The 144,179-nt window shown below is 43.6% G+C and overlaps 1 protein-coding gene and 2 pseudogenes across 1 annotated transcript; 2 read left to right on the top strand and 1 right to left on the bottom strand.

Moving 5' to 3' along the window:
* Positions 1–56,995: 56,995 nt before the first annotated feature.
* Positions 56,996–141,752, bottom strand: LOC124616134 (probable cytochrome P450 6a14). Its single transcript, XM_047144408.1, has 8 exons — positions 141,663–141,752; positions 133,371–133,635; positions 110,524–110,762; positions 92,873–93,135; positions 87,047–87,216; positions 78,927–79,145; positions 73,202–73,471; positions 56,996–57,303 (listed from the first exon to the last, which is right to left on the bottom strand). The coding sequence occupies exons 2-8, from the start codon at positions 133,585–133,587 to the stop codon at positions 57,119–57,121; spliced, it is 1,563 nt and encodes a 520-aa protein (XP_047000364.1). The 5' UTR covers positions 133,588–133,635; positions 141,663–141,752; the 3' UTR covers positions 56,996–57,118.
* Positions 84,039–84,156, top strand: LOC124616826 (annotated as a pseudogene).
* LOC124617057 lies at positions 104,990–105,107 on the top strand (annotated as a pseudogene).
* Positions 141,753–144,179: the final 2,427 nt, after the last annotated feature.

The following is a 144,179-nucleotide window of genomic DNA, read 5'->3' as shown; positions in this document are numbered from 1 at the left end:
AGTAAATTTTAGAAAAGATTTTCAAGTAGATTTGATCTTGCTGATTTGAGTAGGCAGTACTCTGTTAATTTACTTTCATTTGAATTCAAGTTAAACTAAATAGTAAAAAACGTAAATAATCTCCTGTACTATAAATAATTGTATATTAGGATATATATAAAGGAAGTAGGCTTAGATGGAAGTATGGTTTCAGGGACAGCAATGCATGTAAACCATGGAGAGACCAATAAGTGGAGAATGGAGGTGTGTTATGGACACTACAATGCAAGGTGCCATACTCAAGACTCACGGAAAAATGTGTGATAAAGAGGGAATAGTTATATGCAGTATAGTATATGAGGATAGTATATTGTATACCTAAGAGAATAAACAATGGTCAGCAAACAGACACATAAAAATACCTCTTACATATGGTGAGTAGTGATTTATCCTCAAGTACATACTATATTCCATCCTAAAATTTTCATCATTGAAAAACAAACGGTAAAGTTTCTGTAGTACTGGAGAACTGCAAATTGTCCACAGTGTTTCATTCATTATGATTGATATTGAAATCACACTTTCTAATACATCAACTTACTTCTGTAGTTCTATGTTCTATAACATCTAAGAGCTGCAGACAGTCCATAGATTTTCATTCACTGTGAACTATATTGAAATCACACAGTCTAATATGATGCTAACTTATTTTAACAAGTTGTATGAGGAGCAGCAGTTTGATTTGATTCTGAAGATGAAGGAACCACTTCGTAGCATTCGCTTCGGAACTGTTCCAGAGATTCGACAGGCAGTAGGCAGCTCCATTTGCACCAGCAACAGAACAGGCTCTGCTAACGGTATACCACACATCACGCCGCTGGGGACTACTTTGAAGGACAGTAACAGGTGTAAACATGTAACACTTCTGTATCAGTTGTGAATAAATAGTTGCCACTATTTAAGTTCCAACCCTCATATATATATATATATATATATATATATATATATATATATATATATATATACAAATAGTAAATTACGAAATTGCCACTTTGACAGATGTGTTGTAAAAATATCAGAATGCAGGCAGCTTGGGAATATTACAACCACTACACCTTCATTTGCTTTAGTTGCCAGTGTATTTTAATTGTCCAGTAATATAATGAAGCCTTATCCTTAAAAAATATTTCTATGAATCAAAAAAATCTTGAATTACAGGTTGTCTCATGCTATAAGAATGGTAAAAGCACCTTTGGAATTTTGGCAAGCCAGTTTCGAGTGATGCTGACAAGCGTCAATTTATATCCATAAAAGCGACGTCTATATCACTAGCAGTCTGCATACTGCATAATCCATTAAAATACAAACTGTACTTGGCTGACCAATAAAGGAAAAATTCAAAACTTTCTGCAATGTGGCAGGAAAAGTTCCTTAGCAAAACAAATAAGCTAAGTGTACAAAATGCGGAAATTACTTATGTAGTAAATGTCTTCTGTGAGTGGCTGCAAATCATCTTCCAAGCATGCATCACCTACAACGTAATTTGTCCTCGTCAATGTTTTGAATTTTTTCAAGAAAACGTAAGAGTGGGGACCAGTAAACACTTGGTTTGTACACATCTAGAGTCACTGTCTCCAGTACCCATACTTCTAGCGATCTATAAACAAATGTGAATGGAATAAATAAGGATAATATCCAAGAACGCTTGCAAGCAATATACACACATCAAAAAAGTTTTGCCTCACCTTCGTTCCGAGAGTTCCGGAACCTGTACAGAAAACTGGAATAGAGATCAACATAAACATCATATCTGCCCTTTTTATTGGTCGTGAAAACGACACATTGCATGTTGTGCCACCATACAGCGAGACCTTCAGAGGTGGTGGTCCAGATAGGTGTACACACCAGTACCTCTAATACCCAGTAGCACGTCCTCTTGCGTTGATGCATGCCTGTATTCGTCGTGCCATACTATCCACAAGTTCATCAAGGCACTGTTGGTCCAGATCGTCCCACTCATGAATGGCGATTCGGTGTAGACGCCTTAGAGTGGTTGGTGGGTCAAGGCGTCCATAAACACCCCTTTTCAAACTATCCCAGGCATGTTCAGTAGGGTTCATATCTGGAGAACATGCTGGCCACTCTAGTTGAGCGATGTTGTTATCCTGAAGGAAGTCATTCACACGATGTGCACGATGGGGCAGCGAATTGTCGTGTATGAAGACGAATGCCTCGTCAATATGCTGCTGATATGGTTGCACTGTCGGTCGGAGGATGGCATTCACGTATTGCACAGCCGTTATGGCGCCTTCCATGACCACCAGCGGCCTACGTCAGCCTTACATAATGCAACCCTCAAAAAATTAGGGAATCTCCACCTTGCTGCACTCACTGGACAGTGTGTCTAAGGCGTTCAGGCTGACTGGGTTGCCTCCAAACACGTCTCTGATGATTGTCTGGTTGAAGGCATATGCGACACTTTTCGGTGAGCAGAACATGATGCCAGTCCTGAGCAGTCTGTTCGACATGTTGCTGGGCCCATCTGTACCGTGCTACATGGTGTTGTGGTTGCAAGGATGGACCTCACCAAGGACATTGGGAGTGAATTTGCGCATCATGCAGCCTATTGCGCACAGTTTGAGTCGTAATAGGACGTCCTGTGGCTGCATGAAAAGCATTATTCAACATTGTGGCGTTGGTGTCAGGGTTCCCCCGAGCCATAATCGAGACGTCTGGACACTTCCCTTGTTGAGAGCCCTTCCTGGCACAAAGTAACAATGCGGACGCGATCGAACCGCGGTATTGACCGTCTATGCATGGTTGAACTACACACAACACGAGCCGTGTACCTCCTTCCTGGTGGAATGACTGGAACTGATCGGCTGTCAGACCCCCTCCGTCTAATAGTCGCATGGTTGTTTACATCTTTGAGCGAACTTCGTGACATCTCTGAACAGTCAAAGGGACTGTGTCTGTGATACACTATCCACAGCCAACGTCAATCTTCAGGAGTTCTGGGTACTGGGGTGATGCAAAACTTTTTTGATATGTGTATTTCGGACGTGCAACTGAGGAAACGTTAGCGACAGCACTGGACATTTGCACAAGCCCCGCCCATTTACTCCCCTCCACACCTACCCCCTGCCACACCAAACTAGAGTGCATCAATATGATCTTTGGTAGTCCTCGTCGCTGTCGTGCTTTTGTTCGTCGTTTTTTGTTTTACCACGGTTGTTCATACTAGCAGTGTTGTGCTGTTAGTACTTCTTAGCAGTTTGTGTAATACTGTCAAAATGAAACATAGATATGCACTCTCAATAAAGTTATCATACACAAGGTACCTAATCTTGACTGTTGTGGCCAACTGCTGTCAAAACTGATATCTAACAGACATTAAAGTACGATAAGATGTGTTGGAATGACACTGACGAAATTATGTACATATGTTTAACAACAGTCAGCTCTAAAGATCTCAAACACTGAAGAAGAACACAAAGTAATTTTGTGTCTGCTATAAGCAAGCAGTCACAAGAGTTCACAAGTAAAAATTCACCCATTACACAGGCAAATATTAATGAAGAATGTCACTGTATAAATATCTGACTGCTTGCATTATGCATTTCTACATTATCCCACTCTTATATTCTTTAGTCTTAATGAGGTAATCAGAAACAAACCAAGACATCGACTTTGCCTTGTTTATGCACAACATTGACTTTAGACAATCGAGATAACGGACAGCATCCTTGGCGATACTACCAATTAATATTTCCCAACAGAATTTATTGCACTACACGAGGTGACGGAAATTTGCGCCCACTGCAGTTAACAAATATCAGATTTTTTGGTATAGTGCAGGTGAAAGCTCATGAAATAAAAAAAGACAGTGTGGATACCATTTTTCTTTTTCTTTCTTATTGATGATTTTTCAACTCGGGTATTTAAGGAACACATTTCTAATTCTTTTCAAAATGATACTGGAAAAACTGTATTTCATACCAACTACTGATTTTCTCCCTTGTTATGACTGGCATATCTGTAATACGAACAACTTTGACGTTGGAACATGCGGCACACCATGGGTGGGGCTTAGGATATGGATTGGTGTGGAGGGAGGTGATTGGGCGGGACTTGTGCACCGTCCGGGGCTGTCGATAACGTTATGTTGCGACTGCCACGGAGCAAGATGTCGATTCATTTTACAGTGGTGACGTAATCTGTGGCAAAGAATCTCGCTTCGAGTGGCAGCACTGACACATAATAAGCGGTAGAGGATATTTATTTTCAGTCTTCTCTTTCCTAACTGTCCTTGCCCATCTCTATAACGTCATCCTCTCTACCGGCTTCTACCCGGACCAGTGGAAGACTTCCCGCATCCTCTTATTCCTCAAACCCAACAAACCCCCTTCCGTCACCTCTTCCTATCGTCCCATCTGCCTCACCTCCATCTTCAGTAAGGTCTTTGAATCCATCCTCTCCCACTGTATCCATCAGTACCTTAATCAACATCACCTCCTCCCCCTTACACAGTGTGGCTACTGACCCTCCTTCTCTACCAAAGACCAACTCCTTAACCTCATTCACCTTCTCTCCTTTCAGCTTAACTACCATCGCTCCGCCATTTTTGTTTCCCTCTACCTCCAAAATGCTTATGACCGTGTATGACATCCCGGTCTCCTCTTTAAACTCCAAACCTACACCCTGCCTATCAATTTTGTCCATTTGGTCGCTTCCTTCCTCTCGTGCCGTCCTTCCTATGTCACCCTCCACAACAAGAACTCCCATACCTTTTATCCCACTGCTGGTGTCCCCCAGGGCTCCGTCCTCTCCCCTCTCCTTTATCTCTTGTACACGGCTGATGTGCCCAAGCCACCTCAATCTGTCCATCTTCTCCAATATACTGATGACAATGCTTCCTGGCTCTCTATCCTACCCTTCAACAGTTCCAATGCTTCCTCCAAACCCACCTTGAGCAGTTCACCACTTGGTGTAACCAGTGGCTCCTTCGTCTCAACCCCTCAAAAACCTAGGCAATCATCATAGGCGACATCACCTGTTCCTTCCATCTCCATGATTTCTACCTCACCCTTTATGGTCATCCCATCCAGCTCACCTCCACCCTGAGATACCTTGGCCTCACCCTCGACTGTCATCTGGACCCCTCACCTCCTGACCATCCAGCAGAAAGCCCATTCTCGCCTCTGCCTCCTGAAACTCCTGTCTGGCCAGACATGGGGACTGCATCCTTCCACCATCCTTCACACCTACAAATCCCTCACCCGTCCTATCCTCTTTTATGCCAGCATTGCCTGGATCTCCGCACCCACCCACGTTTACAAGGCCCTCCAAATCCTTGAACGCCATGCAATCCACCTTGCCTTCAGTATCCGCCTTCCTTCCCCTTTACAGCTCATGTATGACATCCCCTTCCTCCACCCCCTCCTTTTCCTCCAACATCTCTGTGTCCTTTACACTGTCTGCAGGCTTCATCCCCCCACCCCCTGGTTTCCTCCTTCCTCTGTCCCCCATCCACTGCTGTGCCTCTATCACTGTATCCCCCCCTCTCTCTCTCTCCACCTCCACACCCTCCATTTCCTTCATCAGGGCAATTTTCAGCACATCCCCCTCCCAGGTGTTGATCTTCGCCGTGACATATACCCTTCCTTCCAACTGTAACCTGGCCTTGTTCCCCTCCTCCCCAGGGCCCCCCTTTTCCTCTCCCCTCCTTCCCCCAGAGCGGATTTTCTTCCTCCCCCCCCTGAGACCCTGTACCCCATCCTCGCCTCTTTCTCTCCCACGTCCTTCCCTCCCGGCCCTCTTTGGGGAGCTCCCCGCCCCTTCCCCCCCTCACTTCCACTCCCTCCCTTCTTCCCTTTTCCCTCATCTCCTTGCACCTGTCATATCCTTCGTTTTGCTCGTCGTCATCAGTGTGCTACATCAGTTTTGCGTTTGGTGCTGTTCTCCTGTGCATCGCGAGGTGTGATTTTAATTGTGTGCTGCACTTGTACATAGTGTTACTGTCAGTGACTGTTATGTGCTACGCCGTCTGTCGATACTTTTGCGCTCTGGTCGTACTTCGCCTGCACTCCTGAAAAGGTGGACATACTGGTGCAAAACGACGTCCCGATATCATGACCTCTGAGAGTTCCTCTGTCAAAGACATAATCCCACCCCACACCACCAAACCACGACCTCCATACAGGTCCCTTTCAAGGACATTAAGGGGTTGGTATCTGGTTCCTGGATCACGCCAGATGAAAACCGGGCGAGAATCACTGTTCAGACTATACCTGGACTCGTCCGTAAACATAACCATGGACCACTGTTCCAATGACCATGCACTGTGTTCTTGATACCAGGCTCTACGGGCTCTCCTGTTACCAGGGGTAAGTGAAATGCACCTTGCAGGTATCCGGGCGAATAAACCAAGTCTGTTCAGTCGTCTGTAGACTGTGTGTCTGGAGACAACTGTTCCAGTGGCTGCAGTAAGGTCCCGAGCAAGGCTACCTCCAGTACTCCGTGGCCATCTGCGGGCACTGATGGTGAGACATCGGTCTTGTTGTGGTGTGCTACGACGTGCTGTGTCTGACGAGTCTCCAGTCGCCCTAGTATTCTACCCCTCATAACTTCATCAATATGTGTTCTTTGAGCCATTTTCAACACACAGTCACCATTAGCACATCTGAAACGTCTGCACACTTACTCGCTGAACCATACTCTGACATGCACCAACACACCTCTGCGTATGGGGACTGTTGCCAGTGCCACCGTGCGATGACTGCAGGTCAAATGCACCGCATGGTCATACTCCAAGGTGATTTAAACCCACAAACGGCTCACCAGAACGTTGTTTCACCATGTATCAGCGTTATCCTTAATTTATGAGCATGAGTGTAGAAATACAGAATAATATGAGATCCCCTGTCGATAGCACTCGTATTTCGTGAGACTAGTTGTTTTACATGAGAACAATGTTTTATTAAGCCATACTGACTATTTATCAATAAGTCGTTTTCTTAGCAATAATTCGTACCTTTCTTTGAGCTAGCGGTTGTATGATTGCTAAGTAGGAAGATATATCAGGAAACTCTGAGAGGAATATAATTGGTATACAATCTGTGTCGGGAGACCTGCCTTTATTCAGTATTTGGAACTGCTTAGCTACTCTAAGGATATCTACTTCTAAGTTGCTCATGTAGGCAGCAGATCTTGATTCGAGTTCTGGAATGTTTACTTCACTTTCTTTGGTGAAGGAATTTAGGAAAACTGTGTTTATTAACTGGAGTTAGTGGCACTGCCATCGGTAACGTTACCATTGCTACACGCAGTGAAGGTATTGATTATTTCACGTAGCTGGTATACTTAACATACCTGCAGAGTCTCTGAAGACTTTCTGCCAGATTTCAAGACAGAGCTTCGTTGTGGAAATCATTAAAACTATTTCGCATTGAAATTAGCACTAAATTTGCAGCGTGTGCAAAACACCGCCTCTTGGTTATTTTGCGTTCTTTTAAATTTGGCATGCTTTTTTCGTTGCTTCTGCAACAGTGTTCTGGTCTGTTTTGTGTACCATGAGGGATCAGTTCCGTCTTTTATTAATTTATTTGCTGTAAATCTTTCAAATGCTGCCTGTACTGTGGTTAGTTCGGAAGAATTGGCGATGGTCTCTTACTAAGGCTGCCAATACTATTTCTTAGAATCTAAGCCACATCTGTTCTATTTTACATAATTAGTTCCGAAGGAGTTGAGACTATCTCTTAGGAACGCTGCTCTTTTCAATAGACATAATAAATGTTTAAAGCCGGACGTAGGCATGAAGCGTCGTCCGAAATTGTTCTAGATGCTTTTTCAGAAGATTATATTGAACAATTAGTTCAGGAGCCCACTCGAAGTGTAAATGGTTGCGAAAACATACTTGACCTCTTAGCAACAAATAATCTTGAGCAAACAGGGATCACACGGATTAGTAACCACAAGGTGGTTGTAGCGAGACTGAATACTGTAACAACCAAACCCACCAAAAATAAATATGTAAGCGTAGACCAGATGTGGTTTAAATCCAAAGAAAATATCGACGGCTTTTGAGACGCATATACCAAATTACTTAATAATAAGAAATGGTACTGATCCTCCATGGTATACTAACAGGTCAGAACACTATTGCAGAAGAAAGGAAGACAGCGTGCCAAACTTAAAAGAACGGAAAAACCCTCAAGACTGGTAAACTTTTACAGAAGCTTGAAATGTAGCGCGAACTTCAATGCGAGATGCTTTTATTACTTTCCACAACGAAACTATCTCTCGAAATCTGGCAAAAATCCAAAGAGATTCTGGTCATACGAATTTACACCATCAGTAAGACACGATAACAATGGCGATGTTACTTCTAAAGTAAACTAGCGGAAAGACATAGTCAGTACCTCCAATGCGCGATAACAGTGGTGATGGTGCGTTGTGACAGTGCCAGTTAAGCAGAGTTACTAAATACGGTTTTCCGAAATTCCTTCACCAAAGAAGACGACGTAAATATTTCAGAATTCCAACTGAGAACAAATGCCAACGTGAGTAACTTAGAAGTAGATATCCTCGTTGTAGCCAAGTAGCTTAAATCACTTAATCAAGGCAAGGTTTCCGATACCGACTGTATTCTAGTCAGGTTCCTCTCAGAGTATGCTGATACAATTGCTCCATCTTTAGCAGTCGTGTACAACCGATCTCTTGTTGAAAGATCCATACCTAAAGACTGGACTGTTGTACAAGTCACACCACTCTCAAGAAAGGAAATAGGAGTAATCCGCTAAATTTGAGATCCATATAACCAAAGTCAATTTGCAGTAGTGTTATATGCTGAGTTCGAACATTATGAGATATCTCGAAGAAAATGATTTATTGGCAAACAGCCAACACGGATTCAGAAAATATCGTTCTTGTGAAACACAAATAGCTCTTTATTCTCACGAAGTAATGAGTGCTATTGACAGTGGATGTCATATTCATTCCATATTTCTAGATTTCCAGAAGGCACTATACCTCACAAGCGACCTCTAATCAAACTCTGTGTGTATGGACTATCAAGTCAATTGTGCGACAGAATTCGTGATTTATGTCAGAAATGTCACAGTTCCTTGTAATTGATGGCCGGCCGCGGTGGTCTAGCGGTTCTAGGCACTCAGTCAGGCACCGCGCGACTGCTACGGTCGCAGGTTCGAATCCCGCCTCGTGCATGGATGTGTGTAATGTCCTTAGGTTAGTTAGGTTTAAGTAGTTCTAAGTTCTAGGGGACTTATGACCACAGATGTTGAGTCCTATAGTGCTCAGAGCCATTTTTTGTAATTGATGGAAAGTCATCTAGTTACAGAGAAGTAACATCTGGCGTTCCCGAAGGAAGTGTTATAGGCCTTTTACTGTTTCAGACCTACATAAACGATTTAAGAGACAACTTGAGTGGCACTATTAGATTGTTTTCAGATGATTCTGTCATGTACCGTCTTACAAAGTCATAAGATCATCAAAACAAATTGCAAAACGATTTAGAGAAGATAACTGTATTTTACGAAAAGTTGCAATTGAGACTAAATAATGAAAAATGTGAAGCTATTCACATGAGTACCGAAGAGAATCCGCTAAATCTCGGTTACACGATAAATCTCGCGAATCTAGAGGATGTAAATTCAACTAAATACTTAGGGATTACAGCTACAAATAACTTAAGATGGAACTATCAAATAAATAATGTTGTGGGTAAAGCAAACCAAAGACTATGATTTATTGGCAGAACACTGGGAAAATGCAAGAGATCTGCTAAAGAGACTCCCTACATGACACTTGTACATCCTCTTCTGGAGTACTACTGTGCGGTGGAGCATTCGCATCAGATAAGATCGAAGGAGGACACTGAAAAAGTCCAAAAAAGCATAGCTCGTCTTGTACTATCGCGAAATAGGAGAGAGAGCGCCACTGATAAAGAGACTCCCTACATGACACTTGTACATCCTCTTCTGGAGTACCACTGTGCGGTGGAGCATTCGCATCAGATAAGATCGAAGGAGGACACTGAAAAAGTCCAAAAAAGCATAGCTCGTCTTGTACTATCGCGAAATAGGAGAGAGAGCGCCACTGATATGATATGTGAGTTGGGGTGGCAGCCATTAAAATAAAGGCGTCTTATTATGAAATTTCAGACACCAGAGTTCTTCTTGTGAAAATATTTTGTTGGCAACCACCTACACAGGGACGAATGATCGTCATAATAAAATAAGAGAAATCAGACCTTACCCAGAAAGATTGAAGTGTTCGTTTCTTTCCTGTGCACTGTTCGGGAGTGGAACGGTAGAGAAATAGCTTGAAGGTGTGTCCCTCTGCCAGGCACTTTATTGTGAATTGCAGAATTTATATGTAGATGTAGATGAGATCTTTTTCGATTCAAAGTGACATACATCAGTCGTACCAACATGAGCCACCACTTGCAGTTGGCTGCACCCTGGGCACCTCATGACATCTGAAAGGACCCAATTCATACCTGGGATGATTCCTGGTATGCACATAGAGTGCACACTAGACTTCTCCCTCTCATTGGCAGATATATTCCTAAGAGACTCCACTACACGGCCTATATTGTGAATGACCAATCTTGCAGGTTAATGGGCTTCCTCTGAAACAGTACACGTTATCGCGTCTGGTTCAGGATCTTTATGGACCGCAGATAGCAACTGAAACCTATTTGTCAAACGAACCATGGAGGCCTTTCGGCCAGCATTTCGAAAAAGTCACACCTTGGAGTGACTCCCACTTGATCATGGGTGAGAGGCCAACCTCAACACGGGCAGTAACCGCGGCGGCAACAGCAGTGGACCCATCTGGGGACATGTGGGATGTGTTGAACATCCTCTGGGTCGCCAAGTCCAGCTCCCAACAGTGATGCCCGTTGGCAACAGCCTCAATCTGGTGACTGCATCGTCTGGAGCTGTTAGCGAAGGATCACCAACTCAGCCTGCATATTGTCCGTATGAAGATGGTTGTTTTGGTTGGTTGATTTCGGGTTGGGGAGCAAACAGCGAGGCCATTGATCCCATCGGATTAGGGAAGGATGAGGAAGGAAGTCGACCGTGCTCTTTAAAAGCAACCATCCCGGCATTTGCCTGAAGCAATTTAGGGAAATCACGGGAAACCTAAATCAAGATGGCGGGTTTGAACCGTCGTTCTCCCGAATGCGAGAGCCCACTGTGCTAACCACTGCGCCACCTCGCTCGATACTGAAGAAGTTATAGCTTACACCACGCAGTAACGAAAATGCGGAAATATGCCTAGTAAGCACATAAACACGCAAAAAGTTTACGAATTAAACTACTAAGCACACAACAGAACGAAAATAAGTCGTTTCTATTAGAAGCAAATAAAAATAATTCACAAATGAACGCAGCACTGTTGTGAGGCTGCTGGAACAAGAGCTGCCGTCTAACTGAGCTCTCTAACAGACACTGTCTGTTCGAACCAAAACAAACAAACGCCTGCGGCGATACAGGTCGTGAAACTGTACACTACGTATAGTAACTGCAGTCTGGTTTCTATACATGTTGGGAACAACTTTTTGATCAGTGTTTTTTTTTCCCCTGCTACCTTCAGGATTTCAATGGGGGTATTCCAGTCAGCATTGTCAAAAGCTTCCTCTAAGTCTACAAATGCTATAAACGCAGGTTTGCCTATCTTCTAACATGAAGAGTAGCGTCAGTATATCCCTGTGAGTTTCTACATTTCTCTGGAACCCAAGCTGATATTCTCCAATATCGACTTCTATCAATTTTTCCATTCTTCTGTAAAAAATACTTGTCAATATTTTGGTACAACGATGTATTAAACTGATGACTCAGTACTACCCACACCAGTCAGCAACGGCCTTCGTTGGAACTGAAATTATTACATTCTTACGGCTGCCTGAGGGTATTTCGCCTGTCTCGTATATCTTGCACAGCAAGTTGTACAATCTTTCCACGGCTATCTTCCCAAGGGTCTCAATAATTCAGAGGGAATTTTGTCTATTCCAGAGGCCTTGTTCCCTTTCAGTGCTTTGTCAAATTCTTCTCGCAGTATCTTCAACTACTTTTTCTTCTCTTTCTACAATATTGTCCTGAAGTTTGTTTCTCTTATATTGATCCTCAACGTATTTCAGCGATCCCTAACAGGGGCATAATTCACTCTCAAGTTTAAAATGTAAGGGGTGAAAACAAATGAATTTCCAACAGCTTTACAACCGATGTCAGAAGTTTGTTGTAGGTAATGATCACTACTTTTAAGGCCAGTAAAGGTATTTTACTTTTAACCTTTGCCTTATTTCTTTTCTCAGACCATTCACCGAACATTTCAGACGTACCTTGCAGGAAGTTCTCGCTAAAGACCAGAAACTGCTTCGTTTTCACATCGCAATAATAACCGAACCAACTGGCAGCACAACACAACAATAACTATGTAACGCTACTTCACTGCTTAGGGTTTTCACTGTATTCTTCTTATTTTTTAGATATCGGCCATCTATGGATCACACGAAGTAACTTCCTCATGATTTTGTCTTCTTTCCTCATTTTAGGTTTTTCCAACATTTTTTTCATTCTTTCACAGTGTTCTTTACATCTTTCATCTGTCCACACCTTGATGCGCCTTCTGACCATCTCCTTAAAACTCTCGCAAAGTTGGTCTATCTAGAATTTCTGATTTTGTAACGTTAATTTTTGCTAAGTCTTTTTTTACTTTCCCGAACCAACTGATTTTCGTTTTTTGTCGAAGTGGTGAAATAATTTTAGTCAGGCTTTCCGGGTTCATTCGAACAAGTGAAAAAGTCTCATTTTCCTGAGAACATCAGACAGTTTTTCACTTTGGGTGCAGATTTCTTCATTGTTTCTTCTTATCGACGTACTAACTTTTATTGGACCTAGTATTTTCCATAGTACCTTCCTATCCTTTTCCCCCAACTCTTCAGTTTCTCCCGTTTTGATGAGGAAGTACTATCCTGCTGCCTAAAGATAATCTGGTTTTAGTATTATTGTTATTAATGGCAGTGGTCAGACGATTTGTCTTGTAATTCCTGTCAGTTCAGAAGTGAGGAGTCCAACACTCAAGTGATTTGCAAACGCTAGGCCTAAGTACAGTGTACACATTTTAATTTGGTTGATTTTAATTGGTGGTGCCAGAGAGGGGAGTAGTGAAGAGGAAGAATGTTTGGTGACAAGTACCAATTGTCTCATTAATTGGTTCGTGGCTTAACGAAACGCCTACGAACATTAGATATCAATTATCTTTTGGTATTAAAAATGTAGGCTTTGAAATAAGATTCTTTTTCATTCTCAAGTTAGGCGCTAGTATTGGTGACGTTGAGTGAAAAGGCGGGGGAGGGGGGAGGGTACAGTGGGAGAGGGGGATTACTAGCTAATATCTGATTGTACTCAGGGGTAATAGTCATAGAAATGTTAGGAATCTCTGATGCAGGGTGGGAAGAAACAGTCTGAAAAGTTTGTAAGGTTGTTGCAGGATAGATTGTGTTGAGAAATAAATGAATGAAAAAAAAATCGGTAAGTTGCGCCGTTAGCATTGAAGTTAATCAATCAAGCCGTTGTGCGTGCAAATTCAAGCAGTCCTCCAGGGACGGAATCGCAAAACGTGTGCTTCGTTTGGTTTTCTAAAATCGAACAATAGAGCGATACAAAATTTGAACAAGGGGCGGTAGAAAGGACTGAATCCAAGCCAAAGGCTGGGTGGTCTCGCACGCTATCGTCTGTGCTATGAGAACAACTAATTACTCTGTCTGGCAGGCCGCTTGAATTTGCGCGCAACTGCCAGGTTGGTTAACTTCAATTCTAATTAATTCGGAAACGGCGCAATGTAACGAACTTTTTTCTTAGCAATTATTTTTCAGCATAACCTACCCTGTAACGCATTTACAAGCTTTTCAGACAGTTTCAGATAGTTCTGACTTCCCTGTATAAACGATCCAACCCAAAACGATCTAACGGATAATCTGCTACTGTTTGATGATGATACTGCAGTTTACGGAAAATTTTCGTCTTTAGGTCACTGTAGAAAGATACAGGATGAGTTGGATAGGATGTGTAGTTGGTATGACGAATGAAGGCTATGGATTCCGAGGGGTACCGATAGAATGGTTCAAATGGCTCTGAGCACTATGGGACTTAACGCTGAGGTCATCAGTCCTCTAGAACTTAGAGGAACTTAAACCTAACTAACCTAAGGACATCACACACATCGATGCCCGAGGCAGGTTTCGAACCTGCGACCGTAGCAGTCTCGCGGTTCCGGACTAAAGCGCCTAGAACCGCTCGGCCACCTCGGCCGGCTAACCGATAGGCGTTTCTGCATCTTACAGGAGGTATAACACGATATCCTCACAAACAGTCAACATTAAATGCGATTTTTGAATGAGAAATATGCTGCCATATCATATATGGAGAATGAAAATTGCATTTCTCCTACCTATCTCGTGCGGCTGCACTGAAAATGCTAATCGTTTGCATACAGTAACATTTAGTACAGTCTGACGTTAAAGCTGCTGCAGTTTTAACGCTCAGCAGTGTGTAAGACTTTCGACAACTGGCTGAGTACTACAGTATCGTCTCCTATTGACGCGAAAGCAGGAAGGAAAACATCAGGCCGACCTTCAAAAGAATTTGAAGAATTATTAGACAGAGCAAAAGGATGGAAAACGAGGCTTTTGTGTGAATTACAGACCCACTGAGCCATCATTCACTGGGCAAATAGGAAATTATGCGTTTTAAAGTTAGCAAAATTCGTTTCACCTTCCAGTATATCCAATGCAACTTAAAGTTGTATAGCAAGGGTTACAATTCAACATTTTTAGGCAAATTTCATAGTAATGGAGGCGTGGCAATATTTTGTGCAGGCAGTTCTCCAAAGCTTTGGAGTATTTGAAAAAGGAAGACATGACCACCGGGAAGCTGCAGTGTGACTGTACTCTATTCAGTGGGTGCTTTCGATAGCATTATTGTCAAGGCAGCGTAACTGAGTCGTAATGGGCGACTATAAGTCATGGTACACGAAGACTACGGCTCGCCATACTTCGCCAGTGTAATTCAGTTACGATGACCAGATGATTAAAACGGTATCGAAACTAGTCGTTCAACAAATTTATATTACAGCTTTATGGCAGCCAAATTTTCTTTTTCGAAGAAGGTGTTGCTCTAATGTTTGACATTGGATTATCAAAAGAAAAGCATCAATTATTGAGATATTGAGATAAGAAAAAACACTGCATCATTTTTCCATCGAACTCGGCTGCGTATTCTGCAAAGAGAACGTGCTATCCGTATGATGAGAACCTTAACCTTTTTGAAATCGAAAGGTGAGGTAAAGCTGCAAGGCTTATTGAATCATACTGTGGAACGTATTCTGTCACTTAAACGACATGACATTACAGAAACATGTGATTTGTATCTGTACATAAATGCAATATTTCTCCAATTACTCTGTAAAATAATTGTCTTTTTTACTTACTTTTTAGTTCTTCCATCGACTATTTCACAATTCTTGTAACATAATACTCTTTTCCAGTTTTTGTTAAAAAAAGACACCTCCTACCTACAGGCAGTATTTTTCTAATTATTCTTTAAAATGCGATGTTTTTTTTAAACTTAGTTTTTGGTTCTTTCTTTGAGTATCTCATAATTCCTTGAAGCTCACAATAATCTTCTGCCAAAGAAATTTTGTAGATTTTCGATCCATTATTTTGGATTACCCAGTTTTTATGACAAATTATTGATTACAAAAATCCCAAGTTTCCAATTTTCGTCCAAATAATCGTTTCAGTCGAATTTTGTCGAGCGTATTAGATTAGCAGTTTCGAAGTTTTCAGTTTTGGTATCAGAGTCGTTATCAGCCAGATCACAAAAGGCATTATTCCGATTTCTCTCCTCACTAAATGTAGTTTTGAATTTTAGCCATGTTTTCATAATTCTGACTCATTGCACAAAGCACCGACCACATAAAATGAAGCTTACGGGCCGTTTTCCGATACGAGTTCCCTCAGCGGTGGAGAACATGCACGTAAACGAGCCATGGTGACACTGCCGGGCGCAGAGTCAGATGATCACAACAACAAAAGGGTAGTCAGAGGTTCTGTCTTACAACATACAGTATGTTAAAGTAACAGGACGGAGGATATCTAGTCAATAGCCACTTTGCTTCACATATTTAATGTTGTTTGCAGGTTCATTCTTACGATTCGCTAGCTAGTCGTAAAATCGTTATCAAACAACACTGTTAGAATTTCAGTGCAGATCTTACATAATCTGCACAGACACCAACGCACACTGCCTCCGTACATTAGGTAACATTAATCTCTCTCTGACGTCGGCGCCGAATATAAAAAACACGTTAAGCGCCAGCAATAAGATACCACACAGACAACAACAAAACTTCAAATCCCAACTCTTCTGCTTGTGAATGGCGTTCTGGGTAACGTAGCTTTTGAAACAGTGAGGTGAAGGTATACGTCCTCTGTAGTCGACAGAAGAACACACTAGAACATGAGGGCGAAACATGTGAGAATTTTATTTAATTCCTAATACTGTAAAGCTTATCAACGATGTGAGCTAGGTTAGAGCTGAAGGGTGAATTGTGATTCATTCGAAAATAAAGTTCGACACACTGTGAGAAATTCATGCTTGAACATAGATGCAGATGATAACCAAGCCTGCAGGTTGCGCTGTTGTATTTGACAACGAACATCACCTGTCAAATGTCCCCAATACGTTATTCAGTGTCAGTCGTGGTTGAAACACGGTTGTATGTAGTTGTGACTCATTACGTCGGAACTAAATGCACTCGAACGTGGGCAAATTGTTGGTTCTTGTCTGGTGCGTGCTTTCGTAAGCAAAGTAGCTGAAGTTTTTGATTTTCAAGAGGCATCATATCGAGATTTATATCGCACACACGGTAAGAGGAAGAGGGAACGCATCGTCCGCTAAGTCACAACGCGAACGAAAGTGAGTATTAAGTGACCGTGACAGAAGGTCATTGAAGGCGATTGTGACGGCAGCTACAAAAGTCACTCAGAACTGAATGTCGCACTAGCGAACCCTGTCAGCAGCAAAACACCACGAAGGGAGCCCCGTAAGCAGTGAACTGTAGGATGAGTTTGAAACCCAAAACTTCTCATCAGTGATCCTGCAACCATAAAATCTGGACTATGGTGAAATGGGAGACTGTCATGTGGTCGGATGAGTTTCGTTGCGCACTGTATCCAGCTTCTGGCCGAGTTTAACTCCCAGAAGTGAAATGAAGTGGGGGATCGGTGATACTCTGGGCAGCCATATTATTGTATTCAATGGGGAATATGGGTATTCTGCAAGGTTGCATTACTGCCGAGAATTACACTACTGGCCATTAAAATTGCTACACCAAGAAGAAATGCAGATGATAAACGGGTATTCATTGGACAAATATATTATACTAGAACTGACATGTCATTACATTTTCACGCAACTTGGGTGCATAGATCCTGAGAAATCAGTACCCAGAACAACCACCTCTGGCCGTAATAACGGCCTTGATACGCCTCGGCATTGAGTCAAACAGAGCTTGGATGGCGTGCACAGGTACAGCTGCCCCTGCAGATTCAACACGATACCGCAGTTCATCAAGAGTAGTGACTGCCGTATTGTGACGAGCCAGTTGCTCGGCCACCATTGACCAGACGTTTTCAATTGGTGAGAGATCTGGAGAATGTGCTGGCCAGGGCAGCAGTCGAACATTTTCTGTATCGAGAAAGGTCCGTACAGGACCTGCAACATGCGGTCGTGCATTATCCTGCTGAAATGTAGGGATTCGCAGGGATCGAATGAAGGGTAGAGCCACGGGTCGTAACAGTGCGAACGAGAGGTGACCGAGACGTGTAGCCAATGGCACCCCATACCATCACGCATGGTGGTACGTCACTATGGCGATGACGAATACACGCTTCCAATGTGCGTTCACCGCAATGTCGCCAAACACGGATGCGACCATCATGATGCTGTAAACAGAAGCTGGATTCATCCGAAAAAATGACGTTTTGCCATTCGTGCATCCAGGTTCGTCGTTGAGTACACCATCACCGGCACTCCTGTCTGTGATGCAGTTTCAAGGGTAACGGCGGCCTTGGTCTCCGAGCTGATAGTCCATGCTGCTGCAAACGTCGTCGAACCATGCGTGCAGATGGTTGTTGTATTACAAACGTCCCCATCTGTTGACTTAGGGATCGAGACGTGGCTGCACGATCCGTTACAGCCATGCGGATAAGATGCCTGTCATCTCGACTGCTAGTGATACGAGGCCGTTGGGATCCAGCATGGCGTTCCGTATTACCCTCCTGAACCCACCGATTCCATATTCTGCTAACAGTCATTGGATCTCGACCGACGCGAGCAGCAATGTCGCGATACGATAAACCGCAATCGCGATAGGGTACAATCCGACCTTTATCAAAGTCGGAAACGTGATGGTACGTATTTCTCCTCCTGACACGAGGCATCACAACAACGTTTCACCAGGCAACGCCGGTCAACTGCTGTTTGTGTATGAGAAATCGGTTGGAAACTTTCCTCATGTCAGCACGTTGTAGGTGTCGCCACCGGCGCCAACCTTGTGTGGATGCTCTGAAAAGCTAATCATTTGCATTTCATAGCACCTTCTTCCTGTCGGTTAAATTTCGCGTCTGTAGCACGTCATCTTCGTGGTGTAGCAATTTTAATGGCCAGTAGTGTATGTGACCATTTTGGCTGATCAGATCCGTCCCTTGGTACAATTTTTATTCCCCAATGGTGATGCTGTGCTCTAAGGCCTCTAAGGTCCTCTGCTCACACAATTCACAACGTACAGGACTGGTTTTGTGGGCACGACGACGAATTGTCTCATCTCACCTCCCCACCACAGTCACCAAATCTCATATTATCGACTTTATGAAGTCTCCTTCGGAGAGAATGATGCGTGATCGTTGTCCACCACCAACGTTACCTAACCTTGCCTCTTTTGCACGAAGAATGGCGTAAGGTTCCCTAAAATCACACAGCACCTATATTTGTCCAGTCCGAGAGGACTGAAAGCTTTTTGAATGCCAACGATTTTCCTACAACGTATTAGGCGCGGTAATGTGTAATATACGTGGTATTTCCATATGTCTGTCCACATCCTGTACCAGTACATACTTCCTGTATTTACATTCTAGAAGATTTTGACACAGGCTGGTAACACGAGAAAGAAACGTCGCTAACTGAAAGTACAACTCTTCTGGGTATTTCTGTGTCGTTGGAACATGAGTGGCTAGAAGTGACAGACAACAATCTCCGTGTGACCAAGCCCACAACTCGGCCGTGGCGTACTTCCTTCCAGCCATGTCGACGGGACGAAGTCGTCCTTACTCGTCTTCGCATCGACCACAGCCCTATGACGCATGGATTTTTACTCCGGCGAGAGGACCCTCCGATGTGTGGTGCTTGTGGTGTGTGCAGATCACGGTGCACCACATTTTATTGGATTGCATTTTAGTTGCTGACCAGCGGACTGCAGCGGATTTGCCGGCGGATCTGCAGTCTATTTTATGCAATGCTCAAACGAATGTGGTTCGGGTTTTAAAGTTCTGTAAATTGTCCCACATTTTTAACAAGATTTTGGGAAGATATTACGGGGTGGCTGGCTCACCCAAATTTTTTCGTAAGTGGTCAGCCAGTCTCATTTCCCTGTGCTGTTCATTTAGATCTTATGTGCTTTGTTTTCCCTCTTTTACCTTCTTAATTGGCTATCTTGCCTCCTCATTGGTTTTAGTGCATGTGAGAGTGCCTGTGCGATAGTTACTGTGTGGTCGTTTGGTGTGCATGCGTGTACGACAGTTTTCGTTCTTATCCACATTCGTTTGTTTTCATCGATGCTAGGGCGCTAATAACCTCGCCGTTGGGCGCCCATAAGATCCCAAACCACACACACACACACACACACACACACACACAGACACACACACTAAAATCAAGAGCCGAACGACGAATTGTTCTCCACTACAAGATCAGTTTAATCTCTAAGCAACAATTTAATTGGTTGTTGCAAGAAAGACCCAGAGTTACAATGAGTGAGAAGAATAATACTTACGTGAATAACCTCTTTAAAAAGGGATACGGCGAGGGAAATAATGACGAACGACGAAATAGTTACAACATTAACGATGAATGGCACTGTGTTCACACTACAATACGTTTTGGCTTTTTTCATGTTTATACTGAAGTAAAACTTCTGTTTGTGTGGCGAGGCAGGGCTCGAATTCGGTTAGGGAAGATGATAATTTTCTAGTGTGTTTGTGTGGAGGAGGGGGGGGGGGGAGGGGGGAGGAAGGAAGAAGCCTATTAACCACTGTTTCTCCCTCTCTGGCTATGCCCTTGTTGATACCCTCTCATTATTCCACTCTTTGTAAAAGAGACTGTCTGACGAAGTAATTTTTGCAGCGGTCAATAAATAAAAGGAAAGAAGAAAACACAGACATCTTTCTACATAGGTATACTTCACATGTCAAGTTTCACGACGCAACTACAGAAACTGTGTGTTCCTTTCTGATAGTCTGACAGTAAAGAAATTGTACCGCGCGGCCTCTGACTGACTCTGAGCACTATGCGACTTAACTTCTGAGGTCATCAGTCGCCTCGAACTTAGAACTAATTAAACCTAACTAACCTAAGGACATCACACACATCCATGCTCGAGGCAGGATTCGAACCTGCGACCGATGCGGTCTCGCGGTTCCAGACTGAAGCGCCTAGAACCGCACGGCACACCGGCCGGCCGCGCGGTCTCTCACCCCCCCCCCCCCCCCCCCTGTCTTCGGAGGTTCGAGTATTCCCTCGGGCATGGGTGTATGTGCTGTTCTTAGTGTTAGTTTGAGTAAGTAGTGTGTAAACTTAGAAGCCTAGAGACCGATGCCCTCAGCAGTTTCGTCCCATAGAAACTTACCACCAAAGCAGCAAACGCTTCTTATACTAGGCGTCTTTTCATCTTATGGTGGGCGCCCTTATAGAGGAAATATGTAATAACAGAAGAAAATAATAGCGACACTTCCACACGAGTGAAACAGCTAATGACAGAAAATGTTGAATTCATCATGTAATTCAGACAATTCCGCCAAAAGCAAATAAAGCAATGGCTGGACCAATATGTCATGAGTTATTTGGTACAGTTCTCAAGAAGAAAGATCTTATGATTCTAAAAATGAGCGATAGTGACTTGACTCTGCACAAAGCAGTCGGAAGTTCAATACAGCTGCGCACTTACAACTAAGCTGATGTGAAGTGAAAACAGTGACTCATGATATGAAGAGGAAATTTATCTGTATGTTCCTGTTCGGTTTATGCGGAAGCAAGAAAGTAACTATTAAATATTTGTAACCGCAGTCGCTGCAGTCTGGAACTGCGAGACCGCTACGGTCGCAGGTTCGAATCCTGCCTCGGGCATGGATGTGTGTGATGTCCTTAGGTTAGTTAGGTTTATGTAGTTCTAATTTGTAGGGGACTGATGACCTCAGCAGTTGAGTCCCATAGTGCTCAGAGCCATTTGTAACCGCAGTTTACATTGAAGAAAATAAACATAGCATTTGAGTCTTTTCACTGAAGCAGTTTTTTAAAGCTAAATCGAAGCACATTTCGATAAAAAGCTTTAACTGTACTTAATTAACAGAAAAGAATTTTTCTTTATTATAAAACGTATTATGCTAAAAGTCTTGAGATAGAAAAGTACTTATTATAGTATGAATAATTTTGATCGAGAAATGTGTCAAATTGGACATAGGGATTTGCTGTAAACATTGTAATGCCTTTGTATATTTGTAAATAAAGAATTTTCAGCCAAAAACCAGTAATCTGCTGGAAAAATTTACGCGCAGAAAATTTGTTAAAGATGTGGTTAACTGTAAAAAAATACTGTCGACGTGAAACACTTCTAGTGATTTATGTTAATCTTTGATGGAAAGTGAATTAAGTGAAACAATTGAATGAGGAGAGGAGGAAGTAATTATGGTGCATCGTATTATTAAAAAAACTGAATTGTTCGTCACTAAAAGATCGGTTTAATCTCTAAACAACAATTTAATTGGATGTTGCAAGAAAGACCCAGAGTTACAATGAGTCAAAGGAATAATACTTACCTGAATAACCTCTAAATGGCTCTGAGCACTATGGGACTTAACATCTGAGGTCATCAGTCTTCTAGAACTTAGAACTACTTAAACCTAACTAACCTAGAGACATCACACACATCCATGGCCGAGGCAGGATTCGAACTTGCGACTGTAGCGGTCGCGCGGTTCCAGACTGAAACGCCTAGAACCGTTCGGTCACACCGGCCGGCCGAATAACCTCTGTAAAATCCATTGGCGTGAATCCGTTGATATATGACAACAAAATAGCACTAAGTTCAAATTTTATTAGGCGCATTGCAAATTTGGTAGTCTAGATGTCAATTTTGATTTGACTGATTTAAGGAATTTGCAGTGACATATAATTAAATCTGACAACGGTGAAAATGACAGAATTTTGCTGCAGGTTTTTGCGTTATTTCTGCCTTAACTCCGTTCCGTCGTGGATTTAGTCTACTGTCAACGGCTTTTAATTCTTTCCTGAGTGTTCCTTCCATATTGTTTCACTAGGAACGTAACAGTAGAAGCGAACGAGATATGGGTGCCAAAGCTGTACTACGCCAATGAGAGATAAGATTGCTTTATGTCAAGACTAAGTTTGAACTGCGATTAACGCACGGGACTAAAACAGTCAGATACAGACGTCCTTAAGAACTTTACTTACTGAAAACAGAAGATTTTAAGTGAAGTTTGGATGAGTGATCAATAATTAGGGGTGTGAATATTCTAAACCGACGATTTCATCATGTCAGAGTAAATCGGATCGTGATACGTCTTGTAATCGATTTTCCCGTAGCCAGAATACAATTAAATACACCAAATACTCAATTCGGGTGTGTTAGTATTACCCTCACATCCTAATTTAGAACCTGGATGCAATAACCGCGTTCGTCTGCTTACGATTTTATTGCATAAACAACATATTCAGAATTCCAGAACTCTGTGCTGCCCAACAAGCTATGTCGTAGTTCCGAACGCAGCTTCTAAAAAAGTGCACGGCGTGAACCACGCAGTTGTTTCAAGGAACGAGAGCGACTCTGCATCAACAGCGCAAGCAAGGGAAATTGGCGCGTGCTAGTGAGACGATGCACGAGGAAACGGGACACATTCAGTCTTGTTGTCCACATTGTTATGATACAGATGTGTCTAAAGAAACGCCGATAGTTAGAAGATAAACGTTGCAGAACATGAGTGAAGTAGAGACACTGATTACGTTTCCCTCGCAACCGGCAAGGAGGCGAAGAAGAAGATATTTCGGCATGTAAGCAAAGCCTGTAGGAAAAGGTATTGTACCGCAGGTTCGGTTTGACATACTCTTTATCAAAGCTAGAACACAAATAATTTAAAACAATTTTAGTGTCGGACTTCTTGCGTAATTTTCTTCAGATGTTTTGAGGCTCTCGAGGAGGAACAAAAAGACAGTTTTTAATCGTTTTGGGATATTGGGGACAAAAAATGCAAGATACAATGTTACTGGGTTACTTGAAAAGTCAGGAGAAGATTTTCAGAAATAAGAAAGAACACAAGAGAGGCATAATTCACGGTATTACTGCATCGAAGTGTAAAACGAGGAAAAACCCATTTGTAGGCAATTTCTGCTCTTTGTGTTGCAGATATCGAAATGAGACTAAGGACTTACAACATTCTTTGAAAACGATAAGTATTTCTGAAAATAAAACATTTGTGCATTATATTTGTGCCTACTGCTACGAGACGAAACGAATTTTATTATTTTCATTCCATTATTCTCTACAGGTGGTGTTCTAAAAGTCCGTAGGGGAAAACATACCAGTCACCAAAATAAAATGACCGAAAAAGGGTAGCAACTTGTGAAAGAACAGTGCAAGCAGAATCCTCATAAAGAAGCCTATTATAGCAGGGCAAAGACAGCTATACCATTTTGAAAATGTTGAACTGAATGTTCTGAAGTTGTATAAACCATTCGAAGCAGTATTTTTATATCAGAACAGGTAAGCTACTGAAAATGGGCTGTAGTGCACGTCACGAATATTTCAGAGCAAATAGTGAATATCCTTTTCAACAGCCAAGAACAGACACTTGCGATTATTGTGCGGAATACGAAATATCTTTGAAAGCAAACCAAGGCACTGAATGTAAAATACAGTTTTAAGTGCCTTAAAAAGAAAGCTGAAGTGTACAATAAAATAAAATCAGACATTTTATCCGATGTAGGTAACAACAGTTCCGATTTACTAGTGCTGGAATTTGATTATGCACAGAATCTTCCATTGCCTCCTTTAAATATAAGTGCCCTTTTTTCACAAATGACTGTTGTGGCTGTATACATTCAATCTGCATTGTCACAATGATGGGAGTAGTTTTTTCTATTGCCTGTTAGAATCGGAGCTGAAAAAGAATCATAATTCTGTATATTCTTTTCTGTATGATTTTATTGTTCATAAGCTTGAAAGAATGCCCAACAAGGAAAAGCTAATACTGTCTGATTCAAGCGATGATCAGAACAAGAATACTGTCGTCACAATGTTTTGCACACGACTGTTCAAATTCTTAAAATTGAACATCTTTTTTCCTGTGAGGGGACATCATTCAATCAATGTGACCGAAATTTTAGCAAATATGACATGACTCCGAAACAGATTGGAAACATACAAACTGCTGAAGAGTACATCAACATAATAAACATAAGTAGAAAAAGACAGAGCCCTTCGTTTCTGGTATGCTACCCAGCTGAATAAAAGACTGGGCTTCAGCTCTTAAACTACTGCTTCTAAGAGTACCTGCTGAAGAAGGATATAAATTTTCAATTCGTATTCATTATGAAAACGGCATTGTATCTATGCTTCATACTTTTCAGCCATTTGTGTTCCTAAATGAAAAGGTTAACTTTCTATCTTTCAATGAATTAAAATTAAGCAATGTAAATAAGCCTGGTGTGAAAGCACAAGAGGGCGTTGATGTCCTATAGTTAACAAAGTACTTAAAACCTGAAAATGTAGAGCGATATGGAGAGGTCTTGAGTGGACCGTGAATCAGAAAGTTCAGGAAGTGATTCCAACTGTAACAACGCTGAGTGAAACATAGAGCTCAACTCAATGGAAGTTCAGAAAATGAATCTGATCGTAACAACGCATGAATGAAATAATTAAGCTGAATGAAACATAGAGTTCAACTAAATGGAAGTTCAGAAAGTGAATCTGATTGTAAGAACGCATGAATGAAATAATTAAACTGAATGAAAAATAAGATAATTAATTCAATATACGAGGGCCATTCAAAAAGTAGGGAACATTTTGGCATTAAAAAAAAAGCTAAGTACAAGAAACACATTTTTATTATATACACCTGAAAGCTCGACTAACATACTACTTTTGCACATAGTCACCAAACTCATTGGGGCGCTTATCATAGCGGTGGACAAGCTTTGAGAGACCGTCGTAAAATTCTGCCGCCTGAGACTTCAGCCAGTGAGTCACGCCCGCCTGGAGTTCCGCGTCTCTAGGCGCTTCAGTCTGGAACCGCCCGACCTCTACGGTCGCAGGTTCGAATCCTGCCTCGGGCATGGATGTGTGTGATGCCCTTAGGTTAATTAGGTTTAAGTAGCTCTAAGTTCTAGGGGACTGATGACCTGAGATGTTAAGTCCCATAGTGCTCAGAGTCATTTGAACCATTTTTGAGTTCCGCGTCGTCATCAAAGCGCTGCGTTGCAAGCCAGTTCTTCATCTTGGGAAACAAGTGGAAGTCGCTTGGTGCAAGATCGGGGCTGTAGGGCGGATGAGGGAAAACTTCCCATTTGAATGAATTAAGAAGTTCTTTAGCACAAAAACAAAATTTAGTGCGTCAGCTTTCCTCGGCGTTTGTTTTGAACCGCTCTTCAAAGGCTGTGCGAAGTTTGATAGTACCGGGCAGAATTTATGGATGCTCCACGTTCGAGAAAATCAATAAGAAGCACAGCTTGCCTATCCCAAAACAATGTCGCCATCAACTTCCTTGCTGAGAAGGTTTGCTAACATTTTCTTGGTTTTTTGGGGGGGGGGGGGGGGGCATTGTGCGCCCCCACTCCATGGACTGTAATTTTGTCTCGCAATTAACGTGTTTCACCCAAGTCTTGTCACCAGTTACGATTTGATCCAGTAATGAACCACCATATTTGTGGCAGGCCTCCAGAAATGTAAATGTTGCCCCCATTCTCTGTTCTTTATGGCACTCTGTAAGCATTGTGGGCACCCATCGTGAAAAAATTTGTTGTAGCCTAGCTTTTGAGTGACAATTTCAAACAACAAAGCCCGTGAAACTTGTGGAAAAGAAAGCGGAAGCTCCGTTATTGTGAAGCAACGTTTTTCACGAATCGTTTCATCAACTTTAGCGACAAGATCGTCAGTCACAATGCTCGGGCATCCACTCTTCATCATGAACGTTGGTTCAGCCATTTTTAAACCGAACGCACAATTGCCGGACGGAACATTCACACATTACGTTGTTCCCGTACACTTCGCACAGTTCACGATAAACTTCTACAGGTTTTAGGTTTTTTGCCAACAAAAACCGTATCACAGATCGCAACTTACAACTGGCGGGATTTTCGATTGCAGCGCACATTTCAAATTCGAATATCGAAAAAAACCAGACGCGTAGAGACGTTCCCGCTGTCACGGACGGATGCCGACTGAGCTGCTGAACACACCCATACCAAAATATAAGCGATCGGCACGCGCCTAGCGGCGTCAGACGGAAACGTTCCCTACTTTCTGAATAGCCCTCGTATCATCCAACCCCATCTTCCAATCACAGTTGATCCATATTTAGCCGATGTAATTACTTGGAATCTGCATTTACATAGCAGTTCGGCGTTCCATGGAATAACAGCGTATGCTAAGAAATTTTAACTCACTTTATCCTTGTATCCCGTCAAGATAACAGAGCGCAAATTTTAGAATGTCTTGTCTGATTTTTAATAAATTATGCTTACGTATCACATTACCTTATATTTGAATTGATGTTTTAATTATCCAGATTTAAAAACATTGACTTCCTATTTCTAAAAGCAACTTAAATCTATTAACGCTGTTATTGCATGCAGATCCTCAACTGCAGGTTATGGTACGAAATGAAATGATCGTATGCCATTACTGGTCGGAAGACTTCACTTGGAGTTGTTCGGCCGCGTAGTGCGAGTCTTTTTATACGACACCACTTTGACTACTTGCGTGTCGAGATAGTTACGATGACAGTTTTATAGAGTAACATGGGGTCTATGTTGGGTTACTGGTGGTTTGTGGTGACCGTGTGAAATGAACGAAAATTAACATGATATCTTTGCTCCCATCATAGGCTGATATGTAGCGAAGCCCAAGGCCTAGCTCGTCGTTACCAAAAAACGCTTCATTTGAAATGCACGTCATGATGTCGAACTGTGCTACGTGATTTGTTCAGCATATTTGTAAATTCGGACAGAGTTCGTCGGCCCACGAATTTGCACCATATTTTATATATTTGTAAATGAATAAAATCGTAATTCCAAATTGTACATAACAGAGAAATATCTCACGAACGCTGATATATGTTATGTACATGTACTCTGCATCAACAAAGGGGAATGAGGCAACAAATAACCTCCACACTTAGGATTACATGAAAATAAGAAGCAGCAACAGTTCAGAGTATTAGATGTGTAGATGTAGCTCTTTCAGACTGATCATACTGAATTTCAGAACGCGATTCCAAAAAAATAAGTCCTCTGCTTCAGAGAAGGTAACTTGATACCGCAAGTGACAACATATCTGAAAGCACTTCATTATATATAAATCACTCCAAATTGAAAATCCAAGAAATAATGTCAGGAAATTTATGTTGTAACTGATGTTCATACAACCTGATATATACAGGGTGGTCCATTGATAGTGACCGGGCCAAATATACCACGAAATAAGCATCAAACGAAAAAACTACAAAGAACGAAACTCGTCTAGCTTGAAGGGGGAAACCAGATGGCGCTATGGTTGGCCCGCTAGACGGCGCTGCCATATGTCAAACGGATATCAACAGCGTTTTTTTAAATAGGAACCCGCATTTTTTATTACATATTCATGTAGTACGCAAAGAAATATGAATGTTTTAGTTGGACCACTTTTTTCGCTTTGTGATGGCGCTGTAATAGTCACAAACGTATAAGTACGTGGTATCACGTAACATTCCGCCAGTGCGGACGATATTTGCTTCGTGATACATTACCCGTGTTAAAATGGACCGTTTACCAATTGCGGAAAAGGTTGATATCGTGCTGATGTACGGCTATTGTGATCAAAATGCCCAACGGGCGTGTGCTGTGTATGCTGCTCGGTATCCTGGACGACATCATCCAAGTGTCCGGACCGTTCGCCGGATAGTTGCGTTATTTAAGGAAACAGGAAGTGTTCAGCCACATGTGAAACGTCAACCACGACCTGCAACAAATGATGATGCCCAAGTAGGTGTTTTACCTGCTGTCGCGGCTAATCCGCACGTCAGTAGCAGACAAATTGCGCGAGAATCGGGAATCTCAAAAACGTCGGTGTTGAGAATGCTACATCAACATCGATTGCACCCGTTCCATATTTCTATACACCAGGAATTGCATGGCGACGACTTTGAACGTCGTGTACAGTTGTGCCACTGGGCACGAGAGAAATCACGGGACGATGACAGATTTTTGCACGAGTTCTACTAAGCGACGAAGCGTCATTCACCAACAGCGGTAACGTAAACCGGCATAATATGCACTATTAGGCAACGGAAAATCCACGATGGCTGCGAGAAGTGGAACATCAGCGACCTTGGCGAGTTAATGTTGGTGCGGCATTATGGGAGGAAGGATAATTGGCCCCCATTTTATCGATGGCAATCTAAATTGTGTAATGTATGCTGATTTCCTACGTAATGTTCTACCGATGTTACTACAAGATGTTTCATTGCATGACAAAATGGCGATGTACTTCCTACATGGTGGATGTCTGGCACATAACTCGCGTGCGGTTGAAGCGGTATTGAATAGCATATTTCATGACAGATGGATTGGTCGTCGAAGCACAATACCATGGCTCACACGTTTACCAGATCTGACGTCCCCGGATTTGTTTCTGTGGGGAAAGTTGAAGGATATTTGCCATCGTGATCCACCGACAACGCCTGACAACATGCGTCAGCGCATTGTCAATGCATGTGCGAACATGACGGAATGCGAACTACTCGCTGTTGAGAGGAATGTTGTTCCACGTATTGCCAAATGCATTGAGGTTGACGGACATAATTTTGAGCATTTATTGCATTAATGTGGTATTTACAGGTAATCACGCTGTAACAGCATGCGTTCTCAGAAATGATAAGTTCACAAAGGTACATGTATCACATTGGAACAACCGAAATAAAATGTTCAAACGTACCTACGTTCTGTATTTTAATTTAAAAAATCTGCCTGTCTAAAACTGTGAGCCATATGTTTGTGACTATTACAGCGCCATCTATCACAAAGCGAAAAAAGTGGTCCAGCTAATACATTAATATTTATTTACGTACAACACGAATATGTAATAAAAATGGGGGTTCGTATCTTAAAAAACGCAGTTCATATCCGTTTGACCTATGGCAGCGGTATCTAGCGGGCCAACCATAGCGCCATCTGGTTTCCCCCTTCCAACTAGACAAGTTTAGTTCTTTGCAGTTTTTTCGTTTGACGCTTATTTTGTGAGATATTTGGCCCGGTCACGATCAATGGACCACCCTTGCCTTGAATTACTATTTGTCAGTCTCACAATTGTAGCGTTCTACTACCATGGACACACTGTGCCGAATGCCTCGCTAATACTCTGTCAATCAAATAATACGGTAATGGTGTCTTAAATCAACTTAAGACCTGCAATATGATCTCATTACAAAATGTTGTTCCATCTTTTAGCTAGTAATCCACGAACAGCAGACGAGACGTTACCCTCTGTTTATTAAACGTGCGGCTGACTACCGTATGACGACTGCTGGAGCAAGCAAAGATCAATCGTTAAAATCGTCTTTCAGTGATGAAGCAGCCATCTTGCTTCTTCTAGTGTAATAGGTGTGATTAAATTCTTATAATTCTATGATAGTTCTCATAGTGAATAGACGTTTGAGACTTGACCATAGCATTGTACAACTACTGCATGCCGTATCACCAATTAATGTCTTAAAAAGTGAAATATCTGTGAACACACAACATGGCGAATGTTCTGTCTTGTTATGATCTTTCATATCACAGTTCTCTATCATTATGACATATTTTTTTCGCCAGAGATCGGTTGTTAAGCCTGAACACTTAGCGACAGAGTAGTGGAACGCGAGCCGCGGAACATGTTTAAGGGCTGTTCCGCGACATTTTTCTCGTGTTCTGCAGCGTTGCGATACAAAAGCCTGAAGTCTCAGGTTCCCCATCGAAACGGGAAACAAGGAACATGCGACATTTTACGCGACTTAGGGTAGTCTGTACGTTTTCGCGTTCTTGGTTCCACTACATTCTATTACCTTTGTTTTAATTTTGTTGACGTTCATCTTATGTTCTCTTTTCAAAGCTCTATCCATTCTGTTCAACTGATCTTCTGAATCCTTTGCTGTCTCGTCACCCAGACATATAGTGTGGTGTCACCGCCAGACACTACACTTGCTAGGTGGTAGCCTTTAAATCGGCCGCGGTCCGTTAGTATACGTCGGACCCGCGTGTCGCCACTGGCAGTGATTGTAGACCGAGCGCCGCCACACGGCAGGTCTAGAGAGACTTCCTAGCACTCGCCCCAGTTGTACAGCCGACTTTGCTAGCGATGGTTCACTGACAAATTACGCTCTCATTTGCCGAGACGATAGTTAGCATAGCCTTCAGCTACGTCATTTGCTACGACCTAGCAAGGCGCCATTTATCTTGTGATGCATGTACCGTCAGACCGATGTTCACCAATTATGGATTAAAGTTAAGTATTCCAGAAGCTACGTACTATTTTTGCTACTATAAGACCTTGACCTGTTCCAGACCTCACGCCATCCTGCGTGAGCTTAAACGCGTGCCCTTCGGTCTCCCGTCCTTGTGGATTGGCTGTCTTGCCAGTCCACAAAAGAATGTGTGAGAAGATCTTCAACCGCGACATCGGATATGGTCGTAGCGGTGCAGGGAAGCGAGCTCCCGACGCAGTGAACACCCAGAGATAGCTGTCGCAATGTTTACGTTACGAACGGACTGGTCGCGGTACCAGCGCAGGCGTTGAAACCACATAGAGACAGCATTACGATAATTACCTGGCAGTCAGATGCCGTTTGTGGGCTACTCAGGGCGGAGAAAAATTGTGTCACGAAATTTTAACCCTGGATAGCTGATGCCAGTAGGAACCAAAATTACTAATGTTGCGAGGTCCACAACGAACCATTTTCAAACTACGGAAACTTGGCGCCAAGCACTCCGATTGGCCGCGGGATTGCCCTGTTACCGGATGCTCTGGACAACGCCTGACAGCGAATGCTTTACCTGCAGGAGATGGCGATGTATTCAGGGCGGACCGCACGCTCGGTGGTAGCGCGCCAGCCTTCTACTCAGGGGAACCTGGGGCCGAATCCGCCGGGGTCCGACACATCCATTGTAGTTTCATGATAAGACGTACCGGGAGCAAACCCATCAACAGCTGTCAGCCCCTGAACGGGACCTTTTTTTGTAGCTAGGACATTGTTTACTTAAAGCAGGTGCTTGAACTGGCGACCCTCTCACGCGACACAAGCTTGGTATCGTCGAATGGTGTTTTGCTGAACTCTTTCAAAGATTCCTCGCATTGCCCTCATGTAATTGGCGGCATGTTGAATGCGATCCATTAATTCCTCTTTGTTTCTGGGTGGTTCGCGTCCAGGTGGGTGAACTAGAACTTTGAAGAATCCCCACAGGAAAAAGTCCGGTGGCATGAGGTCTGGTGATCTCGGGGACCATGTACTACGAGCACCTCTGTCAATTACCCGGCAGTCGAAGAGTTCATTTAAATATCCGCGCACAGCACGACAGTTATATGCAGGCGCCCCATCATGCTGCAACCAGATGCGTAGCCTATGTCCAGGAGAAAATCTTCCAGCAGGCCGGGTAGAGTTTCTTGCAAAAAGTGCAGGTGATTTGCCCCAGTAAGTCGACGAGGTAGATGGACCAGCCCAATCATATGGTCACCCACAGTGCCTGCCCAAATGTTGAGCGAAAATCGTTACTGGTGTCCGTGGACGTACGTGACGTGAGGATTTCCCCTTGCCTAGTAATGAACGTTTCGAGTGTTGTAAACGCCATCCCGATGGAAGTTTCACTCGGCGGTAAGCAACACAGTGGCAGGGAAGTCGGGATCTCGTGCAACACGTTGAAGAAACCACCGGCAAAACCCAGCCTGTTTTCATACACCGCCACAGGATTTAGCTCTCGGACAGGGTGGAAACTAAATGCATGCTGGCCGTGATTCCTCAAAACCGCCCAGACTAATAGATGAGTGACCCCCATGTCGTGTCTAACTGATAGAGTACTTGTGATAGGTGCTTTCTCGAAGTGCACAAGAACAGTCTCTTCACATGCAGCATCCCGTCATGTTCGAGTCTTGCAGCATTAGCATGATATCCCGCTAACCAGCCTGTTTCGCCAAGTCGCCGAGAATTGCTGTAAACGTTTGCAGGTGTTTGTGGCGTCTTGCTGGTTACCGTTCCTCAGACAACCGTCAAGCTTCATGCGCATTACCGTCGGCTAGTCCATAAGCAAAAAACATGTCTCGTTGTTCTTCAAACAAATACTGTGCTGCGATGCTTACTGTATGATTAAATTGCAGGTGACGCGTGTGTGCTCCAAAGCAAAGCTTACGTGAGATTGCCTCTGACGTGATTTGGAGGCAAACAGCAAGACCTATTCGACGCGTGTGCGTATCACGTTGTGGCAGTGGCGGGGCGAGGGGTGTTTGTATGTGTGAACCGACAACCATAGCGCTGCCCATCAACCGACGAACAGTAACAGAGCAATCCCACGGTCAATCGGAGTGTGTGACGCTAAGTTTCCGTAGTTTAAGAATGGTGTGTTGTCGACTTACACAACATTAGTAATTTTGGTTCCTACTGGCATCAGCTATCGAGTGTTAAGATTTCGTGTCACAGTTTTTCTCTACCCTGTTTTAGGCCACCACAGCAGCAGTTTTGACAGTCAATTGCTCCTGTCGAAGATGATGGAGGTAATCATCAAAAGCTATTTTTTTCGCAACTGACAGGGAAAGAAGTCTGAGAATGTTATATACAACGTTAATATCGCATAACACACTTCTGTTACATTAATAAGAAATTCCTAGGCACACGAAAATGTGTAAAAAATATCAGAATATAACAGGATAGGACGGAAATATAATTATTTCAACTCTATAACTCCACGTCTTTAACTATTATACCATGGTGAACACATACAACTTCTAACAGTGGTGTCGTTCATTTCGGTTCTCCTGAAGGGTTTTAACCAATGATGTGTCATTAACTGACATTTAATTGTAACAGGGATGTCTGTGATAAATCTTCGATGTGGCATTGCCTTGAAACAGCATGTCGCCATAACATGCAAGTTATAATACGGAAACAACAAAAGACGACGAAATCCAACATGGTGCCTTCAGAGTTCTTCATTGGCCGATTCTGTCGAGTTTCGTGGTATGACCGATGTCACTTCCGAGTTAGCCGAGCGTCACCTTGAGAATGGAGGAGCCGTGCGGGGGGAAGAATTTCCTCGTGCCTCGGACAGCACAGGTACCTTAAACTGCGCTTCGTGCTTCTGAGAAGGCGTAAGTCACGCTTGGAGGTAAAAGATCGCTTAAACGTTCTTCGGAATCGAATCTGCTGTTTTTTTTATTTATTCACATGTTTAATCAAAATCCTAACTGCAACAATTGCAGTTTCATAAAGTATCGAACAATTAAAAAAAACAGAACAATGACGCTCAAAACAGTAACACAGCAGACAACAATGACTACCTCTCAGAGTACTGTCAGCTAGGTAACACTGGGTGCAGCCAACGTGGTTAGAGTAAGGGGAGATGCCCCTACGCCACAAAGTGAAGCTATCTCACTTCTCACTCAGCCATATTGGGAGTATCAAAACATTAGTGTCAACTGTTATTTGTATTGAAAGGCGGCGGTACTTTGTGTGTTGATTTTCGAAAAAATTGTTAATTGCGTTGCCTATGGGCGTACAAACAGAAGTGAAAAATCAGCTGTTATTTTCTACAAGTAAATATTGTGGTTAAACTGATAGTTACTTCTTAAATGCGGACTAGTCATTTCTATGTTTATGGCCACTCAGAAACTCCTACTTTTGATTTGCACGACGTGTCGGTTCCAGAAGGACACCGCAATGAGAAGATTGTGGACCAAGGCAGTGTGTGACAAAGACTGGGAACCAACAAATCATAGCTGAAAATGTTCTGATCATTACCCGCGAAGTGGACATTGATGGAACTTCGTTGCCATGCGTCCAGATAAGAGATGGTGCCGTGCGGTACATTTTACCATCGCTTCCTTCATACTTGTAGAATGTGAGTTGTACTAGTTGTTTTTCAACTGACTTTAATGTTTTAGAGTTTTATGTATTTGAGTGTATTTAGCGCCAGTAGACTTGTGTGGCAGTGGCAACAGATGTGGATACACTATAGTTATCTATGAAAATGCTTAATTTTTGAAGTAATCTGGGGGGGAAGGGGGGGGGGGATTTTGTCGCTATGGAAGAAACCATTCTTTCAACAGATAATTTTCTTTGTTCATGTGAGAGTATCGTGTTCTGTTCTACTGTTATGTGGGCAGATTTCTGCTTTTATTGAAAGCCTTGTACACAACATTTGGTTGCATTATGTATGTACTTACATTTGCAAAACTGATATGGTGTAAGTCTGAAAAGTGATTTAGAAAGGGTGGTGTGAATGGGTTGGATTACATATTCTCTTCTGAAATGTTTGATTGTTTACCTAAAGAATATGATGCATATTATCACGTAATGACTGGTCTAGGGAAATATTCCCTTGCAGGGGAAATATTCCATTGTAGCAACATTATTGGGTTGATGTAGTCTTGAATACAGTTTGTCTTTTATATCACTTTAAAGGTAATTTCGTCTGATACTGGACTGAATCCACCTGCTACTGCAAAATTCAAGTATTATTTCATTACTGGTGTGAAAAAAGAAATTGGATATTTCTAGTCTGTCTGTTTGGTTACATTAACAACACAAAACAGTTGTGTGTATTATAGGAATGCTGTAGTATGTATAAATGGTAATTTGCAATCATTCTACATCTGTTAGCAGGACATAGTTTTATAAACACCTACCTTTTGCTGTGGGTCACAGTTTAAGAAAGCACAGTTAACTAGTATTGTTCCCTGTATCCTTGCAGCATTTCTATTCCTTAAGAAAAGAAAAAAAGGCATGTTCTAGAAATTTTATCAGAAATGTCTCTGAAGGTCAAGTTTTACTGTGTTCAAAAGTAAATCTCCTCAGTTCCTTCAACCAGGCAATTAACTGCTTTTGCCCTCACTTCTGTGATATTTTCCCTAATTGTAGCCTGCATCTAAACTGTACTAAAGAATCTTTCGAGCTCCTATAATGTTTTATGTTCTAATAATGTCCCCATGAATTACACAATTCCATTAACGGTATGTTCAAAATGTTTTCAGTTACAGACTTTTGGTCATGAGCACAACTTGTTTAATAGATGGTGCAATCTAAGCTAGGATTTTAAACTGCAGATTCCTAAATGAAGAAACATACACATCGACAAACATACACCATATTGTGATGAAAACAGTACAGTTCTTTATTATGTAGAGGGCTGGGAAACAAAAGCTGGCATACTATATACAGTTAATTGTTTTCATATATCTTAGGTAACAGAGGAATATAAATAAAATCCGTCGGCCACATTCAGTTCATATCATTCGTTATTAAATATACTCTTGAGTATAAGGTTCCTGCAGATTTTCAGCAGAAGTAGCCGTTTATTTTTTCCTGATTCCATATTCCCTTCATTTCTCTTCAGAGCAACGTAATCACCGATGTCTGTTGATCCATTGTGGACGCGGGACAGCGGCTGATCAAATATTTAAAGGGAAAATCGCTTAACAGCCATGTGATTTGAGAAGTTATTTTATTTTATTTTGACAAGCAGTATCAGCAATTCAGTATGCCATCTTCATCCCCCATATCACCTCATGTATAGACATTCAAACGTATCGATATTGGCATCCTGGAACCATTAGTATCTGGATATCGTGAATTCGAGTCTCAGGTGCTTTCTTCGAAGACTAGACAACAGGGAAACACTTGAGATACAATTCACGATATCCAGATACTGATGGTGCCAGGATGCCAATATCAATATGTTTGAATGTCTGTACATGAAGTGCATATGGCGCCTGAAGATGACGTATTGAATTGCCGAAACTGGTTGTTAAAATAAAATATAATAACTTCGCAAATCGCACGGCTGTTTGACGATTTCCTTGTTAAATAATCAGTGATCAGTTTTGAGTAATAGGTAAGTTACTTCGTTGCAACGTTAAAATATGCTTCTTTTGCCAAAACACAGCAGAATTTAGAAATATTCGTCCCACATTCCAATGCATTTAAAATGGTGGCAGAATCCTGAAACAGTGCATCATTAAATCAGCAGTTGAGGGAAACACAAAACAATACTTTATGAAAATGCCCATTTTAGGTATAAAAATAACCTATAATTTCTTCAGATACATTGTCTCAAACCAACAGCATTTCTCGTATCACCACTTATTGATCACCGTTAAAAATTACATTATTTCAGGGAAAAAATCGCTTTAGACGTGGAAGTTTCACACATTAGTCACATGGCAAAACACTCTCTGCTTTGTATACCATCATTGCCAAAATCTTGTTTAGATATCTCAAACCGTTTATGAGATAAGAGGAATGTTATGAATATTTCATTTTCGCTTTTTTTCCTCTGTAGCGCGAGATGGGGATGGAGAACTTTACATACAATCAATTTTATTGCGTCTGGTGATAGAGAATGATGACCTTGTAACGCCGGAAATGCATATCCTCCTATTTCCATCTATTGTACTATAATTTGTTTTCCTTATTTTTGCTACCTGAGTATATGATATTTCTGTGTCTTCACATATTGTAATTGTTTTACTGTTTGGATATATATATATTTATGCACTTATGTCGATGTATAATTGGTTTGTTTCGTAAATATTATTTGTATTTTTACGCTGGGTCTTGCCTAGGGAAAACTGCTATCGAACGATTACATCGATAGGTCGTGTGAAGAATCAAAGTGTGTAGGATCTTTGGTAGTGTTAACTCTGCCGCGTGGAGCGCGGGCAGAGAGAGTCTGGCGGGAGTAGCGAGTGGAGCAGGTGTTGTGTGACGCTCCCGCGAGTTGCCGCGCTTTCGGGGTTTGGCAGCATGTAATTGCGCTCGACTCGCGATGATAATTTCTGACATGGTGTCGCGGACGGGAAGCATTAGCTGGCGCACATCAAGAGCCCGTTTCGCCTGGTGACCGTGTCGAGAAGAAGGCGCGCCAACATCCAGCTTCTGCAACAGCGACGGCCGACAATGAGTGACTGTCGCCACCTCCTCGATCGACGGCTTCAAACCTTCAATCAACCAACAAGGAAGACTAAATGCACGTAAAGTTTCAGAACTGTATGGCAGACCTCAGCTTTTCAAATTGTTCCATTTGCCTCGCAAAATTACAGCAACTTAGCATGAACCTTTGTTGCTCATTGTCCCAATTGCATTGCCAAGCAGGGTCCCTTCCTTTTCCGAAATGAACCCGAGTGTCGTTGAAATTCAAACGCCAGCATTAAAATAATATAATTAGATTTCACTGCTTTAATTTCAAAGTTCAGTAGCTGGCTACAATATTTAGGTTACACGAGCACAAATTTAGAGTGCGAGCTTTGTTACCGTATTTTAGCTTACCTGTGACTGCAGCTCAGCTTGGTACGTACTAAATTTTACTATTGTTAATTGTTCAGAATCATTTAATTCAAGTTCAAAGTAAAATCTCTTGTTTCTAAATTGCGTAGAGTCAAGTTGCTTTTGAAATGATTGTTGAGGTAGTCCAAGACTAACCGTATTTTACTGGATTTCGATGTGCTTCAGAAAGAAAGCTCACTATTAACTTCAGTCACTAAATTAACTTTCGATTTTCCGGTTTTATTAATTCTTTTGCTAAATTAAGTCAGAGTGTAGCGAAATTTATTACTTCTGATAAACTTTCAGTTTTCACACTACACGTGTCAACCTTCAGTTGCCACGCTTCTAGTGTTAATTATATGTGTAATAACCTTTCTTTTCAGTTACTATAGTAATTGTCCTTAGGACTGGCGACCGTGATTTCCCCCAAATCTCAAATATCTAATTACCGCTAGTTAATTGTTAACGTAACGGCCGCACATTTACTTCCTTTATTAACTTTACCCCTTTTCAAAATTAATTTCCACCAGTTTCATTTGCATTTTTCCTTTCATTTAGATGTAACCCTTTCCTCCCTCTTTACCGATAGATTAACTTCGGTGACGATTGCTTTTCCCAAATTTCCATTAGGTACACGCGGTTTAATTTTTCACTGTCATTAAGGTCGATAAGTGAGGGGGGAGGTTACACGTGGCGACCTGGTGACAGGACAATCTTCAGATTTGAGGTTGTTCTGGACACGAATTTTCTTTGGTGCAAATGTCGTAACAAAGTACTGGTTACGTACAGGCCGTTACGTCAGCGAGTAATCCTAATTATATTTGAGATTTGTCATTTATATTGAAAATTATTAAAATGAGTGAAGGCAACAATTACCAAAATTTGGTAGACTTGGATACGGAACAATCGGTCGAACAGTGGGAAACGCGCACGGCGGTTCCCATTGTTCAGGGGCAGGCGGCTAGCATGAAAGACGCGACCGCCGAAACGCAACAAAGAGCAGAAATGGAATTCCAAACTTTAGAAAATGTTTCGGAATCGGAAGCGAAAATCAAATCTGTACCCCTTGATGATGAATACGGGGGAACATGTATAGAGGAACCAGCTACGGAAGTAAAACCGGTAGTCTCCGGGAATTTAACTGATTTATTGAATGTTTTGATTAATGAAATCAAGAGTCAATCGGCAGAAATTATAGCTCTGTCTGCCAAGCAAGAAGCTCAGTCTGAAAAGATTGAACGAAAGCTAGACAATCAGAACAAAGCTATTAATGTTGTTAACAACAATGTTGGAGTTGTTAATACAAAAGTTGATAAAATCAAAGAAGATATTGTTGTAATTAATACCGAAATCGGTAATCTTAAACAGGAAACGATAGGCGTTCAGGCGGAAATTGCGAGCATAAATACTCGTTTTGATTCCGAAATTAGCAGAATCGAGAAAAGTGTAGGAGAAGCAGTTGCTCCGATCATTGAGAATAAGGTGACGGAACAAATTCAATTAGTGAAAAAAGAGGATCAACAGAAGGTGGAAACTTTAAAGGCTTTAGTATCCGAAGTAGATACCAAAGTGACGAAGCAGGCTAATACCTGCGAAGAGAAAAAGAGGGAAGTAGAAACGCTTGCGACAACCACTTGCCAAGTAATTACGAGAGTGTCGGAATTAGAAAAGAAACTTGACGAAAAACAGAGCTATGTGCCAATCTATGCACATAGTTCGGAATTGTTGACGAAAGAGGAGCGGTTCGACCCCTTGAAAAAAGGCGGTATACACCCGACGGATTTCATTAAAAATTGTGAAAGAGTTTTACCCAGATCATGGACTAATGAGAGAAAAATTAATGCGGTTATTGATGTGTTGGCTGGTGATGCCAAGCGTTGGGGTTTAAACCTCAACATTACGAACATGACTTTTGACGAGTTTAAAAATTTGTTTCTGGCTGAATACTGGTCAGAGCAAAAACAGCAAAGTGTCTGGCGCGAATTTGTCGTATCGAGGCCTTTCGATGCGAATTCGCGCGGCTCGATGAGGGAGTTTTGTGAGGGCTGGATCCGCAAGTTGGAATATTTGCGTGATCGCCGCACGGAATCCGAAATAGTCTGGGAACTCTACAAAAAGCTTCCAGATGATACAAAACGCTACGTAGGAAGCAATTACAGGACAATAAATGATTTCCTGGAAAGAGTGGAGGACGAGGACAATTGGCGCAATAATCGCGACAATGGTAGAGGCCGTGGTAACAACGATGGGTACCACAGCAACCACAACAACGATAACCATGGGAATAATGCATACCGCAACCATGGCAGCAATAACAATAATGGTTCGGACCGTAATAACAATCGGTACAATGCAAATAATAACTGGAATAACGGAAACCAGTATCATACTAGCGTGATACGGGCTTCGCGCAATAGTAATAACGTCAGAGGGTGTGATAAGCCGCCTCAGCAGCATCCGGGGAGCGTATCTGCTGGGACGAGACAGGGAAACCATTAGCCGCGCCGGTGAGGGGCCGACCGGGCGTGGAGAAGTTTTGGCGGCCCAATAACAGCAGAAAACCCAGGTGTCGTCGTTATGAAAATTCCGTATGGAATAATCAACGGCGGGAGAGTGTGCCAGTGTTAAGAGAAAGGAGTGCGTCCACAAGTAGTAGATCAGCTGTATACACGGCAGTAGAAGGTACATTCACTGTCAGTGAGGACAATTTAAGTAGTGTTCCGGAAATCGATTATAAGGTGCCAGCTGTAATACCCACAGCGGAACTGGAGATTGAGTTTAAGAATGATTCGCAATTGTTGAGAGAAGATCAGATGTCGGATAACACGTCCGTCATTGAGCGAGGGGATGCAGAGAGGGATGAGGTCTGGTTAAGGCAGTTCGGTCGCTTATACGACGAACTAAGAGATTATAGGGGCCTGTACGGGAGAAGTATTTATGGAGAGCGCGGGCAGAATTTGCCGCGTCTCGTCCCACAGGAAGATAGTATTTGTGAAGTGATGGAAAGTTCTGGCCCTAACCGGCAGACTTTACTAGAAATAGTTGATGTTAAGGGGGAGCACGAGCAAGATGCATCGTGGTTCGTCCCGCAGGAATTGAATGTTGAAGTAGTAACGGAAAGTTCTGGCCCTAACCGGCAGACTTTACCGAAAGTTGTAGTGGTAGAAGTAGCCGACCCATCCGACGCGAACATCCAGTTTAAACATTGCGACAGTATTAAGGAGAAAGATTACGAAAATTTTACTGATAGCCGGACACGATTGGTAGAAAATCACGTAGATTACAGCGTGTATGAGGTTAGAGCTGACGTTATGCCGTCAGACGGTAGCAGTGTGGGTTGCGCAGATCCAGAGGAAGTAATTTCAGATGCGACTGGGCACATTCCTCCAGGTAGATTGGCAGATGAGATCAATCTGGCTAAAGAGGAATCAACGAAGGAGACAATTAGTGAATTGATAGCAAAGCAACACTCACTAGTTGACGAGTTACAGGAAAAGGTTTCGGTATTGGAGGCGAAGCTACAGACTAAGCCTCAGGACAGACGTGTTGAAATTAAAACTGTATGTGAACAGAGGCTGAAAAAGCCGCCAGATAAACCGGATTTAGGATCAAAGCCGGATGGTTTTTTCTGGAATGACCTGGATATAGACGAGGATTTACTGCGGGAAAATAAAGAAACAGTCGAGGACAAGTGTAGACAGATAGTAGTGTCTATTAATATGCACGACTTACAACTAAACGTGTTGATTGACACCGGTGCAGAATTGAGTGCTGTATCTGGGAAAATATTTGAGTTACTGAAAGACAGACCTGGCATCGTAGTTATGCCAGTAACAGGAGTGAAAATTATCGGTGCTACTGGGAAGGCCAGTAAACCGGTCACAAAACAGATTTTTGTCAACTTCGAGATATGTGGCGCACGATTTGAACAAGAGTTTGTCGTCGTGCCAGACTTTACTACGGAAGTGATTATTGGGTTAGATTGGCTATTAAAGTACCGTGCAGTGATTAACTGCGAAATCAAAACTTTGACATGTATGTCACTAGATAAAACAATGGTAGTTGGTTTTGACGAGGCAGGAGACGGTGTGCATAGGCAATACCAGCCTATACACATTGTTAACTGGCCGGATGACATTGACGTAGGAATGAGTTTGAACTGCCGTAACATGAGGAATTTCGGCATTGACAAAAGTGTAGAAAGTGAATTGGAAGAGATAATCAAATTCCCTCCACGGATTAACATTAGTATTGGTGTGAAAAAAGATCGTTTGTGAGAAGTAATGAAGCTAAAAGCCGATGCTCGCATACGTCGTCATGACGCTAAAGCGCGTTTTGCTAAGTTTGCAATCGGAGACTTAGTACTTGTAAAAGCTCATGAGAAATCGAGCGAGATAGACAATGAAATCTCTAAATTTAAGTTTGTTTATAATGGACCATATAAAGTCATTGGTATACCTCACACAAATGCTTATTGCTTAGAGTATCCAAGCTCTGGAAAACGATTAGGTATACGGAATATACTAGATTTGAAATTTTACCAACCTAGGATCGATTAATACCACACAATGGGTAATTTGTACAATATGTAAATATAGAGTGTAAGATTTAAGGTTTGCTAGATTGCCATGCTTTTGCCTGACCAAGAGGACATTAAAGAAGTTGTAATTAATAAGTAATTAATTTTGACTAAATGATGTAAGAGAGAGTGATTATTTATCAATTGAAAAATCCAAGCTGCTAGTTTACGTTTTCAGCTGAGTCACAGTAGATTAAGCAATGTAAATATGATTTTGTAACTAGCTGTAAGATTCCATGAATATGTGTTTTACTAGTCATTGCCGATGTACTTAGACGCTGTTTTAAGTTTCAGGCTTGTACATGTGTGATGATGGACAGTGTTGAGTTATCCACTGTGATAGTGTTAATGGACTCCTTGAGATTACTCGGGAGTGAGTTTTTCCTAAAGAATTCAGTGAAACGGACGTTCTGGAAATGCCGTTACGCAGGCGAGTGAGATCAAGCGTGCCGCACAGGCGGGCGCAACAATACTGGCGAGGCGGAGCCGCTGTCGGCTCTTGTGCCGCTGTCGGCTCTTGTGCCGCTGTCGGCATTCTTTGTACTTGCGGGTACGGAAGGCGGAATTGTTTTTCTTCCTGGACAGCTGAAAGAATTGTACTGTCAATTTTTATGGTTTTTTCGATCTGCTGAATATTAATTTATTGTTTAGCGTTAAATAGATTCTCGTGACGAGAATATTAATTATGAAAGGTTATATAAAATGTGTAGTCTATTTAATTATTTATTTGCGTGTTTTGATCTACCTGTTTTTATGATCATGTACTCTGATTAAGTTTGTAAATAGTATTCCATTTCTTGGTAGTGTTACGGATTTTGACGATTTTGGAATAGCTAAACCATTTTCTATGTTTCGTATGAATTTTAATATGTTGTCAACCTGTTTTATTTTGTGCAAGATGACAGAGTGGAATAAGATTAGGAGTGTCTCCACTCAATTATTATGGTCTAAAAATTGGTTTATGGTTAATTAGACGAATGCTAAATTTTTTTGATGTTTTGAGCATATGCATTTCCTCTGTTTCTTTTTTGGGACATTTTCTGAGTCTGTTTACGTTACACGAACATCCTCAGACAATGTGGGGCACGTGTAACGCCGGAAATGCATATCCTCCTATTTCCATCTATTGTACTATAATTTGTTTTCCTTATTTTTGCTACCTGAGTATATGATATTTCTGCGTCTTCACATATTGTAATTGTTTTACTGTTTGGATATATATATATTTATGCACTTATGTCGATGTATAATTGGTTTGTTTCGTAAATATTATTTGTATTTTTACGCTGGGTCTTGCCTAGGGAAAACTGCTATCGAACGATTACATCGATAGGTCGTGTGAAGAATCAAAGTGTGTAGGATCTTTGGTAGTGTTAACTCTGCCGCGTGGAGCGCGGGCAGAGAGAGTCTGGCGGGAGTAGCGAGTGGAGCAGGTGTTGTGTGACGCTCCCGCGAGTTGCCGCGCTTTCGGGGTTTGGCAGCATGTAATTGCGCTCGACTCGCGATGATAGTTTCTGACATGGTGTCGCGGACGGGAAGCATTAGCTGGCGCACATCAAGAGCCCGTTTCGCCTGGTGACCGTGTCGAGAAGAAGGCGCGCCAACATCCAGCTTCTGCAACAGCGACGGCCGACAATGAGTGACTGTCGCCACCTCCTCGATCGACGGCTTCAAACCTTCAATCAACCAACAAGGAAGACTAAAAGCACGTAAAGTTTCAGAACTGTATGGCAGACCTCAGCTTTTCAAATTGTTCCATTTGCCTCGCAAAATTACAGCAACTTAGCATGAACCTTTGTTGCTCATTGTCCCAATTGCATTGCCAAGCAGGGTCCCTTCCTTTTCCGAAATGAACCCGAGTGTCGTTGAAATTCAAACGCCAGCATTAAAATAATATAATTAGATTTCACTGCTTTAATTTCAAAGTTCAGTAGCTGGCTACAATATTTAGGTTACACGAGCACAAATTTAGAGTGCGAGCTTTGTTACCGTATTTTAGCTTACCTGTGACTGCAGCTCAGCTTGGTACGTACTAAATTTTACTATTGTTAATTGTTCAGAATCATTTAATTCAAGTTCAAAGTAAAATCTCTTGTTTCTAAATTGCGTAGAGTCAAGTTGCTTTTGAAATGATTGTTGAGGTAGTCCAAGACTAACCGTATTTTACTGGATTTCGATGTGCTTCAGAAAGAAAGCTCACTATTAACTTCAGTCACTAAATTAACTTTCGATTTTCCGGTTTTATTAATTCTTTTGCTAAATTAAGTCAGAGTGTAGCGAAATTTATTACTTCTGATAAACTTTCAGTTTTCACACTACACGTGTCAACCTTCAGTTGCCACGCTTCTAGTGTTAATTATATGTGTAATAACCTTTCTTTTCAGTTACTATAGTAATTGTCCTTAGGACTGGCGACCGTGATTTCCCCCAAATCTCAAATATCTAATTACCGCTAGTTAATTGTTAACGTAACGGCCGCACATTTACTTCCTTTATTAACTTTACCCCTTTTCAAAATTAATTTCCACCAGTTTCATTTGCATTTTTCCTTTCATTTAGATGTAACCCTTTCCTCCCTCTTTACCGATAGATTAACTTCGGTGATGATTGCTTTTCCCAAATTTCCATTAGGTACACGCGGTTTAATTTTTCACTGTCATTAAGGTCGATAAGTGAGGGGGGAGGTTACAACCTCCCAAAAAAAGTTTATGGTGTAATTCAATATGCGAGCTACATTTCATGCAGGGCAACGTAGGACCTTACAGGCACCAATTGCAAATTCATAGAAACCCCTACTTTTCACTGAAGACGTTAAGAAATTTTTGCAATAGTTTACCTAATCCCGAAATATCACAGTAAGCATGAAAATTAACGAAATGATAGTCAGTTCATTGTGAATCTAAAGAATAAAGGTATAAGATGTGGAAGATTCAATTTTTTTACTGAAAGTTTATTGACAATCATTTTAAATGATTGCAAAAAAATGGCTCTGAGCACTATGGGACTTAACATCTGCGGTCATCAGCCCCTAGAACCAGAAACTACTTAAACCTAACCAACCTAAGGACATCACAAACATCCATGCCTGAAGCAGGATTCGAACCTGCGACCGTAGCAGTCGCGCGGTTCCAGACTGAGCGCCTAGAACCACTAGACCACCGCGGCCGCCTCAACGATCGCAGATCGGCTGGTTGGCGCATGACATTCTGTGCGGTCACGAGAGTTATCTGGCACTGGCTGAGAGTTCTCGCCCTGTAGGCTGTGTTGTCAGATACCAAACAGGACTCCTGATTGGTTCAAATGTTTAAATGGGTCTGAGCACTATGGGACTTTACATCTGAGGTCATCAGTCCCCTATAACTTAGAACTACTTAAACCTAACTAATCTAAGGACATCGCAAACATCCATGCCCGAGGCAGGATTCGAACCTGCGACCCTAGCAGTCACGCGGTTCCGGACTGGGCGCCTAGAACCGCTAGACCACCGCAACCACCTCAACGATCGCAGATCGGATGGTGGAGCATGACATTCTGTGTGTTCACGAGAGTTATCAGGCACTGGCTGAGAGTTCTCGCCCTGTAGGCTGTGTTGTCAGATACCAAACAGGACTCCTGATTGGTTCAAATGTATAAATGGCTCTGTGCACTATGGGACTTAACATCTTCGGTCATCAGTCCCCTAGAACCCAGAACTACTTAAACCTAACCAACCTAAGGACATCACAAACATCCATGCCCCAGGCAGGACTCGAACCTCCGACCGTAGCAGTCGCGCGGTTCCGGACTGAGCGCCTAGAACCGCTAGACCACCGCGGCCGCCTCAACGATCGCAGATCGGCTGGTTGGCACACGACTTTCTGTGTGGTCACGAGAGTTATCTGCACTGGCTGAGAGTTCTCGCCCTGTGGGCTGTGTTGTCAGATACCAAACAGGACTCCTGATTGGTTCAAATGTTTAAATGGCTCTGAGCACTATGGGACTTAACAGCTGAGATCATCCGTCCCCTAGAACCCAGAACTGCTTAAACCTAACCAACCTAAGGACATCACAAACATCCATGCCCGAGGCATGATTCGAACCTGCGACCGTAGCAGTCGCGCGGTTCCGGACTGAGCACCTAGAACCGCTAGACCACCGCGGCTGCCTCAACGATCGCAGGTCGGCTGGTTGGCGCATGACATTCTGTGTGGTCACGAGAGTTATCTGGCACTGGCTGAAAGTTCTCGCCCTGTAGGCTGTGTTGTCAGATACCAAACAGGACTCCTGATTGGTTCAAATGTTTAAATGGCTGTGAGCACTATGGGACTTAACAGCTGAGATCATCAGTCCCCTAGAACCCAGAACTACTTAAACCTAACCAACCTAAGGACATCACAAATATCCATGCCCGAGGCAGGATTCGAACCTGCGACCGTAGCAGTCGCACGGGTCCGGACTGAGCGCCTAGAACCGCTAAAACACCGCTGCCACCTCAACGATCGCAGATCGGATGGTTGGCGCATGACATTCTGTGTGTTCACGAGAGTTATCTGGCACTGGCTGAGAGTTCTCGCCCTGTAGGCTGTGTTGTCAGATACCAAACAGGACTCCTGATTGGTTCAAATGTTTAAATGGCTGTGAGCACTATGGGACTTAACATCTGAGGTCATTAGTCCCCTAGAACTTAGAACTACTTACACCTAACTAATGTAAGGACATTACTAACATCCATGCCTGAGGCAGGATTCGAACCTGCGACCATAGCAGTCGCGCGGTTCCGGACTGAGCGCCTAGAACCGCTAGACCACGACGGCCGCCTCAACGATTGCAGATCGGCTGGTTGGCGCATGACATGCTGTGTGGTCACGAGAGTTATCTGCCACTGGCTGAGAGTTCTCGCCCTGTAGGCTGTGTTGTCAGATACCAAACAGGACTCCTGATTGGTTCAAATGTATAAATGGCTCTGAGCACTATGGGACTTAACATCTGAGGTCATCAGTCCCGTAGAACCCAGAACTACTTAAACCTAACTAACCTAAGGACATCACAAACATCCATGCCTGAGGCAGGATTCGAACCTGCGACCATAGCAGTCGCGCGGTTCCAGACTGAGCGCCTAGAACTGCTAGACCACGACGGCCACCTCAACGATTGCAGATCGGCTGGTTGGCGCATGACATTCTGTGTGGTCACGAGAGTTATCTGGCACTGGCTGAGAGTTCTCGCCCTGTACGCTGTGTTGTCAGATACCAAACAGGACTCCTGATTGGTTCAAATGTTTAAATGGCTCTGAGCACTATGGGACTTAACATCTGAGGTCATTAGTCCCCTAGAACTTAGAACTACTTACACCTAACTAATGTAAGGACATTACTAACATCCATGCCTGAGGCAGGATTCGAACCTGCGACCATAGCAGTCGCGCGGTTCCAGACTGAGCGCCTAGAACTGCTAGACCACGACGGCCGCCTCAACGATTGCAGATCCGCTGGTTGGCGCATGACATTCTGTGTGGTCACGAGAGTTATCTGGCACTGGCTTAGAGTTCTCGCCCTGTAGGCTGTGTTGTCAGATACCAAACAGGACTCCTGATTGGATCAAATGTTTAAATGGCTCCAAGCACTATGTTACTTAACATCTGAGGTCATCAGTCCCCTAGAACCCAGAACTACTTAAACCTAACCAACCTAAGGACATCACAAACATCCATGCCCGAGGCAGGATTCGAACCTGCGACCGTAGCAGTCGTGCTGTTCCGGAGTGACGGCCTAGAACCGCTAGACCACCGCAGCCGCCTCAACGATCGCAGATCGGCTGGTTGGCGCATGACATTCTGTGTGGTCACGAGAGTTATCTGGCACTGGCTGAGAGTTCTCGCCCTGTAGGCTGTGTTGTCAGATACCATTCAGGACTCCTGATTGGTTCAAATGTTTAAATGGCTATGAGCACTATGGGACTTAACATCTGAGGTCATCAGTTCCCTAGAACTTAGAACCACTTAAACCTAACTAGTCTAAGGACATCACAAACATCCATGCCCGAGGCAGGATTCGAACCTGCGACCGTAGCAGTCACGCGGTTCCGCACTGAGCGCCTAGAACCGCTAGACCACCGCGGCCGCCCAACGATCGCAGATCGGCTGGTTGGCGCATGACATTCTGTGTGGTCACGAGAGTTATCTGCCACTGGCTGAGAGTTCTCGCCCTGTAGGCTGTGTTGTCAGTTACCAAACAGGACTCCTGATTGGTTCAAATGTATAAATGGCTCTGAGCACTATGGGACTTAACATCTGAGGTCATCAGTCCCCTAGAACTTAGAACTACTTAAACCTAACTAATCTAAGGACATCACAAACATCCATGCCTGAGGCAGGATTCGAGCCTGCGACCGTAGCAGTCGCGCGGTTCCGGACTGAGCGCCTAGAACTGCTAGACCACCACGGCCACCTCAACGATTGCAGATCGGCTGGTTGGCGCATGACATTCTGTGTGGTCACGAGAGTTATCTGCCACTGGCTGAGAGTTCTCGCCCTGTAGGCTGTGTTGTCAGTTACCAAACAGGACTCCTGATTGGTTCAAATGTATAAATGGCTCTGAGCACTATGGGACTTAACATCTGAGGTCATCAGTCCCCTAGAACTTAGAACTACTTAAACCTAACTAATCTAAGGACATCACAAACATCCATGCCCGATGCAGGATTCGAACCTGCGACCCTAGCAGTCGCGCGGTTCCGGACTGAGCGCCTAGAACCGCTAGACCACCGCGGCCGCCTCAACGATTGGAGATCGGCTGGTTGGCGCATGACATTCTGTGTGGTCACGAGAGTTATCTGGCACTGGCTGAGAGTTCTCGCCCTGTACGCTGTGTTGTCAGATACCAAACAGGACTCCTGATTGGTTCAAATGTTTAAATGGCTCCAAGCACTATGTTACTTAACATCTGAGGTCATCAGTGCCCTAGAACCCAGAACTACTTAAACCTAACCAACCTAAGGACATCACAAACATCCATGCCCGAGGCAGGATTCGAACCTGCGACAGTAGCAGTCGTGCGGTTCCGGACTGACCGCCTAGAACCGCTAGACCACCGCAGCCGCTTCAACGATCGCAGATCGGCTGGTTGGCGTATGACATTCTGTGTGGTCACGAGAGTTATCTGCCACTGGCTGAGAGTTCTCGCCCTGTAGGCTGTGTTGTCAGATACCATTCAGGACTCCTGATTGGTTCAAATGTTTAAATGGCTATGAGCACTATGGGACTTAACAGCTGAGGTCATCAGTTCCCTAGAACTTAGAACCACTTAAACCTAACTAGTCTAAGGACATCACAAACATCCATGCCCGAGGCAGGATTCGAACCTGCGACCATAGCAGTCACGCGGTTCCGCACTGAGCGCCTAGAACCGCTAGACCACCGCGGCCGCCCAACAATCGCAGATCGGCTGGTTGGCGCATGACATTCTGTGTGGTCACGAGAGTTATCTGCCACTGGCTGAGAGTTCTCGCTCTGTAGGCTGTGTTGTCAGTTACCAAACAGGACTCCTGATTGGTTCAAATGTATAAATGGCTCTGAGCACTATGGGACTTAACATCTGAGGTCATCAGTCCCCTAGAACTTAGAATTACTTAAACTTAACTAATCTAAGGACATCACAAACATCCATGCCCGAGGCAGGATTCGAACCTGCGACCCTAGCAGTCGCGCGGTTCCGGACTGAGCGCCTAGAACCGCTAGACCACCGCGGCCGCCTCAACGATTGGAGATCGGCTGGTTGGCGCATGACATTCTGTGTGGTCACGAGAGTTATCTGGCACTGGCTGAGAGTTCTCGCCCTGTAGGCTGTGTTGTCAGATACCAAACAGGACTCCTGATTGGTTCAAATGTTTAAATGGCTCCAAGCACTATGTTACTTAACATCTGAGGTCATCAGTCCCCTAGAGCCCAGAACTACTTAAACCTAACCAACCTAAGGACATCACAAACATCCATGCCCGAGGCAGGATTCGAACCTGCGACCGTAGCAGTCGTGCGGTTCCGGACTGACCGCCTAGAACCGGTAGACCACCGCAGCCGCCTCAACGATCGCAGATCGGCTGGTTGGCGCATGACATTCTGTGTGGTCACGAGAGTTATCTGGCACTGGCTGAGAGTTCTCGCCCTGTAGGCTGTGTTATCAGATACCAAACAGGACTCCTGATTGGTTCAAATGTTTAAATGGCTCTGTGCACTATGGGACTTAACATCTGAGCTCATCAGTCCCCTAGAACCCAGAACTACTTAAACCTAACCAACCTAAGGACATCACAAACATCCATGCCCGAGGCAGGATTCGAACCTGCGGCCGTAGCAGTCGCACGGTTCCGGACTGAGCGCCTAGAACCGCTAGACCACCGCGGCCACCTCAACGATCGCAGATCGGCTGGTTGGCGCATGACATTCTGTGTGGTCATGAGAGTTAACTGGCACTGGCTGAGAGTTCTCGCCCTGTAGGCTGTGTTGTCAGATACCAAACAGGACTCCTGATTGGTTCAAATGTTTAAATGGCTCTGAGCACTATGGGACTTAACATCTGCGGTCATCAGTCCCCTAGACTTTAGAACTACTTACACCTAACTAATCTAAGGACATCACTAACAACTATGCCTGAGGCAGGATTCGACCTTGCGACCATAGCAGTCGCGCGGTTCCGGACTGAGCACCTGGAACTGCTAGACCACCGCGGCCGCCTCGACGATTGGAGATCGGCTGGTTGGCGCATGACATTCTGTGTGGTCACGAGAGTTATCTGGCACTGGCTGAGAGTTCTCGCCCTGTAGGCTGTGTTGTCAGATACCAAACAGGACTCCTGATTGGTTCAAATGTTTAAATGGCTCTGAGCACTATGGGACATAACATCTGACGTGATCAGTCCCGTAGAACTTAGAACTACTTAAACCTAACTAACCTAAGGACATCACAAACATCCATGCCTGAGGCAGGATTCGAGCTTGCGACCGTAGCAGTCACGCGGTTCCGGACTGAGCGCCTAGAACCGCTAGACCACCGCGGCCGCCCAACGATCGCAGATCGGCTGGTTGGCGCATGACATTCTGTGTGGTTACGAGAGTTATCTGGCACTGGCTGAGAGTTCTCGCCCTGTAGGCTGTGTTATCAGATACCAAACAGGACTCCTGATTGGTTCAAATGTTTAAATGGCTCTGTGCACTATGGGACTTAACATCTGAGCTCATCAGTCCCCTAGAACCCAGAACTACTTAAACCTAACCAACCTAAGGACATCACAAACATCCATGCCCGAGGCAGGATTCGAACCTGCGGCCGTAGCAGTCGCACGGTTCCGGACTGAGCGCCTAGAACCGCTAGACCACCGCGGCCACCTCAACGATCGCAGATCGGCTGGTTGGCGCATGACATTCTGTGTGGTCATGAGAGTTAACTGGCACTGGCTGAGAGTTCTCGCCCTGTAGGCTGTGTTGTCAGATACCAAACAGGACTCCTGATTGGTTCAAATGTTTAAATGGCTCTGAGCACTATGGGACTTAACATCTGCGGTCATCAGTCCCCTAGACTTTAGAACTACTTACACCTAACTAATCTAAGGACATCACTAACAACTATGCCCGAGGCAGGATTCGACCTTGCGACCATAGCAGTCGCGCGGTTCCGGACTGAGCACCTGGAACTGCTAGACCACCGCGGCCGCCTCGACGATTGGAGATCGTCTTGTTGGCGCATGACATTCTGTGTGGTCACGAGAGTTATCTGGCACTGGCTGAGAGTTCTCGCCCTGTAGGCCTCGTTGTCAGATACCAAACAGGACTCCTGATTGGTTCAAACGTTTAAATGGTTCTGAGCACTGTGGGACTTAACATCTGAGGTCATCAGTCCCCTAGAACTTAGAACTACTTAAACCTAACTAATCTAAGGACATCACAAACATCCATGCCCGAGACAGGATTCGAACCTGCGACCGTAGCAGTCGCGCGGTTCCGGACTGAGCGCCTAGAACCACTAGACCACCGCGGCCGCCTGAACGATCGCAGATCGGCTTGTTGGCACATGACATTCTGTGTGGTCACGAGAGTTATCTGGCACTGGCTGAGAGTTCTCGCCCTGTAGGCTGTGTTGTCAGATACCAAACAGGACTGCTGATTGGTTCAAATGTTCAAATGGCTCTGAGCACTATGGGACTCAACATCTGAGGTCATCAGTCCCCTATAACTTAGAACTACTTAAACCTAACTAACCTAAGTACATCACAAGCAGCCATTCCCGAGGCAGGATTCGAACCTGCGACCGTAGCAGTCGTGCAGTTCCGGACGGAAGCGCCTAGAACTGCTCGGTCACCGCGGCCGTCTTGGACACCTGATGGTCACCACGCAAAACATTCAAGGAACCTTACGGGGCTTGGTAACGAAAATAGCACTCTGGATCTATCATGAAAAACATGCACATCACCCAGCTAGCACAAGACAGAACCTGCATGGAAGCTGTCACGTGAACCAGCAAGTAAGCATACAGCGAATCTTACATGTGAGACAGGGACGACCTGCAGGTCACTACCTGCAATTCCTTGAATCGGCGATCCTGCTATCCCAGTTGGGCAGACACAAGCAGATTTCATGTTCACAATGTCCGTCAGTTTTCTTGTGGTTTTCATGCGGCAACAGGTTTTTTCAGCTACAAGTGAAGTGAAATGGTGGACCAATGACGACATCGAGAAACGTACACCACTGGGTCGTAAAATACCTTGTTCGTAAAAATTCATACATGAACATACACAAACAAGAATATAAAAAAATAGGGCGTGTAAAGACATAGTTAAAACATTTCTAGATGGTATTCCAACTGTAAAAATCTAAGCTACAAAATTTGAAATAAAGCTTCAGAAACGAAATTCTTTAATGGTGTGGCCATATTGTCTGTGGTAGTCTGGTAATTACTGATGGTATTTCAAATCTGTCTTCGCAAGTACAGCTCATGAAACAACAGCGAGTACACGGACTACCACGAAAACATGCAAGCTGACAATGTTTTCTGATGCGAGCGAAAATCGAATATAAAATATCTTAAGTGAAATTAACGTGTTTTGTAACGAAGTGTTTTTAAATCTAGCAAGCAAACCAGATAGTAAATTTGTTTCACTACAGACCACTGATGATGTTTTATTTCGATAAAACTAAACGCATTTGGTGACAAAAGATCACACTTTCTTGTAGCTGCAAATCCGTTCAATAATTTCAGAAAAAGAGCTCAGACAGGCGTAGGCCTCTTGAGAGAAACATAAAAGGGAGTGGGGATGAGTTATGTAAACCAACACTGTGGTGAGCGCCAATAAAAAGTTTCTTATACTATGTTCATAATTTTATTACTTATAATTGCGTTATGTCCATTATTTTAAAGTTTTTACGAATTACTGTGCTTTACAGAGTATCGAGAATGCTCTCTTATTAGCATATCGAACTTTCACGATTATCAGAGGCACTCCTACGATTCTGAGTCATATACCTATATCTGGGATTTTGTCTTCGAGAAGTACAATCGTACAATTCACAGGCCACTGCAACGATTTTGTTCCTACCACATAGCCCAAAATAAATTTTTCTCGACAATATAAAGGAGTTTCAAAATTCTAAGATGTACTGTAATCAAATAATGTCTTAAAGGTGCTGTACTGTACAACGTTCATTCGGAGAGACCCAGTGGCAGCTCCTGAAGTCCGCTGCTGTGGCCTCAGACCTCTCGAGTATGCGCGGCAGTCCTAGGTCTAGGATAAATCACGAAGATCCTCAGACTTACGCCACACACGAAGGGATCTGGCCTCTGGGCAGATCTGAGAGACTGGTTCCGACTGTTGGGGGACTGCACGCTGGTGGGAAACAAAGGGTCTGAGATCGGTGGACCTGATCCGTCAAAAATATCCGCGGAACTGGCCCGCGGTGCTGGCCCATCGCAGAAATCTGCTCATGTGTGGCCAACTATTGTCAGAGGGGAATGGGGGAACCTAGAGAGGTGTCAAGTGAACTAGTCTGGGGCGAAAAGGCTCAAATGGCTCTGAGCACTATGGGACTTAACATCTATGGTCATCAGTCCCCTAGAACTTAGAACTACTTAAACCCAACTAACCTAAGGACATCACACAACACCCAGTCATCACGAGGCAGAGAAAATCCCTAACCCCGCCGGGAATCGAACCCGGGAACCCGGGCGCGGGAAGCGAGAACGCTACCGCACGACCACGAGCTGCGGACTGGGGCGAAAAGCCTTAGAAATCCTGCCTAATGTGTAGTTTTAATTTAGTCGGATTACACTAACATTTTTTATGGTCAAACTCTAAGAAGGATACATTTAAGTACGATGAAGTTCATTAAATACAGGATGATTCTAAAGTCACTATACGTTTCAGTGATATAGTAAGTAAGTCACTATACATTCCAGTGATATAATAAGTCACTGTACATTTCAGTGATACAGTAACGGAATATTTGTTTCTTGTAGGTTATACAACAGAACGCTAACCAAAGAAGAACGAATCGCTGTTATTTCTGCTCGTCTTCGTGGAATGACGTATGAACAGGTGCGGGCAGACTTTGGCCGTCGATTCCGGAAAACAGGCCCCACCAGGCTTGCTATCAAGACCCTAGTCAATAAATTCCAGTGTACTGGTAGTGTTTCAGATGAAGAACGTCCAGGGAGGCCGACCATAGCGCCAGACACCGTGCAAAGTGTGCAGGATGCGATCACACGTAGCCCTTCTGCATCTACCAGGAGACTTAGTACGGAGCTTGGTATTCCTCAAACCACTGTATGGAGAGTTCTTCGTTACAAGCTGCACAGACGTGCGTACCATATCCAGGTCGTACATAAGCTTGAAGCGGAGGATTACGCAGCCAGACAAGCTATGTGTCATGACCTGCTACAAGCTGTGGAAAGTGATAATTTGATGCAGAATGTCTTGTTCAGTGATGAATCTACATTTCATACCTGTGGACATGTCAACAGACACAACTGCAGGATCTGGGCAGACGAACAACCAAGTGTGCAGCAGGAGTGGCAATGGGACACAGCAAAAGTGAACGTGTGGTTAGGGATAACGAGGTCAACAGTGTACGGGCCCTTCTTCTTTGGAGAACAAACCGTGACTGGAACCACATACCTAGATATGTTGGAACAGTTTTTGGAGCCCCAGTTGATATTGATGGGATTATGGATACTGTTGTTTTTCAACAGGGTGGTGCACCACCCGATTTTGCCCTCGTTGCTTGGGATTATTTGAATCAAGCATTTCCCAGCAGATGGATTGGTCCTGCCTCTCCATGGCTGTGGGCAGCCCACTCTCCTGACTTGACACCCTTAGACGTTTTTGCATGGGGGTTTATTAAGTCTAAGGTATACCAGGTGAACACTTAACACAGCGGATTCGAGCCCCAGCTGCTGAGATTACACCAGGTATGCTTGGGCAGCGGGCAGGTTTTTCGGTCTACAGTGGAGCGCCGGGGGGGGGGGGGGGGGGAGGGGGGGTTGTCTGCCTAGACATGCAAGGTGGTCACATTGAAATATACTGAAATTATGTCCTGCAGTAACATAAGTTGCAAAGCCATTAGGTTCTATCGCTTGCGCCTTGTCCCGCGGTTACGCAGGGTCGGCCATTGTTAACCGGATTTGGCATGTTAATGTTAAGGGGTGACCGGATGTCCTTCTTGCCGACACCCTGTACCCCCCAGGATGGAATTAGTGTAGCCCAGCTGTCTGCGTCGAGTGTAAATCGTGAAATAGTGTGAATGTGTTTCAAATGTCTGTGAGTCGTGTAACTGAGGCTGGACGTGGGGACCAGCCCGGTATTCACCTACGAGGATGTGGAAAACCGCCTAAAGACCACATCCAGGCTGGCCGGCACACCGGCCGTCGTCGTTAATCCGCTGGGCGGATTCGATCCGGGGCCGGTGCTCCTACCCAAGTCCTACCAGGCTATCCTGGCGGGTTTGCAATGCCGTTGCATATGGGTTAATAAAATTGTTTAAGTACAAAATGTATAGTGACTTTAGAATCACTCTGTACGTTGTAATACATAAATGATTGAGAAGGGGACCTTAAAGAGTGTACTTGTAAGATTTGAGGATTAGTCGGACGTTAGTTTCCTTCGGCAGCACGACGCAATTCTCAAAAAAGCTGAAAAAATGCCTTTGAAGGTTAGATTTCCGAGTACAGCCTTTCTTTAGGTTTTGATCTCGTATAAAATCAAACACTTAGGGTGCTTTGAAATGAAAATTTTTATTTGTTATGTCGTGTAAGGCTAGTGTAAATATTACGCTACTTCATTAAACACAAAATTAATGTATAAAAATATAATTCACATAAAAAGATTACGTTATATATAAATAAATATATAGGTTTCAGTTGGAAATGTAGATCGAAAGTTTGTAAGTCCGCTGACAGATTCGCGGCCTCACTGCACTGTTCGTGGAGGTTTGCGCTTGGAGATGCACAGGCGGATCCCGTTCTGCGCGGACAGCACGGGTGTATATGGGTCCAAGACCAGCGGGATGTCCGTTTCGCTGCTCACGTCCACCGTGTAGTTAGACAGCAGGTGCACCAGGCCCAGCTTCGCCTGGAGCAGCCCCAGTCGCATGCCTGAAACATATTTCGTCGTGTTGTTGGCAAGTGGTAAACGCAAAGAAACGGTTGCAAATGACAAGAATTCTCCGTTGGCGACTGTTAAATGGGTAAATCTATACCATTTCAAGTCTCTAGACATTACAACTACAACACATCCCCCCCCCCCCCCCCCCCGGTAGCTGCGTGGTCAGCGCGATAGAGTGTCAGTCCTAAGAGTCATTCTGGAGGCGAAACACGGCCGAATTCTACCAGCAGTGCCTGAAAGACGCACTCGACGCACCAGCAGACGACCAGCAATACCTGCCGCGAGTGAGGAGAATCAAGGCAAAACTCCTTCAAATAAAGAAACAGCAAATAAGAGGCGTCCTCACAAGAAGTAAAACATATGGTGATGTGGATGAAGAGCCACTCACCATGCACCACCTAAATAGGGAAAGGGAGAGAGGCGCAGGAAAGTGCGTAAATGAGCTTCAGGACAAGCAAGGGAAGACGCTCACGACGAAAACGGAGTTAACAAAACACATCGAGGACTATTTCCGAGACATGTTCCGTCGAGAAGCGACAGACGACGCGGCAACTGCTGAAATCCTCCAGCAGACGAGGAGCGTGCTCACAGACGCAGACAGGGCGTTGCTGACAGAACATGTCGACGTGGATGACATCAAAGAAACGATGAGGACCAGCGCAAGAGGAAGAGCACCCGGCGCCGACGGCATCCCGCTCGAGTTCTACCTCGCATACTGGGACGTGCTAGGAGAGCAATTCACGGAAATGGTGAACGAGATACTCGATGGGGCGGAAATTCCACCTGGGCTGACCGAAGGGACCATAACACTCATCCCTAAGAAGAGAGCCGCCCGCCGCATTGAAGAGTTTCGTCCGATTACGCTCCTCAACGCCGACTATAAAATAATAGCGAAATGCATCGCAAACAACCTGAAATCGGCGATGAGGAAAGTCATCAGTCCGTGGCAAACATGTGCGGTACCAGGGAAAAATATATTTGACGCCACATGCACCTACAGGGACATAATAGCACAGGCAGCCACCACCAGAAGCGCAGGTGCCATAATTTCGGTGGACTTCAACAAAGCCTTCGACAGGATCGACCACAAATATCTCGTAGAGACACTAAATAGACTCGGGTTTGGGCAAAAATTCATCGCAATCATCCATAAGATACTAAGTACTGCAAGATCGACAGTAATAATCAGTAGTTGGGAAACAAAACTGATAAAACTGGACAGATCCGTGAGGCAAGGCTGTCCATTGTCAATGGCTCTATTCGCTATAGCACTGGACCCACTCCTGCGGAAACTCACAAACGACATCAGAGGCTTCTCCGTAGGAGGCAAAGCAGTAGCATGTATAGCCTACGCTGATGACCTAGGCATATTTATTGAAGACCAGGAAGATATTGGGAGAGTAGAAACCATCATGAATACATTCCAAAAAGCGTCAGGCGCCCAAAGCAACCCCAGAAAAACAGTGCTACTGCCGATAGGGAATCAACGACTCAAACCAGACAGCCAATGGTATAAAATAGCAGAAAGTCATAAAGTTCTTGGAATATATATACAGTCTTGTCCACTTAGAATGGCCGCATACAACTGGAGGGACGTGCTACATACCATAAGAGGTCTCTCCAGACAGCACGCGAACCGGAAGCTAACAATCCACCAGAAAACAGAACTGATAAACACGACGATCCTGTCGAAAGCTTGGTACCTGGCGCAAATCTTAAGCATCCCGACAGAAATTGCGCGAGCACTAACGAGCGCAGTGTACTACCTGTTGTGGCGTCGAAATATATTCAAAGTGGCGCAAGCAACGTGCTCGCTGCCAACAAAAGAAGGGGGACTAGGTCTAGTTGATATAAAGACCAAATGTGCAGCCCTTCTACTGAAACGAACGCTCGCCATCCAGGACAAAAACCCTGACAGCGTCACAGCCAAGATAATTGGAAGATACAAGCCCGCATCACAAGAAGCGCCGGTCGACACGAGACACATTCCCTGCAGAATGCGACACGTCAGGCTGCACTACGCCAACAAAAGTTACGTTCTGGACACCGTGGCGAACCCCAGCCACAGAACAGCCAAGAGAATATACTGGGCCCTCAGGGGGAAGCCGGAAAAAAACAAAATTGAACAAAAACTCCCGCAATACAATTGGAAACAAATATGGGGGAACGTCTCAGAAAACGTGTTACCTAAACATGCGAAGGAGACATGGTACAAAATAATTAACAGAACGGTACCAACCAACCAAAGACTGGCGGAGATAAAACTCGTCGCAAGTGACAAGTGTGACGTATGTGGCATGACCGACACCCTCGAGCACCGATTCACGTGCGGGAATGCCATCAACATCTGGGAAGCGTGCCAGCAGATGGTGGCCCACATCAACAGAACGGCGCCGGGAAGCATCACAGTGGAAGCAATCACCGCCCCAGACTGCAACCCATTTCCACGACCCAAGCGACTGGCGACTCTCTGGATCCTCGCCATGACGGCACACGCCATCGTAGCGCGGAGGCAGACCGACCGACTGGCCTTCCTGATGGACCTCTGGGAGGAGAACAAGACGGCCCAGCAGCACAGGCGATACCACGAGAACTTCAAAAACTTCCTGCAGATTCCACTGCAGACAGCAATCGCCAGAGTCCTCCCCAGCCTGTGACCCTCAGCACCGCCACCAGCCACCTCACCACACTCACCACAAGAATAACGTGTGCAGTGATAGTGAACAAGTGCAACACAAAAGATAAAGAGCTTTCTCTTCTCGCATCAAATTGTGAAGTATAGTAGTATAAAGTGTTTCTTCCTAGTGGAATCAGTGACACAAAGTGCTCCCTAGTGGAAAGTGCAAAACTACTCATTATTATTAGATATTTTGATTTCCTTTACTTTGTGCCTATAAAATTCTATTGATTACTCACACTATCCTTTCTGCTTCTCTTATGTAATATGACAAAATTTTCTCTCTTCTTCAATTAGGTATATTCTGTAGTATATGTAAAAAAAAAAGTTTCTTCCACTTCTGCTCCACCTATCATGGTGACGCTCCTTCATACTGTCCCACTAAACAGTGTAACTAGAGGAAGAGATCAAACCAGAATACACAATGTGCCTGTGTCATCACAAGTGCATCACATACAGAAACATAAACTCAAATCAATGCAACGATGCCAAATATAAACTGTTATGTCTGTCCTGCAATGTCTACCCCTCTCAAAAGAAAAGACGACAAATGGCCATGTAAAAAGGTTTAAGGAACAAACAATAAGAGAAAAACGAAAAAGGAAAATATAAAAACGAAAACATATAAAATGACAATAATATTAACCATCACTAGGATAATAGATTAATAGAATAAAATGTCTTTTTTTTAAATGTATCGTTGTTAAAATATTTAAATAAATATATATGGTTACAAAAAAAAAAAAAAAGGAGCCCGGGTTCGATTCCCGGCTGGGTCGGAGATTTTCTCTGCCCTGGGTTTGGGTGTTGTGTTGTCCTAATCATCATCGTTTCATCCCCATCGACGCGCAAGTCGCCGAAGTGGCGTCACATCGAAAGACTTGCACCCGGCGAACGGTCTACCCGACGGGAGGCCCTCGTCACACGACAACTCCAACTCCAGAAAAGATCGGAAGTATGAACTTTTACTTATTGTGCATTTACAGTATAATGGAAGAAATACACGATGAAATTTATGATTTGGTGGTATGCGTGGTGCACGAAGCATGGATTGGAATTGAGCTTGAATGACTGATACAGAAATCTCGTTCTGTGCTGCTTCACTTCTATGTTAAGAGTTGATCAGAGGTAGTGGCTGGCGAGTGGTGGGGCGACATTCTGTCGGTAATAGTGTTTAGTGTATCTGGGATTGTAAAACAGGAAGGCATCTGGCCCAGACGGTATCCCCTTAAGATTTTCTTAGGTTGTTCGCAGATGATACTGTAATTTACCGTCTAGTAAGGTCATCCGAAGACCAGTATCAGTTGCAAAGCGATTTAGAAAAGATTTCCGTATGGTGTGGCAGGTGGCAGTTGACGCTAAATAACGAAAAGTGAGAGGTGGTCCACATGAGTTCCAAAAGAAATCCGTTGGAATTCGATTACTCGATAAATAGTACAATTCTCAAGGCTGTCAATTCAACTAAGTACCTGGGTGTAAAAATTACGAACAACTTCAGTTGGAAAGACCACATAGACAATATTGTGGGGAAGGCGAGCCAAAGGTTGCGTTTCTTTGGCAGGTCACTTAGAAGATGCAACAAGTCCACTAAATAGACAGCTTACACTACACTCGTTCGTCCTCTGTTAGAATATTGCTGCGCGTTGTGGGATCCTTACCAGGTGGGATTGACGGAGGACATCGAAAAGGTGCAAAAAAGGGCAGCTCGTTTTGTATTATCACGTAATAGGGGAGAGAGTGTGGCAGATATGATACGCGAGATCTATTTACGAAATTTCAGTCACCAACTTTCTCTTCCGAATGCGAAAATATTTTGTTGAGCCCAACCTTCATACGTAGGAATGATCATCAAAATAAAATTAGAGAAATCAGAGCTCGAACAGAAAGGTTTAGGTGTTCGATTTTCCCGCGTGCTGATCGGGAGTGGAATGGTAGGTAGATAGTACGACTGTGGTTCGATGAACCCTCTGCCAAGCGCTTCAATGTGAATTGCGGAGTAATCATGTAGATGTAGATGTAGACTATGCTACGAATATAGCACCATTCTTATCCATCATCTATCAGAGATCGTTGGATCAGCGGGAAGTTCCACGGGACTGGAAGAAGGCCCGGGTCATAGCAATCTATAAAAAGGGTAGAAAATCGGATGCGCACAATTACCGGCCAATTTCAATGACATCGATTTGTTGTCGAATCGTGGAACATATTTTGTGTTCAAACATATTGACCTTTCTAGACTCTGAGAAGCTCATCTGCAGAAACCAGCACGGTTTTAGGAAACAGCGGTCATGCGAGACACAGCTGGCCCTCTTTGTGCATGATATACAACAGGCTCTAGATACCGGCTACCAGGTTGATGCCATATTTCTCGACTTTCGAAAGGCGTTCGACTCAGTTCCGCACTGTCGCATGCTACATAAAGTGCGCGCTTACGGTCTATCCGATGACATATGCGGTTGGATGGAAAGTTTTTTAACAGACAGGGAGCAGTATGTCGTCCTGAACGGGGTGGCTTCAAAAGAATCAAGCGTAACTTCAGTTGTGCCCTAGGGCAGCGTAATAGGTCCACTGCTTTTTACGATTTACATAAACGATCTGGTTGATGGTATTGACAGCGGCCTTAGACTGTTTGCCGATGGTGTTGTAGTCTACAGGAAAGTAGTATCACACGAAAGTTGTGAACAAATCAATGAGCATTTGCAGAAAATAAATGCGTGGTGTAATGACTGGCAGTTATCTTTCAATATTAGTAAGTGTAACCTACTGCGTATAACAAGGCGAAAATCCCCATTACTGTACGAGTACAAAATAAATGCCCAGGCCGGCCGAAGTGGCCGAGCGGTTCTAGGCGCTACAGTCTGGAGCCGCGCGATCGCTGCGGTAGCAGGTTAGAATCCTGCCTCGGTCATGGGTGTGTGTGATGTCCTTAGGTTGGTTAGGTTTAAGTAGTTCTAAGTTCTAGGGGACTGATGACCTCAGAAGTTAAGTCCCATAGTGCTCAGAGCCATTTGACCCATTAAGTGCCCAGTTTTTGGAAGCGGTAACATCCGTCAAGTATCTGGGTGTGACTATTCGAAATGATCTCAAATGGAATGATATATTACACAAGTAACGGGTAAGGCGAACTCTAGATTGCGGTTTAGTGGTAGAATCCTGAAGCGATGCAGCCCTTCAACAAAGGAAATAGCTTACAATACGTTAGTTCGTCCAGTCTTGAAGTATTGTTCGTCTGTATGGAACCCTTACTAGTTGGGTCTGATTCAAGAGATTGAGAAGGTTCAAAGTTGAGCGGCAAGATTCGCGACTGGTACATTTAGCCATCGCGAGAGCGTAACAAATCTCATACTTTGAAATGGGACAGACTTGTAGATAGACGGCGCACTAAACAGAAGGGGCTGCTCACTACATTCCGAAATCCGGTCTTCACCGAGGATGTAGAGCATATATTTTTACCACCAACCTTAAATTCGCGCAATGGTCACCATTCAAAGATAAGGGAAATAAGAGCTCGTACTGAGGTGTTCAGACAGTCGTTTTCCCTCGCGCTATCCGCGAGTGGAACGGAAAGGGGGGGGGGGGCGGGGAATACGACTTTGGCGCGAATTGTGCCCTCCGCCACACATCACTTGGTTGGCTAGTGGAGTATATATGTAGATGTAGATGTAATCTAATACAGGTGTTTTAAATTGGTGAGATATCTGGAGAACACGCTTGCCAGGAAAACAGTCTGTTTTTTAGGCTTGTCACGACAACTGGCGATCTTCTGTCATCTTGTTGTAATTTGTCGCAGGGACGTCGAAGGTAGGGAAAAGTTGTTGGCCTTAACGTGTCAGAGTTGTAACGGTTGCTGTCTAGCTTACAGGGTACGTGATCGTGTTGTGTATCTAGTGGCACCCCACAACATCATGCTAGGATTGAACCCGTAAGATGATGACGAATGCAATGCGGCAACGTACATGTCTACACGCATGTATATGACCACTGTAATGCGGCATGCTGTAACGGGACTCGTCTGAAAAGACGACGGGTTCCCATTTCCGCGGCCAGTACCGTCGTAGTGTGCGTCATCGTCGATACGCCACTCTCTCTACTGCCGCAATTGAAACAGCGACAACTATCGCCGTCATGACGGTTCATAACACTCCAGACGTCGCAGTATCCCTGTGGATACCTGTCTTTTGGGAAATAGCTGCACCGCACTACTGATGGCGTTCAGTATGGCCCTTCTGAACCCATCGAGTCCATACTCGTATGACTGTTGTGAGATCCCTACCTACTCAAACAGAAGGATTACAGAACGGTAAACCGCTGTCTCGATAGTCAGGATCTTGTCGAATTATGACACATCTCCTTCCTAAATAAGGCACAAAACGATCTTCCCACAGACAGACAACATTAAGATGGGATATCTGCATGAGAAACTCTATACAGTACTTATGTGTAGACTGAAGATAGTGTTACACCTACTAACGACAGGTGTTCAGTAAGTAAAACAACATTTTTTCTCGGCAAATTTCGGTTCAAAAAATTCGGTTTCTTTGTGGGACATCATGGAATATTCCTGTTCAGCCCCTATATTTTCATGATGTTCCATAGGTGGCGACGCTGTATGTAGCCTTGAAAATGGCGTCTGTAACGGAGGTGCGTTCCAAGCAGAGTGCTGTCATTGAGTTTCTTTTGGCGCAAAATGAGAGCATCACAGATAGTCATAGGCGCACCCTGAGTCGTTGGCCGAGGCGTCTGTCATCATCACAACAAGGTCTTACAAACCTGTACGATCTCCCACGTGTCTGCCGGCCGCACACAACTTTGACTCCTGCAATCTTGGACCGCGCAGACACTCATTGGAGGTCGGATCAATCAAACACCTTCCTGTACAACTGGACGCCTCTGTTGGTAGTGCTGATACTCTCATACACCGTTTGGGGCACTCAAAGAAGTGTGCCCGCTGCGTTCCTTGCTGCCTAACACAAGACCACAAAGAGCAACGAAGGACCATCTGTGCGGAACTTCTTACGCGTTTAGACTCTCCTGGTGGAAATATTTTGTGACAGACAATGAGACGTGGGTTTTGTTGATGTCCCCCTTCATGGCCCAACAATCATGTCTGGAGTGTATTGTGCTACCTTCAGGAAATTGAAGAAACGATTAGGATGTGTTCGTCGCCACAAACATGCGAACTCGGGAGAAGCTCACAAAACTACACTGGACTGTTCTTATCCATCCTTACTACAGCCCGGATCTCGAACCTTCCGACTTCCATCTGTTTGTACGTGGGAGGATATCACTGATGCAGCAACAAGACTTTGGCTCCGACATCAACTAGTAGAGTGGCATCACGAGGGCATACTGACCCTCTCAGTAAGGTGGCGTATGGCCGTAGCATTGAACAGATAGTATGTTGAAAAATAGGGTTTTTTAGACGAGTGGGAAATAATATGATGTTTTGTACTTCGTATGGTTTTGCAGAGATACTAATCATTTGCGTATCCAAGTATGTAGTACACTTTATGCCAGTTTGACATTTGTTTCCTGTCACTCTCAGGATGTAGCAATCTTTATGATCAGAAGTGTACAGTGTTGTCTCAGCAAGTTCCTAGGAAGAGACGAGGTGAAGCCTGGTGCCAGCACATATCCCCTGGTGTAAGCAGTTGCTCTTTGCTACTAGGAACCAAAACGTACATCACATTAAGGTGTGTGCTGGTATGCAGTAGAGGGCGCAGAGGAAGCATTAGGGTTGCACTGTAGCCTGGGGTCCCCAGCTAGCTGGTGCAGAGTCCCTGTTTTAACGCAAAATAACCATAAATCGGGGTTACGACTTCGAAATCATCGGTTTTGGATCATGGCGCCCAGGTTTCGCCGGAGGCTGGCTCTGATGCTTAGCGCTGAGGCACCTGTGCTACATCCGCCTGTACAAGACGATGGGGAAGGACTGTTCCTTGTCTGTTTTGGAACTGGTTTGTCTTGAGCCGATAGGAGCTAGGGTCCAGTGCGCTCTTCGGTTGGTTGGGTGCTCAGGTTCTTTCCTACACCCAGGACATGTTCCCTCTAGGGAGTTCATCTGGACCGGACACATGTGAATAGGTTTGATTAATAGTACGTCCCTGTCATTTAACCCCACACTGACCAAAAACCTGGAGTACCTAGGGATCAACAGTAAGATGGTCTGGCCAATTCGCGCTCTGCATCCATACAAATTGTACCACTGCTTCGGTGACATTGGCCTACCGGTTGTTTGAAAATGTTAATTAGCGGCTAAAAGCTACAGTCTGAAAGATTCGTATGACTTTATGTATAAAATAAAGGGCGTTATGTTAAGGATATTGCACTTAAACAATGTCACTTAGCCTTAATCCATCTTACACAGCAGAGATGTTAGCGGTTTAAGACATGACACTGATAGACAATTCAGTGATCCTAAGCTATAGTTCTCCATTTCTTCTCCTGTTATCAGCCAAATGCTGAATACATTGGACACCAGAAATCGAACCCGTTACTTCCGAGTTTCCCTCCACTACAGTACTATACATTATCGACTATGTCTATGAGGCAGTATAGGTTTTCGTGGTTGTTCGTACCATGATTCAGTTGTATTGCGTAAGGTGACGCAGTTGTGAAATCACCATCCATTATTCTTGATTGAGATTTTCTGTGGTTTTCGTAAAAGGAAATTAGGTGAACGATGTCGTGACTGATTTTCCTTCACATACACGTCCTAATTGACATTCGATGTATAATGAGCACCATGTCGACGGGACTTTGACTGTAAGCTTTCCTTCCTTCTCCTCCTCCTCAGATTTATATATCTACTGCAGTTTCAAACGTAGTCCGCCAGTGATATCTTCGATAAAAAAAACTCTCACACCTTGGTAGCTCGTTTCATTATTTACGAACACGAATTCTACAGAATGAGTCCAGGAAGTTTCTGACCAACTAGTATCAGCTACTCTGACAAAGCAGGGTATAAATTTTCGACTTGCTACTTCTCCTGCTGAGAAGCTACTCATTACAATAAGGTAAGTTGGTACAAGGGTTTGAGTGACGTTAAAAATGCCACTATGAAAAGTTTATTTTTCGGTAATACCACCTAGTATGGTATTTTATTCAACGTGGTACACGCGCAAATAGTGGTTACAAATCAATAAAGCGAGGAGAGTATATCTACGAGGGGCGTTTGGAAAGTCTGTGCAAAAATAAAAACTACTTGCGTGTTTGGGATAAACCTTTCTTATTTTTCGACTTAGTCTCCTTTTACACTTATATACTTCGTCCAACACTGTTCTAATTTGTTGAGCCCTTCCGAATTATAGGAACTGTCCAAGACCGCAAAATAGCTAGTAGTTGCTGCAATGACCTCCTCGTTTGGAAAACATTTTTGTCCCGCCAGCCATTTCTTCAAATTGGGGGGAACAAATGGTAGTCCGAGGGAGCCAAGTCTGGAGAATCTGGGGGATGTGAAACGAGTTGGAATCCTATTTTCATTAATTTTGTGACCAGAACTGCTGAGGTGTGTGCTGGTCCATTGTCGCCATGGAAAAGGACTTTTTTGCGGTCCAATCGCCGGCGTTTTTCTTGCAGCTCGGTTTTCAAACGGTCCAATAACGATTAATAATATGCACCTGTAATAATTTTATCCTTTTCCAAATAGTCGATGAGGATTACCCTTTGCGAATCCCAAAAGACAGTCGCCATAGCCTTTCCGGCCTAAGGAATGGTCTTCACCTTTTTTGGTGCAGATTCTCCCTTGGCAACTCATTGTTTAGGTTGTTGTTTGGTCTCAGGAGTATAATGATGTATCAATGTTTCATCCACAGTGACGAAACCTCAGGAGTATAGTGATGTATCCATGTTTCATCCACAGTGACGAAACGACGCTTAAAGTCCTGCAGATTCTTCCTGAACAGCTGCAAACCATCCTTGCAACACTTCACACGAGTCAGTTATTGGTCAAAACCGTGAGCAAACGCACAACCCATCTTGGGGATAGCTTTCTCATGTCCAAATGTTTACGCAAAATATTATTTACCCGTTCATTCGAGATGCCCACAGCGCTAGCAATCTCACGCGCCGTAACTCTTCTGTCATCCATCACCATACCATGGATTTTATCAATGATTTCTGGAGTCGTAACCTCCACAGGGCGTCCAGAACGTTCAGCGTCACTTGTGCCCGTATGGCCACTCCGAAAATTTTGAAACCACTAATAAACTGTTCTAATCGAAGGTGCAGAGTCACCGTAATGTTTATCAAGCTTCTCTTTAGTCTCCTGAGGCGTTTTTCCTTTCATAACGTAATGTTTAATCACCACACGAAATTTTTTTTCGTACATTTTTTGACAATCACTCGACTTCCTTGATTCACACGAATGCCAAACACAAAGAACTAGACCAATATGGCTGAAACTTGATGTGCATTCTTTCCAAAGATGCTACTAACTAAACATGACCTCGATAGGCGTCGGTGGTGCCATCTCTCGGACTTTGCACGGACTTTTCAAACGCCCCTCGTATATCTGTCCAGTTTCGCAAAGTGATGTATGATCAGTTTGAGGGGTATTCAGAAGAAATGTTGGTGTAGGCTGTTAAACTCTGCGTGGGGATGGACAACGTGTTTGAAGAAATGGAAGAAGGCCATGATGATAAGGGAAACACCGACGTGCTCTGCTAGAGTTGGTCCTCATCATCAGCTGATGAGTCCCGGCATCTATTCGTTTTAGCAAGTTTTTTTCGTATCCAGCTTCGGGTTGCATCGGCAGTATGAAAACAAAGCCAAACAAAATGCGGCAGCTCCACGCTCTGCTTAGCAGGTCATAGCAGGTGGCAATAGCATCTTGTGTGGCACCTACCTGCCAATATTGTCGCGATCAACCTCCATAAATCTCAAATATTTTATCGAGAATGAAGAAAGGTATGGCTCTCCTTCCCCCGTTAAAAGCAGTGTCGATATGTTAGTTACATTTCGTACACAGCAATGTATGCCATAAAATGCATCAAACGTAAGCTGGTCAGCGACTACATTTTTCACCGTAAACTTTTCAAAATACATGCGATGTTTTACTTTACTTCGAAGTATCACAAGCAACTATGGGCAACAGCGAAAGGAAAATCAGTTCATTTGCAAGCTGTGATGTCAGATTATAAGATGCGAAAAAATAATTTTTTTATTTTATTTTATATTTTTTTACTGAATAGTTTCCTCAAAATCAAATGAGAAAGACTGCGTAGCAGAGAACATACCTGAATCCCACGACAATGGTTTTTAACTTTTTACTCGAAAAGTAAAGGTTTTACTGAGAAAGTAGCTGCAGAGATGGATACAACTTTGCTTCAGCTACATAAAACTATATAATTTCTGAGAGATACTTGAAATTTCTCCTCCCATATCTCGTACGATACAAGTTGCGTGGAGCAACCAGCGTCCGGTGTTGTGTCTGGCGATACGACATACATAGACGTCAGTGTTGCATTGCTAATGTGCCTGTGTGGTGAACCAGTTAAGCCGCTTCCACTATGTTCCTATGTGCTCCGCTGATATGGGTAGCTCCTGCATGGTAGCGTGAGTGACACAGCGTGTCGAATCACATATCGTATGACCTTAGTGTGAACCCCGTCTTGTAGTAAAAAGTACGGATGTCTCAATGTACACAGTAAATCTACAGATGTGGTATTTCCCGCCCAGATAGAGGGGGGCATGACGCTTGGAGCATTCCATTTCCGACGCCTGGTGGGCCATTGCGTCAAGGATGTAGCTTGAGTACGTCTCAGATTTCAGTTGGAGACGAATGTCACTGCGTATCATGTAGTGACTGCGTAGGTCCTATGAGTCCATTCCGAGTATTGCTCCATTTACGCGCTCTTTTACAACTAACATAAATGTAAACGTACACACTGTCTGCAGATACAAAATATTCATTTCTCCCCTTGTAGTAATTCTAAATGTACTAGTTCATATTTCCTTATCAAACTCGGAGGTGTACTTGCGAGAAAAAGTAATGCAGAAAACTAGCCTGCAAACCACTTATAGTGTAAATTTGAACCACCAACTTTCTCCTCCGAATCCGGAAACCCGAAGGGCATTCAGTAAGTAATGGAACACTTTTTTTTTCTCGGCCAGTTTCGCTTGAAAAAATGCGGTATTTGCTGTAGTTTCATGAAGTTTCGATAGGTGGCAGCACTATATTTAGCCTTCAAAATGGCGTCTGTAACGTAGGTGCACTCCAAGCAGATAGCTGTGATTGAGTTACTTTTGGCGAAAAACCAGAGCATCGCAGATATACATAGGCACTTGGAGAATGGCCACGGAGACCTGGCAGTGAACAAAAGCACGGTGAGTTGTTGGGCGAGCCGTCTGTCATCATCGCTAAGAGGGCGTGCAAACCCTTCCGATCTCCCGCGTGCCGGCCGGTTGCACTCAGCCATAACTCCTGCAATGTTGGAAGGTGCAGACACTATTTCGAGGTGACCGACAGTTCACAATCAGACACCTCGCTGCACAACTGTACATCTCTGTTGAGGGTGCTGATACACTCGTCCACCAGTTGGTATAGTCAAATATGTGTGCCCGCTGGCATCGACTATACAGACCGGATCTCGCACCTTCCGATTTCCATCTTCGCCCTGCCAGTAAGGTGGCGTAAGGTCGTCGCATTGAACGGAAATTATTTTGAAACGCAATGTTTTGAAGCCCAAAGGTGGGGAATAGTATGGTATATTGGACTCCTAGATAAAATCACCCTGCTTTCAGAAAAAATAGTATTGCATTACTTATTGAACGCCCTCGTATTCTGTTGACCCCCACTTACAAAGGGTGAACTGATCAAGGCAATAAAATAAGAAAAACCAGAAATCACTCTAAAGATTTAGGTGTTTATTTTTCCTGTGGACTATTCGAGGCTGGAATGGTCGAGAAATAGTCTGAATATTGGTCTATGAACCCTCTGGCAAGCACTTAGGAGTGAAACACAGAGTGATAATGTAGGTGAATATTGATGAGCCAAAACATTACAACCACATGCTCAACAGGTTGTTTTCCCGTCTTTGCAATGAAATACATCACTGATTCTGTGTATCGTGGATCCGACAATTTGTGGATAGGTTTGTGGAGATGTGTGGTATCAGATGTCGTCTACACACAGTCATGTAATTCGCGTCAATAACGTCGCTGATATGCGTACACCGTGATTGCCCGATAGCGACCCAGATGGGTTTCATAGGAAGCGCAGGAGAATGTCTTCCCCGGCATAATACCGCTGTCACCAGCCTACGCATGTGATGCATGCCATCTTCTGAACCGCCGTTCACCTCAGTGAAGGCCTTTGTGGAGACGACTATCCACCTAGTGTAATAAAAATGTGATTCACCCAAAGAGTCAACACGTTTCCATTGATCGACGGTCGAATCCCGATTGTCCTGTAATCACTGCAGTCATAATCGACGATGTCGTTGGATCAACATGTGAACACTTAGGAGTGCTCTGCTGCAGAGCTCCAAGTTCAATAATGTACGATGAATGGTGTGACCCGAAACACTTGTGCATGCACCACTCATTCGGCAGAGATGCCATAGACTACCATCTACACCACTTTACAGACAGACAAGCCTCCGAACCCCATGTCCTGTGAAGGACTGGGGATGTCCAACGATTCAGAGCCTAGTGGTAGTTTCACTGTCCTTCTTACCTCTTTCTGTAGATGCCCACGACAGTAGCACATGAACATTTGACCAGCTTCGCCATTTTCCCAATACTCGTTCACAGGTTCTGCGTAAAAATAATTTTTCTTTTGTCAAAGCCGCTTATCTCAATGGATTTCCCCATTTGCAGCTCACACACTATGTGATCAAAAGTATCCGGACACCCACAAAAACATACGTTTTTCATATAATGTGCATTGTGTTACCACCTACTGCCAGGTACTCCATATCAGCGACCTCAATAGTCATTAGACATCGTGAGAGAGCAGAATGGGGCGATCCGCGGAACTCACGGACTTTGAACTTCTTCAGGTGGTTGGGTGTCACTTGCGTCATACGTTTGTAGGCGAGATTTTCACACTCCTAAACATCCCTAGGTCCACTGTTTCCGATGTGAAAGTGAAGTGGAAACGTGAAGGGACATGTACAGCACTAAAGCGTACCGGCCAACCTCGTCTGTTGATTGACAGAGACTGCTGGCAGCAGAAGACATTGGTAATGTGTAATAGGCAGACATCTATCCAGACAATCACACAGGAATTCCAAACTGCATCAGGATCCACTGCGAGTACTATGACAGTTGGGTGAGAGATGAGTAAACTTGGATTTCATGGCCGAGCGGCTGCTCATAATCCACACATGACGCCGCTAAATGCCAAACTACGCCTCGCTTGGTGTAAGGAGCGTAAACATTCGACGATTTACAGTGGAAAAACATTGTGTGTAGCGACGAATAACGGTACACAATGTGGCGATCCAATGTCAGGGTGTGGGTATGGCGAATGTCTGGTGAACATCATCTGTCAGCGTGTGTAGCGCCAACAGTAAAATTCGGAGGCGGTGGTGTTATGGTGTGGTCCTGTTTTTCATGGAGGGAGCTTGCACCCCTTGTTGCTTTTCATGGCACTATCACAGCACAGGCCTACATTGATGTTTTAAGCACTTTCTTGCTTCCCACTGTTGAAGAGCAACTCGGGGATTGCGATTGCACCTTTCAACACGATCGAGCACCTGTTCATAATGCACGGCCTGTGGCGGAGTGGTTACACGACAATAACATCCCTGTAATGGACTGGCCTGCACAGAGTCCTGACCTGAATCCTATAGAACACCTTTGGGATGTTTTGGAACGCCGACTTCGTGCCAGGCCTCACCGACCGACATAGATACCTCTCCTTAGTGCAGCAGTCCGCGAAGAATGGGCTGCCATACCCCAAGAAACCTTCCAACACCTGATTGAACGTATGCCTGCGAGAGTGGAAGCTGTCATCAAGGCTAAGGGTGGGCCAACACCATATGGAATTCCAGCATTTCCGATGGAGGGTGACACGAACTTGTAAGTCATTTGGATCACATAGTGTATCTTCGATAGGGTGATACCCTGTCCGTGTCTGCTCCGCTTGCATACTTTGTCACCACTTCAGTGCCCGTAACGCCACCTGGCGGCAGCCAAGGTCGCTGTGAGCAGTGGTCATAATGTTTTGGTTTTCCAGTGTACATATGTTGTAGGGTTGAACTCACCTATGCAGAAACGTGGTCCCTCGCCGAACGGCAGGTAGACGAAGGGATGTCGTGAAGCTTTGGCCTCGTCTGAGAAGCGTTCGGGATCGAACCGCTCGGGGTTGGGATAGTGGACAGGGTCGTGGTGTATGCTGTGCACAGGGATGACGACGATGATGCCGCGGTCTAGGATCACAGCGGTGTCGCCGCTGCCGTCTGCGCTGGGCAGCCGGTACGGCCGCAGGGTCTCCCGGTTGATAGTAGCCAGTGGTGGGTACTTCCTCAGCGTCTCTGCAACATTGCGATGCTCCGTTAGTTGTTGGGAGTAACTGTCTTCAGACAGGACTGGATGTAGATGAACTGATGAGAAGTAAGCGGATGTACAGATCCTGGGTAAAATCTTAAGTTGGTGCGTAAGTTCGTAGCGTTTTTGTTTTGCATGTTGGTATTCTGAATTTATCTATTAGTAGTCTTTTTTATTTGTAGTTCACTGCTGCTGTTTGAGTTTACGTATTGTCATTTTGTCATCTGGAGATAGTGGGTGCAGCTGTGGAAAATCGAGTGCCGACTGGAGAAATCGGAACAATCACGACTAATTATTCCGCTTGAGTTCAATAGAGGGATGAGAGCAGCGGAGGCAGCCAGAAACATTTGCGCCGTCTGTGGGGATAATACTATTAGACAGAGCACGAAAAAAATTTTTTTTTCGTTTTAAGGAGGATCGTTTGACATTAGTGACTCTCAACACCCAGAAATTCCTTCAGGGTTTGATAAAGATCGTGTAAATGCATGAATCCACACTTACCCACATCAATGTACTCGAGAACTGGTACACGTGAGGTGATCGCTCCACCATCGGGCGACAATTGCATGAAATGGGGAAGATTTAAAAATCGGGTGTATGAGTCCGCACGCTCTAAGGCAAGAGCACAAAAATCAGCAGGTGGTCATACACTACTAGCCATTAAAGTTGCTACACCAAGGAGAAATGGACATGATAAACGGGTATTCATTGGACAAATATATTATACTAGAACTGACATGTGATTACATTTTCACGCCATTTGGCTGAATAGATCTTGAGAAATCAGTACCCAGAACAACAACCTCTGGCCGTAATAACGGCCTTGATATGCCTGGGCATTGAGTCAAACAGAGCCTGGATGGCGTGTACAGGTACAGCTGCTCATGTAGATTCAACACGATACCACAGCTCATCAACAGTTGTGACTGGTGTATTGTGACGAGCCAGTTGCTCGGCTACAGTTGACCAGACGTTTTCAATTGGTGAGAGATCTGGAGAACGTGCTGACCAGGGCAGCAGTCGAACATTTTCTGTATCCAGAAAGGCCCGTACAGGACCTGCAACATGCGGTAGTGCATTATCCTGCTGAAATGTAGGGTTTCGAAGGGATCGAATGTAGCGTAGAGCCACGGGTCGTAACACATCTGAAATGTAACGTCCACTGTTCAAAGTGCCGTCAATGCGAACAAGAGGTGACCGAGACATATAACCAATGGCACCCCATACCATCACTCCAGATGACGAATACACGCTTCCAATGTGCGTTCACCGCGATGTAGCCAAACACGGATGCGACAATCATGATGCTGTAAACAGAACCTGGATTCATCCGAAAAAATGACGTTTTGCCATTCGTGCACCCAGGTTCGTCGTTGAGTACACCACCGCAGGCGCTCCTGTCTGTGATGCAGCGTCAAGGGTAACCGCAGCCATGGTCTCCGAGCTGATAGTCCATGCTGCTGGAAACATCGTCGAACTGTTCGTGCAGATGGTTGTTGTCTTGCAAACGTCCCCATCTGTTGACTCAGGGATCGAGACGTGGCTGCACGATCTGTGACAGCCATGCGGATAAGATGCCTGTCATCTCGACTGCTGGTGATACGAGGCCATTGGGATCCAGCACTGCGTTCCGTGTTACCCTCCTGAACCCACCGATTCCATATTCTGCTGACAGTCATTGGATCTCGACCAACGCGTGCAGCAATGTCGCGATACGATAAACCGCAATCGCGATAGGCTACCATCCGACCTTTATCAAAGTCGGAAACGTGACGGTACGCATTTATCCTCCTTACACGAGGCATCACAACAACGTTTCACCAGGCAACGCCGGTCAACTGCTGTTTGCGTATGAGAAATCGGTTGGAAACTTTCCTCATTTAAGAACGTTGTACGTGTCGCCACCGGCGTCAACCTTGTGTGAATGCTCTGAAAAGCTAATCATTTGCATATCACCTGTCGGTTAAATTTCGCGTCTGTAGCACGTGATCTTCGTGGTGTAGCAATTTTAATGACCAGTAGTGTATGTTTATCTCTGCTTGATCATCAATTGGCTCGTGAACGGCCCCGACCACTCCTTCCTGTACCATTACTGGCGACGAGAAATGGTGTTTTTATGCTAACATAAGGGAAAGGAAAACATGGTTGAGCCCAAACAAAGCAGCAACTCCGCGTACAACGGCCTGCGCGCATCCACAAAAGATAATGTTGTGCATCTGGTGGAACAGTGACGATGTGGTGTACTGCGAACTGCTTCCGCGACGTGTGACCATCACTGCTAACATTTATTGTCAATAATTGAGACGCCTTGATGACGAAATCCAAGAACAACGACCAGGAAGATTGCGTCAAGTGTTGCTACTGCACGATAATGCCCGCGCACATTCTGCGAGACCGACAAAAAACGCTATACAGGAATTGGATTAAGAAACCAATCCGCAACCACCTTATTCACATGTCTTATGTCCTCAGATTTCCAGCTTTTCCTGTCTCCATCGAACAACATCAAGGAACTTCCCTACCGGTTGAAAATGCGCTCCCAACATGGTTCGACGAGTTGTTCGCCTTTAAACTACGTTATTTCTACAGTCGGGAATCGAAAAAGTTACCCAAGCGTTGCTAGACTGTTGTAAATAGTGACGAAGAAAACACTGTTGATGAGTAAAGTCTCTGTTATGTCTGCCTGTTTACTGAACTTACGGAAAACGCTACGATTTTATCCACCAACCCAACAAGAATATCCATCTGTACGATCTAAGGATAGCTTTGTCATCCAAAACAAAGAATCGATACGTACAAATACTAAACGGATTTTAGGGGCTTTACGGTGTTCCTCGCAAAGAAAATGTTCCAGTCATGGGTTATTAAACGTTTCTTCACTGTTTCAGCAGTATAGTCCACAAAAGACGTGTTAAAGTATAGGAAAAGCTGCTTATTTAATCGTCCTGTTGATCGAACCATTCTTGAGAATCATTTTATTCGTCTGCACTTCAGCCGGCCGGGGTGGCCGAGCGGTTCTAGGCTCTACAGTCCGGAACCGCGCGACCGCTACGGTCGCAGGTTTGAATCCTGCCTCGGGCATGGATGTGTGTGATGTCCTTAGGTTAGTTAGGTTCAAGTAGTTCTAAGTTCTAGGGGACTAATGGCCTCAGAAGTTAAGTCCCATAGTGCTCAGAGCCATTTGAACCATTGAACCTCTGCACTTTGATTTCAGTACTCTACAAGGGGAGTCACGGTAGCGAGTAAAATCGACCTTCAAACTAAAAGAGCACACAATTTTCAACGTATGTAGTAATTTGGATTGTCACAATCGTCTTACACGTTTTATTTTTTGTGTAGTGAACTAAATTGTGTACCGTTGCTTGGATATCGGTTTTACCTGCTACCAGGCCACCCCCTTATAGAGTATTGAAATATAAGTACAAAGGGAAACAACGACGTGATTTGCTTTTATGTTGTATTTATTTGTGCACACTGTAAATACTCCGTAAAAATTTATACCTTCCCAAAATTTATTTGCTCCTAAAAATGTTGCAGAATGGATGTTTTTCGGTAAATTTGGTAATGTAGGTGATATTTAATGACGTGGACGTCATCAGAGTGGTTGTTATAGAATAACTTTGGAGCGAGCCAGTTGCAGTGGGTAATGGAAAGGTGGACAGGTCTATGTTGTATTGTACTGTATGCATTGTATGTTAACTGGGGACCTAGAAACGACGGAGAGGCTTCGTCCCCGCCGCAGCCGCAGTGGTCCACAACCCCACGACGACTACCGCAGTCCACCCCTCCGCCGCCCCACACCGAACCCAGGGTTGTTGTGAGGTTCGGCCCCCGGTGGACCCCTCCCCCCCCTCTGTAGCTGTTGTCTGTATGTGCCTAAGTTAGCCGGCCGCGGTGGTCTCGCGGTTCTAGGCGCGCAGTCCGGAACCGTGCGACTGCTACGGTCGCAGGTTCGAATCCTGCCTCGGGCATGGATGTGTATGATGTCCTTAGGTTAGTTAGGTTTAAGTAGTTCTAAGTTCTAGGGGACTGATAACCACAGCAGTTGAGTCCCATAGTGCTCAGAGCCATTTGAACCATTTGTGCCTAAGTTATGAAATGTAGAAAAATGTAAGCCAGCTTGACACAGTCACGTCGTTTAAATACTTGATATAACGTTGCAAAGCGATATTTATAACGGAACGAACATGTGAGAATTGTGGTAGGGTAGGTGAACGGTCAGCTTCAGTTTATTTGAAGAATTGTAGGACAGTGTGGTTCATCTGTAAAGGAGACCGCATATATAGGAGGCTACAGCAACCTATTGTTGAATACTGCTCGAGTGTTTGGGATCCGCACCACCCAGGTCGGATCAAACGAAGACATAGAAGGAATTCAGAGGCGGGCTGATAGATTTGTTATCGCACTCTCAAATGCTGTAGTGCCTGCTTATTACTTAAAGTATTTCCATGCTATCCATCTCCTATTAATGGCAACAGAAGTAACGGTGTTTTTATAGTTTTCATACAGCTACCAGGGACCGACTGCATGTCGGCAAACGTCGTAGTTAAGGCAGAAGGCGCATTGCCATTTACCTTGTTTGTGATTTAAATCAAATTTCTTATAATGTGTGGTGTAGTATAGCAAAGAAAATTTCCATCTCTGTCTGATCCCATAGATTTCTCTGTTCGTAGTTGCTGTCTCATATCAGGTCGTGATCGAACATGATCACGACACAAATAAATCAAGGCGGAATGCGAATTCTGTTCTTAATCTTGAGAACGCTACGTCTTCTGCAAACGATTTCAGGTGACATATAAACTATCACATACAGTACTTCAGTTTTTGAAAAGTCTTTGCTCTTCCCGCCAAGAAGTGGTGCGAAACTCACAACTGATTTCTGAATCTTCACAAGAGAATAGTAATTTAATGAAAATATAAATATTTTTTTAAAAGAAAAACACCACAAACACTTTTGAGAAAATTTGGAGAACCGACATTTGAAGCTTACTCAACATTTGGCGTAAGGACCTCGAAGATAAGATACGAAAAATTAGGGCTCATACGAAGACATACTTCGCAGTCCGCTTGATAATGGAAATAGGCCGAAAGAAATCTGTCGTGTAAAATACTAGAGAAACATTATCGCAGCTGGTTTCGAGCATTCATTTCCATAATGTCTTATACTGATGTATACTATGCTGCGGGCCCAACAGAAGTAAAATATTGACAATAGCGTCATACGAAGTAATGGCGAATATTCTGCGATTTCTACGCTTAAAGATTAAATTTTGCCGTCGCTCTATCTGCTAGTGGGACAGGAAAGGAAATCACTAGTAGCGGTACGGTGTACCCTCCATCACACACCGTAAGATGGCTTATGGAGTATGTATGTAGACGTATATTATGAACCTCTTGATTACGGTGCTACAGTGAGACAGCTACAAAGGACTGAGAGCGTACCTGCCAAGACTTTGTCCAGGTACTTCATCTTGCTGAGAGCGTCGTACGTGACGGCGCCACTCTCGGCGAGTACGGAGTCTATCTCGTTCTGCGCCTGCTCCTGGATTTCTGGGTTGACTGCCAGCTCGTAAGTGGCGAAGCTCATCGTTGTCGACGACGTCTCGAAGCCGGCGGTGTAGAACAGGAAGGCCTGCGCTGCCACTTCGTCCTCCGTCAGCTCTACAAAATTTCGTAAATCGAAGTTATTTAGTTAACACCTAAAAGAGTAAGCTCTACCGTTGCTGTTTAGCAACAGCTTTAGGAATGTCCTAGAAAGAATAAATATAATACAGAATCAAATTTTCTTAGCTTAGAATGGATTTGATTTTGTTACGTTTTTATTCATACCAGTGTCCATTTCAGGACATGGAGACAAGGGTAGAGGCAGGATGAGGGAGTTAGAAAGGATCCTTGTTGGTGAGATTCATCTGAAGTGTTGTAGCAAAACCATAAGAAATGTCAGCCTTAATGGCCAGACGGTTATTTGAAGTCGAATCCTAGATCAAAGCGGTTGAAAGAGCTACAGAATTTCATTACTTTTGAATACATTACGGGAAAGGCAGTGATCAATGTCTTACAAATATTTACTATTAAAAACAGTCTTGATCACGATTTATTTATCAAGGTGACCGGTTTCGACCACGTGGTCATCTTCAGACCATTGAGTAGGAACCTCTTTCTGTTGAAGAATCACCAACAGAAAGAGGTTCCTACTCAATGGTCTGAAGATGACCACATTAGTGGTCGAAAGCGGTCACCTTGATAAATAAATCGTGATCAAGACTGTTTTTAATAGTAAATACAGAATTGCAATCCAAATTATACCCAGGTAGCTCCACAGCTTGTGCCAAACTGGCATAGCTAGATACTCTGTATCTAATAATTATTGTCGTGGAAAACGACATATTTCTTTGGCTGTCAAAGACTACCTACACTATTAGAAGAAACCATTAAATGCATACACATTATAAAAATTTGTGTGTGTGTGTGTGTGTGTGCGCGTGGCCTCCTAAATCACTGGAACGATTTCGGCCAGATTTGGTACACATATTCTTTGCTGTCGGGAAACAATCGCCATAAGCATCTACCTAATAGAGTTTAGAAGATATGACGCCATAAACACAGATGCGTGAAAAACTGCCGCATTATGCTTGACGTTTAAATTTATTACTCATTTGCTACTGATACTATTCGCAACATGTTTCACAGACCGCTGAATGTACCTACAAGAACACATAGTTCGAGAGATATGACGTCATAAAAACTGAGATGCGCGAAAAGTTGCCCTATCATGCATGAAGTTTTAATGAATTTATTCTTTACTTGTAAGGAACTCTACAGTCGAGTCAAATTAACGAAATCCCTGACACCTGACAGCGCTTTTGGCAGCTTTCAACCACGAATCACAAACGGCTGGGGGCAAAAACAGTAGCAGTCTATAGAGCCAAGAGGCGCCGCTACTGAGACGTTTACAAAATCACGTTGTAGCTACGCGAAGCATCTGTGCTCAGCGAACAGAAACTGTCCGGAGTCGTGTTCCTTAAATTGGATACTGTAGTTATACATTTGTTACATTTCTACAATACGCATATTTCTTTTTACGACTGTTTCATAATTTCAAAAATGTTTACGTGATACGTAGAAATGAAGTATTTTCGATACTTCACTACAAACACATATCATTTTTTTGTTTTCGTTCCTGAAAAAAGTGCCGAAATGAATAACGAAGGACTGCCGCGTTTTTTCAGCTAGTGTTCAAAAAGAGGAAAATGAAAATAATGTGAATTTGACAAAAGAAGCATTGAGCCTTAACAACCCCTCCCCCTCTCCCCCTCTGATAGAAAAAGAGAGAAAGAAACTGCTTTTGCAGTGATTTTTTGTGCCGAGCAAGCTTTCCGTAATATTTTGACAGCCAACAATAGCCCAGAAATGAGTGGGTTAGCGGGTGGACTCTAGTTAAGCGTGCATTTCCAACGTTTTATTTATATATTTTTTGGCGAATTTAACCAAATCCACGTGGAAGTAACTAAATATGAGGAATAATCAATCTGTTTTCTAACCACGGTGACGTGATCTTCCGTTTCGGTAACTTTAGTATAAGTGGTGGTCTCCGCTGGTCTTTCTCTCTTTCTTTTCGTAAGCGTTTACGCGGTCTTAGATACTGATTTAGCTGTAATCAAGTTTTGTTGGTTTTATTTTTATGTAACTTTGTGGCCGGATGCCCTGACTGCAGCCGCAGTCATCAGTTATAGCTGTAAATATGAGTAAAGTTTTTGCGTCCCGTGTCTGCGAAGTGGATAAACTTTGTTCACTGTGTGATCGTATTTTAACCCTTGTATGATACGAAAAGTGGGGACTAGCCTAGCATATGTCTAAACGAGCGTGGGAAACCGCTCAAAAGCCACGGTACGGCTGGACACTACAGCGCTTGTTGATGGCCCAGCCTTGAAATCTGCAGCAATTTGCGGAAGGGTTGCACTTCCGTCACAATGAACGATTCTCTTCAGTCGTCGTTGGTCTCGTTCTTGCAAGATCTTTTTCCGGCCGCAGCGATGTCGGAGTTTTGATGTTTTATCAGATTCCTGATATTCACGGTACACTCGTGAAATGGTCGCACGGGAATTGCTACGTCGGAGTGCTGTGTCCCATCGCTCGTGCGCCGACTATAACACCATATTCAATCTTAAATTTTAGTAACCCGCCATTGTAGCAGCAGTAACCGATCTAACAACAGTTGTTAACCTGCCATTGTAGCAGTAGTAACCGATCTAACAACCGCGCGAAGACAATTTTCTATTATAAGCGTTAACGACCGCAGCGCCGTATTCTGCCTGTTTACATATCTCTGTATTTGAATACGCATGCCTATACTAGTTTCTTTGGCGCTTCAGTGTAAAACTCCCTATTGTTAAATTTTACGAAGGGAAAAAGAGAGCAGGAAACAAAATTAGAGCGTCCGGAATGGACTTGACTGCACGCTGCTCACAGTAAGAAATTGCAAGATATGGAGCAATCTCTTTCTCATTTTATGGTGACGCATTTAAAAATAAAATCGCCTGACAAAACGCACCACCCATTTCCCTAATCGCACTGTTCTTAACGAAAATGCGAGTTTTGAAGAATTCAGTATGGCCTTGAAAGAATTATAAGTTTAGTCTTCTAAACGTTTTGAGGGGAATACCAATCTTACATCTGTTTTCGAGGTGCTTACGAGACCGCTTGTCTGTTCATTTGAAAAAATGGCTCTGAGTACTATGGGACTTAACATCTATGTCATCAGTCCCCTAGAACTTAGAACTACTTAAACCTAACTAACCTAAGGACATCACACAACACCCAGCCATCACAAGGCAGAGAAAATCCCTGACCCCGCCGGGAATCGAACCCGGGAACCCGGGCGTGGGAAGCGAGAACGCTACCGCACGACCACGAGATGCGGGCAACTGTTCATTTGAAATTGCACCTGTGTTGTGTACATAGTTCTGTGTAATCAGCTCGTACACAACTTTCCCACTAGAGGGCGCCCCGCTAAGCACAACAATGCAGGCGCAGCACTTGTCCGTCTCCGCACTACGAGATGGCGCTGCCTTAGATACGGACCAAATTCTGCTTCTGCCGATCCGCGTATTAATATGTAATGCAGCCAATGAGATTGCTGCTAACGTAGAACCATTTCTCCTTGCGGATCACACTCGTGCAGTCATACCTGAACGTGCGAGGTATTATAACGAGTGTACAGACTTCCGATTAGTCTGTCTGCATTTGTCTGCACTAGTCTGCACCGAACTGCATTTATCTGCACCAGTCTGTACCGGTCTACATTTGTCTGTACCAGTCTATAGTCAAGTTTCAGTCTGCACCTAATAAGATTACCATATTCCTGTACATAGCCATGATGATAAATGTATAGACACTTTGTCAAGTATCAGAGATATGTGAGAATAAGATTAACGTACCAAGACCAAAGGAACTTCAGATTGTCAATTGTAAATAGCATCCAGAATCAAGTTAAGTAAGGTTTATGCTTGTTATTATTTTAACAAATGTGTGTGAAAATTAATCAAGTTCTGTTTAAAGTTGGTCACCGTCAATCTGCTACTCTAAGTGTGCAAGTGGCATTTCTATCGTCTGACCTAACGGCCGAAGATAAACACGCAACGATAAGACCATGAGACATATTTCTGACACTTGCCTACTTCGTTAGAGTGACAAGTCAACTAATCTGATGGTGTGTGTACCGAAGGTCTTACAGTACGCACACCACAACCTGTGTGTGTGCCAATGGAAACGATTGATCTGCAATGTAGTTCCCGTTTAAAAGGCAACTTCTTCTAGGTTAAAACTGTCCAGCACCTCTACATTGCTTCCATCAGGAAGACTAACGAGGTTGGAAACTTGATAGAATATTTCGATCTGCTTATGTGTGTCAAAAACATTTTTCTATTATGAAGCTAAATAAGTCACAATAACGTGGCAACCTGAGTGCAAAAATCTATGAAACTGACTGCGTTTGTCCGTATGCCGACAGTTTGTACCACATAAAAATTTTATGTCTTCAGCGCGCCAATAATAATTAAATAATATTTAAAATTTGATCTGTGTTGTTGATAAATGTGAAATATAAAATCAAATCGTATGCACTGCGACTACACTGCCATTTAAATGCTCTTGAGCCTAATTCCTGACCGCCCCTTCCGTGCAGGACCGCAACTTCACTACATGCCAACGTGTACAACAATTGCCTTAACTACAGGAAGTGCATGAGTCCATTCGCTGAAGGACAGACTGATGCATTGCCATGGATGGACGTCACTTTGAGCTCCTCCTATGAACAAGCGTTCAGATATCAGAAAGTTTCCAGACCCATTTCTAATGGGCTAGTTATTCTTGTTTTGATGACTAGTACCACCTCTCAAAATATGCAGCACTTTTTTAAACATATGTAATACGTATGTAAAAAGTTTCCTAAATGTCGATATCTGCATTTAAAACTGTTTTGTGAAACATCTGGAAAACTACAAATCTGATTTTAAAAAGAAGTTGGAATAAAAGCTGTTCGTCTCGAACTGAGAGGGCAACTGCCTTGCCTTAATGGATACACCGGTTCCCGTCAGATCACCGAAGTTAAGCGCTGTTGGGCGTGGCCGGCAGTTGGATGGGTGACCATCCGGGGCGCCGTGCGCTGTTGCCATTTTTCGGGGTGCATTCAGCCTCGTGATGCAAATTGAGGAGCTACTCGACTGAATAGTAGCGGCTCCAGTCAAAGAGAACCATCATAACGACCAGGAGAGCGACGTGCTGAGCACACGCCCCTCCTATCAGCATCTTCAGCTGAGGATGATACGGCGGTCGGATGGTCCTGATGTCCCACTTGTGGCCTGATGAAGGGTACGAGATTTATGATGAGACGGAGTGCTCTCTTAGGGAGACATACAGTGACATCAAATTCTCCTCCCCCCGCTACCCACCCTACCCCACCCTCAGGAGACTAGAGGGAAGTCTTAGATAGGAACCCCCATTTTTTTTTATAGCGGATTCGGTTTCTCCGCGAAAAAATATGTAACTTTTGTAGATAATATTTTCTCGTTGGGTGATGGACCGCGCTATAGCAGATAAAAATCTAAATGGGTTACAAGCGCTGAAAAATGATAATACCCCAAGAAATACGCGTCAGTTTAGGAACCCAGGAGATCAGAAAGGCCGTTATTCTAAAAAATTCAATGAGAAATCGGTTCTTATAGCAAAAAAACTTGATTCTCCAGAATATAATGTATTACTTTGTCCATATTACTGGTGTAATTTATTTCACAGTTCCTGGGTAACTCTGAAAGTAGTTTCTAATTCATTGAATAAACCAGCAAATTGGTCCAACTGCTTCCCATCTTAGTAACAAATGCGACAGAAAGTACACCAGACTAAGTAAAGTATTATATTCTGGAGAATCAAATTTGATTGCTATTAAAACAGGTTTTTCATTAAAGATTTTAGAATAACCGCTTTCATAACATCTTGGGATCCTTATCTGATGTACTGGGTGATCAAAAAGTCAGTATAAATTTGAAAATTGAATAAATCACGGAATAATGTAAACAGAGAGGTACAAATTGACACACATGCTTGGAATGACATGGGGTTTTATTAGAACAAAAAAAAAAAACTAGAGTTCAAAAAATGTCCGACAGATGGCGCTTCATCTGATCAGAATAGCAATAATTAGCATAACAAAGTAAGACAAAGCAAAGATGATGTTCTTTACAGGAAATGCTCAATATTTCCACCATCATTCCTCAAAAATAGCTGTAGTCGAGGAATAATATTGTGAACAGCACTGTATAGGATGTCCGGAGTTATGGTGAGGCATTGGCGTCCGATATTGTCTTTCAGCGTCCCTAAAGATGCCGGTCGATCACGATACACTTGCGACTTCAGGTAACCCCAAAGCCAATAATCGCACGGACTGAGATCTGGGGACATGGGAGGCCAAGCATGACGAAAGTGGCGGCTGAGCACACGATCATCACCAAACGACGAGCGCAAGAGATCTTTCACGCGTCTAGCAATATGGGGTGGAGCGCCATCCTGCATAAACATCGTACGTTCCAGCAGGTGTTTATCAGCCAGGCTGGGGATGATGCGATTCTGTAACATATCGGCGTACCTCTCACCCGTCACGGCAGCAGTTACAAAACCAGAATCACGCATTTCCTGTAAGAAAAAAGGCCCGATAACGGTAGATGTGGTAAATCTAACCTAATCCGTGACTTTCTCGTCGTGCAATGGAGTTTCCACGACAGTTCTAGGATTTTCGGTAGCCCAAATTCTGCAGTTGTGGGCGTTAACAGACCCTCGGAGCGTGAAATGAGCTTCATCGGTCCACAACACGTTACGCAACCAATCTTCATCTTCCGCGATCTTTTGAAACGCCCACACCGCAAATGCCCTCCGCTTCACTAAATCGCCAGGTAACAGTTCAAGATGCCGATGGATTTTGTACGGATAGCATCGGAGGGTACGCCTAAGTGCCAACCAAACAGTAAGGCATGGAATGCCGGTGCGACGAGCGACTGCACGAGCGCTGACTTTCCCGTGCATAGACGAACCCGCTACAGTCTCCCTCCTGAACTGTCTGCAGCATTGCGCCTTGTAGCTCGGTCGGCCACTGCGGGGTCTATCGTCTAAACAACCCGTGGCTTCGAACTGCGAAATCATTCTCGCCAGAGCTGCATTTGTCAACGGACCTTTACCCGTTCGAATCCCGTTCCTATGGCGATAGGATCGTAACGCTGAACTAGCACATTCCCCATTCTGATAATACAGCTTCACTTAAAGCGCCTTTTCAGGTACCGTCAACATGCTGCTACTGCTGGCGCATCTGATTCTCTATCTCATTACAGCTCCTTTTATACACGTTTGTCATGAGCAGTCACTGACGTTTTGCTGTCCAGTGCCATCTGTCGGCCATTTTTTTTTTATTTTGTTCTCATAAAACCCCATGTCATTCCAAGTATGTGTGTCAATTTTTACCTCTCTATCTACATTATTCCGTGGTTTATTAAGTTTTCAAATTTATACTGACTTTTTGATCACCCGGGATATTTCTTAAGATATTATAATTTTTTATTGGTTTTTAGTCCATTTTGATTTTTGTAGATTACAGTACCACCTGTCACGCAACGAAAAAAATGTTAAATTCAAAAGTCAAAAGTTACGTACATTTCCCGGAGAATCCGAACCCGCAAAAATAATGCGGGTTCCTATTTAAGATTTCAAAGTTAACGCCCCTCCGGCTCCATGGGTGTCGGGCAGGAGTGTCGAGTTTAGCGTCATTGGATGTCCCCTTAGAGACGAATAACTTTTATTTCAACTTTTTGTAGTTCCGATTCGTAGTTTTCTAGATATTTCCAAAAACCAGTGCCCCACCTCGTTGTGATGAAATCTAAATATTCTTTGCAGGACGTAAACAGTAACGATTTGTATCACGTTGCTTTAAGAAATCTTACTAAGCTTACGTAAATTATGAAATGGGGACAACATCTTTTAAGTAGCAACAGCACATTTGCAAGCAGACAATCAGTACTCACTCCATCCCTCGCCTCCATTCTTCTCCCCATCGACGGAGCCCTTGGTGTGTAGTTGAGTGAACAGGTCCATGAAGTCGTTTCTTTTTGTACCACTCTTCAGGCGCTGCTGTAGCGTTTCCTTTGCCATGTCATCGAAGTATTTGAAAATGTCCCTCCTACCTGCTTTGTATCTGAAAAATAAATGAAAATATGCTGAAACTAGTTTTGAAACCGGTACCGTGAAGAATGTGACAAGAGTGAAGAATGTGAAAAGAAAATCCCTTCCTAGACTGATACATTGTCTAAACTGAAAACAGTGATATTTCTGTGGGGTGATTTTGAACAATAGAAACAGACTGTGAAAGACTATTCTTAATCTGTCTTACTCCCCAGACTTAGGATTAGGCTATAACAGTACAGTAACACTATCGTTTTCTGACGCAATTGCACTGTATCGTGTGATATAAGAAGGCACTCAGTGAATTGTATGCCAGGATTTGTACAAACGATAGAAGTCGAATGATATCGAGTAGTATTAGCTAATTTCTAGTTGTTGCCAGTTTTATATAACAAACAGTAATATGGTTTTTTTGAAATGATCTGGATATTCAGCCAGGCGGCGTCGTGCAAATGGTGCGGTATTTCGGAAAACTGCCTGGTTGCCATCTTCAGGCGGCCCTGATGACTGACTGTCTTCTGGTCGCTTATCTGTCGAGCATACCTTGCTCAGCTTGTGCGCAGGTTAAACATTAGCATGTTATTTCTGCTACACCTCACGTTGTGATATCATGATTACCTGACTTGCCGGATGGTGAGTTGCTTGTCCTCAGTTTCTGCGGACAAAACTACTCTCGCACAAGGAGCGAATTGTCTTCAGGCAGCTACAGAGAAAATTATTCTCTCAGCAGGTCTGGCCAACGTGTTATCGGTATGTGATGTTGTCGGCGACCCAGTTCCAGGAGGAGCCGACTGGAGGATGACTCGACTTCTCACATGGAAGGCCCTTCCAGTGAGGTAGGACCAAAGAAAGACCCAGTGCGACGTCAGTATCCCGAGTTGAAAGAGCTTGCACACAAAGCCGTCGTGCCATATGGAGCCAAATGCCCTGGATACGTCGAGAAACACATCTCCAAGGTACTAAGGTACTCACTTGTTTCCAGCGCCCTTATCGCCGGTTCCATCAGCAGCAGCAGCAGCTGGTGAGAGGTGGAGTGGCCACTCCAAAATCTAAACTGCTTGTCTGGTATGATACCCTCTTGATTGATGTGCTGTATGCGCCTCTTCATGTACAGACTCTCGAGCACATTCTTGATGGGCAGAAGGAAGCTGATGAGACTATAGCTGGCTGCCTGATGTTGTTCCTTGTAGGTTTTTGAGATAACCACTACTTCCACATGCTTCCATGTGGAGGTATAGGTTCACGATCGATGTATCTTACTGAAGATATCGGTTAATGGCTGATGGATCCCTGGTGAACGGTTCTTGAGTAGGTGGGTTTTGTCCCCATCACTGTCTCCTGCCCTCCTGGAGTTCCAGTGGCCAGAGTCGCAGAGCTACTTCTTCGTCTGCGTTCAGTTGAATGATGTCTGTCTCTGCCCTGGATGCCAAGAAGGCGGGCAGGCGCCCTTCCACTCGACGGAGGTGATTCTCCTTCACTGGTTTGAAGTTGGCCACAAATGTGTCGACCAGCACGCTGGCCTTGGCATCTGGCCCACAGATGAAGTCTTGGCAGACCTGCAGTGGTGGGATGCGCTGCTGGTGACACAAAAAACTTTTGATAACTCTCCGTGTGCTGCTGTCATTAGGATTGTCTGCGCACACAAGATCTGACCAGTTTCAGTCCCTGTGCTCTTCAACGGCCACTTGCACCTCCTGCTACACGCGGCTGAGGCAGCGTTTCGTGTCTGATTGGTGGGTGGGCTGCCAGTCAGGGAACAGCCGGTCCTTCTCGGTGAGCGCCGCCAGCATGTGGGACGGGAGTTGGCTTGAGAAGTCTCGCGACTCTTGTGCTGCTCAGTGTTCTGCAGTTGAGAGAGGCTAGTAATGCGTCGGCCCCGACTTTATCAGGAGTGAGGTAAGTCGAGCGCTCGCCGTCCATGTTTCGGTAGTTTGGGCAGCTAGCTGACAGCTTTGCACCGATGACGTCCACGTCGAAATTGAAAGGGGCGTGATTCAATGACAGGATGTTTTGCGTCATGGCAGATTTGAATTGCCCTACAACCCACTGGAGGACAATGTAGAGCATCAAGTTACCTTCCATTAGGAATGTGGGTGCAGTTAACGACTGTGATATGACTTTCAAATTATAGAGGCCAGCAAACAGCCATCCTTTTCTTTCAGGCAAATCTAGATTTTGGCTAGTGCCTAGCCATTATCAGTGCACTATTTCATGATATCAATGCATGTCCTAGTACGTCAGTCCCCTGTTGTCTGGGGTCATTTCATTCAAGAGTAGTCTGTAACAGAAGCCCGAACAACAGGGGATGGACGTAGTGCGACATGCATTGATACTACGAATGAGTAGTCTTGAACGAACTGTGGCAGAAGCCCACACAACAGGGGACTGATGTACTAGGACATGCACTGATACAATGAATTAGTGCATTGATAATGGCTAGGAACTAGCCGAAAACTAGATTTCCTTAATAAAACCTGAAAGAAAAGGACGACTGATTGCTGTGCTCTATCATTTGCAAGCAATGTAGAACATGTCTGGCAGGCCTCTGCTGAGATAGCTGGTGGGGTCGAATGATCCTAGGGCGACAGCGCCGTTTCGTTGTACAGCGCGAGAAAAACGACGGCCACTGGCGAGAATTCCATTCCGTGCTCTTTCTGTTGAAATCGACCGCAATAAAAAGTCCCCACCCCCTCCCCCAACACCACGGCGAGCAGGGGGTCGAAGTCTGCCTCTTGGAGCAGTCCTCGTGTGGTCGGTGTCCACGACAAAGACTGTATTCCGGCAGTGGTGTTGACAGCCACCCCTTTGGTTGGTGTGACTAACTCCGGCAGATGGATTTGGTGATGCCGTAGTGATGTCTTGACATAGATAACAGTACCACCTCCTGCCTGTATGGTAGCACCTGTAGTTGACTGTCTGCACATTGACGCTGGGTTTGAAGAAATTTTCCTGTCTTCTGCTGGACGTGGTGTTATGTATCCCCAACCCTCCCTCCTGCTGTTGATAAAAAATGGTTCAAATGCCTCTGAGCACTATGGGACTTAACAGCTGAGATCATCAGTCCCCTAGAACTTAGAACTACTTAAACCTAACTAACCTAAGGACATCACACACATCCATGCCCGAGGCAGGAGTTGAACCTGCGACCGTAGCGGTCGCGCGGTTCCAGACTGAAGCGCCTAGAACCGCTCGGTCACAGCGGCCGGCTGCTGTTGATCATGAGTCCGCCGTGACCAGGCACTGCTTTGCTGCCGAGGTGGAGGGCGAAGTGCGCAGGTGGGGGTAAGAACGCCACTACCTCACATCCCTAACTGCCATAGTGTGAAATGATGCTGGGGTAGCAAGATGCAACTTTCAGGGTTTACTTAACGCTAGTGCTGTGGTTGTAGATTTGGTAGGCACAGGAGATCCAGTGTTATCGTCAGAATTTGGCAAAGCTTTGGAAGACTTGCAAACAAGCAAGGCAGGAGGCATAAATAACATTCCTTCGGTGTTTTTGAAATCTGTGGCTGAAGTGGGAACCAAACGATTATTTAGCTTAGTGTCCGAAACTTGTGGCAGAGTATGATCCTCACAATTCTGAAGATGACAACGGCAGAGGAATATAAGACTATCACATAATCAGCTTAATAGTATATGTATCCAGGCTGCTGGTAAAAGTAGTTTAGAGAAGAAGAGAAAAGAAAATTAAGGATTTGTCAGATGATGTAGTTCCAGCATTGTATGGAAATAAATCATGGACTGTGGGAAAAATGGAAAGAAAAGCAAATTGAGTTGGGGTTGAAACGTGCCGGGCTGAATCCTTGTATTAGTGCCACTTAAAGTTCATGTCACCCAGTAGATAGTGCGTAGTGTTCCCGACCTACCTTTCTTTGCTTATTCAATATTGTCTTCTCGGTATCTGCGTCCGTCTCACCTAAATCACACTGCAATTAAGAAGCCGGGATCCTAGATTACGTTTTCCAAAACCAAAAGTCTAGACCGTATTCATTGTTGAACACTTATGAAACCACAGTGCGATTTATTTGTTATCACTCACATACACAATATTCATGTGACCAGGCCTCTTAAACTTAATAATAGTCACATTAGGTAGGTCAAAAACTTCCAGTCTTTAAAAATGTTCACAATACGCGTTAAATGCTCAAAGCCGAATACAATTGCACGTTTTTGGTACCGACCGGAAAAGTTAAGCTTCTGTTTCAAGTATTATCACATCACATTCCGGCTCCGACTTGCCGCACTTTTGCTCCATGAGAGTCTGACCGAGAACTAACTGAGAACTGCACCAGCTCGGACCTTATATAGACGAGTGCTTGAATATTTGACTATTTCTGTTAATTATTATAGTTTATAAATTCCCAGGGTTAAAATGATCCTTTGTAATTGGTTTTGAAGGTAACTATTGGGTTTTATTATTTAAATAACATGAGTGAGCTGTATCAATTTAAATACGTAGAACTAACTTATGCATCTGCAGTGGGAATTCCCGACTTATAACCATGGCAGCCCTCTTGAACAATAATTTTTACTTATTCAAATTTACTTAATTCTTAATTAATGCACTTACAAAGTTGAGACTGGAGTCATTTTACGTAGAAAAATATAGTTGGCAAAAGTATCAAAACAGATCTCGGAATTATTCAGTAGTTTGGCCACAATTGGCACTGAAAGTCATACAGGCTACAGATTTCAAGTCTTAATATCTATTTAACTAATAGATTTCAGGTTAATTTAAACACTTTGCTGGAATCAGTAAAATTTAGGCTTTCTTTTGGATGCAGTCTTATAGCTAAATTCGATCTATTAGCTCATTCGAATTTTACTTAATATGTATTGCACAATATACGTCACTGTTCATAACTTTTAATAGGATGCATTTCCAATAAAACTAATTAGCTCATTACTTTCAGAATAGACATTACAATGTACTGAAATAATAGATTTTACTAGGGGAATTTTATTTAAACTATTTCTGAATTCTGTGCTGTGAGGCTGAAGGCCGCAGAATCTGTACTCAGAATCTGAGTAGTGAAAATGAAAAAAAAAAGTTAATTGCATAACTAAGTTACTAAAGGAGTGTAAAACCGAAACAGGATAGCAGTGGGCAGCCCTGCTTCGTTACAGGGTGTTATAGAGGGATAATGAAATTATCTGTAGAAACGCCAAAGAAAGGAATTTGTGGCAAACGCTGACTGGAAGCTGGCTGGAAGAAGACATAGGATGGTAGGGCACGTGTTAAGGTTCAAATGACTCTGAGCACTATGGGACTTAACATTTATGGTCATCAGTCCCCTAGAACTTAGAACTACTTAAACCTAACTAACCTAAGGACATCACACAACACCCAGTCATCACGAGGCAGAGAAAATCCCTGACCCCGCCGGGAATCGAACCCGGGAACCCGGGCGCGGGAAGCGACAACGCTACCGTACGACCACGAGCTGCGGACACGTGTTAAGGCACAACGGAATTACTTGCATGGTACTAGAAGGGAGTTGCAAAGGGTAAAACCGGTAGGGCAACGAATTGCGTTCCGTGTAAGAGCTGCAATGAGATGAAGAGTTGGATGCAAGAGAGGAAGTCATGGCAGATTGCATCCAACCTGTTGGAAAACTAACAACGCAAAAATGTAAAAAGCGCCGCCGTCGTGCACGTGCGTGGCTTACGTGAGGAGTTTCCAGATGTGCGGGGCAAACGTATCCATAAGGACTCGCTCGATCTGGGGTGGCTGTGGGCGGAAGAGCGCCCTCGCCCAGCGCCGGAAGTCGCAGTCGGGGTTCCGCTGGCAGTTCAGCTTGACGCCGAAGGCCAGCGAGCCGATCACCTCGGTCGTGTAGAGCGCGCACGCCTCTCGGAACTCGATGACGCTGCACTTCTGCGCCGCTACGGACAGCACCTCCACCATCTCGGTGCCGCACTCGTTCAGCGTCTGCGAACAAACGGGGCTTCAGCTGAGGCTCCCTGGACGAGACGACTGCGTCGCTCGCCTCTGTGACGCACGCCTCAGCAGCCCTGACACGCCTTACAATGCTACGCAATGACTAGATGGCAAAACGCAATCACACAAATGAATTTTTCTTGTCCTTGAATGAGGATACCTCAAGTCGTGTGTAAATTTACTGTCACGACTTTTACGCTGATGAGCCAAAATACACTACTGGCCATTAAAATTGTTACACCAAGAAGAAATGCACATGATAAACGGGTATTCATTGGACAAATATATTATACTAGAACTGACATGTCATTACATTTTCACGCAGTTTAGGTGCATAGATGCAGAGGAATCAGTACCCAGAACAACCACCTCTGGCCGTAATAACGGCCTTGACACGCCTGGGCATTGAGTCAGAGCTTGGATGGCCTGTACAGGTACAGCTGCCCATGCAGCTTTAACACGATACCACAGTTCATCAAGAATAGTGACTGGCGTATTGTGACGAGCCAGCTGCTCGGCCACCATTGACCAGACGTTTTCTATTGGTGAGAGATCTGGAGAATGTGCTAGCCAGGGCAGCAGTAGAACATTTTCTGTATCCAGAAAGGACCGTACAGGACCTCCAACATGTGGTCGTGCATTATCCTGCTGAAATGTGGGGTTTCGCAGGGATCGAATGAAGGGTAGAGCCACGGGTCGTAACACATCTGAAATGTAACGTCCACTGTTCAAAGTGCCGTCAATGCGAACAAGAGATGAGCCAGACGTGTAACCAATGGCACCCCATACCATCACGCCGGGTAATACGCCAGTATGACGATGACGAATACACGCTTCCAATGTGCGTTCACCGCGATGTCGCCAAACACGGATGCGACCATCATGATGCTGTAAACAGAACCTGGATTCATCCGAAAAAATGACGTTCTGCCATTCGTGCACCCAGGTTCGTCGTTGAGTACACCATCGCAGGCGCTTCTGTCTGTGATGCAGCGTCAAGGGTAACCGCAGCCATGGTCTCCGAGCTGTTAGTCCATTCTGTTGCAAACACCGACGAACAGTTCGTGCAGATGGTTGTTGTCTTGCAAACGTCTGTTGACTCAGGGATCGAGACGTGGCTGCACTATCCGTTACGGCCATGCGGATAAGATGCCTGTCATCTCAACTGCTAGTGATACATGGCCGTTGGGATCCAGCACGGCGTTCCGTATTACTCACCTGAACCCACCGATTCCATATTCTGCTAACAGTCATTGGATCTCGACCAACGCGAGCAGCAATGTCGCGATACGATAAACCGGAATCGCGATAGGCTACAATCCGACCTTTATCATAGTTGGAAACGTGATGGTACGCATTTCTCCTCCTTACACGAGGCATCACAACAACGTTTCACCAGGCAACGCCGGCCAACTGCTGTTTACGTATGAGAAATCGGTTGGAAACTTTCCTCATTTAAGCACGTTGTAGGTGTCGCCACCGGCGTCAACCTTGTGTGAATGCTCTGAAAAGCTAATCATTTGCATATCACAGCATCTTGTTCCTGTCGGTTAAATTTCGCGTCTGTAGCACGTGATCTTCGTGGTGTAGCAATTTTAATGGCCAGTAGTGTATTATGACCACCTAATTAAAAGTGTGTTGGTCCACTTCTGGAACGCAATTCGGCAGAGTATCTGTGTGGCACAGATTCGAGGAGCACTTGATTCCAGAGGTTTGTGGCACCAGATGCATTCGCACAAGTCACACACTTCCCGTAAATCACGGCAGTGGGTTTGTGGGTACGGGGCTGGCGTCCGATAGCGTCCCACTTGGGTTTCGTCGTATTCAGATAAGCCGAATTTGCTGGCCAAAACATCCACGTGCGTTCACTGTCATGCTCCTCAAAACCATTGCAGCAGGATTTTCGAACTATTCGCCAGTTTTAAGTTCACTGACGTGGGTCGTCGTAGAGTAATGCGTTTAAGTGATCTACATCATACCTCGAAAGTCTTTTCCTGAACGTGGAGATTAACTAGTATCAAAATGATCCTGCTTCAAACGAGAAAACCATTTTCTCGTTGTGCCCTGTCCAACGCCATTATTCTCATACTTCTGGCTGCCTCCGTTGCTGACACCCCTCTATTGAACTTTAAAACAAGAATATGTCGGAAATATTCCTGTTTCTCCACTTGGCATATCATTAGCGTCCTGAACTTCACTCACTATCCAAAGATGACAATATGTAAACTCAAATAGCAACAGTGAACTACAAATAAAAATGAGAATCGATCAATAAACCCATAGCAACCAGAATACCAACATGCAAAACAAAAACGCTACGAACTTAGGTGCCGAACTAATACACTGGACTTAATTTGAGGCCGGCCGGGGTGGCCGAGCGGTTCTAGGTGCTACAGTCTGGAACCGCGCGACCGCTACGGTCGCAGGTTCGAATTCTGCCTCGGGCATGGATGTGTGTGATGTCCTTAGGTTAGTTAGGTATAAGTAGTTCTAAATTCTAGGCGACTCATGACCTTAGAAGTTAAGTCCCATAGTACTCAGAGCCATTTGAACTTAATTTGAGGAAGAAATTTCTGAGGACGTACGTGTGGAGCACAGCATTTGAAAGTTATTTGCTCTGACCCGATCGTTCGTTCGTTCATGAGCACTAAAATGTTTGCCTGTTTTTTACTCAAAACTTAATTTACTGTCCTCTGTTAGCACTACCAAAACCAAACTATGCGCTGCCCCAAAAAATTGAAACACTGAAATTACGTAGCAACACTATGAAACACACACTGTTCACTGGCCCAATAAAATTTCAATTACAAAGAAAATTTTTAGAATTTGCGCACTGGAAATGTGAGATGAGAAGCGGAAGAACCAACAAAATATGGAAAGAATCTCACCTGAAATATTACAGCACAATCAGCAACAACAGTCCAGCATGAAGGAATGGGGCCAGCAAAAGTATGCTAAAGTAAAACTTAAATGCTGGGAGAAAGATTGGGATGATTTTCTCATACCAAAGAAAATTCTTATTTGAAATGAAAATTCTAATCTGTTCATTACACTGACGACACTGTATTGTAAACTCTTATTTCATAAGAACGTAAAACTCACAGGAAACCAAAATCTTTACTTTCTTTACAAAAGTCTTACAAGACAATGCATTTACGATTATGCAAATTGAAATGAATTAAGCTGAAATGACTTAAACAGAGGTGGAGAGGTGGACTGTTCTAATGCAAGAATCACTAACGGTATCAGTATGCACCGGCAAAAATTATTACCTTGAAAACATATCCATAATGCAATTCTATTCTATCTGTTCCATAAATGCTGCGTCTGTACGTCCTTAGATCGGGTTAATAATTCACAACAATTTTCTTCAGCAAAATCCTCCTCCAACATGCACTACACTAAAACTTCTACCAGCTTACTCCAAACATGGGTACAAAGAAGGTAACTGCGAAGAAACCATGGGTAACAGAAGAAATGCCGGCTTCGGTGGCCGAGTGGTTCTAGGCGCTACAGTCTGGAACCGCGCGACTGCTACGGTCGCAGGTTCGAATCCTGCCTCGGGCATGGATGTGTGTGATGTCCTTAGGTTAGTTAGGTTTAAGTAGTTCTAAGTTCTAGGGGACTGATGACCTCAGAAGTTAAGTCCTATGGTGCTCAGAGCCATTTGAACCATTTTTAACTGATCCCTGCTATATCTAGATTGAGGCTTTGCATTTCCCTTTTCAGATTTTCTGATTTCTCTACCACGTTCAAGATTCTGACATTCCACGCCCCGACTCGTAGAACGTTATCCTTCCGCTGATTAATCAATCTTTCTTTCATGGTAACCTCCCCCTTAGCAGTCCCCTCCCAGAGATCAGAATGGGGGACTATTCCGGAATCTTTTGCCAATGGAGAGATCATCATGACACTTCTTCAATTGCAGGTCACATGTTCTGTGGATACACGTTACTTGTCTGTAATGCAGTGGTTTCCATTGCTTTCTGCATCCTCACGCCGTTGATCTATGCTGATTCTTCCGCCTTTAGGGGCAGTTTCCCACCCCTAGTACAAGAAAGTGCCCTGTACCTCTGTCCTCAGACATTTGCCAGAATGAGCGTGACTTTTTATGCAGGAAGTCTTCGGCCGCCAATGCTGATTATTAATCAAAATTGAAGCAGCGGCGGGATTCGAAACCGAGACGAAGACATTTTGATTATGAATCTAAGACGCTCACCTTTCTGAAACTTGGTGAGTTACTCCTCAGGCATGTCCTCAAGTAGTAATAGGCCTACTTTTTTATTTTAATTTATTCATTAGTTGTTGCAGAATACAGACCAAAAACATACTTCAGTACCACATCTTTGTTTCAGGCGTCTGCTGTTTTTCATTTTATCATATATCAGAAAACTGTGGTACTACCTCCTGCACAATAGCCTAAAAATTAAGAAAATTGTTAGTTTTCTTATTTCAAATAAGATTTGCAGACTGCAGGACTTCCGTCATGGACACACTTCAGATGGACAGGGCAACTTTAACTCCTCCGATGGGGGGGTTTCATGATGCCTGAATTTCTTCTTAAAAAATTAGAAAATGTTGTCCAAGAGTCAATAGACAATGTACAAAAAGATCTACGTTGATTTATTCATTAGTTTTGCCAAAAAATTCGTAAAAAGTCTTACACTATAGGGTGAGTGAGGAAAATGGACCCTAAGTCCAGTATTTGCTTAATGACCAATTGCCTGGTTAGTGGAGAAGTTGAGTCAGCCCTGTGAATGCTCACCCCATTCTCAGTGGCACACAGAATTTGATTTTTACCTTGGGAATTAACCAAAGAGTTACACTGGAGGTATAGATGTTATGTCAGTCACGCTGGATTGGGTTTGACAAAAATTCGTACCCAGGTCTGTCATATGTAGAATTCCAACAGAAATCACTTTGGTCCTTAAAACACAATGAAGTGAAAATCTAAACTATTGTGAGGCAACATTTTACGGCGTGAGTTTTTCCATCAGAGTTACAGATAGCTTGTCAGTGCACAAGAGACATTATAGCTTAAATTAAATGTTTTATTTTATAACATAGGTAGGAATGACGGGAGTGGAGTTTAATTATTGATTTTTTGTTCGTATATATCAAAAAAGCTGCTGTTGAACACTCTAGAGAAAGAGACGATCCGAGGAAACAATGAGAATACCATCTGGCTGTGAGCAATAAAAACTTGAGAGACAGAGAGAGAGAAGAGAATTAGCTACAGTTTAATTACGTCTCACTGGCCACGTTCTAAAAATGTATAATGTTCTTTAGTTTAGAGGTATAACAATGATATACAATTACTGCGATTGTAAAAGTGAGATGGGCATTCAAAACGTTGTTCGAGATTGTAAAGATGTATCGTGTAATTTGTTCTAGATGCAATACGGGGCACATTACTGAAAGGAGCTATTATTCATTGTTCAGATTGCTGGCTGTTATTTAAAAAAATATATATAGAGAAATGCATATAGGCCTTTGGATTTTCCGTAAGGTGTATCTCTACAGCTACATCTACGTGATTACTCTGCTACTCACAATAAAGTCCCTGGCAGAGGGTTCAATGAACCACTTTCAAGCTGTCTCTCGACCGTTCCACTCTCGAATGGCACGCAGGAAAAACGAGCACTCCAATTTTTCTGTGCGAGCCCTGATTTCTCTTATTTTAACGTGATGATCATTTCTCCCTACGTAGGTGGGTGGTAACAGAATGTTTTCGCAATCGGAGGAGAAAACTGGTGATTGGAATTTCATGAGAAGATCCCGTCGCAACGAAAAACGCCTTTGCTTTAATGATTGCCACTCCAATTCACGTGTCTCGCCTATTTCGTGATAATACAAAACGAGCTGCCCTTCTTTGTACTTTTTCGATGCCATCCGTCAGTCCCACCTGATGCGGATCCCACACCGCACAGCAATACTCCAGAATAAGGCGGACAAGCGTGGTGTAAGCAGTCTCTTTAGTAGACCTGTTGCACCTTCTAAGTAATCTGCCAATGAATCGCAGTCTGTGGTTTGGTCTACCCACAATATTATGTATATGATCGTTCTAATTTAGGTTATTTGTAATTGTAATCCCTAAGTATTTAGTTGAATTTATAGCCTTCGGATTAGTGTGACTTATCGTGTAATCGAAATTTAGCTGATTTCTTTTAGTACTCATGTGAATAACTTAACACTTTTCCTTACTCAGGGTCAATTGCCACTTTTCGCACTATACAGATATCTAAAGCATTTTGCAAGTCGTTATCATCATCTGATGACTTTACAAGGCACTCAATGACAGCATCATCTGCAAACAATCTAAGACGGCTACTGAGATTGTCTCCTATGTCGTTAATATAGATCAGGAACAATAGAGGGCCTATAACACTTCATTGGGGAACGCCGGATATTACTTTTGTTTTAGTCGATGACTTTACGTCTATTACTATAAACTGTGGCCTTTCTGACAGGAAATCACGAATCCAATCGCACAACTGAGGCGATACTCCGTAGGCTCCCAGTTTGGTTAGAAGAAGCGTGTGAGGAACGGTGTCGAATGCCTTCTCGAAATCTAAAAATATGGAGTCAATTTGACATCCCTTGTCGATAGCACTTATTACTTAATGAGTATAAAGAGCTGGTTGTGTTTCACAAGAACGATATTTTCTGAAACCGTGCTGACTATGTGTCAATGAATCGTTTTCTTCGAGGTACTTCATAATGTTCGAACACAGTATATGTTCCAAAACCCTGCTGAAAATCGACGTTAGTGATATAAGCCTGTAATTCAGCGGATTACGTCTACTTCCCTTTTTGGGTATTGGTGTGACTTGAGCAATTTTCCAGTCTTTAGGTACGGATCTTTCTGTGAGCGAGTGGTTGCATGTAACTGCTAAATATGGAGCTATTTTATCAGCATACTCTGAGAGGAACCTGACTGGTATACAATCTGGACCGGAGGCCTTGCCTTTATTAAGTGATTGAAGCTGCTTCGTTACACCGAGGATATCTACTTCTATGTTTCTCAACTTGGCAGTTGTTCTTGATTGGAATTCAGGAATATTTACTTCGTCTTCTTTGGTGAAGGAGTTTTGGAAAACGGTGTTTAACAACTCTGCTTTAGTGGCACTGTCATCGGTGACTTCACCGTTGTTATCGCGCAGTGAAGGTATTGATTGCGTCTTGCCACTGGTGCCCTTTATACAGGGTGGTCCATTGATCGTGACCGGACCAAATATCTCACGAAATAAGCGTCAAACGAAAAAACTACAAAGAACGTAACTTGTCTTGCTTGAAGGGGGAAACCAGATGACGCTATGGTTGGCCCACTAGATGGCGCTGCCATAGGTCAAACTGATATTAACTGCGTTTTTTAAAATAGGAACCCCCATTTTTTACTACATATTCGTGTATTACGTAAAGAAATATGAATGTTTTAGTTGGACCACTTTTTTCGCTTTGTGATAGATGGCGCTGTAATAGTCACAAACATGTGGCCCACAATTTTAGACGAACAATTGGTAACAGGTAGGCTTTTTTAAATTAAAATACAGAACGTAGGTACGTTTAAACATTTTATTTCGGTTGTTCCAATGTGATACATGTACCTTTGTGAACTTACCATTTCTGAGAACGCATGCTGTCACAGCGTGATTACCTGTAAATACCACATTAATCCAATAAAAGCTCAAAATGATGTCCGTCAACCTCAATGCTTTTGGCAATACGTGTAACGACATTCCTCTCAACAGCGAGTAGTTCGCCTTCCGTAAAGTTCGCACATGTGTAAGGTGTCAGGCAAATCCAACACCTTCCATGAAAACCCTGACACGATAAGCAATTCCAGTAGTATGTCACATAGCTCCGAATAAATCCTGACATTAAATTAACCAAAATAATACGAGTAACGAGTGAGCAAATGGAATACCACAGACTAACACAAGAATGCCTAAATGCATGTCATACCTTCCAACCGTGAGACAGACGCAGTTCCGAGGGGAGAAACGAGAACAGAAGCCGAGAGCAGAACCGTGTTAAGCTAGAAGGCCCTACGATAAGGGACGGACACCCACGTCGTCAGCTAACCACGAGGACCACCCCCCAGCCCACGTTAAAAGCTAGAGCCATCCAGAAGAACAGTATAGATCTTACGATTACTCTAAAAGGGCCACACCAGCCGCAAGTTTTAGCATGAGACTTTTTCGCGTCTCTGTTACGTTGCAAACTTTAAAAACATTGCCCCACCACTAAAAGTAGCCGACAGGACCACCCCCCAGCCCATGTTAAAAGATAGAGCCTTTCAGAAGAACAGTATAGATCTTATGATAACACAAAAAGGGCCACACCACCCGCAAGTTTTAGCGTGAGACTTTTTCGTGTCTCTGTTACGTCAGGACCACCCCCCAGCCCATGTTAAAAGATAGAGCCCTCCAGAAGAACACCATAGATCTTACGATAACACTAAAAGGGCCACGCTAGCTGCAAGTTTTAGCGTGAGACTTTTTCGCGTCTCTGTTACGTTGCAAACTTTAAAAACACAGCCCCACCACGAAAAGTATAACGTTTCTCATTGTATAGACAGAACTTTTGTAGGCGGAACTTAAGGTTAACATTGAGACCCTGATTGGTCAGATGAAAACACAGCCAGATAGTTTTTTTTAAACCAACTTTGGTAAATTGTAGTAACGAGAAGTTAGGGGGGAGTTGCTTCCGAGACGGCGAAGGTGGAGCTGCGCCGCCCGCTGCCCCTGAAGCTGCCTAACCAACGACAAGGTAATGAACGCACGCGATGCCGCATAACAGCGCATAAAGCTTCACTCAGAACTGCAGAAGTCTCATCTGTTATATCCCCGTTTTGCGTAATACTAGTGTCGATCGTCAATTAAAGCTCATGGTATTCACATTTGCTACTTACGTTAAAATCTGAAACGCGATGATTTTTCTGTTATATAATTATTGAAAAGCCACATCAGCCACTGTAATTTACGACAAGTTAGATAAGTAATTAAAGATAGTTGAGGGTCACTGTAGACCATTTTGATAGTTTTCTCTCTTGTGAAACTTATTTTAAACCTAGATTATAGATGTGATATGGCATAGGTCATCCTTCGATCCATTGTAGAACTTGGAAACCCATTCATGGAATATTCGTTCACATTCTTGTTGAAAGCAGTTGGTTTTTATCATCCTGTATTAAAATATTTCCTTTTATCAATAGTGCAATTTATAAACAATGTTTTGTGAGTAGAATAAAATTTCCAATAGTAAACTTAACTGCTTTTTCGACGTTATTTTACCAGCTAACTAAAAATAGGAAAGCCTTGAGCCCCTTCCACTAAATTTAGTTAGTATTAAGATTCTTTTACAGGGAGTGCAGTGGAGCTGACGCTGAAATCATTAAGTATTTGGTTATATCATCGCTAGTCTCACTGAACTCTTCTGAACTCTACATGTCATGTGTGGTCTGGCGTCTCCTTACCAGCAACAGGTCCCAGGTTCAAACTAGTCAATTCCCTAAAAAACACGCTCAGGGCGTCGTTGCGCGAAAGTGGTAGGGAGACATGACTTAGAACAAACAGACACCACGCAGAATGTTAGACATGCATTGACAATTCGCTGACGCATGTTGTCAGCCGTTGTCGGTGGATCACGATAACAAATATCCTTCAACTTTACCCATAGAAAGAAATCCGGGGACGTCAGATCCGGTGCACGTGCGGGGCATGGTATGGTGCTTCGACGACCGATCCACCTGTCATGAAATATGCTATTCAATACCGTTTCAACCGCACACGAGCTATGTGCCAGACATCCATCGTGTTGGAAGTACATCGCCATTCTGTAATGCAGTGAAACATCTTGTAGTAACATCGGTAGAACATTACGTAGGAAATCCGCATACATTGCACCATTTAGATTGCCATCGATCAAATGGGGGCCAATCATCCTTCCTCCCATAATACCGCCCATACATTAACCCGCCAAGGTCGCTGATGTTCCACTTGTCGCAGCCATCGTGGATTTTCCGTTGTCCAATAGTACATATCATGCCGGTTTACGTTACCGCTGTTGGGGAATGACGCTTCGTCGCTAAATAGAACGCGTGCAAAAATCTGTCATCGTCCCGTAATTTCTCTTGTGGCCAGTGGCAGAACTGTACACAACGTTCAAAGTTGTCGCCATGCAATTCCTGGTGCGTAGAAATATGGTACGGGTGCAATCGATGTTGATGTAGCATTCTCAACAGCGACGTTTTTGAGGTTCCCGATTCTCGCGCAATTTGTCTGCTACTGATGTACGAGATTAGCCGCGACACCAGCTAAAACAACTACTTGGGCATCATCATTTGTTGCAGGTCGTGGTTGACGTTTCACATGTGACTGAACACTTCCTGTTTCCGTAAATAACGTAACTATCCGTCCAACGGTCCGGACACTTGGATGATGTCGTCCAGGATACCGAGCAGCATGCCTAGCACACGACCGTTGGGCATTTTGATCACAATAGCCGTACATCAACACGATATCGACCTTTTCGGCAATTGGTAACCGGTCCATTTTAACACGGGTAATGTATCACGAAGCAAATACCGTCCGCACTGGCGGAATGTTACGTGATACTACGTACTTACACGTTTGTGACTATTACAGCACCATCTGTTACAAAAGCGAAAAAAGTGGTCCAACTACAACATTCATATTTCTTTAAGTACTACACGAATATGTAATAAAAATGGGGGTTCCTATTTTAGAAAACACAGTTGATATCAGCTTGACCTATGGCAGCACCATCTAACGGGCCAACTATAGCGCCATCTGGTTTCCCCTTTCAAGCTAGACGAGTTTCGTTCTTTGTAGTTTTTTAGTTTGATGCTTATTTCGTGAGATATTTGGCCCGGTCATTATCAATGGACCACCCTGTATACAACATAAATTGGCCAGTGATGGTACTGATCCCCCATGGTACACAAAACGGATTAGATCGCTGCTGCAGAAGCAGCGAAAAAAGCATGCCTAATTTGAAAGAACGCAAAATCCCCAAGATTGGCTTAGTTTTGCAGAAGTTCGAAATATAGCGAGTGCTTCAATGCGAGATGCTTTTAATATTTTCCATAACGAAACTCTGTCTCAGAATCTGGCAGAAAACCCAAAGAGATAGTGGTCATACATAAACCACACCTGTGGCAAGACGCAATCAATACCTTCACTGCGCCATAACAACGGTGAACTCACCAATGAAATGGTTCTAATGGCTGTGAGCACTATGGGACTTAACAGCTGAGGACATCAGTCCCCTAGAAGTTAGAACTACTTAAACCTAACTAACCTAAGGACCTCACACACATCCATGCCCGAGGCAGGATTCGAACCTGCGACCGTAGCGGTCGCGCGTTCCAGACTGAAGCGCCTAGAACTGCACGGCCACTTCGGCCGGCAGTCACTGATGACAGTGCCACTAAAGCAGAGTTATTGAACACGGTTTTCCGAAACTCCTTCACCAAAGAAGACGAAGTAAATATTTCTGAATTCCAATCAAGAGCAACTGCCAAGATGAGAAACGTAGAAGTAGATACCCTCGGCGTAGCAAAGCAGCTTAAATCACTTATTAAAGGCAAGGGATCCGGTCCAGATTGTATAACAGTCAGGTTCCTTTCAGAGTACGCTGATACAATAGCTCTATATTTAGCAATTATATACAATCGTTCGTTCACAGAAAGCTCCGTACCTAAAGTCTGGAAAATTGCTCAAGTCTCACAAATACCCACAAAGGGAAATAGGAGTAATCCGCTGAATTACAGGCCCATATCACTAGCGTCGATTTGTAGTTGGGTTTTGGAACGTATAATGCCAACGGCCTTGCCGCAGTGATAGCACCTGCTCACGTCAGATCGCCGAAGTTAAGCGCTGTCGGGCTTGGCTAGCACTTGGATGGGTCACCGTCCGGTATGCCGAGCGCTGTTGGCAAGCGGGGTGCACTCAGCCCTTGTGAGGCCAATTGAGGAGCTATCTGACTAAGAAGTAGCGGCTCCGGTCTCGAACATTGAAAACGGCTGGGAGAGCGGTGTGCTGACCACATGCCCCTCGATATCCGCATCCAATGACGCCTGTAGCCTGAGGATGACACGGCGGTCGGTCAGTACCGTTAGGGTCTTCCGTGATCTGTTAGGACGGACTTTAGTTTAGTTTTAGTTTGGAGCACATAATGTGTTCGAACATTATGAATTACCTAGAAGAAAACGATTTATTGACACATTTCACGTATTCAGAAAACATCGTTCTTGTGAAACACAACTATGTAGCTCTCTATACTCATGAAGTAATGAGTGATATCGACAGGGGATGTCAATTGATTCCATATTTTTAGATTTCCGGAAGGCTTTCGACACCGTTCATCACAAGCGTCAACCAAACTGCGTGCCTGTGGAACATCACCTCAGTTGTGCGACTGGATTCGTGATTTCCTGTCAGAAAGGTAACAGTTCATAGCAAGAGACGGAAAGTCATCGAGTAAAACAGAAGTAATATCCGGCGTTCCCTAACGAAGTGTTATAGGCCCTCTGCTGTTCCTGATCTAGATTAACGACAGAGGAGACCATGTGAGTAGCCCTATTAGATTGTTTGCAGATGATGCTGTCATTGACTGTCTTGTAAAGTCATCAGATGACCAAAACGAATTGCAAAATGATTTAGATAAGATATCAGTGTCGCGCGAAAAGTGGCAATTGACCCTGAATAAAGAAAAGTGTGAAGTTATTCACAAGAGTACTAAAAGAAAGCAGCTAAATTTCGATTACACGAAAAGTCACACAAATCTTCAGTCGAAATTCAACTAAATACTTAGGCATTACAGTTACAGATACCCTAAAATGGAACGATCACATAGATAACGTTGTGGGTAGAGCTGTGATTCATTGGCAGGACACTTAAAAGGTGCAAAATGAAATTCGCAACACTAAAGTAAATTTCGAACGTAAAATCGATCGTTAGAACACAAAGGTTATGTTTGTCGACTACAGCGCCGTCCACCACGAATGAGAACGATGGTTTGAGGAAACAGTACGTACTTTTTGACATAGAATCCGAATATGCAATAAAAATGGGTGTTTCTAACCAGTAAATACAAAGTTGACCTTGTCCAAGCGGGCAGGTTGGTTAGTAGGCGGCTAGGTGCAGTACAGACAAATGTCCCCTTTACTAATATCAACTTTTCACGTAGAACATTTGTTTTTGTATGATGCATCACTTTCGGAATTCGTAGTTGTCTCAAGTTAAAACAAACACCCTGTGTTTTAGGATAGTTTCATCTATTGTTCATTTTTTGACTGAAGAGTGTATTAATGACACGATTGAATTAATTGGCTTGTGCATTTGCAGATCGCCTAGCGACGTGAGCACAGGACTTTGTAACGACTGTGGTTTTCTTATTCCGACCCGGCCGCTGTGCCCGAGCGGTTCTAGGAGCTTCAGTCCGGAACCGAGCTGCTGCAACGCTCGCGGATTCGAATACTGCCTCGGGCATGGATGTGTGTGATGTCCTTAGGTTAGTTAGGTTTAAGTAGTTATAAGTTCAGCTTAACAGCTCATGCATCGAAGCTGCTTACAAGAATAATATACTGGAGAATGGAAAAGAAAATTGAGAATGCACTAGGTGACGATCAGTTTGTCTTTAGGAAAAGTAAAGGGACGAGAGAGGCAATTCTGACGTTACGGCTAATAATGGAAGCAAGGCTAAAGAAAAATCAAGACACTTTCATAGGATTTGTCGACCTGGAAAAAGCGTTCGACAGTATAAAATGGTGCAAGCTGTTCGAGATTCTGAAAAAAGTAGGGGTAAGCTATAGGGAGAGACGGGTCATATACAATATGTACAACAACCAAGAGGGAATAATAAGAGTGGACGATCAAGAACGAAGTGCTCGTATTAAGAAGGGTGTAAGACAAGGCTGTAGCCTTTCGCCCCTACTCTTCAATCTGTACATCGAGGAAGCAATGATGGAAATAAAAGAAAGGTTCAGGAGTGGAATTAAAATACAAGGTGAAAGAATATCAATGATACGATTCGCTGATGACATTGCTATCCTGAGTGAAAGTGAAGAAGAATTAAATGATCTGCTGAAGGGAATGAACAGTCTAATGAGTACACAGTATGGTTTGAGAGTAAATCGAAGAAAGACGAAGGTAATGAGAAGTAGTAGAAATGAGAACAGCGAGAAACTTAACATCAGGATTGATGGTCACGAAGTCAATGAAGTTAAGGAATTCTGCTACCTAGGCAGTAAAATAACTAATGACGGACGGAACACGGAGGACATCAAAAGCAGACTCGCTGTGGCAAAAAAGGCATTTCTGGCCAAGAGAAGTCTACTAATATCAAATACCGTCCTTAATTTGAGGAAGAAATTTCTGAGGATGTACGTATGGAATACAGCATTGTATGGTAGTGAAACATGGACTGTGGGAAAACCGGAACAGAAGAGCATCGAAGCATTTGAGATGTGGTGCTATAGACGAATGTTGAAAATTAGGTGGACTGATAAGGTAAGGAATGAGGAGGTTCTACGCAGAATCGGAGAGGAAAGGAATATGTGGAAAACACTGATAAGGAGAAGGGACAGGATGATAGGACATCTGCTAAGACATGAGGGAATGACTTCCATGGTACTAGAGGAAGCTGTAGAGGGCAAAAACTGTAGAGGAAGACAGAGATTGGAATACGTCAAGCAAATAATTGAGGACGTAGGTTGCAAGTGCTACTCTGAGATGAAGAGGTTAGCACAGGAAAGGAATTCGTGGAGGGTCGCATCAAACCAGTCTGTAGACTGATGACAAAGAAAAACAAGTTCTAGGGGACTGATGCCCTCAGATGTTAAGTCCCATAGTGCTCAGAGCCATTTGAACCATTTGAATCTTTTTCCGAGCAACGTTAACGTAGTTAGTAAAGTAACTGACATCACTCGTGAAATTTCAACTACTTCGCTTGATCTTGAAGAAAATATATACCAACAGCTGTAATTTTATTTAGCTACTAGTTTCGGTGCCTCATTCACACCATCCTTAGGCCCCTACACACGTAGCTAGATAAGTCATCTAATCGTTGGCGCTATTATAGGGACTACTATGTCCAGCTGGATTTCGTAGACCTTCTCGGCAGACGTGGACCCTTCACAAGCTACAATAGAGCATACGATTAGATGACTTAGTAGTAGTTACGTCTCTAGGGGCCTGAGGATAGTGCCAGTGAAACTGGTAGCTAAATGGAAATGAGCCTATGGCATCGTCGGCTGGGAGGCCCCATTCGGGGAAGTTCGGCCGCCTAGTGCAATTCTTATTTCATTCGACGCCACATTGGACGACTTGGGGGCCGGCGATGAGGATGAAATGATGGTGAGGACAACACAGCACCCAGTCCACGAGCGGAGAAAATCTCCAACCCGGCCGGGATTCGAACCCGAGCCCGCTTGCACGGGAGGCAAGCACGTTATCACCCAGCTAAGCAGGTGGACTGGTAGCTAAATAAAATTGTTGAATAAAATTACGGCTGTCGGTATCTATTTTCTTCAAGTCTTCAACCAGCCGCAGTCCAATTCCATCTACAGAAGATGGAGTTACAGAAAACTTTGCTTCATATTCTGCCTGATCTTGGATAGCCGAGTCAAGTACAGTAGCACCTCATTTCAGTCAACAGGACCTGATCAAAATTCTGATTCCTCGTCTTTCACGGTGCTGAGACAGTTACTTACAAGGGAACCTCCCCATCGCACCCCCCCTCAGATTTAGTTATAAGTTGGCACAGTGGATAGGCCTTGAAAAACTGAACACAGATCGATCGAGAAAACAGGAAGAAGTTGTGTGGAACTATGAAAAAAAATAAGCAAAATATACAAACTGGGTCGTCTATGTGTATTATAGGCAATAATAAGGGCAATATGAAACGAGGAGCGACGTGGTCCCGTGGTTAGCGTGAACAGCTGCGGAACGAAAGGTCTTTAGTTCAAATCTTCCGTCGACCGAGAATTTTAACTTTTTATTTTCAGTTTATGTGACAAACTCTTATGTTTTCATCACTTTTTTTGGAGTGATTATTACATACACAAGAAAACCTAAATCGGGCAAGGTAGAAGAATCTTTTTACCCATTCGCCAAGTGTACTAGTTAGGTGGGTCGAAACATATTCCTGTCATGTGACGCACATGCTGTCACCAGTGTCGTATAGAATATATCAGACGTGTTTTCGTGTGGAGGAATCGGTTGACCTATGACCTTGCGATCAAATGTTTTCGGTTCACATTAGAGAGGCACGTCCTTTCGTCAACTAATCGCACGGTTTTGCGGTGCGGTCGCAAAACACAGACACTAAACTTATTACAGTGAACAGAGACGTCAATGAACGAACGGACAGATCATAACTTTGCGAAAATAAAGAAAACAAAATTTTCAGTCGAGGGCAGATTTGAACTAAATACCTCCCGTTCCGCAGCTGTTCACGCTAACCACGGGACCACGGCGCCCCTCGCCTCACATTCCCCTTAATATTGCCTATCTTACGCATGGACGACCCAGTTTGTGTATTTTGTTTATTTTTTCATAGTTCCACACAACTTCTTCCTGTTTTCTCGATTGATCTGTGTTCAGTTTTTCAAGGCCTATCCACTGTGCCAACTTATAACTAAATCTGAGGGGGGTGCGATGGGGAGGTTCCCTTGTTAGACTGATGACGCCAGGTCACTACAATTTACAGAACTTTGAAATCTTTTCTGTTACGTTCAGATCCATGGACAGAAGTTTCATTGGAAAAGAGGTCACTACAGTGGACACAGTGTTAACATTTGTAGGGGGAAGATTATAAACTGAATAACGGATGTTAAAACCATTTGCAACGTGATTCAATTGCTGAGGTGTGTCAGCTTTCATATAAGTGTACAACAGCTTGTCCACTGTAATGGAAGAAGTGTGGAGCCTGATGCTTCTCTTAATTGACTTGCAGAAAATGCTATAGAGCTCATTAGGCACCTCACAGCTCAGCTTTTGTATACGCCAACGAAAAGTAAAACACAGTGAAATTAACCTGATCACAAATGCATGAAATAAAACTGGAAAAGCTCTCAATGTGAGCTATCGGCGCATGAAGGAGTACTGGTTAATTCCTCGGTTTCAGCAGAACCATTTTGCAATGTACTATTTGCCCATGACACAACAGTTTTTGGCTTCGGTACTTCAATAACTTAATACCTACTACTTCTCTCCAGAGAATGTCAAATGCTACTCTTTTCCAGTTTACAGTTTGGTGAACACAAGGCTGTAATGAGCATCGTCGATAGCAAAGTTCCCGTAACTATTCTCCTAGACCATAAGTAACTTCATCTTTGCAATAAACACTTACCTGAAACATATTCTTCAGCTTCCCACTGGTGAATAAGGGGCTGAGTTTGTTGCGCAAATGCCGCCATCTTTCGCCCTTCATGAAGAACAGTTGATTCTCCAGTACCGGTTCCTTGAAGGGGAGACGTTCTCGGTCCATGAAGAAATCAAAGTCTTTGACGAATACTTGACGAATGAGTTCTGGATCGATGACTAGCAAGCTGGGAGTCCGTTTGCGATAAATCCCTACGTAACGCTTATCTGAAACAAATATTGACATCTGTTTTGTGAGTCAAATAAACAAATGTGTACTCATTGTGGACTTCACATTCAAAAAGCTGATCACAACTGGGAAAATTATAAACGGGAAGAGAAAAGATGATTAATCACTGTAAATGAACATCAAAATTTTTCACAACCTGACTTGCACTCTGTAAGTAGAAAACTTGTAGTAATCTACTTCGAAAAGACACTTGAATCATCGTAATGAATAACAGTACATTAGATCCAATATATAGAGCATGTCAGAGTGTTTACATATGTAGTGGTGAAACTAAGAAGCGATATGAAATGGTACTGGAAGAGAAAAGGAGAATGAAAAACTTACATGTAATGAAAGGATTTTAGGAAGTTCACTTAATCTCTGAATGAAATGACACATAAGGTAACAGCGTGACAAGATCTAGAATATTGCCCCAGCGTTTAGAGTTCTATCAAGTAACCACGACGGAAAACATCTAAAGAAATCAGAGGCGCGCTGCTAGGATCGTAAAAGGGCAGCTTAGCCCCGGCGATAGTGCAACAGATATACTCGGGAAGCTTAAATGGGAGCACTTGGGAGCTTGACATTCTCGCAAAACCCCGTTGACTAAATTTAGGGGATTATTTTTCGAGGAAGACCGTGGGAAAATTCTGCTTTCGCAGTCGCATATCTCTGGTAGGGATCGTGGGAACTACGTAAGAGAGCTTAGGGTGCTTGCAGAGATAAGTTGACGATCATTTCTCTTCCGCTCATAACGCCAACTGAGTACAACAAAGTCGCTAATATTGACAGATAGACTACTTATGGTACTCTAGAGAAGACCAGAGAACTAATCTGCCTGTATCTTGCAAGTTCAACATCAAAAGTAAAATTTCTTAGGAAAAAGTAAAATTCCTTCGTAAAGTCTCTGGGCCTTCAGACATATGTACTAATTTTCGACAACGAGACAGTCTTTCCCCCATTCGCCTCCCCCCCCCCCCCACCCCCAGTCTCCCTCCCCCTCTTCCTGCTGTTGTTTGACTAAATTCTGGACGGAAATTACGAACTCAAAATCAGTGTTAACTGCTTATCCTTCGCTGATGACCTAGAAACTAATATTAAGGCTAAGACTGAAATTAAATATGTCAGAGAAAAACTCAGCAAGGTAGCGACACTGAGAAAACCCATTACTTTGAAATCTGCGTCAAAACTTCGTTTATATTTACCCCGTTATTGGTTGCGAACATCGGTAAAGACATTACATCTCACTGTAAAGTTTATTTCAGTCAATACTTACGGGATTATTTTTGGTTATACCGGTTTAGATTGTATGCTGTGAGTCAGTATTTCATTGAGGCTATTACTAGAAGAGCATTGACCGAAATAAACTTTGTACTACATCAAAGCAGCACGGAAGTTCCATTGAAGATAAAATAGCGGATTGCTTTACAAGCATCCTTCTTCGGATTCCTTGGAGAAGTCATCAGAATTAGAAAATAGCACAAATTTAGAAACAGCCACCAAACTTCGAAAGACATTGAGAATAGCGTGAAACCACTTCAACAAAAAAAGAAATTCTGTCCAAACAGAAACTGCAGTATAAGGAAACAGTTCTTTAGCCGGAAGCAGTAAATCCATAAAAGGTAACAAAATATAATGCCCTGCGAGAGAGAATTGAATTCGGATGAAGCGGAGAAGTTCACGCAAGTGATGTTTGAAATTCTATGGCAATATTTATAGGGTGGTCAATAATAGACTCCCAAAAGATGACTCAACGTTATGAATTCAAAGAGGCGCAAAATCAGTTAGGGGCGATTTTCATGCCATAAATATCGCAGAGGAAAGGCGTAGTAAACTGTCTAGCCTTTGGAATACTGGTTACAAACCACAGATTCATGGAGAAGCTTAAGAAGAGAATTGTATAGTTGTGGGCAGAAAAATGAAACAAAAAATAAATAATAGTGAATACGTGAAAATATTTTGGTAGGATAATAGGCAGAAACCGTCAAGCCAGTTTCCAAATTTAAAGGCGCTCTGTACGCGGACAAAACGAAAAATGAAGAAGGTACGAAGTATATTTTATCAAGCAGTATATAGCGCCTTCCGGAGTATACGCAGGTAAATATTTCAGTCACATTTGCAATATCTTAGTGAGCATGGCGCATTATTTTAGTGAAGTTAAAATCTTAATGGCACAAAGAGGCCACTTAGATTTTGATTCGCATGGGAGAGTCCGTCCATTGTATGTAATCTCTCCAAATAAACTTTTAAAGTAGCAGCGCCTTCCACACACTTAATGCAAAACAGAGTATATGAGTTTGTCTGTCAAAGTGCAATGCCTGAGGCTTTCAGTGACTACTGTAGCAGTATCTTATGGAAAAACCTCTCACAAAATCCAAAGAAATTCGGAACATAATGTGGCACCAAAGTTAGTGTCCAGACGTTCATGAAGACGCAGAAACTGAAACTGGGATTAGCAAAGCACAAGCAGAAATGCTAAAATCTGTTTTCAAATTTTTCTTCGCAAAAAGAAGATACAAGACGACTCTTCCAGATCAGTTCTTGCATCACTGCAAAGCTGAGTGATATAGATATTAGTGTCAGATATTAGAAGCAACTGAAATCGCAAACACTGAACAAAGCTCCAGAGCCCATAGGAATCTCTATAAGGTTCGGTACAGAATCTGCGGGGAGTTAACACCTCCTTTAACCATAAAATCCTCACACCTAGAAGAAAGCAAAGGTCACACTCATCTACAAGACGGGTAGTAAACGTGATTCATAAATCAACTGTCAAGTGACATTCATCTGTTGTAGAATCTTTGAGCATATTCCGAGGTGCAAAGCAATTCCGTATCTCGAGCAGGATGGCCTTCTCTGTGCCACCCAGCATGGATTCCGAAAACATCCATCATGCGAAACCCAACTCGCACTTTTCTCACATGACATCCTGAAAGCCATGGTTTAAGGCGATGCTTTATTTCATGAGTTCCGAAAGCATTTGACTCAACACCACTCTAATTGCCGGCCGGGGTGGCCGAGCGGTTCTGGGCGCTACAGTCTGGAACAGCGCGACCGCTACGGTCGCAGGTTCGGATCCAGCCTCGGGCATGGATGTGTGTGATGTCCTTAGGTTAATTAGGTTTAAGTAGTTCTAATTTCTAGGGGACTGATGACCTCAGAAGTTGAGTCCCATAGTGCTCAGAGCCATTTGAACATTTTGAACCACTCTAAGTCTTGTTAACGAAAGTACGATCGTATAGAGTATCAAGTAAATTTGCGACCGGATTAAGGATTTCTTGTTGGGAAAGACGTAGGAGAGTCACAGGCAGATGCAGAAGTAACTTCAGGAGTGCCCCAGGGAAGTGTGTTAGGATCACTGCCGTTCATATTGCATATTAATTGCGTGGCAGACAAGTTTATAGTAGCTTCAGATCTTTTGCAAATGACGCTGTTATCTATAGTGAAGTATTATCTGAGTAAGGCTCCACAAATATTTTTTCTGGCTCTGATGGTATTTGAAAGTGGTGCAAATTTTGGTAATTTGCTTTAAATGGTGAAAATGTAAAATTCCGCGATAACTTAGTATCCTATGACTACAATATCTGTTTGAAAGTGGTGCGAATTTTGGCAACTTGTTTTAAATGTTCAGAAACGTACAAGCGTGCACTTCATAAAACGCAAAAATATCAGTGAGTAACAACTGGGACCATTCACCTTCTACAAATACCTGGACTCAACACTTTGTAGGCATGTGTAATGAAGTGATTATATACGCTCAGTAGTAGATGAAGCAGGTGAGAGACATATTTTCATTGGCACGATACAGGGAAAATGTGATGAATCTATAAATGAGACTGCTTCCAAAAAAACCTGTGCTGCTGATCCTCGAGTATTGTTCGAGTGTGTGGGACCTATACGAAGTACACTCTCCAATCACGTTAATGCGACCACCTGTCAAAAACCTGTGTAACCAGTTTTTGAAGCGCGGACCGCTGCGAGACGAGCAGGAAGACTGACAGTGAGGTTCTGGAAGATACCGACTGGGATGTGGATTCATGCCGACACCATTTCCGTAGCCAGCTGCGCCAGGTTTCTCGTTTCCGTGGCGCGGACATCCTGAACGACGTGGTCCCACGGATTCTCGATTGGGTTTCAATCCGCGGAGTTTGGTGATCAGGGGTGTACGGTTTACTCACCTTGGTGCTCTTCGAACCACGCACGTACTTGCCTAAGTGTGTGGCACATTACATTGCCCCGCTAGTAGATGCCCTCGTGCTGAGCAAAAACAATCTGCATGTAGAGGTGGAGATGGTTCCCAAGTATAGATGCTTACTTGTGTTGATCCATTGTGCCTTTCAAAATGACGAGATGCCACCAAAACATTCCCCAGACTACAACGCTCTCTCCCTCGTCAATAATTTCTCACAAGAACTATTTTTGTTGTGCTTTGTACGATTAGGGACGTGATAGGATCTCTGAAATTCACACCAACGCCTTGGCTGTCAGTACTCGCCAATACTGCCCCTCTAAATCTCCGAGGACAACAAGCAGTAACATATGAATGGATTAAACTCAAAAGATCCAGTCGCCTACCTACTCATGAAACATTAAACAACTTAACCAATCACTCGATTAAAATCTAGAGAACCAGTCTGGATAAACGCTGGCGAACTCGTCCTAGAAAGCTATAACCAAAGAGATGAATGGCGAAATCAGTGGACGGCCTTCCATAGTCATAAGAAATTAGGCGACATATGTCCGACCTTCCAACTGCCTGAAATGAAACAGCCAGGAAAAATATGGATCTTCCTCAACCGTATGAGAACTCGCCACTCCGTGAGCAAAGCAAAGCTACACAAGTGGGGACTTACCGATGATGACTAGTGCGACTGCGGAACATCGGAACAAGAACACATTTTGCACGAACGCCCAAGAAGAAAATTGCGGTACCTGCAGAGACTTTGCAGAAGCAACTCCCGCAGCAATTAACTGGTTAAAGTCCTTGGTTATCGAGCTAAGATGAAAAATGGATCGTTCAACTTCTTCTGTCTACTCCCGGTTCTCCAGCTTCGTTTACTTCCTGTGCATACATATTTTCTGCATACATATTACATTATATCAACTCAATTGTATGTACTTTTAAAATACTTATAATTCTGTAAGCCACTCGCTAAATAAATAAATAAACTCTACCTCCTCTGGCCTGGACCCCTTTGGTTTATGCTGCCCTGTGGGGTCCGCTGTTTTTCCAAGATTTAGCAATATTTGTGTTAAGTTGGTGGCGGGGATGCCCCTTCTATCGCCATAGTCGTCGGTTAACCTAAAAGCGTCTGTGAATAATGCAAACTTTGTTCTATGTGTTACCCTATTTTAACTGTTTACATATCGTATTTTCTGAGGCAGAGATTGAGGAACACCCCAGAACTTCCCTCAATGTGCTTGGAAAATCGCTAAAAAATTACACTCAGGCTGGCCGGTATGCCAGACCGACGATGGTTAATCCGCTGCGTATATCCCATCCGGTTCTGGTTCACCTCCCTGTCTCGTAAGCTAGTGTATAACGTACTATTACAACCTAACGCACAATGCGTTAGGTTATAATACTGGGTCTACTATAGTTCAATTCTTTTATCTTGGCGGCTCGCGCATGCCGCCCAGACGCGGGAGATTGCTGCGTTGCCAGTTGCACACGACGCACGCGCCAATAGAAGCAGCGCCATAGTATAGCATAGTTCGCAAGCTTACGTTTAGGGGGAAGCGCGCAGTTCATGAAGTAAAGCCACCACGGTCGCATTAACCCTTTCGCTGCCAGAAAGACGTGCTCTCTACATTCCGCGCTGTGCGCGATTTTGTCACTGCACTGCTCGCCTGTGAAGACACATCGTGTTCCGACTGCTTTGACACACTTACCATTCGATTCCACAAAAACTATTTGGCCCAAAAATTAGATTTTTACACATCTTCTTGACTGATACCTTCCCCCCATAAATGACTTAATTTTGTTTCGATGTTCAACGCAGTTATTACGCAGCATTAAATATAGTAAACCATTGCACGAAATTTTGAAGAGTTTGCAGAGGTAAAAGTCCATAGAGTATACTTTCCGTATGGTCGATTTTAATTGCCACAATGTTGAGAATGAAATGTGGACAAGATACCTAAATTTCATATAAAATTTACTGTATAACAATATCTCATTTAATTTAAGCAGTGCAATGATGACAAAATCGCGCACAGCGCGGAATGCGGGGAGCACGTGTCTGCAGCAGCGAAAGGGTTAATGAAGAGACAAAGCACTAGAAATTTCAAAAAATTGCATTCAAACGAATATAATTCGTGATGTAAGGCACTTCGATATTGTTTTTAAATAATGAATTTTTTTTTTTTTTGATCGTTGTGTTCGGTCGTTGCGGACGTCGCAAGACATCCTGTTCAAGTTCGGTGGTTGATCCTTTCACTCAGTTTTTTTATTACAGAGGCCAATCGGCTTTCTGGCCGAACACGCTGAGCTACCGTGCCGGCAAATAGTAGCCAAACACCTTCACCGTTATGCTAACGCACCTCGTGTGACTACATAACGCCATGAGGGGTATAACACGTCACGCAAAATACTGACATTACACTGTTGGTATGACTATGAATTACTCCCGCTTCGTCGAAGTACAATAGGAAATAAACAATTACCGCTGTTCTTTATTGCGAAAAAGCGGTTCGTGAGATTGATACAAACACCTTTCCTTGCTATTGCCTGAATTAGGAGTCTTATTGCTTGTTTGGTTTAATTAATTAATAGAATATGAAGCAATTGGTATAAAGAATGCTTTTTCCAAACTTTCTATAAAAGAAAGTCTGCTATCAAGACAATGCTTTTGTTCTATTACTTTATTTATGACTGAACGTTTCTAAAACTGAAGACACTCGTCCATGCTCTGCACTGCAGTCGAGATCTGGCAACGTCGTTCTCTGTTCATTGGCTGACTGTGTTTTGTGACGTCAGATGCGCAGAACGAACCTAAACTCGGCCGCCAACATAAATGACGCGCACTTTAGTAGTGTAAAAATTCGTAATAATTTTAAACGAATTGAAAAGACATATACAGTGAAAAAAAACTACACTTCTATAAAGTATCTGGATATTGTGAAAATTTTCTTCCCTGTTAGTCCATATGGAAATTTCTGTCTGTTGCTTGAACTCGATTACATAACACCGCAAGAAATTAATGTACGATAACAATGGTCGCTTGGGCGATCTAGTTCACTCAGCGTCGTTGTACCCTACGGATATACTACACTTAAGAGCCAAAGAAACTGGTACACCTGGCTAATATCGTGTAGGGCTCCAGTGAGCACATAGAAGTGCCGCAACACGACGTGGCGTGGACTCGAGTGATGTCTGAAGTAGTGGTGGAGGTAATTGAAACCATGAATCCTGCAGGGCTGTCCATAAATCCTTAAGAGTACGAGGGGGAGGAGATGTCTTCTGAACAGATCGTTGCAAGGCATCCCAGATATGCTCAATTATGTTCACGTCTGGAGAGGCTGATGGCAGCGGAAGTGTTTAAACTCCGAAGAGTGTTACTGGAACCATTCTGTAACAATTCTCGACGTCTGTGGTGTTGCATTGTCCTGCTGTAATTACCCAAGTCCGTCGGAATGCACAATGGACATGAGTGGATGCAGGTGGTCAGACAGGATGCTTACGTACGTGTTATCTTTCAGAGTCGTATCTAGACGTATCGGGGGTCCCATATCACTCCAACTGCACACGCTCCACATCATTACAGTGCCTTCACCAGTTTGAACAGTCCCCTGCTGACATGCAGCGACTATGGATTCATGAGGTTGTCTCCATACCCGTACACATCCATGCGCTCGGTACACTTTGAAACGAGACTCGTCCGACCAAGCAATATGGTTCCAGTCATCACCAGTCCAACGTCGCTGTTGACGGGCCCAAGCGAGGCGTAAAGCCTTGTGTCTTGCAGTCATCAAGGGTACACGAGCGGACCTTCTACATCTACATCTACATTTATACTCCGCAAGCCACCCAACAGTGTGTGGCGGAGGGCACTTTACGTGCCACTGTCATTACCTCCCTTTCCTGTTCCAGTCGCGTATGGTTCGCGGGAAGAACGACTGTCTGAAAGCCTCCGTGCGCGCTCTAATCTCTCTAATTTTACATTCGTGATCTCCTCGGGAGGTATAAGTAGGGGGAAGCAATATATTCGATACCTCATCCAGAAACGCACCCTCTCGAAACCTGGCGAGCAAGCTACACCGCGATGCAGAGCGCCTCTGTTGCAGAGTCTGCCACTTGAGTTTATTAAACATCTCCGTAACGCTATCACAGTTACCAAATAACCCTGTGACGAAACGCGCCGCTCTTCTTTGGACTTCTCTATCTCCTCCGTCTAACCGATCTGGTACGGATCCCACACTGATGAGCAATACTCAAGTATAGGTCGAATGAGTGTTTTGTAAGCCACCTCCTTTGTTGATGGACTACATATTCTAAGCACTCTCCCAATGAATCTCAAGCTGGTACCCGCCTTACCAACAATTAATTTTATATGATCATTCCACTTCAAATCGTTCCGCACGCATACTCCCAGATATTTTACAGAAGTAACTGCTACCAGTGTTTGTTCCGCTATCATATAATCATACAATAAAGGATCCTTCTTTCTTCAGTGTTTGTTCCGCTATCATATAATCATACAATGAAGGATCCTTCTTTCTATGTATTCGCAATACATTACATTTGTCTGTGTTAAGGGACAGTTGCCACTCCCTGCACCAAGTGCCTATCCGCTGCAGATCTTCCTGCATTTCGCTACAATTTTCTAATGCTGCAACTTCTCTGTATACTACAGCATCATCCGCGAAAAGCCGCATGGAACTTCCGACACTATCTACTAGGTCATTTATATACGAGGCCTGTTCAGAAAGTAAGCTCCGATTGATTGCCAAATTGAAACCACAGTGAACATCAGAAATGTTTTACTTGTAACAATTAGCTACACCTTTCAGCTACTTCTCTACGTAGTCGCCGTTCTGGCTTAGACTTTTGTCATAGCGTTGTACCAACTTTTCAATAGCCTCATCATAGAAGGCAGCCGCCAGTGCTTTCCGCCAATTCTCCACGTTGGCCTACACCTCGTTGTCTGTGTCAAAATGTTGTCTTCAAAGACAGCGGTTCATGTGACCAGAGATGAAACTCAGGGGGAGACAATTGCGGACTGTATTGTGGGTAATCTAACATTTCCATTTGAAAACGATGCAGGAGCATCTTCATTGCCCCTGCAGAATGCGGCTGAGAATTGTCGTGAAGACGAAACAGCACGACAGTTATGTAATGTTAGCTGCATAGCTTCAGGCGAAATTTCTCACCAGGCCCTCGTACTTGGCAGCAGACACTATTTTCTAGACATCTTTACGCACTCACTGCGAGCTCAGAAATGAGAAGAGCGACGTGATGCAAACTGGGGTTATACTAGAGACACTACCCAACACATCTGTGCAAAGCTTTATCGGATTTTCATAGTCGTTTCCATTTCGCGACCGATCGGAGCTTACTTTCTGAACGCCCCTCGTATATTGTGAAAAGCAATGGTCCCATAACACTCCCCTGTGGCACGCCAGAGGTTACTTTATGGTCCCATAACACTCCCCTGTGGCACGCCAGAGGTTGCTTTAACGTCTGTAGACGTCTCTCCATTTCGATCATGTTTCGTTGAATGGTTCGCACTCTGACACTTGTTGATGGCCCAGCATTGGAATCTGCAGCAGCGGTCAGGTTGCACATCTGTCACGTCGAATGATCGTCTTCAGTCGTCGTTGGTCCCGTTCTTGCAGGATCTTTTCCGGCAGCAGCGATGTCGGATATTTGATGTTTTACCGGGTTCCTGATAGTCACGGTACACTCATGAAATAGTCGTACGGGAAAATCACTACTTCATCGCTACTTCGGAGTGCTGTGTCCCATCGCTCGTGCGCCAACGTTCAAAACTCACTTAAATCTTATTAAACTGCCACTGTAGCAGCAGTAACCGATCTAACAACTGCGCCGGACGCTTGTTGTCTTATATAAGCGTTGCCGACCGCAGCGCCGTGTTCTATCTGTTTACATATCTCTGTATTCGAATGCGCATGCCTATATCAGTTTCTTTGGCGCTTCAATATACAGGGTGTCCCAGCTATCTTGTCCACCCAAAATATCTCTGGAACAATAACAGCTATTGGAAAACGACTTTCACCGGTATCAATGTAGGGCTGGGGCCCGTAAATGTACATACTTGGAAACATTCTAAAACGAAAGCATATGTGTTTTTTAACACAAACTTATGTTTTTTTTAAATGGACCTCCTGTATTTTTTCTTCAGCAATCCATAGCATGACAAAGCACATACACAATGGCGTTGATTGGATCGCAATAATCCCATTACATCCCGAGATATTGAGACGCGAAGTTGACGCTTGAAACACCCGACATGCGCTGCTAGCGCACGTCCTGAGGCTCAGGCGTGAACACCATCCTGCCCGTAATCGCGATGTGATTGACATGCGTAATCACACTTCCATACTTATCAAGAGGTCCGAAACGAATAATACGGTCTGCTGCCATCCTGCATTAACGTCGTACGTTCCAGCAGGTATTTATCCCATAGGCTAGGGGTGATGCGGTTCTGTAACATATCTGTGTACCGCAACGTTAGTCACAAAGTTAACTTCGCTTATCGTTAATCCGTTACTAGAAAGGTCATGCCGTTCAACGTTAAAACTTTACTTTACTGTAGATCTAGCGCAAGTGACAGTTAATCATTCACTCGTAATAGTAAAATTCATGTTGATGGTTTTAGTGAAACGAGCAAGTGGACTAAAGCTTTACTTTACTGTAGATCTAGCGCAAGTGACAGTTAATCATTCACTCGTAATAGTAAAATTCATGTTGATGGTTTTAGTGAAACGAGCAAGTGGACTAAAGCTTTTACCGTTGTTTCGGACCTCTTGATACGTATGGAGGTGTGATTACACATGTCAATCACATCGCGATTACGGGCAGCATGGGGTTCACGCCTAAGCCTCAGGACGTGCGCTAGCAGCGCATGTCGGGTGTTTCAAGCGTCAACTTCGCGTCTCAATATCTCGGGATGTAATGGGAATATTGCGGTGCAATCAGCGCCATTGTATATGTGCTTTGTCATGCTACGGATTGCTGAAGAAAAAATATAGGAGGTGCATTTGAAAAAAACATAAGTTTGTGTTAAAAACACATATGCTTTCGTTTTAGAATGTTTCTAAATATGTACATTCATGGGCCCCAGCCCTACATTGATACCGGTGAAAGTCGTTTTCCAATAGCTGTTATTGTTCCAGAGATATTTTGGGTGGACAAGATAGCTGGGACACCCTGTATATTGAAGAAAGAGGAGCGTTGTTCTGGTCTGAATAGTTTTCTTACTACCTCTATCAGGCTACGGCGCATTGTACTTCATCACAAAAAAAAAAGTTCAAATGTGTGTGAAATCTTAAGGGATTTAACTGCTAAGGTCATCAGTCCCTAAGCTTACACACTACTTAACCTACATTATCCTAAGGACAAACACACACACACCCATGCCCGAGGGAGGACTCGAACCTCCGCCGGGACCAGCCGCGTACTTCATTACGTCACGCGCGTATCTAATAAACGACGGTAAATGATCTTCTGTAACTGAAATATCCTCAAAATTTGTCTGTACTGCCTTGAAACATCCTATACAGTAATGTCGTACAGTCATTCGTTTAATTGATAAACCCACGCAGAACAGCGCTGAAGCCACTGGCTATGAGAAATGCATACGCTAGGAGGTGTTCTTCAAAAGTGAGGTGGCTTACTGGTGAATAGCGCAGTCTGCCACTGTTCGCGGGGGAGCGTAGGCGGCGTAACTCGTAAGCCGGGTCGTATATCACTGAGACAACCTAGTCAGCACACAGCTTTCACACCGACCCGGTACAGCACTTCTCTGTTCATCACTCGTTTTAACCTATCTCAACTGTATACATTTAACCCTTGAGTGCGACCTGAGAGATTAAGTGCAAAGCCTGTTACTGTTAGGAAATATTTGTGTTGTATTGCTACCGCACAGATAACATTCACGTTACATTTTAATTAGGAACATGGCGATCCGTTTCGGGAGTATTTCCCCGATCCTCTCAAATGTGATACCTGAACCTCAACCACTGTGGAATCTAGCTCGATTAAACGATAGACAACGTACTCAGAGACTTTATATTTTACTAGCTGCAGTGTTCGGCATTGCCCGTGATGCTTAATAATTGCCACACAAAGGAATTGGACCTGCGCTTTATTGACACTCATAGTAAAAACAAGCCGCATTGGAAATATCCGCCGCTTTAAATCGAAGGACATTTTTTGGATGACTGGATGTCAACGGAATGCGACGAATGAGTTCGTCTTCATCCGTTTGAAAAGACGATTAGTTGCGCTACCTGTTGTTACATTTTGCGATAAGTATCTCATTGTGTTTTTCGAGAATACGTCTTCCACTGTTTCAGCTCTGTTTTCACTTTTTCAGATATGTCTGTGATTACGTCACTGTTTGGGAATTCTTCGGTTCTCTTCGATCTTTTGGTCGGCCGCCGACCTACCGATCTAGTGATTTTATTGGAACTGTATCCACTACCTGCATTATGGCACTGTGGATTTTAATAATAAAAATAACTGTGTAACGCGGCCTAAAGTATCTTCTACGGTATATGCCATATGTAATAACGGCAACTAATCAATGGTTCAAATGGCTCTGAGCACTATGGGACTTAACATCTGATGTCATCAGTCCCCTAAAACTTAGAACTACTTAAACCTAACTAACCTAAGGACATCATACACGTCCCTGCCCGAGGAAGATTCGAACCAGCGACCGTAGCGATAGCGCGGTTCCAGACTGAAGCGCCTAGAACCGCTCGGTCACAGCGGCCGGCAACTAATCAATAAATATGAGTTTGCAGTCATGTCAAATTACTTTTTTTCTAATATATATATATATATATATATATATATATATATATATATATATATATATATATCGGCCAAGAGTTTTTTTGGTAACAACCTTTTCCCTTTATATATTGCATACATATATGTTTCAAATCAGGTTACGATATCTTGTGTAGGCAATGATTTTTTCTTGTCCTGAAGGCAAAGCGTGCAGAATAAAACTGTAGATTTGTATGAATTACAAACAAACAAACAGACAGTGGTTCAAATGGTTCAAATGGCTCTGAGCACTATGGGACTCAACTGCTGAGGTCATTAGTCCCCTAGAACTTAGAACGAGTTAAACCTAACTAACCTAAGGACATCACAAACATCCATGCCCGAGGCAGGATTCGAACCTGCGACCGTAGCGGTCTTGCGGTTCCAGACTGCAGCGCCTTTAACCGCACGGCCACTTCGGCCGGCAAACAGACAGTCTTCTTTGTATATAAAGATAATTAATGTTCAAATGTGTGTGAAATCTTATGGGACTTAACTGCTAAGGTCATCAGTCCCAAAGCTTACACACTACTTAAACTAAATTATCCTAGGGACAAACACACACACACACACACCCATGCCCGAGGGAGGACTTGAACCTCCGCCGGGACCAGCCGCACAGTCCATGACTGCAGCGCCCTAGACCGCTCGGCTAATCCCGCGCCGCGATAATTCATGCTAAAGGCAGAAACTGAAGTTTCAAACTTAAGTAATGGGTAAGAAAATGTTGCGTATCAACGTGGCACGTGGTGGTGGTGTCTTTAGACCTTGCAATCTTAGTCGCATTTCTCCTGAAGACGGTCAAGATACGTCAGACCTGCTTATCAGATCGTGACTAGTTGTATGGGACTCTCCATCTCTCAGAGCAAGCAGGCATTGTGAAAACGCGTACTCTGGTAAAACTGCTGCTGCCGAGGTCCACTGCTTTCCTGCAGTCAACAAAGTACGGATAACAGGGCTCACAGTCAACTAGCTGGCACTGTCACAGTGGATGCACTATCCACAGTACGACATTTCAGAAATGGCCAACAACGTATGAGCTGCATACAACCTATAACCATCTTGAAACTTCCTGGCAGATTAAAACTGTGTGGCGGACCGAGACTCGGCAGAGCACTTGCCCGCGAAAGGCAAAGGTCCCGAGTTCGAGTCTCGGTCCGGCACACAGTTTTAATCTGCCAGGAAGTTTCATATCAGCGCACACTCCGCTGCAGAGTGAAAATTTCGTTCTGGATACAACCATCTTACTAACCGGGCACATTATCCAAAGCTCTGTACGAGTAAACCTGAAACTGCAGCTCACTGGGCATACAGAGATTAGCGTGGATGCAGGAACATCAGCATTTTCCCCTCGGAACACAGGGAAAGACCGTCTGGACTGAAAAGTCGCGGCACACGTTGGTACACGCCAAAAGAATGATTCTAGTACGTCGTACAGCATACGGTATGAGGTTTCCCTCTAGCCACCAAGATACAAACTAAGCCGATGGTGGTCTGTGTATATGAATTTTCTATAGTGAACAGATCTGATGTAGATGTTTATTAGGTATCCCATCCTCACAAAGTGTTCGTGCAGCGTATGGCGAACACTCCATGGAGCTGGCAGTAGTTGCAATGTTTGACTGACTTCACAGCTGTTACGTACATTTGTCTTTCTGTCGATAGATGTGTAAATATGTTAAGTCCTGCTCTGACTGCTCACCGTGAAGTTTACTCCACAGTCAAGATTGAGTGTGGGCCGCAAATGCTCACATTTTTAATAGAGACCATCCCACAACAAATCATAAGGGGCACTAACTCCCTTTCGAAAGCAATCTTTCAATTGAACTTCTCATTAATGATCGACATTAAAATATGCGATACGCTACGATTTACCAGTAGCTCACAGAATTCCATGTGTAATGCAATGTGACTATGATAGTGGGAAATGAGCCGTGCGCTCCTGTCGTGTTATCTTCTGAGAACTTGATACGGGTTTGTTTGCAATAGAATTTAACCTGACAACAACCTCTGAACTGTAGAGAACAAGCGCCACAGATGCACGTATGCGTTCGCTACTTGTTTGCTACATTCACAGTGAGAGGCAAGAATCGACTACAGCAGGTGAAAAACAAAACCTGAGCTCGCTGTCAAAACTAATGTAGTGCAGTTATTGATCACTTGAAAGTGGTAATTGGGACCGAAATCAGCTGACTGTGCAAGATGTGTAATACGGTCTACTGGCCCTGTCGGGCCATAGAGTTCCGACCGACCGCCGTGTTATCCGCTGCCAATGGCGTCATTTGGATGCGATTTGGAGGGGCACTGGATCATCAAACCACACTCCCAGCCACTGCCAGCTTCCCAGGACTTACGAGGAGAACAATGCAAGTGCCATAACTCGATTTCGCAGAAACTTCGGTCAGTGGAAGTAAAGACAAAATAAGCGACCACGTTTCTCGTCTTTTCCGTAGTCGACCTTTTCTGAGGAATCAGCCATCGAAGTTTTCGAAGTACCTCAGATGCCTTGTACCGCACGATAAGCTCAGCACAACTGGTGGCTAGCGTCGTGGCCTCTGACTTTCGTGTCCCGTGTTCGAAATCTGATTACTGTTTTTATTTTTTTCATTTTTTCATTTATCTACTCATGTACGCAGGAGGTTACTACACGAATGTTTCTTATCAAGTTGGAGTATATAAAGACGTTATATTAACTGTAATAACAACTGGGTTACGCTACATGTGTCATACATTTATTTCTTGATGTATGAGTATATGCTATTTTCTGGATTTACAACCTTTTTAAATTATCATGTTCTTATACTCCATTGTTATATCAATTCTTTTGTTAACTCTTGTAATTTATTCTTGTTTATTCTTTAGGAAGATGTGGTGCATCTCCTTGGGGGATACCGATCGTAAAAATATATGAAACATAGTAATTCCAAACACCAGGAACATCGCGCAAAGGCTTTGTCACAGCGACATTTCTTGATATGAATCTCGCTCGGGAAAGAAACGTCGTTAACATCGCTGAAGACTTCACGCGTTGGCAATAATTTCGCGGCAAAGCACTTATAAAGGATCACTTTTCCAAAAAGTGGCAACTGATTGAATGAATCAAGATACGGTACAGGAATTTCACCGAAAAGAATTTCAAATTATTTCCATGCAGTTATTGTGTACTGTTTTTCATTCACTATACATACAATTAGTAGGTGAATAAGGTCAACGTTATTACAATATACGCGGGAAAACATTCGTGCAGTAATCTTTTACGGACACGGGTTGATAAAATAAAAACAAAAATAAAATTAAAAATAATAATCAAGTTTCGAACACGGGATGATAAAGTGTTAAGCCGTGACACTGGCCACTGTGCGAGCGCTGTGGTTGAACTACACCACTGGCCATTAAAATTGCTACACCACGAAGATGACGTGCTACAGACGCGAAATTTAACCGACAGGAGGAAGATGCTGTGATATGCAAATGATTAGCTTTTCAGAGCATTCACACAAGGTTGGCGCCGGTGGCGACACCTACAACGTGCTGACATGATTAGATTAGATTAGATTAGATTAATACTAGTTCCATGGATCATGAATACGATATTTCGTAATGATGTGGAACGAGTCGAATTTTCCAATACATGACATAATTAGGTTAATTTAACAACATACTTAAGTTAATATAACAACTTTATTTTTTTGTTTTTCTTTATTTTTTATTTTTATTTTTTTTTTATTTTTTTTAATATTTTTGTTTTTTTTTTCTTAATTTATATCTAAAAATTCCTCTATGGAGTAGAAGGAGTCGTCATTCAGAAATTCTTTTAATTTCTTCTTAAATACTTGTTGGTTATCTGTCAGACTTTTGATACTATTTGGTAAGTGACCAAAGACTTTAGTGGCAGTATAATTCACCCCTTTCTGTGCCAAAGTTAGATTTAATCTTGAATAGTGAAGATCATCCTTTCTCCTAGTATTGTAGTTATGCACACAGCTATTACTTTTGAATTGGGTTTGGTTGTTAATAACAAATTTCATAAGAGAGTATATATACTGAGAAGCTACTGTGAATATCCCTAGATCCTTAAATAAATGTCTGCAGGATGATCTTGGGTGGACTCCAGCTATTATTCTGATTACACGCTTTTGTGCAATAAATACTTTATTCCTCAGTAATGAATTACCCCAAAATATGATGCCATATGAAAGCAATGAGTGAAAATAGGCGTAGTAAGCTAATTTACTAAAATGTTTATCACCAAAATTTGCAATGACCCTTATTGCATAAGTAGCTGAACTCAAACGTTTCAGCAGATCATCAATGTGTTTCTTCCAATTTAATCTCTCATCAATGGACATACCTAAAAATTTGGAATATTCTACCTTAGCTATATGCTTCTGATTAAGGTGTATATTTATTAATGGCGTCATACCATTCACTGTACAGAACTGTATGTACTGTGTCTTATCAAAATTCAGTGAGAGTCCGTTTACAAGGAACCACTTAGCAATTTTCTGAAAGACAGTATTGACAATTTCATCAGTTAATTCTTGTTTCTCAGGTGTGATTACTATACTTGTATCATCAGCAAAGAGAACTAACTTTGCCTCTTCATGAATATAGAATGGTAAGTCATTAATATATAATAAGAACAACAAAGGACCCAAGACTGACCCTTGTGGAACCCCATTCTTGATAGTTCCCCAGTTTGAGGAATGTGCTGATCTTTGCATGTTACGAGAACTACTTATTTCAACTTTCTGCACTCTTCCAGTTAGGTACGAATTAAACCATTTGTGCACTGTCCCACTCATGCCACAATACTTGAGCTTGTCTAGCAGAATTTCATGATTTACACAATCAAAAGCCTTTGAGAGATCACAAAAAATCCCAATGGGTGGTGTTCGGTTATTCAGATCATTCAAAATTTGACTGGTGAAAGCATATATGGCATTTTCTGTTGAAAAACCTTTCTGGAAACCAAACTGACATTTTGTTAGTACTTCATTTTTACAGATATGTGAAGCTACTCTTGAATACATTACTTTCTCAAAAATTTTGGATAAAGCTGTTAGAAGGGAGATTGGACGGTAATTGTTGACATCAGATCTATCCCCCTTTTTATGCAAAGGTATAACAATAGCATATTTCAGTCTATCAGGGAAAATGCCCTGTTCCAGAGAGCTATTACACAGGTGGCTGAGAATCTTACTTATCTGTTGAGAACAAGCTTTTAGTATTTTGCTGGAAATGCCATCAATTCCATGTGAGTTTTTGCTTTTAAGCAAGTTTATTATTATCCTAATTTCAGAGGGAGAAGTGGGTGAGATTTCAATTGTATCAAAATGCATAGGTATGGCCTCTTCCATTAACAGCCTAGCATCTTCTAATGAACACCTGGATCCTACTATATCCACAACATTTAGAAAATGATTATTAAAAATATTTTCAACTTCTGACTTTTTGTTCGTAAAGTTTTCATTCAATTTGATGGTAATACTGTCTTCCTGTGCTCTTGGTTGACCTGTTTCTCTTTTAATAATATTCCAAATTGTTTTAATTTTATTATCAGAGTTGCTGATTTCAGACATGATACACATACTCCTGGATTTTTTAATAACTTTTCTTAATATAACACAGTAGTTTTTATAATTTTTGATAATTTCTGGGTCACTACTCTTTCTTGCTGTCAGATACATTTCCCTTTTCCGGTTACAAGATATTTTTATACCCTTAGTAAGCCATGGTTTGTTACAAGGTTTCTTACGAGTATATTTAACTATTTTCTTGGGGAAGCAGTTTTCAAATGCATTTACAAAAATGTCATGAAATAAATTATATTTTAAATTGGCATCAGGTTCACGGTACACCTCATCCCAGTCTAACTGCTGTAGGCTTTCCCTGAAATTTGCAATTGTTAAATCGTTGACTGAATGTACTACTTTGGAGGACTGTTTAGTATTGCTGAATGGAGCTATGTCATATATTGTAACTAGCTGTGCACCATGATCAGAAAGACCATTCTCAACAGGCTGAGCATTTATCTGGTTAAACTTATCTTGGTCTATAAAGAAGTTATCTATCAGTGAGCTGCTATCCTTTACCACCCGAGTAGGAAAATCAATAACGGGTGTCAAATTGAAAGAACCGAGTAATACTTCAAGGTCATTTTTCCTATTACCCTCTTTCAGAGAATCTACATTGAAGTCCCCACAAATAATAATTTGCTTCCCCCTGTCTGACAGATAGCACAACAAGGAGTCCAAAGTTTTCAGAAATAGATGAAAATTTCCTGATGGGGACCTATATACAGTTACAATTATAAATGTGCCTTTATTTAATTTAAGCTCACAGGCACATGCTTCTATACGTTTCTCTACACAAAACTTTTTTGTTTCTATACTTTTTGCACAATGATAACTTTTGACATATATGGCAACTCCTCCTTTCTCCATATTTTCTCTCATTACATGTGCAGAGAGCTTATAACCACTTACATTTACCTTATCCATATCAGTAACAATGTGATGCTCAGACAGGCATAGTATATCTATTTCATTCTCAGCTTCTAAATCTTCTAAACAAACCAGAAGCTCATCTACTTTATTCTTTAAACTCCCAATATTTTGATGAAATATACTTACATTATTTTTAATTATTCTTTTATGAGAACCTTTCCTTATTCTAACATTTGCAGTACTCTCCTGTCTGAGTTTCTCATTGTGCTTAGGCCTACTTCCTATACCAGTGGTCACATGGTGTTCAGAGAGGCAGATTATGTCAACTGGGTTGGGTGACTTTAATTCATCAATGCAATTACCTAGGACTGAGATACTACTTGGTGGAGATAAAATTTCTGGTGATTGGTGAAAATTTATAATTGATAGCTGTGATTGGTGATCCAATGTGCTAGAATTGTGCTGTTTAATTTCTTTCCTAAACTGAAGATTTGTTTCAATCCTGACCTCTCGTAGAACTTGACATCTTTCTGTCTTACCTATCCTAAAAAAGGTGCTGCTCCAACACCTGTAACCACTGGTATTTTACCATTCATGGCAGTGCCTCCCCCCTTAAATTTCCTGCTATTACCCCAGCCAGTTTCCCCTTCCCTTTCCTGTTGAGATGTACGCCGTGCCTGGTATAGTCCCACCTACTGAGATAATCAACAGGAACCACACCAATATGAGCCCCCGCACCCGACCCAAGCAGCTGTTCCAACTCCAAATTAACTCTCCCAACAGAAGAGTTCAAATGAGGCTGGTCATGGCGTCTCAGGACAGATACAAATTCAACATTGGTGCGTCTCGATGCCGACGCAATCTTTACCAGGTCACACTCTATACTGTACCCAGGATCTCTGTCGATGCTGTTCCCTGGCCCTCCCACAATAACCACGGTGTCTTCCCTGGTAAATCCTTTACAGAGTGAACCTAAATCCTCTGTCACCTGATCCAGACTAGCACTTGGTTTGAAAAAATTTGTGACCTGGTATTCTGGTCCTAATTCCTCCTGCAGAAGTTGGCCTACACCTCTGACATGAGAACTGCCTAACAACAAAACTTTCTTCCTTTTCGATGACTTTCCTACATTCTTTTTCAATTTCCTATTGAAAGTTTGTTGTGTCCTGTCTACACCTACCTCTGCTTGAGGCTCATCAGTTTCTAACTGAAGCAACAGGTCAAACTTATTTTTGACATTCACCACAAAACTGTCAGACTTAGTTCTAGGCCTGTTCCTTCTGTTACCTGTTGCCACTTCCCACCTCTCTTTGCCCTTCTCCCTCCTTAACCTGTCCAGATCTTCCCTAGCCTGATCTAGCTCAGCCTGAAAGGCAGCAATTTTCCCCTCCTGTTCCACTATCTTCCTATCTCTGCTGCAAATCCTACATAACCACTGATGAACCTGATGGGGAAAGTTTCCAACAGATTTCTCGTACACAAACAGCAGTTGACTGGCGTTGCCTGCTGAAGCGTTGTTGTGAAGCCTCGTGTAAGGAGGAGAAATGCGTACCATCACGTTTCCGACTTTGATAAAGGTCGGATTGTAGCCTATCGCGATTGCGGTTTATCATATCGCGACATTGCTGCTCGCGTTGGTCGAGATCCAATGACTGTCAGCAGAATATGGAATCAGTGGGTTCAGGAGGGTAATACGGAACGCCGTGCTGGATCCCAACGGCCTCGTATCACTAGCAGTCGAGATGACAGGAATCTTATCCGCATGGCTGTAACAGATCGTGCAGCCACGTCTCGATCCCTGAGTCAACAGATGGGGACGTTTACAAGACAACAACCATCTGCACGAACAGTTCGATGACGTTTGCAGCAGCATGGACTATCAGCTCGGAGACCATGGCTGCGGTTACCCTTGAAGCTGCATCACAGACAGGAGTGCATGCGTTGGTGTACTCAACGACGGACCTGGGTGCACGAATGGCAAAACGTCATTTTTTCGGATGAATCCAGGTTCTGTTTACAGCATCATGATGGTCGCATCCGTGTTTGGCGACATCGCGGTGAACGCACATTGGAAGCGTGTATTCGTCATCGCCATACTGGCGTATCACCCGGCGTGATGGTATGGGGTGCCATTGGTTACACGTCTCGGTCACCTCTTGTTCGCATTGACGCCACTTTGAACAGTGGACGTTACATTTCAGATGTGTTACGACCCGTGGCTCTACCCTTCATTCGATCCCTGCGAAACCCTACATTTCAGCAGGATAATGCACGGCCACATGTTGCAGGTGTACGGGCCCTTCTGGATACAGAAAATGTTCGACTGCTGCTCTGGCCAGCACATTCTCCAGATCTCTCACCAATTGAAAGCGTCTGGTCAATTGTGGCCGAGCAACTGGCTCGTCACAATACACGAGTCACTACTGTTGATGAACTGTGTTATAGTGTTGAATCTGCATGGGCAGCTGTACCTGTACACGCCATCCAAGCTCTGTCTCAATGCCCAGGCATATCAAGGCCGTTATTACGGCCAGAGGTTGTTGTTCTGGGTACTGATTTCTCAAGATCTATACACTCCAATTGCGTGAAAATGTAATCACATGTCAGTTTTAGTATAATATATTTGTGCAATGAATACCCGTTTATCGTCTGCATCTCTTCTTGGTGTAGCAATTTTAATGGCCAGTAATGTACTCACTCGCTAAGAGGCACAAAGTGTGCTCAGCAAAAGATATAGTACCCACACCTAAACAGAAACGCGTGTTCGCTTATTTTGAGCACTCTTCCACTCAATGAAGCTTCTGGGAAATCGGGTTATGGCACTTGCCGTGTTCTCCTCGTTAGAACCGCTACATTGCGCTCATATAGCACCTTAACTGGCATCAGGAGGCTGAGTGCACTTGCCTCCAATCCTTCCACCAGGGAAAAATCTCTGGCAGTACCGGAAATTGAGTCATGGTCGTCCACATAGCTGTCGGACATACTGACCATTTAGCTAAGGAGGCGGGGAAGGTGCGTAGAACTGGTCTCATTAGTACAGCCAAATAGGGGAACAAGGGCTTCAGTTACGACATTAAAACCACGAAATGCCCCTTCTGCTGTCAATGCTCTTACGTCCATTTGGAGAGTGTTCTCACCTCTAAACCGTTGGTACATCTCGTCGAGGTCATCGGCCAAACTCTGGGTGCCGAGAATGCTCTTGCGGGTGTTCCCAAACGGCGTCCAAGGCCAGAGCTGCGGCACGTCCCTGGTGCTCCAGTAGATGTAGTGCCTGTAGTAGCACACCCACAACAGCACCAGCACCGCCAGCGCCGACAGCACGAGCTCTCTCGGGCACCACTCCACACCCTCCATCAAGACGAGCCTCTGCTGCGGTCAGCGGATGTCGGGACTATGCAGATTCTGAAAAGAATGAGCACCAGATGCATATAACCAAGAACCTGCGAATGAACCATTTAAAGCTTCGTTCTCGAAGCAGTCACTTTCTTAGGAAGTTGTAAACGTCAGCTCCTCCTGTGGTTTTCCTCAGTCACTTCGCTTGAATGCCGAGATGGTTCCCTCAACAGCTCTACACAATATGGTCAAAACTCTACGGTTGCTTCACTGAAGGCTTTCTGTGGAACACCAGGTTACTCGTCCAAGTCTGCCACAATACCCCTTTTAGTCCGTGAACGACTCAAAATATCGAAACGAGGTTGTCGGCAAATGGCAGCACTCAGAGTGTCGTGTAACTCTATTGTACAGTTAATACTCATAAATCTCGTATCGACTGATACAGTGAAGCAAGTATATTTCTTGGAATGGAATGATACACGAAGGGCGTTCAATAAGTAATACAACACATTTTTCTCTCGGCCAATTTCGGCTGAAAAAAATGCGGAATCTGTTGTGAGTAATCGTGGAACATTCCCGTTTCATAAACTGCCGACTGGTGGTGGTTCTACACGTAGCCTAAAAGATGACGTCAGTAAGGGAGGCGCGTTCCAAGCAGAGAGCTGTCATTGAGTTCCTTTTGGTGGAAAACCAGAGCATCACAGACATCGATAGGTGCTTGCTGAAAGTCTGCGAGACCTGGAAGTGAACGAAAGCACGGTGAGTCGTTGGGCGAGACGTCTGTCATCATCGCAACAAGTTGCGCAAACCTGTCTGATCTCCCGCGTGCCGTCCGGCCGCACACAACTGTGACTTCTGTAATGTTGGAACATGCGGGCAGGTCACAACTAAACACCTCGCTGCTCAACGGATCGTCGATGTTGGTAGTGCTGACACACTCGTCCACTAGTCGGGGTCCTCAAAGATATGTACCAGCTCGGTTCATCGCCGCCTAACAGAAGAACATAAACAATGAAGGTGCAATCTGTGGGAAGCAGTACGTGGAAGATCGGGAAGTTATTGATGCAGCATGGCGTTGGCTCCGACGTCTACCGGCAGGGTGGTACCATACGGGTATAAAGGGCCCTCCCAGTAAGGTGCCGTAAGGTTGTCGCATTGATCGGAGATTATGTTAAAAAAATAAGGTTTTTGTAGCCGAAAGAGGGGGAATAATTGGAAATCCCCTCGTACATTTTAATGACAGTCGGAGTCTCTTGAAAAAGCTAATACTGTGATACAATGCTTGCTAATGTTGCTTTGAAACATTTCGTTAAGGTATTCGAGAAATCTGCTAAAACTTAATGGCTATTGTTACATAAACACCGTCAAGTTCTGATGCCAAACTCCTTCGTTATATGCAACAAGAAGATAGGCCTATGCTGCTAATATAAAACGTGTTTCCTTTTAGCGCTACTGCTACTACAGTACTTGCTGATAGATTTGTTATCGGTGAGTTCGATCAACGCGCGAGTGTTACGGAGATGCTTCCAGCGCTCGAACGGGAATCCCTGCAGGGATGACGATGTCCTCTCTGTGGAACACTACCGAGAAAATATAGAGAACCGGGATTTTCGGCTGACTGCAGAACGATTCTACTGCCGTCAACGTACATTTGTTTTTTTCGTGATGACCGCGAAGACAAGACAAGAGTAATTAGAGCTCGCACGGAGTCATAAGACAGTCGCTTTCCCTACCTGCATTTGCGCATGGAACGGTAAAGGAATGTCTAGCAGTGGTGCAAGATAACGTTTGTCACGCACAGCACGGTGGCATGCATAGTGTGGCCGGCCGTGGTGGCCGAGCGGTTCTAGGCGCTACAGTCTGGAACCGCGCGACCGCTACGGTTGCAGGTTAGAATCCTGCTTCGGGCATGGATGTGTGTGATGTCCGTAGGTTAGTTACGTTTAAGTAGTTCTAAGTTCTAGGGGACTGATGGCCTCAGAAGTTAAGTCCCTTAGTGCTCAGAGCCATTTGAAAACAAGTAAACAGCCTAAAGGCTTGATACACCGCTAGCGAATGGCACGAGAGCCGCACTTCACGATGTTTACAACGGAATGTCTGATTCAGGCTCCTTGTTTGTCAACATTTATCGGGTTCAAAATAGCTCTGAGCACTATGGGACTTAACAGCTGAGGTCATCAGTCCCCTAGAACTTAGAACTATTTAAACCTAACTAACCTAAGGACATCACTCACATCCTTGCCCGAGGCAGGATTCGAACTTGCGACCGTAGCGGTCGCGCGGTTTCAGACTGTAGCGCCTAGAACCGCTCGGCCACTCCAGTTGGCCATTTATCGGGTATTTTTGCTAAAAGTTTCGACTTCAGCATTAAGAAGCTTTGCATCACTGTACTACATCTACATCTGTATGGATACTCTGCAAATCACATTTAAGTGATGGTTCATCGAACAACCTCCACAATTATCTATTTTTCCAATCTCGTATAGCGCGCGGAAACAATGAACTCCTATATCTTTCCGTACGAGCTCTGATTTCCTTTTTTTTATAGTGGTGATCGTTCCTCCCTATGAAGGTCGGTGTTAACAAAATACTCGTATTTTCGCATTCGGTGGAGGAAGTTGGTGACTGGAATTTCGTGAGAAGATTCCGTCGCAACGAAAAACGCATTTCTTTTAACGATGTCCAGCCCAAATCCTGTATCATTTATGTGACTATCTCCCAGTCCTATCTGGTAAGTATCCCACACCGCGCAGCAGTATTCTAAAAGAGGACGGACAAGCGTAGTGTAGGCAGTCTCTTTGGTAGATCTGTTACATTTTATAAGTGTCCTGCCAATAAAACGGAGTTTTTGGTTAGCCTTCCCCACAACATTTTCTGTGTGTTCCTTCCAATTGTAATACCTAGGTATTTAGTTGAGTTTACGGCTTTTAGATTAGACTGATTTATAGTGTAACCTAAGTTTATCGAGTACCTTTTAGCACTCATGTGGATGACCTCACACTTTTCGTTATTTAGGGTCAACTGCCACTTTTCGCACCATTCAGATATTTTTTCTAAATTGTTTTGCAGTTTGTTTTGATCTTTTGATGACTTTATTAGTCGATAAACGACAGCGCCATCTGCAAACAACCATAGACGGCTGCTTAGATTGTCTCCCAAATCATTTATATAGACAAGAAACACCATAGGGCCTGTAGCACTACCTTGGGCAACGCCAGCAATCACTTCTGTTTTACTCGATGACTTTCCGTCAACTACTTCAAACTGTGACCTCTCTGACAGTAAATCACAAAACCAGTCACATAAGTGAGACGATATTGCATAAGCACGCAATTTCACTAAGAGCCGCTTGTGTGGTACAGTGTTAAAAGCCCTCTGGAAATCCAGAAATACGGAACGGATCTGAAATCCCTTGTCAATAGCACTCAACACCTCATGTGAATAAAGAGCCAGTTGTGTTTCACAGGAACTATGTTTTCTAAACCCCTGTTGACTGTGTTTCAATAGACAGTTTTCTTCGAGGTAATTCATAATGTTCGAACACAATGTATGTTCTAAAATCCTGCTACATATCGACGTTAACGATATTTAGTGGATTATACCTTTCTTGAATATTGGTGTGACCTGTGCAACTTTCTAGCCTTTGGGTACGGATCTTTCGTGTAGCGAACGGTTGTATATGATTGTTAAGTATGGAGCTAATGCATCAGCATACTCCGAAAGGAAACTAATTGGTATACAGTCTGGACCAGAAGACTTGCTTCTATTAAGTTATTTAAGTTGCTTCACTAATGCGAGGATATTTACTTCTACGTTACTCATGTTGGCAGCTGTTCTCGATTCGAATTCTGGAATATTTACATGGTCTTCTTTCGTGAAGGCATTTCGGAAGGCTGTGTTTAGTAACTCTGCTTTGGCAGCTTTGTCTTCGATTGTATCTCCATTGCTATCGCGCAGAGAAGGCATTGATTGTTTCTTGTCGCTAACGTACTTCACATACGACCAGAATCTCTTTGGATTTTCTGCCAGGTTTCGAGACATAAAGTTTCGTTGTGGAAACTGTTACAGGCATCTCGCACTGAAGTCCGCGCTAAATTTCGTGCTTCTGTAAAAGATCGCCAATCTTGGGGATTTTGCGTGTGTTTAAATTTGGCGTGTTTGTTTCGTTGTATCTGCAACAGTGTTCTGACCCGTTTTGCGTTCCAAGGAGGATCAGCTCCGTCGTTTGTTAATTTATTTGGTATAATCTCTCTACTGCTGCCGATACTATTTCTTTGAATTTAAGCCACATCTCATCTGCACTCATATTATTAATTTGGAATGAGTGAAGATTGTCTCTCAGGAAGGAGTCAAGTGAATTTTTATCTGCTTTTTTGAATAGGTATACTTTTCGCTTATTTTTCGGGTATTTGTGGATTACAATATTCAATCTCACTACGACAACCCTGTGTTCACTAATCCCTGAATAATTTTTGATGCTCGTTAGTAACTCAGGATTCAAAAGCTTTCAAAAAGCCTTTAAAAAGATAGTTCCACTTTAAAAATCATACTTCCGTAAGTATGTCTGTTTGATACAAGTTTCAAGAGTGTACACACAACATATTACGTGCCTGTGTGCGTAGAACCATTGGCCGAAAACCTTGTGGGGATTACTTTGAACCGTTCACGAAATAGAAGAGCTGTTATGTATTACGATATTCGCCTTGTTCAGCTGTAAGTACACTATGTCAACATCACACCCTGTTTTCTCTCAGAATGAGCCAGCGGAGAGAACGGAGTGAACTCATACGGAGTGTGGCTGTAGGAAACCATAAGATTTTACAGTCCATTTGAGGGATGCGGCAGGATTTGCGTGTACCCAGATCATCTTTTATTTGTATTGGTGCGAACTTAAACGTCAGGGACGCAACCTATCGCTAGAACAGACATAATGGAGCCGACCAGTTCTGAAGTGTGCTTTGCAAATCAATCATCAAAGATTGGCGTTAACGTCCCGTCGACAGTGAGGTCATTAGAGACGGAACGGAAACTCGGACTTGAAAGGAAATCGGCCTTGTGCTTTTCGAAAAGATTAGGGAAACCACGCCAATCGCAAATCTGGACGACCGGAAGGGAATTTGAAGACCAGTGTCTTACCACTGCTTTACCTCGCTCATTACCAGTTGTCCGACATGCGCCTCAGCTAATCATAGAGTATCAGAAGCCGAAATCGGAGAAGGTGGCTATGTTGGACGCTGCGTTCTGCAGTAAAGTCGACTTTCTAACTCATCCCAAAGGTGTTCCATTGGATTCAGATCGGGTTTCTCGGCATGCCAGTCAATTTCACGAATGTTGTTGTCCACAAACCACTACCTCAGTAATTCTGCTTTATGACAGGGTGCATTGCCATGCTGATACAGTCACCGTCTTCGAACTGTTCCTCTCCTGTAAGCTGTACACAATGCTGTAAAGTTCTTCATATCCTTTCTCATTTAGCATTTTCTTAAGCGCAATGAGTGGACCACACCCTAATGACAAAAAAGATACCCATACCGTAACACCACCTCACCCGTACTTCACACGGTGGCAAGTAATGGTCTCCAGGTATACAGAAAACCCAAACCCTTCCATCGGATTGTCACAGGATATAGTGTGATTCATCACTCCAAGTCAATTGTTTCCAGTCATCCACCATTCACTGACGTCACTCTTTATTACACCTCCACGGTCACTTAACACTGACTATCGAAACGTGTGGCTTATGAGAAGCTGCTGGGTCATTGTACCCCATTCTTTTTAACTCACTACCCAGATTCATTGTGCTATCTGAACGACTGGTCGCAGTCTTGAACTGAAGAGTGATTCCTTTCGCTGATTCTATGAGATTTTTCGCAACGAAGCTCTGCAGTGTTCGCCGGTCCTGTTTGTCCGTATTTACGGTCTCCCTTGTCTTGGTTTAGCTGAGGATGTTCCTTCGCATTTCCATTTCACAGTCACCAACACTCGACTTGGGCAGATTTAGAAAGTTTGAAATCTGTCTGATAGAGTTTGTTACTGATAAGACATCGAAAGAGCAGTGTTCGTTCGAAATCTCGAGCTCTCATGACCAATCCATTCCGCTATTATGGCTTCTCTGCTGATTTTTTTCTATTGTTTTTTTCTTTTATTGTTATTTCAATTCTGCACAACGGGGGAGGGCTGACAGCGGACAAAAGCCGCTCTTCAGCCAAAGGCTACAAAAACGGTATTCAAAAATACTTGAAACATATAAAAGATGACAATTGCAGATGATTTTGTAAAAAATGCTTAAAAGTGACGATTTTTACATAAAAACAAGTGACAATAAACGAGGATTTGTAAAATACACATAGATGAAAACACTGATGGTTTTTATAACTCACCTAACTATTTTATAACACAGTTAATATAGTCACTCTTGAACGTGAATGATCCAATGGTGTAATGCTGATGCTAGGTGACACACTAAAAAATTGTCATGATGAAGGTGCAGTGATGAATATGAGACCCTGTAGAGCCGCAGACAGCGACTAGAAGTCAGCAAGGTGGATGAAGGGGAAGGAGAAAATTGGAGGATGGCGTGAGGTGGAGGGTTGGAAAGAGGGGTATATGTCGAGACGGATTTCATCGTTTGGGAGTAGGACGTGCTTAAAATTCTGGCGAGAGAGGATGGATGAGGGAAGGAGGTGCATGGAAGGTGGAATATGGATGTAGTGGCGCAGCAAGGTACCAGGATTGTTGGTTAGTCGGTGGGAAACTGGGTGCTGGGACCAGGTTTTGCGAATTATGCATCGGGTCGGAATGTGCTCCAGGAAGAGAAGAAGATGTGGGAAATGGGTGAATTGGTACAGGATTGCGAATTGTAGAAGGTAGGCGGATGCGGAAAGCATATCTTTCCAGGATTTCAAAGGACTTGTAGAATTTAGACGAGGGACGGTAGGATACTACCCGCCTACTTTTATACTAGCGAGTGCACCTCTTGTGACATCTAGTGGTCAGTCGCGTATTATGTAGGGTGTCCGGATACCTTAAATCAGATAGTGTACGTCTATAAATTTTGGGAATGGTTTTCTTACAGAAAAACAAGAAAAAGTCCGGATAAGCGTACTTGAAGTGCAAGTACCCAGGGGTCAGTGGACTTCACCGAGCAAGTTGAAAACAGCTGATTGCTGTCACGTGACGGGAAAGAGCGCTGAAATCTTGCTTAGTGCTGTAGAATGTCTCGCGCCCCTTCTGGCTGCTACTAAGAGGGCTGATGGCCCTCGCGGAACATATGTAATCGCAGCGGGTTTGGTGTTCGTACTACGCCATTACACAAACAAACTAATAAAAAAGAGAAAAAAAATCAATAATGGCAAAATGTGGGGAGATGCAGTTTTCAAAGAATGTACAGAAAAACGTGGAAATTTTTTATACCTCATTGAAACTACTGTCAGAGTAGTTTCCTTTCCATCGACTGGTGAGACCGCTTCTCCGTCACACTTCGGATATGTGATTATACTGACTGTAACTTAAACTGATTACAAAAAAGTTCCACGTTTTCCGTACAGACTTTGAAAACAGCTTCTTACTGCTCCCCATATTTTGCGATTATTGATTTTTCGCTTTATACGTTTCGTTTGGACTCCCTGATATGAGAGTATTTAGACGCGAAGCCATACTATCTCTGTTTTCTATCATACAAAGAACTAATTGCTGTTATCTGGTAGCGATAAGGTGGATCTTTGCGTCACACTGGGAATCAAGGAGGCCCTTCTGAGCGCGTGATACGGTGCTATAGTCAAGGATCTAGCCTCCGTCTCTAATTCTGAAGATTACTTGAAAAAGTTCGATTACTTAGTCGTTTCCTGACAGAGTTTGTGCTTCATCTTCGACTTCATCGCTGTCCATGGGACGTCAAAACACAAAAAAGTGAAACATTTAGTATTACACAACAGTGATTCTCAATAATACTGTACGACGCCCAAGTAAAAGGCGTGAGATGTTCTTTAGTTATTTTTTGTAGACTACACTCGAATAAGAACGCGTCCGATGACGAAGAAATGCGAGTGGACGCGCAATGTTTTATATAGGTATTAGGTTATTTTTTAGGCACTTACCTATCAGCCCAGGTCTACAGGTTTTTGACTTTCGGCACGGCAAGGGCGCGACTTCACTTTGCAAATATCTTCGTGGACTGTGCTCCTTGCGAGCGACGGAGATTGTATATAAGAACGGCGCAGAGACAGGTGCGCCTGATAACGCGATAAGGCCGCATGACTCCACAGGAAACAGGAAGCAGCTTCTTAGGTACCGACAATGACTACGAACGTACCGACTACTTGAGACAGAGGCAACATCTACACTACGTGCGAGAAATCGCCGTTATCACTCTTGGCTTTGCACAATTGGGAAAATGAGTAGACGTCTTATTGGTGTTCCTACTTTGAAGCTGACTAAAAATTTTGTTCTCAGTATTGAATTTTGTTCTCAGTATTGAAGTATTGTTCTCAGTGTTATTTCAGATGAGAAGCCATGGCTGATGTAAGGGTACACAGTTGGACGTTTGAGGAACAATTAGTGTTGTGTATGTGGATGCATGAAAGTCCAGAGGCAGGATAAGAAATGACAGAATTTGTTTTGGGAACGCTGCCCCTCGTAAAGAAACCCTGCTTCATTCGGAGAAACTTGCTTTTGTTTCAGACAGTATCAGGGACAGGCCGTGTAGCAACGTGAGAAAAGACGAGAGGAAACGTGTGCGACCATCGCCCAATCGACTGAGCGGTGTCCAATGAAATCTGTTAGCAAAAGAGCAACTGACCTTCAAGTAGCGATTCTAACGCTCTATAACTACTTTAAAAATTATTTGAAAATGAATGGATTTAGACAGATTTTTGTTAATGAATTGTCTGACAACGACATAGAGCACCGATTTTCACACGGCTATGCTTTGTTGGCACAATTTACAAATGCACTGCGGACGCGTCATTGAGAGAGCAGGCTCAGCAAGAGTGGCATGTCTGTTTAATGTCGATCACGCGCGCCATCAGCGGGGATCCGTCCAAAGTTTTGGTATTTCAGTCGGATCAGGTTGACCTCTTGTTCCGCTGGCAACCGTCCAGCCATCTTTAGGTGAGTGTCCGCCACTGAAGACTGCTAGTTTTTTTTAATCTTATGGGACTTAAATGCTAAGGTCATCAGTCCCTAAGCTTTTTTTTTGTCATCAGTCTACTGACTGGTTTGATGCGGCCCGCCACGAATTCCTTTCCTGTGCTAACCTCTTCATCTCAGAGTAGCACTTGCAACCTACGTCAAATGGTTCAAATGGCTCTGAGCACTATGGGACTTAACAGCTGTGGTCATCAGTCCCCTAGAACTTAGAACTACTTAAACCTAACTAACCTAAGGACATCACACACATCCATGCCCGAGGCAGGATTCGAACCTGCGACCGTAGCAGTCGCGCGGTTCCGAACTGCGCGCCTAGAACCGCGAGACCACCGCGGCCGGCAACCTACGTCCTCAATTATTTGCTTGACGTATTCCACTCTCTGTCTTCCTCTACAGTTTTTGCCCTCTACAGCTCCCTCTAGCACCATGGAAGTCATTCCCTCATGTCTTACCAGATGTCCTATCATCCTGTCCCTTCTCCTTATCAGTGTTTTCCACATATTCCTTTCCTCTCCCATTCTGCGTAGAACCTCCTCATTCCTTACCTTATCAGTCCATCTAATTTTCAACATTCATCTATAGCACCACATCTCAAATGCTTCGATTCTCTTCTGTTCTGGTTTTCCCACAGTCCATGTTTCACTACCATACAATGCTGTACCCCAGACGTACATCCTCAGAAATTTCTTCCTCAAATTAAGGCCGGTATTTGATATTAGTAGACTTCTCTTGGCCAGAAATGCCTTTTTTGCCATAGCGAGTCTGCTTTTGATGTCCTCCTTGCTCCGTCCGTCATTGGTTATTTTACTGGCTAGGTAGCAGAGTTCCTTAACTTCATTGACTTCGTGACCATCAATCCTGATGTTAAGTTTCTCGCTGTTCTCATTTCTACTACTTCTCATTACCTTCGTCTTTCTCCCTAAGCTTACACACTACTTAACCTAAATTATCCTAAGCACAAACACGCACACCCATGCCCGAGGGAGGACTCGAGCCTCCGCCGGGACCAGCCCCACAGTCCATAACTGCAGCGCCTTAGAGTGCTCGGCTAATCCCGCGCGGCCCTGCTAGTTCCCCCCCCCCCCCCCCCCCTTTCATTATCACTTCATTCCCTTGCCCCATATGGGCAGGGGAGAAACTGGCACTGTCACAAATCGCCGTTCTTCACCCGGGTGATACATTTAGTTAAAAGATGATACATACAAAAAGAGATAAAAAGGGGGACATAAGAACATGTCCGCAGCTCGTGGTCGTGCGGTAGCGTTCTCGCTTCCCACGCCCGGGTTCCCGGGTTCGATTCCCGGCGGGGTCAGGGATTTTCTCTGCCTCGTGATGACTGGGTGTTGTGTGCTGTCCTTAGGTTAGTTAGGTTTAAGTAGTTCTAAGTTCTAGGGGACTGACGACCATAGATGTTAAGTCCCATAGTGCTCAGAGCCATTTGAACCATTTTTGAACGTAAGAACATA

This window comes from Schistocerca americana, chromosome 5 (assembly GCF_021461395.2).
Source record: "Schistocerca americana isolate TAMUIC-IGC-003095 chromosome 5, iqSchAmer2.1, whole genome shotgun sequence".
Lineage (NCBI taxonomy): Eukaryota > Metazoa > Arthropoda > Insecta > Orthoptera > Acrididae > Schistocerca > Schistocerca americana.
This window is presented reverse-complemented; position numbering and strand designations above follow the sequence as displayed.

Bases quoted from the DNA above. Each gene is read 5' to 3' on its own strand.
- LOC124616134 (XM_047144408.1), bottom strand. From the start codon at position 133,587: ATGGAGGGTGTGGAGTGGTGCCCGAGAGAGCTCGTGCTGTCGGCGCTG. The intron at 110,763-133,370 runs GTGAGAACACTC...TATTTGTTTCAG, and splicing joins GATGTACCAACGGTTTAGAG to ATAAGCGTTACGTAGGGATT. The intron at 73,472-78,926 runs GTACGCTCTCAG...GCAATGTTGCAG, and splicing joins CCTGGACAAAGTCTTGGCAG to AGACGCTGAGGAAGTACCCA.